This window comes from Hemibagrus wyckioides, linkage group LG11 (assembly GCF_019097595.1).
Source record: "Hemibagrus wyckioides isolate EC202008001 linkage group LG11, SWU_Hwy_1.0, whole genome shotgun sequence".
NCBI lineage: Eukaryota > Metazoa > Chordata > Actinopteri > Siluriformes > Bagridae > Hemibagrus > Hemibagrus wyckioides.
Window position 1 is genome coordinate 22,675,201 of NC_080720.1, and position 144,179 is coordinate 22,819,379.

At 36.8% G+C, this 144,179-nt stretch overlaps 1 protein-coding gene across 9 annotated transcripts; it reads left to right on the forward strand.

Annotated features, from left to right (window-relative positions):
- Positions 1-21,279: 21,279 nt before the first annotated feature.
- chl1b (cell adhesion molecule L1-like b) lies at positions 21,280-99,218 on the forward strand. Of its 9 annotated transcripts, XM_058402661.1 has the most exons (30): positions 49,638-49,885; positions 54,963-55,050; positions 60,883-61,078; positions 63,386-63,494; positions 65,427-65,617; positions 66,157-66,279; positions 66,665-66,835; positions 69,775-69,813; positions 70,125-70,236; positions 70,541-70,722; positions 71,155-71,286; positions 72,098-72,238; positions 75,973-76,084; positions 77,058-77,224; positions 78,401-78,560; positions 78,659-78,783; positions 79,060-79,161; positions 79,602-79,799; positions 80,117-80,187; positions 82,018-82,240; positions 83,174-83,289; positions 84,455-84,659; positions 84,881-85,003; positions 88,535-88,714; positions 90,149-90,223; positions 91,827-91,940; positions 93,264-93,425; positions 93,742-93,873; positions 94,547-94,619; positions 97,771-99,218. In XM_058402661.1, exons 3-30 carry the CDS (start codon positions 60,985-60,987, stop codon positions 97,970-97,972), a joined length of 3,834 nt encoding a protein of 1,277 aa, XP_058258644.1. In that variant the 5' UTR covers positions 49,638-49,885; positions 54,963-55,050; positions 60,883-60,984; the 3' UTR covers positions 97,973-99,218. The 9 variants fall into 9 exon arrangements, with proteins under 9 accessions (XP_058258643.1, XP_058258644.1, XP_058258642.1 ...); XM_058402660.1 differs by lacking the exons at positions 49,638-49,885; positions 54,963-55,050 and adding an exon at positions 21,280-21,488; XM_058402659.1 differs by lacking the exon at positions 54,963-55,050.
- The last annotated feature ends 44,961 nt before the right edge of the window (positions 99,219-144,179 follow it).

Sequence of the window (144,179 nt, forward strand, 5' to 3'; positions counted from 1 at the left end):
CTGCCACCACTGTCAAGCATGTGAAACACTTTTCTAACCAGAAGCCATGGATGAGCTCTGAGGTCCGCCTCTTGCTGAAAGCAAGAGATGCTGCTTTTAAATCCGGCAATGCAGGACTACAACAGAGCCAGGGCCAACCTGAAAAGGGGCATTAGGAAAGCCAGACATGCACATAAACTGCGTATCGAGGAGCACTTCCACTGCAACGCCAACCCCAGACGCATGTGGAAAGGCATCCAGACCATTACTGACAACAAACCAACAATACAGTCTCTACCTACCAGCAATGCCTTCCTCCCAGACGAGCTCAACCACTTCCTTGCTCGCTTTGACCAGGATGTCACACAAACCAGGAATGATGATTCCTCTACGGCTGATCCTCCAATATCACGCTCCACAACAGAGGTACACTCAGCACTAAGCAGAGTAGATCCACGTAAGTCAGCTGGCCCTGATGGCATACCTGGACGTATGCACAGGAGTTGTGCTGACCAACTGGCGCAAGTCTTCATTGACATTTTCAACCTGTCACCGGCCCAGGCCACTGTTCAAACATGTCTGAAGACTACAACCATCATGCCAGTGCCCAAGCATTCTTCTGCGAAGTGTCTGAACGATTTCTGCCCTGTTGCACTCACTCCCATTGTTATGAAGTGCTTTGAGAAGCTGGTTCACCTCATAGCATGTCTCCCACCTACACTGGACCCACACCAGTTTGCCTATTGCCGAAATAGATCAACAGAGGATGCTATTTCCACTGCTCTTCATCTTGCTCTCTCCCACTTGGACAATAACAATACATACATTCAGATGTTGTTCATTGACTTCAGCTCTGCTTTTAATACAGTTGTCCCTAGTAAACTGATCACTAAGCTCAGTGACCTGGCTATCGGCACATCCATATGCAGCTGGATTATAGACTTCTTAACAAATAGACCTCAGTCTGTAAGGTTGGGTAATCACCTATCCTCAACCCTCATCCTGAACACTGGTGTCCCACAAGGCTGTGTGCTGAGCCCACTGCTCTACTCCCTGTTCACCCATGACTGTGTTCCGCAACATAACTCCAATTGGCCGAATCAGCAACAACGATGAATCGGCCTACAGGGAGGAGATCCACAGACTGTCAGCATGGTGTTCTATGAACAACCTCACCCTCAACACCATATAAGACCACAGAGCTTATTGTGGACTTCCGGAAATCTAACAGCAGCAGACACTCCCCTATTTACACCAATGGGTCTGAAGTAGATCGTGTCTCCAGCTTTAAGTTCCTGGGTGTCCACATCTCTGAGGATCTGTCCTGGCATCTGAACACCTCAACTCTGGTTCGGAAGGTGCAACAGCGTCTTTACTTCCTAAGGAGACTGAAGAAAGTTCACCTATCCCCCAAGATCCTGAACAACTTTTACCGCTGCATCATTGAGAGCATCTTGATGAGCTCCTTCACGGTGTGGTATAGCAGCTCCAAGGTGTGTGAAAAGAAATCACTGCAAAGGGTTGTTAAAACTGCCCAACGCATCATCGGCACCCAACTACCTGCCATTGAGTCTCTTCACCACAGTAGATGTCTGTGCAGAGCACACAAAATAGTCAAGGACTCCTCCCACCCAAGTCATAAACTGTTCAACCTCGTTCCATCCAGGAGGAGATACAGGTCCATCCTCACCAGAACCAGCAGGTTTAGGGCCAGTTTTTTTCCTTCAACCACAAATCTACTGAACTCTACACTACACCGCTAGGACACTCATGTGTTACTACACTTATCACTTTCCAGTTCTGCTCCACCCTGTACATTCTGTTAATATAATATTTTTCACTGTCATGCATTCTGTTGTACATTCTGTTATAATATAATATTTTTCTCACTGTGTAATGTAATTAATGTAAATATTGTCCATTTCATAGATTACACCTAGCTTTTTTATCTATCTGTCTGTCTATTTATATACATTTATATATACTATATTTATACATACTATATACTATCTGTATATTCACTGTATATTATTTGTTACTGTTGTACATACATTGTACATAATCCACACATTTTTTAGCAGAATTATACACCTGTCACTTTATCTGCTGTAAATACTACTTGCACATACTTTTCTATGCACACTCTTACATAGCCTTATTTATCGATGTACATATTTAGATATTTATCTGCACTTGTTCATTTGCACAATTTCTACTATTTGCACTTCTGGTAGATGCTAAACAGCATTTTGTTGCTATGTACCTGTACTTTGCAATGACAGTAAAGTTGTATCTACCTATTGTTCTGCCTTCCCACCTTGTCACCTGTTTCCCATTTACCTTGATGTTTTGCCCTATATATGTAGCCCTTGTGTGACTGTCCTTTGCCAGTCATTGTATGTTGGTTGTTCGTTTTGTCCACATTCCAGATGTCTAGTAATTTCGGTCTGTATGACGGACTGCTCTTGTTTTGTTATGTTTAGTTTTGTTTTACGTTTCGTTTTAGACCTGTGTTGCCCCTGTAAATAAAGCAGTGCTTCTTTTAATCCTGCGCATGGGTCTGACTTTCCTTGGCGTGTGGGTGCATGTGGTTACCATGGAGCTCTGGGTTTGAGCCCTGTGAGGTGCGGGGGACCTGGATGTTACAGGTGCAGTGTAAGGAGTGAGTGCAAAGAGCTTTGAGACAAGATGGTGTTGGTCCATTTTTGGCTTTGTAGGCAAGAATCAGTGTTTTAAATCTGATGCATGCAGCTACCAGAAGCCAGTGGAGGGAGTGCAGTAGTGGGGTTGTGTGTGAAAACTTGAAAACAATTCAGACTGCTGCATTTTGGATCATTTGCAGAGGATGAATTACATTCCTGTGATGCATTACATTTCTGTGCAAAAAATGTAGAATACTTCTCATTTTGTTCAGAAAGAAAATGACGTGAGGGTGTCAAATTAGCAATATGCAAGGAAATAGACATTTAATTGTCCATGGTTACCCCAAGATGTGCTAAAGTGGCCAAATGGGAGATCTGAGAATTGTCCAGGGATATCACAAGATCCTGACCTGGGGATGAATCACTTGGAATAATCAGCAATTTAGTTTTGGGATTGAGTTTCAGCTGATGAGCTGTCTTCCATGATATGTCTGTAAGACATTCTGAGATCATGTACACGTGATAAGTCCCAGATAGGACCAAGCCAAAAGAATACATGTTGTAAAACAAGATTCAAGTTCTTCAGTAAAGTATTCATTTTCACATGATGTCTCATGTGATTGTATAGTAGTGAGTCCCTAATGCCCCAGCATGCCCTCATGACTGTGTTACCTTCTGCCTCTCACTTGTATTTATGCTGTCATAGCTAGATGTCCCTACAGCCAGAGGTGGCATTGATTACAATATACAGTGGACAAATAAACTCTACACACTCCTGTTAATATTGTTTTTGTGATGTAAAAAATGAAACCAATATATGGAATTACTTGAAGAGTGCTGTGCACAGAAGTTCCTCTAACAATTTGATATATCTGGAGCACTTCTACAAGGAGTGGGTAAGCTTGCCAAATCAAGATGTGCTAAATTGGCTTTTCCCTAAAAAGAGTAAGTGCTTTGTTAAAAGCAAATGGTACATCAACAAAGTTAAGGGGTGTGCAAACTTTTCCATAAAAATGTTTTTTTGTTTGTTTTTTACTATATCATAATAAAGGTGGAAAATTATCTGACATGATTAATATTGGTTTCAGTTTTTTAAATCATCACAATGGTATGTGTAGGCATTTTATGTCTTAGCTTACAAAAAGATTTTCAGACTTTTGGTTTGCACATTCGCCTCACATCTCCAGCGTCTTCGGTTCCAGTCTCGCTCCCACTCACTGTGTGTGTGTGCAGTTTGCATGGTCTCCCTGTGCTTGGTGGGTTTCTTCCGGGGGCTCCGGTTTTCTCCCACAGTCCAAAGACATGCTTTTAGGCTGACTGGAGTCTCTAAATTTCGCGTAGTGTGTGATTGCGTGAATGAGTGTGTGTGTGTGTGTGCCCTGTGATGGGTTGGCACTCCGTCTAGGGTGTATCCTGCCTTGATGCCCGATGATGCCTGAGATAGGCACAGGCTCCCTGTGACCCGAGAATAGACAATGAAATGAAAGCATTTTACTGTGTGGTGAATTGACTATGTTTCTTAATATTTGCAAGTCAGCACCTTATATTTAACTATACTTATACTTATGCTATATACTTATACTTATTTTCCAAGCTCAACTTTAAACCAGACAGGGTTAGGGTTAACAGCTGACCTTTCCCCAATAACAAAGGCATGCTATGGTAGCACCCAATGATAGCAGCTTTTGCCTACAAAGATTGTTGTTTACAATGAAAGGGTTGCAACATGTACAACATGTGGTTCAAGAATAGAACATGCAAAGCAACGTTATTTGTCAATGCTGTTAGGTATGACATTTGAAGTTGCACAAAGCAAACTCCACTGCAAAGCCAAATTAGACAGAGAACAGATAAGTTTCTTTAGTGACTACAGTCTTAACCTCGTCCCATAGAAAATCTGCATGATATGAGTACATTAACTATATTAATGATTAAGATGATGATGATGATGATATTATTATTATTATTATTATTATTATTATTATTATTATTATTATTATTATTATTACAACTACTACTACTATTAAATAAAGTAGTAAAGTATATTAAATAACTTTTAACTGGGACTTTTTTGGACTTAATTTTTGACCTCTGGTATCAATACATGCACTATTGCTATTTTTCTGGTTTGTTTCTCCTTTTTCTCAGACTCTTACTCTATTTCGCAGATCTTCCAAATCCTTCTTTTTCTGCACCAACTGCAGCAATAAATGTGTATTAGGATGAGGGAAATGCAGGCTATGAATCAAGCCGCATTGAAGAATCTTCTAACCTCTTCCTCCTTCAGCCCACTCACCCAAGCCAAGAAGGCATCCTAAGATGACTCCTATGCATACCTAGACCTGATTGAAGGCATGTTGCTGGCCCATGGTTGAGTAGGGCTTCTGCATTCAAGTGATGTTGATTGAGGAAGCCCAGCTGGTGGCCCATAGTCTGCCACCGAAGAGCCAGCTGGACTACCCAGCAATGAAGAGAGCAGTTCTGGACTGGCACACCTGCAGCTGGCATTAGGGATTGCCAAGCAGGCACCAATAGACAGGCCAGCTGAGGGAATGGTGATAAGATGTGGGTACAGCAGACATGCACTTTCATGTCCTTGTCTTTCCATCTACCATTTTAAACTGTCTCTCTTCTGATTGACATGTTCTGTAAATGATAATGGCCAAATAGGAAGAATATAGGTGTTATATATTTCCCTTATTTTAAATCCACTTATCTTGGGAACAGCTTGGGGCTTGTTAAACTACCTGTGGACTAATTTGGTCCTGCAAACTACTGCTTTGCTGTGTGTTTTGTGTGGCTTGGGCAGTACACATACCTTCCAGTTACATCATGTGAATGGGCAGTGGGCTCTCCATTTTAAGTAGACATATTCACCGTAGTCTACTTAAACCCATCAGTTTTATTTTACCACATATTTCCATGTTATGGAACTGATGGACAAAAAACAAAAGGATGTATTCTCAATTACTGGGTCATTAAAATACTTTAAAGTACTATTTGCTTGTATCTACAGCACAGCACAGTAGACCTATTTCTTATGGAATCACCATTTAGTGGCTTATATCACTAAATATAAGTGATAGGCACTTAGTGATAAGTTCCTTGCTAAATTTTTTAAAGTATGTTGCTCTTTTTATAGAAGTTTTCCAGATTTGTCTAGTGTTGCCCATCTATTGATTGCCTAACTTTTTTTGTTTGATTTTAATTCATGGATTGCTTATCTGATCTTTAATAATATATCATCCTGCACTTGCATCTGCCTCTGCAACCTACTGAGCAGAAGACTTCATCACCCTTGGATGCAGTATGCCTGCTGTCACCCATCACTCAGAAACACTGAGTCCCATACTGCTCTGATTCTTCCAGAGTGGTGATTGAACATTCAGATGTGTCCTCTATTGTTTTAAGCATTGTTGGACAGTGGAGCCTCACGGAACAGTGAGGCAACAGTGTTTAGCAACAGTGAGCTTGTCGAACAACTCCACGTCAAAATTCAGACACTTCTCAGGCTACTACTAGTACAAACACTTGAGGGGCCCCATAAGTGAATCAGTTATTACTTACTGCACTTCACAAATTATACCGAATGTCAGGGCCTTGCATTAAGAGAAAATCTCATTCTGGTCACAGCCAAGATTTCTGTTGTTAGATCTCATAACTATGTTAGATAATTAGAAGAACAGGAGTAATGATGGACCAAGTCAAGGTGAACAAAAGAAATAGAATGTCTATCCCTAACAAATAAAAAAAACAAATAAAAAACTACAGTGACTACTTGTATTTGCAAAATTGTACTAGATGTTCATTCATGATATTAGCTTGATAGGCACTCCCCTTAAATAAGGCTTATAAGAACTCACATGGAACATGACAGTTCATTCTTATCTAAAAGAATCATTCAAAACAGCCCCTATTCTGGAACATCCAGCGCCACTCTGACCATCCATTGTGGGCTTGAATGGCTGGAGTAGGTGTTGTCTTGTCTCAAAGAGTGGATGATATAAGCAATAATCCTGTGGCATTCTTCTCCAGGACATTCAGCTAAATGAAGCAATGACATTGGGAATACAAAGCCGTTAGCAGTGAAACTGGTGCTACAAGAGTGGCTTCACAGGAGCTGTTCACCTCTTTATTATCTAAATTGCACACAAGTCTTGACTACTTAAACACTGTTAAGTGACTGAACCACTGCTCTTGCCACAAATGTGTCCATCAGGTGAGAGATAATGGTATGGCACTTATTCTGCCCGAGTCATGTTTTGTCAGGGCCATTTCTAGGGAAACTGGTCAGAAAAATCCTTGGCAACTGGACATCTCAGGGTTCACAGGACCTAACAGCTGATGCAAACTAAATATTGGTGGAATAATATGCTTATATCCATAAGATAATTTCCTTCATTTCCCCAAAGTTAATGTCCAGAAAGGTCATAGTCAGCACTGGATTTTATCACAGACATCGCAAAATACCATCCTGGTCATCATAGACGGGACATCATAAACAGGTCATCAGAGACAGATTTTTAAAGTCAATTTCCATATCTGCACATCCATCAGCTTTCAAAACATACCTCCTATTTACACATTTATATTTTTTTACATAGTTTGGAATCCCTGAGGCCATTTATCAGATAAAGCAGCTTGGTTCAGGTCCAATGTGTACAAACAATTCATAGAGAAAGTACAAGTCAAAATAAGATCTTGGAATCACCCACAGATGGATAAGTCGTGAGTGTTATTCAGGAAATAGATTGCTGAGAACCCAGAGGATTGGTCGTGGTTCTTACCCTGGGAAATATATGCTCAGAATTCCAGGGCACCTTAGATAATCAGCCTTCACTGTTCTCTGTAATACAGACATACTACAAACCACAACTTAGAAATGATTATACGTAACATATTGTTGCACTAACATGTCTGTTAACATACTGTGATGGCACATTCATCAGTATTTTTTTTAGTACTTACTTGCTGGTACTGGACAATTATCAGTTCTATTTGCACCTACTTGCATACTAGCTTTTAAAATACTAGGATTGCACAACTGATACTCTTATTTGCACCATACTGTACACGCACACTGTATATTTTGAACAACGTCCATTAACTACCTCAGTATTCTAATATGTAAATAGATACGCACATATTCATATACAGTATATACTATTACTATTCTGTATTCTTTTTTGTTATTGTTGCTTAAATTATATTGTTGTAGTTTGCCTGAGCCTCACCTAAGCATTTCATTGTACAAACTGTCAGTGACATCTGTACATATGACAAATAAACTTGAAACTTGGAATGCTAACCCCACTGACTCCCCCACAATTTATAAGTGGTTTCAAATGCTGTTCCACATAAAAGCATCCAAAATAAAACATAAAAGCACACAAAAGCACACTGCATCCAGAATATCCCCATTATGTTGGTTGGTTGATGACATAATAGGCTCAAACTTGGGCAGGAAATAGACACAGGGTAGGGCAATATGGCATGGTATTTTCTGCATGGTATATATTATTTACCAAAACTTTTTTTTTACAAAAAAAAGTTTTTTGCAATTAAATGTACGATTCATAAGATATAATGTTTTGACATGATTCCCAAGGCTGGCCCTGGAGTACTGTCTATTCTGCACATTTAATTGTTTTGCCCTCTCTAACACTCTCACTTCAATTTATTAAGAGAGGTTAAGAGCAGAAAAACATTTAAATGTGCAGCACTGGTGGTGAGCCTGACCAAAAGGAATATGCATACCGCGGTAATTAGAACCAGCCAGCAGAGGGCAGCCAAACCCCACTTACATCTTTTCACTTTTAAGAAAGACTACCAATCTCAGTCTTTTCCATGTGTTCTATTAACAGAACAATGTAAAGCCTTAGCTGTTTGTATATTTAGCATTGGTTTATTTCTAGTTTGTTTGGTTTTAAAATCATCATTTCATCCTTTTTTATATTACAATTTCATTTTCTAGGCTTGGGCTATTTAATTAAATTATTTTGTTAAAAATGCCATCATTCTCATTTTAATACAACATAGAGAGCCAACAATTTAATAAGACAATCATGCCATAGAATATATGATCCAGCAAAGGCATCAAGTTATTCTTTATACAATCTAGAGCATCATCACCAAGCAGACAGGTGCCTGGCATGCTGAAAATGTGCTGAAAATGGCTTTGTCTCATAATTGACAGTATCAGGACGATTATAATCTTCATGATCACTGGAGGGCTGATTTATTTGTTTTAAGAGGGAGAAAACCTGCATGTTTGAAAACAAACCCTATCTTCTATACAGTGCATTATTTGGTGATGCAACATGAACATTATACAGAGCCCTCATTACAATGCATTTCAATAGGCAGTTTACACTGATAAAAAAACACAATATAGTGCAGGTGAATACAGCACAGTTCCATCATAGGTGACAGCTGACCTATATAGTGATTATAGTATGTATGTAAGAATGTTGGATGTATAAACCCATTTAATAGATTCTGATACTGATTCTCCATTTTATTGAGTTACTGACTAAAAAAAGGTCACATGCAAACTTCAAGAACCCCGATAATATCTCTTCTCACTCAGTTTCCTCATCTCGCTTTTTAAACCCATCATTTCTGGTCCACTGCACCAACATCTCCACTAAAACACCACTAATATAACTTCACATTAAATGTATTCCTGCATACTCAGTGAATACCACAACCATCCCATGAATCTCCATGACATATGACTCACACTTACAAGAATTGTACTAGTGCACTTGTGTCACTGTGTGTTTTTATGAAGCACACAAAAAAAAAATCTTCTTTAGATTTTAGAAACTGATTTTGTTTCATTACATCACATGTGCTGTCACATTAACAGAGACAGCAGTATCAGAATGTTGGACAGTATGAAAGCTACTGAGCAAATCCCATCATCAGTAGCTTAAATATCAAAATTTTTATCATTCTTATCCTCAACATTTTAGTACAATATTAGCACTCTGAGTGGTTCTTATACTCAATGGTGACTGATATCCACATTTGATTCTCATAGTACAGAACAGAACATCAGGAGAGGAGGGAGTTTCATCAAAAATAGGAAGTAGTTGGTATAGACCATTTCAACAGCTATTTATATGTTTACAGAAGTGACATCTTGGTCTTTGAATGTTTACGGTAAATTTTTGTGCACTTTCAAAACATCGATGGGAGGCCGTTTATATATACTGATATTACGATCGTTCATTTAATCATGCAATTTAATGTCAACATTTACATTAGGACCATGTCGTTCAGTGATTGATGCTCTGTAAGACCTAGAACTACCGCACAAGTGTTAATTTTGATCCCTGAATATAGGTGTGTGACTACCCATGAAAAGCACAAAAGAACATATTTAATGTGTTTTGCATTGTCATTCCTAGACAAGTATTTTCCTTATCTTCAAGGACCTAAAAAGCTTAATTGGTGAGTCTTAGAGGTGATGGGCTCCCTACTCTCAGCTGCTCTTTGTCTGACTGGGTTGGAAAAGTCAGTGTCTGCCACTGGTTTGACTTGCTTCACCATAGGCAAGACAAATGTCGTCCACAATGTATGAACAGATATTCCCAACTTTTCTACTTAAAAATAGTTATAAGCATCCAGAATGTGATAAGCTTTTATCTCTCATATAGACACACTCAGCTTCAACCAGATAAAGACAGGCATCTGGATACATTACTAGGTAAACAGTTTAGTTTTTGACTTAAAAGTTCTTGCCTTAAAGTCTTATTTGGAGGGACCAGTGATTCTAAGCTGTTTATTTAGAGTTTTTGCAAATACCAAATGCAAAAAACTTTTCAGTTCGAGTCACACTTAAAAAGTATGCACTTGTCAGATCTGAGATTTAAAAATGACACCACCAGAAATGATGCAGGACCAGACATGCACAGTCACATTGCAACGCATTTGTTATTGTTTACATTCTTAAAACAGTCTGTTGGCAGTATTTATGTGCGCTGTTCCTGTTCCTGTCTGGTAAGGTCACATCAGCATGTGTTACAACCCCTTGTGATGACTTTTTGATTTATGATTTCCACAGATCTACTGGAAACTCTGGTGGGGTCACAGTCCCAACTTGGCAACTTTGCTATTGCTACTAAACAACGGAACAAGCAAATGGAAATATGCCACTAATTCTGAATCAAACAGCCCTGGCAGTCATAGAACCATGGTTACATACCTAACCTTCTGTTGTCATTAGCCTGGCAGATGTAAAATAATTGCACTGTTTAAATCTCTTTCTCTGTGTGTGTGTGTGTTTGTGTGTGTGTGCATGTGCATGTAGCCATATGTCAGTAAAGCCAAAAATTATGGAATCATATCAACCAAGCTATCAATATTTGTCTATTAATTGTTGGCCAGCAATTTTACAATACTGGAACATCACCAGCTGACAGCAGTCTGATGACAAAACTGCCTAGAAGCAATTTCACCGACATTAACTATATGAAACCCTATGCCGGACTGTTCTGTATGTCTGTAAAGTTTCTAGATACAGGCCATGTTGAGGCACAGACAGTCCAAAAGTCATGCTTGCAATGGCAGTATTGAGACAGGGCGCAATGCAGATTTTACGCAACACTGAGCGCCTTTGTGCTCACAACAGACGCTTTCACGCATCAGAAGCAGAGCCACTTTGTTGGCCATGACAGATTTATCAGTCCCTCTTTTGTGAAGCTATTTCCGACCCTGCTTTGCCTCCTAGGTCCAGCCTGGTAACAAATAGATGTGGCCCACCAAGTTTACCCAGTTAAGTTGAACAATAGCTTTATTGTATTGCTTAAAAGCAGGTCTGCATCTTACTAACAGCTTTGTTCCATCAGGCTACATAATTAGAGCACTGGTGTATGATTATTTATCAGGCCAATAAGAAAGATCCAAATAAATCGATGATTTAATTATGGCAGAAGTCTGCTCCAAAACAAAAATGAACAAACGCTGTCATTCATTCTTTTGGGTCTGCAGTATCTAATGATATGCCATTTGATAGTTAATGAACTTCCTGTATGCCCCATAGCTTGTATCTCCATAGCAACCACTGGGCGCTGCAAAGCAGTTGCAGTAGAAGGTGGGGGTGGAAAACAAAATGAACATTAAGAAAACCTTTGCATTCGAGTTCCTTCTTACATATATCTACTAGATGATCATTTTATCATTTGTATTGCCTATGATCTATGATAAACCACTAAGCCTTCATGAAGCCTTTGGTGTGGTTTGATATTTTTTAGCACATTATTAATATGTGTTGCTGATCTAAATGGCATGGCTCATTGTTTTTTTTTTTTGTCATTTTTAAATATATTGCGTGTAAATATAGACACACTGAGTGCTGTTGTGTAGAAAAAACACAAGAAGACAGATAGGGACAGTAATTTAGGGTGGGCAATCTAGCAGAAATGTTTAAATGAGACATCAGTGATTGTCAATCTTTAGTCCAGCCTGATGAGTGTCATTATGAGATCATCGGTATGATTCACATAATTGCTCATGAGCACAAGCTGCTTGCTGAGTCATGTAGTGACCTATAAGCACAGTGATCGTAAAAATAAAAAAAATACTGTAGACAGACTCTTGATCCAGACAAGCCATTAAGGTCTGAGATCATTATATTCTCCGTTAAGATATAAATGCAATTATATCCAAACCAGCACTTAATGTCATTGTCACTTTCCTATTTTCATACACCAGATGCAAGGTCTCAGTGAAAATCTCTGACATTATCTAAAAAGACGTAAAATGATTTTAGTTTGACTTGTCACTTTATAAATATCATAGCGATGGGAGCCAGAGGCCATGTCTGATGGCTGTCACCCACAGCAGTACAGGAATTGAGAAGTCTGATGACTACAATGTCTGATGACATCGGGGTGGTGTGAGAGTCTAGTCAAATGATGGCTTGTCACTCTGCTCAGAACTGTAATGTGCAAGGAGTCATGTTTGAGCCTAAGACACAGAGCAAATATTCTCAACATCATTCTTATTGATTTTCAGCTGTTTTTCGTTTAATTAGCATGCGGCTTAAATTGTACCCAAGGCCCCTAGATAGCCTGTATTGATCATCTCTACAAGTCTATCCCATGTATGCATAGCACCTGCTTTCCCCTGAGGCCACCAGCTTGCTAATAATTACTCAGAAATTGTCTGACATGTCAAGCAAGTTGTTGACTGAAATGTGAACACATCCAAAAATCACTGTCATTGTTTTCTTAAGAGAGAGTGATTTTTGTTACAATGTGACAACAGTGACAATGTTTTAGGAAAATATCATCTTTTGATGTAATAAGCTTCTTTTTTTAAATTTATCAACAGTAAAGGCCATAAATAGGAGACATTTAGTGGCAAAGATGAAGTTGCCCTGATGGTGGCACTATAGTGTATCATTTTAGAATTATCTCTCAAAAATTAATGAGTTTAATTTATTTCATGTACTATATCTCATGTTATACAAAATACTGACATTAAACTTTTCATTGACACTTTTACCCATATCAATCATTGCAATATAGATAATAACAGTTAACAGTCAAGTTAGTACAATTACATTTTCCATAGCTTTTTAGTGAACAATTGTTTATAATAACAAACAAGGATTGAAGAACAGGTCTGAGTTCAGAATAGAGTACACTCACCTACAACTTTGTTTTGATCCATTATATCCAATATGATAAGCAAGTCAATACTGTTGTACAGAGAACCTTTTTTCCAGCTTAGATCTATTGCAGAATTAAAACACTTCCTTTCCTTTAAGGGCCAAGATATTGTGATCCATGCTCTCATTTCATCTTGGTTGGGTTAGTATAATTCCCTGTATGTCAGCCTGCTTCAGTCCACCATGTCTCGGTTGCAGATGGTGGAAAATGTGGTAGCCAGACTGTTAATGGGAACAAAGAAAAGGGATCATATTTCTCCTATTCCTGCCAAATTGTATTGGCTCCCGATAAATTTTATGATTTTAAGATTCTGCACAAATAGCTCCTGACTATATCTGGGATCTCCTTCAGCTTAGTTCACTAAGAAGTAGCTAACTTTTTTATTTATTCCTCATTCATCCTTTTTTTCTGTAGCTGGAATGTGATCCTGTCACATTTACTGGTGCCAAACAGGCTGGTTTGAGTACTTCAGAAACTGCTGATCTCATGTCTCTAGTGTTTACACATGATGGTAAACAACAACAACAACAACAAAAACATTCAATGAGTGGCAAAAAATGTCTTGTTGATGAGAGGTCAAAAACTTGACAACTGTAGATGGGGGAAAAAAACAGGCATCATTTGTCCAATTTCCAACTATCCAGTTTTCTGTATACATTTTAGAAATATTAAGTAACAGTACATGTGTATGTTCCAGGATATGTAAGAAAAATCTAGACAGTTTATCCTTTTAAAAATCAATTTTGGCTTTACTTTGTTTTTTCACTGAAATTCACTGAGAAGGTTCTAGGGCATCAGATCACCATTGCATGTATTGAACAATATAATTACATTAGGATAATTAATCAGTGAATCCACAATTAATCCCTTCAAGACCAGAACATCTCTGTTGTATTCTCCAGAGACATTTAAGCATTTTAGTACATTTTAAATATATTTTCTTTCCTTATTCCTTATTTTCTTTCTGCCTTGTTATTTTAACTTAGACCTTCACAGTCAATAACTATGTGGAACAATACACCTTTTCATATTTACATGCAGTGGAAAAAGTATCTACTGATATTAATTGTAGTCCAGTTACACTACTGCTTGCACTGCTGCCATCTCAAACCCTGAAACCCTTCAGTGGGATTCGGCTGTCATATCCATCTTATGTGATATTTGGTTGTTTTGGTGGGAGGGGGGTTTGGAATACACTTTATAAAACCATGATATTTGAATTACTGGAGTATCAAGGGGAGTTGCCCAGGCAACAGGCTGTCACACCAGGGTCACAATATTGAGAATGAATGGCACAGCCAAAGATAAGGCAATATGATGTTCCTTTTGAGATGATGTGTGATGCATGTATTGTAAAGATAACGATATTCCATTTGATTCAATTGTAAAACCAAAACAAATGTCCCCAAAAAGGGCAAATGCAAATGCAAAAAAAAAACACTCAGTTTAATATCTTATATATGAATTAAAATTCACTTTCTTATTTACAAAATAAGTAAGAGAATGAAAAAATATTTAAATTGTCATGCTTTTCTGAAGTAATATATACAAAAATATGTCCTTCTTTTGTAACTGTGATCAATCAGGCCTATTCCACATGTCAGTGTATCCCCTAGGCCCCACACCCACAGATTCCACATCCAGCACAACATCCCTTGTGATGCTAGGGTTTATCTTAACCATCATGCCCATATGTTCTGTGTAATGAGAATGGATGTTTGGGATATCGCTTCCCTTTAAATATAACATTCTTTGTAATACCACTGGTTTCAACAGGTTGAAATGGACAAGGTTTATAATGAATTTTAATTAACACTCATACTGCATTACTAAATTTTAGGTAAAAAATAAACCTCACAGAAACCCTACAGTATATAAATACAACAGGCTCAAATATACTATATATACAATATACTATATAATATTCGTGTAGTAAATGTTTTTTTTATTGTTGATGATAATTCACAATCATTTGTTTGATAATACATCTGGCTGCATCCTACACAAACTGGGAAGAGAACTGACAAAAATTCCAAATAGTGTGTAGCCAGAAATATTGGGATAAGTGCAAAAAAATATTACTTGACAATAACCAATATTTCAGTAAATTAAGGTTCCGTGATGATAAACACAACGTCAACATAGGTAAATCCTACTGAATACATAAGAAATTGGACATACTGTTTACATTTTCTTTTTGTTCTTGGTTGTGGTGTTTTTACATGCTTTGAAAACTCTGCTCTGTGGCCTAACTGTTGAATATTTTTTAAACCTGACAGTGCTCTATGTTTCTTGTTTGTATGTTTGTTTGTTTTTACTGTACTATTTTGGTAATTCCTGAATAAGTTATTCAGGTTTTGATTGATTGATTGATTGATTGATTCATTGATTTGTTTGTTTGTTTGTTTAGATTTTAATCCAGGCCGAAATTTAGTTGAATTGTTGATTTGTGAGTCAAAGTACATGCAACTCAAATCATATATATATAAAATAATGATAATAATAATGATGTCTATTTCAGAGAACGATGTTAGGAACACCTGTGGGAGATTGAACACCAAGGAGGCAATAGGACTGCATCTTAAATCAGGTCCTTAGAGCCTGCGCTGACAAGGTAGCACTGGTGTTCGCAGAGATATTCAAACTCTCCCTGAAACAGTCAGTTATTCCCATGTGCTTCCACTGTAGTCCTTTGTCTTTTGTGTCACAAGGCAACCCTAGACTGCCTGTCTCAATGTTTTTCGTCTAATAGCCCTGATCTCAGTTGTGATGAAGTGCTTTAGAACACTGGTTCATCATCTATTCATTACCTGACACCCTTTTGTTCCCAATTGCTCCACCAAGGACACAGCCTGGTTTTGGAACAGCACCAAGCAGGATAGGTGGGCTCTCTAGAAGGTGTTGCTAACAGCTGGGCTTTGAGCTCACTGACCTGTAGTCTACAGCAAGTGGTGCTGGACCAAGGCCAGAAGGAAAGTGAAGGACCTTAGCCATCCAAACGACTCTTTTGAACAGGACATGCTGACATGTCAGAGTTAGAAATAATGATTTTGATGGACATGATTAATGTTTTCTTCAAACTTTGCCTTTATAAAAAATAAAAAAATAATAAAAAACTTTTACAGCAATTACAGCCTGGGCATTCTAGCTGTCAATTTTTCAAGATAATCTGATGAGTTTTCACCCCATGCTTCCTGGAGCATCTCCCACAAGATGGATTGGCTGATGGAGTCTTCCTCCATAGCTGAAATCAAGCTGAAATATGCAAGTGATCCCAAACTTTTAAGCATAGTATATATAGCACATATTGCATATGGTGCATGAATTGCACACATCTGATTTTTACCCACAGTAGTCATATTGCCCTGTCACTCATAACACAAACTAGGGACATGTGTCCTTTACCTTCAGAAGAGATGGCACCAGGATGCATGATGAGAAGAATGCAACCATTGCAAAGCAATGGCATTTATGTCAGTGTTACTTTGTTATGTATACCACCTCACAATTTACAGGACTTTAAGGATCTGCTGCTAACACCCTGAAGTCAGATACCACAACACACCTTCGGAGGTATTGAGGAGTCTAGCCCTCTGGCGCAAGGGGAACCTACTCAAAGTTAGGCAGGGGAATTGATTGTTTTGGCTGATCAATGTATATTCAAATGAAAGTCAGCCTAATGATGGTCTGCTTTACTAACATCTGTACCAGCATATTGATACAACAACATAATTCAGAAGCAAATGCCAGATTTAAGATCAACTCAAGATCATTTTATTAACCTTTATATTTTGATTTACTAAAATAACTTGAATGCATTTTAAAAGTGCTGCACTGCAAATTTGCTACAGAGTATACCCAATGCAAGCCAACAAAAGACCAAATTAGGTCAAGATGTGTAAAAATCCATTGTAGTTATAGTTAAGTTACAGTGATATATATCAAATATGTGTTTAAATATTTCTCATTGTAGCTATCCCACTTTCTTAAAGCTTAAAACAACCTGTATCAGGTATCTATGTGGCTTAACCCTTAAAGCCTTTTATCTTCATTCACCCAGCTGTGACACATCATTCAAAGCTGGACATCCCCCCTCAGTTTTGTGTTATCACTTGTGCTATCTGATTGCAAGTTTCTCAGTGGGCTTGGGGTTAAAAATAATTCCTTCTGCTTTTGGAGTAGATCAGAGTGTGTGACAGGTGTCCTCTGAGTGACAATAAATCAATTTGGGGCTGAAAGCTTGCCCTGAGGACCGGGTAGCTTTATAAAAAGATCCAATTACGCTCTGTGGCTAGCAAATGTCATCGTGTAATCCTCTCTCAATGAGATGAAATTGGTCCAAATTAGATTAGAGTTGATTAGCTTGTTTGCTGTCTTAGACATATGAGATGGTGCTAAGCAAAGGGTTTGGCTACAGGATGACTCCTTTGACCTTGTGCTTAGATGATGCAATCCTGTTAGATTTCTCAGTTGACTAAAACAGTATTTTTAAAACAGTGTGTATGCAATAGAATTGAAAACTGCTACCCAAGCCCTGAAAAAGAATGAATATTCCTCTTCCTTCAATCATGTCTATTTAAGTATACTCTATGCATGTACTTTCAGCTTGGCATGTTTATTTAAATGAAATAAAGCTGTGGCATTGTGTTATTAGTTGACTACATCCAACTACAAATTAACATGCATTATTTTCATATAACTTGTGTACAGATGTTTTTCAGACATCATAGAATGCCTTGTTATTCTCTTTTTGTAGATAAATGGTAAAATTGAGATACATTTTACTTTTTTCATCCCTCAAGCACTTTGTAATCATCATTTTCCACCACAATAACACTAAAAGAACATCAGTATATCAACTGGTCCTTAACAGTAAAGAATCTCTGAAGAATATGTTGTCTAACACTTCCATTTGGAACGCCACCAACGGCAATGCAAGTCAAGTCCACTCTGCAGGTTTCATTTACATTGTATAGATCATGCCGAGACAATTCACAGTGAACACAGGAACATATGGAGTGAGGTTCAATGCTGAGGACCTCTTCCCAACATGATTCTAATTTGCAGTTTCATAATAATGAAGGAAGCAGGGAATGCTTGAAGCTGTACAGGACATCAGACTGTCCTTATGGAGTGGAGATGACAAACAAGGTTTTCTATAGAAAATACACTGACCATCTTCATTATTAGAAACACTTGTACTCAGCTGTTGGTAATAACGAAGTAAATGTAATTCGTTACTGTACTTAAGTATCTTTTTCTAGTATCTGTACGTTACCAAAGTATAACATTTTTTTTAGGCTTTTTCTTTTACTCCACTACATTTTGAAGTAACATTTTGAGCAGCAGTCTATATTAATGGTGCTGATGTAACACAGCAACACAGTAACCCAATAGCTCAACTTTTATTGTTGATATTTGACCAATCACCAAGTAAAATTTCTTTTTCATAGTTTTTTTAATGTAAAACAGAATAAGATTACTGCACAAATACTGTAATTGCCCATCACACACCAAAGCATTAGTTACTAAATATTGAAATATTGACTGTGCTGAGTTTGAACTTTTTTCCTCTGAATCTGAAGAGCAGAAAGTTTCTGTTAAAGTGAATCTGCTTAGATCCTTGCTTGCCATTTGTTTAAAACTGATTCCCAGGACACAGGAGTGTCCAGCACACATTAATTATTCTGTATGAGTTACCAAGTCAGACTGTCCTGCAGTAGTACAGACCCTGTGCTTGTGTTAGGGTCCTTTTTCTTGTGTAGTGTCCATGCACAAATGCATGGACGCTACACACACATGCCTGTAAACACACACACACACACACACACACAAACAAATGTGTCATTTCAACTGCTATATGGTAAAGTGGTCAGGTTTTAATTTGTTACTATCTTAAGTATAACATAAATCTTAGCAGGAAAACCTAACTGTTTTCCTGCTAAGGAAATTTTACAGACCACATGTTCCCCTTGTGCTCCTTGATTTGAAATGATGTTAACTGACATCTGTATCATGTAGGAGAGGGACAGATTCTTCTAACAAAAAATGAAAAGTTATTTACAAAAAATGACAACATTAGAATTAGGATGAATGTAGTATTTTTATTTAAGCACATTTGTAAAGTACCTTTGTACTTTAACTCAAGTAGAAATTCAAACTGAGGACTTCTACTTTTACCAGAGTAACAATTAAATTAAAGTATCTCTACTTTCACTTAAGTACAGGAGATATGTACTTTGCCCACCCCTGCTTGTACTGCACATTCATGCAGTAATCTAAACAGCCAATCAAGTGGCAACAACACAATGCATAAAATCATGCAAATACAGACCAAGAGTTTTAGTTAAAATTCACATCAATCATTGTAATGGGGCAAATGTGATCTCTGTGACTTTAACTGTGGCATGGTTGTTAGAACCAGGTGGTTTGAGTATTTTGGAAACTGCTGATCTCCTGCAATTTTCACACACAACAGTCTCTAGAGTTTACACAGAAATGTGTAAAAACAAAAAGCATCCTATGAGCAGAGGGTCCACATGCTGAAAGACCATGCTGATGAAAGAGACCAAAGGAGAATGGCCAGACTATATTAGCTGAGGCCAAGTAAAAAGACCAGGTAATTTTTTCTAATCTTCAACTGTCCAACTGATTCCTGTTCTTGAGTGACAGGACTGAAACCCAATGAGGTCTTCTGCTGTTGTAGCCCATCCAGCTTAAGGTTTGATGTGTTGTACATGCTGAGATTCTTCCCTGATCACCATGGTTGTAAAGTGTGATTATGTGAGCTAATATGTCTGTCCTGTCCGCTCAAACAAATCTGGCCATTTTCCTCTGATCTCTTTTAACAAGGTGATCACTATTTTTTTTTTTTTGCTTTCGCACAATTCTGTATAAACTCTAGAGACTGTTCAGTGTGAAAATCAGCAGTTTCTGAAAACAGGAGATCAGCAGTTTCTGAAATACTCAAACCAACCCATCTAGTACCAACAACCGAGCCTCACTTAAAGTCATAGAGATTTCCCCCATTTAATATTTTATGTGAAAATTAACAGCAGCTCTTGAACTGCATCCTATGATTTTATGCATTGAGCTGCTGCCACATTATTGGATGAATAGGTAACAGCATAAGGGTACTGGTTTTTCTAATAAAGTGGACAGTGGGTGTCAAATGTCATGAGACTTGTGTCTTGGGGTTTGTGTTTTTGTCTGTTGTATTGATAGATTACCAAGGTTTTTGTTGGTTAAGTTTCTATTGAATAAATGAAAAAGCCCAGCAGGGGAATTTCACATGTTCATAGTGTGTCTGTTTGGGTTTCCTCCCTCTGTCTAAAGCATACTGTAGGTGGATTGGCTAAACTTAATTGTTCCTAGGTGTGAATGAATGTGTGTGTGTGTGTGTGCGCATCTGGGGTGAATTCCCCCGCCTAGTGCCCAGTGTTCACCAGATAGCCCAGTCTGACCGTGAACAAATGAAACAGTCCATCCTAACTGTCCACTTCCTCAGCTTGATTCCTTGACCATCTGGACCAAACGGGAAAGCAGACAGACTGAGTGGAGTAGAGAGTTCTGAGTGCTGTCTAAGGTGCTGAAAAAACAGACTGGCACTTTTTTTCTGTAAAGTGTCTAGTAACCGAATTTAGAATTTCCAAAATGGACTTGCTGTGACAAGTCTACTCAACAATTCATTTAAAACATCAGTCTACGACGTGTCTTTTTCAGAATCATGGGAAATGCCATGAGTTGCACTGGATATTAAAACACGAGTAGTAAATGGTTTAGGAAACATTCCCAGTAGACCCCTTCCCCCCAATCTACGCGTCAATACCTATCGCCTGGTTATTCTGTTCGCGGGAATAATGTCGCTGTCATTGGGAGTGGGGGGTGTAAGGAGGATGCGTGTGTGTGTGTGCGTGCGCGCGTGCGTGCATGCGTGTGTGTGTTAACCCGGTCACAGCGTGCTGAAGTTGCGGAGGTTTTTTTCTCGGTTGCCATGGATTTCTGAAAAAAAGCTATTGACCGCAACTGATCTCATTCAGAGCAGAGCAAAAAGCAGTGCAAAGCTGTTGCGTTACTTTATTTTCGTTTAATTAATTTAGAATAATAAATAAATATAGAATCTCGCGCGAGGCATTATTTTCACGTTTTCAGATTTCTTCGCTTGCAACACACAGTTCACCGAAAGGTAGGCTAACTATGTATATTTTCCCATATATGTGATTTTTGTCGCAAACCGTATTTCAGCTTTCTGGCTTATCGTGCTTTCCACCACGTTAAATCCATCCCACTTTGTTTCGCTGTATGTACTGGTGACAGTGGGGCATGATGATGGGAAAGTCAGTGAACACCAAATGCTTAAGATGATTTACTTTGGGTTTAAAAAAGTTCCAAATTAGGCTAAATTTATAACATCCCATTCTTGTCGTGTTATTTCACTGCATCCTGCAGAGCAATTGGCTTAAAAATCACTTTCACTTCAGCTTTAATACTGTAAAGTCTAGACGGAATTTTGAACCGGATTTCACATTTCGATCACAGCGACCACGATACTTCCTCTTAAAATAAGTCAAAATATGACTACAGTGTAAGAGCTTTTGAATGATCCCATTTTTTCATTCAGCCATTTCCCTCATTCAGTCAATATGATCAGATCTTGAAAAGCATGCTTTATCACATTGCTTAATTTCATAGCTTGAACTGCATATTGGGATCAACCTTAGTACACAGTTCATTTTGTATAGTATTTTCATTTTGTTGTTGCAGTGTATAAAAAGGGGACATTATTTTGCTCCTGATTTGATTGTCTAACGTGGATGTTGGTAAAATAAATTAAAATAAGGGCATGAAGATGAGGATTGCTTCTCTCCTACTTTTGTGCTATATCAAGAAAAAAAACATTTATAACTGTCTAAACACACCTAGATGATGCTACTTATTACAGTAACAAGTATCTTTTTCTTTCTTTTTTTAATCTTTTTTTGTATTTGTAATATTGGTATTTTGTTGTCCGATTGTGTGAATTGTGAGCTTTATTTTGGTAAAAAAAAAAAAAATTCTATGTGAATGCTAGTAAAATGAAAATAATAAACACAATGAAGAACAGAGAGCTAAAGATGGGTGTGAAGGAGGTGAATGCATCTCTCTGGCACGCCTGTTGCTATTTCATTATTCTCACCCATTTACAAGCATCTGAATCCTGAGTGCATTATTTATTACAGGGTTTTTGTAAATCATTGAAATCACATCTTATAAAAACAGTAAAAAAAAATTCACACCATTTTCACCAACACTTCATGAGGTGTGCCAATTTCCGATTTGTAGAGAAACCTGATCACTGTGGCTTTGCTGTAATGATGCAAAATTAAATTATATCTGAGTGAGAAAGCGCCATTACAGTCAGATGAGCTACACTGATTTAATGACAACAATTAAATTCGCATTAGAGACAGACAGCGTGCTGCTGTCAGAAGACTCCAGTGGGCTGAGACTTTGTAATTGAATTGGAGAGTGGATGATGGGTTACTGGTTGAGGAACTAGAGAGTTACAAAACAGACTGCTCTGACACAGTACACTGTAGGGCTAAAAGATTACTGTTACATATTTACTACCTGAACTACTGAAAAAAAAGAACAAATGATTTGATTCACACTAAATTTGCACTAATTTAATATGCAATGATTTCAGAACTGTGAAGCCCTAATGATATGACCTTATTTCACATGCAGATTTCCAGGCATGTTTGTCAGATGATATTATAGTGTTTAATATAATGAATTCTCAAATACTAGCCTTACAACCATACATTATAATTACAAAAACTCATCAAAGTTGTTTTCTTCAGCCTATGTTTTCCAGCTCAATAAGATTCTCTCATCATCCTAATGAACATTTATGTGCCAAGCCATGCCTATTGAGGCCACTAGCTCCCCACCAAGAAAATTAGGGCAAATTCTTCTCTGCCTCTCCAAGCTAATGAAAGGAATTAACTGATTGGATGAGCTATAGCTCCACAAATGCATAGCAAATGCCAGGCAGTGGATTCAGCACATGACACAGTAGGGAATGTTGCATTTGTTTTTGATATTTATAACCCTAACTGGTACATGATTATTTGGTTATATTAGTATGAAAACCTTTCTGGCCATTCTAATGATTTGATTAAGGAAAAAAGACCTAACATGTTCACCCTTACATGAGTCACCCTTAAGGATTTATAAAGTAGTTTACTAGTTAATGTTTAATGTATTTATCTTACTATCACCTGTGTTTAAGAGCTCACAGTTTGCGTGTACCTCTACAGTGGAAAACAATTTCATTTTATTCTTTGATTTGAGAGTGAAAATCCATGTGGAACCTTATGATATTCATTGAGCCCCTCACTATTTTTATCAAACTATCACAGCCTGAGATCAAATCCACAGTGATGCTTCCATCTCCATATGAGACTTGTGATTCAGTTAGTCATATGAACTCACTACAGAAACACCTGTGTCCTTGCCAAAATATGTTGTATGCCTTTTTTGTCCTCTTTTTTCATGCCAAGTGGCAAGTCTTCTGAGGCAATATGACATTTTGCCTAGAGAAGATGGAGGGTTTGGATCAGGGGAACAACCAAGATAGGATGGGAGAATATTTGAAAGAAAGAGTTAAGCAAATGTCAGAAAAATCAGAATATTATTACAGAGTTTACCATGTAATTCACTAAAGACTTGATGGACAATAAATGGTGTTTCCAATCAGCCTGTTTGTATGAATTCTTAATTTTTTTAAATAGAGACCTAAATAGAAATGGCAGAAATTCAGAACAAAACCTAAATAGCACAAAATAGTTTTTATGCATGATTGACCTGAATTTGGCTCAGAGTCTCTGTGTAGAGCGGATGTGATAAAGGGTCATGAAAACAAAAGATAATGTAGCGATGATGTAGTTTTACACTTGGAGTTTCTTTATTTATCATTGTCATTTTTGACATATCTCATGTCTGGTGAGAGTGCATTTAAATTTGAAGACACTATTATAGCAGCAATAAAAATGCTTTATCTGTTGTAAAAATCAAAAGCACTATCATCAACAATTACAGCAAGTAAAGTGACATAGTATACTTTCCTTAGAATACTAAGGAGTACTATGTGTGAATAAATGACCATGAGTCATGGTCAGAGTGAGTCAGAGCACTGGTTATTCACTCATAAATCTTTCAAATTAGGACATTTCAACATGGCGCATCTGTGTACAAGAGCACCAATTGGGTTGAGAATAAAATGTGCAATCAACACCTGTGTACATTTCATGTAAATTTGATATATGTATATGCATATGCATACAAGTTGGGACAGGTAATGGTAATGGTAATAATCTGTGACATTCCTTATCACTGGGGTACTATTCTCAAATGTACATGTGTTATACCTACAATATGTACCTTTTACCTAAAAAAGTGCATGGAGTGTACTATTACTTTAAATGGTTGGGAGAAATTGGGATTTCTATGACTTAAATGATGGAATGTCCTTTGATGCTGCTGATTTTTTCACATCAGCAGAGAGATTTGTCACTTTCAAATATGTGCAATGATTTCAGAACTGTGAAGCCTTAATCATATGACCTAATTTTACATGCAGATTTCCAATTTGGAAAAAAGCCAAATTGGTACGAGCTACCAGGAAGGATAAAGTAAATAATCAAATAATCACCACACATAACTGTGGTGAGCGGAAATGCATCTCAGCATGCACAAAACTTCAAAACTCGAGGTGGATGAGCTACAACAGCTGAAGACCACATTGGGTTATACTTCTGTCAGCCAAGAACAGGAATCATAGGCTATCAGGATCAGAGACTCACCCAAACTGAAATGGTGAATTTAAAAAAAAAAAAAAATTATTTGTTCAGTTTGGGTGCATCTTTTCACAGGCTCAAAGGTAACTGGACTTGGGACTGAAAAGCAGATTCATGGGCAATTGTGGCCTGTTTCCTTGTTATTTCATAACAGACTAAGGGGATAAAAGGTCCAAAGTTGATTCAAACTGTTGAATTTGTATTTAATAGCTGTTCATGGGAATTCTCAATGTGTGTTCCAAAGAGGTGATGATGCAAGTGAAGGAGGCCATCATCAGACTGAGTTTAAAAATAAAAAGTATATACCTATCAGAACGTTAGCAGAAACTATAGGAGTGGCCAAATCAACAATTAGGTATCTTCTTAAAAAGAAAGAATGTACTGGTGAGCTCAACAACACAAAAGCCTGGAGGACCACTAAAAACAACTGAAGTGGATGATCTTCACCATTCTTTCCTTGGTTAAGAAATACCTCTTCAGAACATCTAACAAAATTCTTTGGACAGATGAAACTCAGATTAACTTGTACCAGAATGATGGGAGGATGAAAGGACGGGCTCATGATCCAAAGCAAACCACATCATCTGTTAAACATAGTGGAGGCAGGGTTATGGCATGGGCGTGTATGGCTGCCAAATGGAACTGGGTCACTGGTGTTTATTGATGATGTGTCTGCTGATAGAAGAAGCAAGATGAATTTAGAAGTGTATAGAGCTTACTGTCTGCTCAGATTCTCATACTGCAAAACTGATAGGATGGCACTTTACAGTCCAGATGGATTATGACCCAAAATATACAAAGAAAGCAATATAAGGCAAAGACACTGAATATTCTTAGGTGTTTGAGTCAGTCAAGATAAAACTGAAGGTGGAATGACCCACTTGTAAACTTGTAAAAGTGGCTACAGTAAAAAAAAAAAAAAAAAAAAGGCAACGAATCACAAGGAAGGAAACTGGCAAAATATTTGCATCCTAGTAGTAAAAATAATCCTTATGTTAGTTCAGTTACATTTGTCAGTTACATTTATGTATGGTCAATGTACATTTTAACCTGTGAAAATGGAGGAAATATGGAAAAAATTGATGTAATTCAAGTCAGAGCTAAGATTAAAGCTAAAATTTCTACAATTTAATCACATTTTGATTGCTTCACTTCAGATACACTGTGGTGGTGTACAGAAGCAAAATTGTACAGAGTCGTAGTCCGGATACATATGCACCTGACTTTATCAACCGAATAAGATTGCAGGTTTGCACAATGGACTGACCAGGGTGTATTCCTTTTTCATCCTCACTGTATCCTGGATAGGCTCTGGATTGTGGCCCTGACCAGAATAATGAAATTAATAAATAAGCAAGCCACTACAATATACAATCAAATAGATAGTTCAAAGATGAATGGGATGTTTCTAATTTTATACATCAAAACTGCATTGAAAGAGATTTCAGAGCACTTTTGCATGTCACCCTGGATAAGGGTGTATGCCAAATGCCATAAATGTAAATTTAAATGCTGTCTAATATTAAATATCTAAAAGTAGGTGATTTCACCAATTACAAATTGATTTATTAAATTTATACATTAAACCAGAAATCACAGCCATAGTTTGAACCCTATGTTGTCACTCATTAATTTAAAAAAAAAAAAAAAAACTGACTTTGGGTTGAGGTTGACTTACATGGATGAGTGCACATGAATGACACTCTTTGCTGTCCATTGAGCACTGGGGGAGGGCAGAAGCAGTGGGGGCAAGTACAGAACAGAACATATCTTATTAAACAGGACCCTTGAGCCAGTGGTTGGCCACAGCCAATTAATCTGCTTGGTCCATTGAAGGACAAACCTGAGTGTGAGGTCAATGTTATCACACATGCTCAGGGCTGCTTTGGTAGGAAGGATGAATGGAAGAAAGGTAAGCTGTGCACTCTGGTTGCAAGATGATTTCCGCCTGTGACAAAAAAGGAATGGCAATTTCCATACCTTTCTGTCAGGTTAAAATAACGTCATATTAGCAAGTGGTCTGGAGTGTTGGATGTGTGAGAAATATGTTAGCGTGTCTGTTTTTTTTTTTTTTTCAGAAAGACATGGGACATAACTATTGGTCTTCTATTACATCTATTATAGATTATTAACAATCGGGTGTTGCAGAGACCCTTTGGCATATTTAGCTGTTTTTAGCAGGAGGGCTGGAACTAGTTCCAGAATGATCTCGTGGTCACAATGTATGTATTTAAGATATCCTTATGATGCATTATTACTTTAATAATATATTATCACACTCATATAAGATTATACTGTATGAGTGGTTTGGAGTGGTGGACACTTGAGTTTGTTAAATTCCTGTTTAAAAAAAAACACCCACTGGCTATTGCTAGGGTATTTCAGAGAAACGGGAGATATGGCCATTACTGTTCTGTTGCAGCTAAGCACATCATTACTGAAACCCTTATATGGTGCTGATCTACCTTTCCTTTTATTCTGTGTCAGTAGTAACTAACAATGCAAAAAAATCTTAGTACTGAAGAAAGCAAGCAAAGGAACACTTATAGTAACTGTGGTATATATATATATATATAGCTCATATACCACATATATATATATATATATATATATATATATATGTGTGTGTGTGTGTGTGTGTCTGTGTGTGTGTGTGTCTGTGTATAATAATAATAATAATAATAATAATAATAATTGCCTTAAGGATTCTTTTAAGGATGCTATAAAAATGTTATAATTTTTTTCCCTTAAATTGCTATTCTACCCATATGTAGATTCAATGTATCGCAACCATTATATCCAAATTTGTTGTGCTTCTTCTATGACCTTGACTATGTTATCTGAGTCATATTATGTTTAAGTTTCTGGAAATGATCACATTTAGAAATCTGTCTTGGTGAGTATCTCAAACCTGTTTGGAGGATATACCACAAAAAGGAGCTTAGCCTGTAGGACGCTGAATATATGCGCAAAGGCAAGAACCATTAAAATGACGAATGTTCTTTACTAGCAGTGGTATAGCAACCTTTGTCCCCTGTACTCCTCATAGAAGACAGTTAGGGGGTATGCACAAAGTTGTGGGGACTCCACAACTGAGCAAAAGATGGATGGGGGATGAAGCAGGATAGTTGTGACAGCAATGGGGACCTTAGCAGTGAAAAGGCTCATTGTGTTTATGGGACGTGATATGAAACATGCAGAGGTTTCCCATTTATTTAAGTCTTCTGTCTTTCTCTGTAACAGGAACACACCATTTAGAAACTTCTAGAAACATAGAATGGAGTAGCGATTGAGCGTCACTCTTTAATCAACATATCCTTATTCATGAAGCAATTGCTCTACATGAGAGCAATTCTAAGCCTTATTATTAGCAACACATCTATTTTAATCATGTACAGTTACTATTTGTCTGCTTTGACAATATCAGAATGCTACACATGCTCTAATTTTCCACTACATATTGCCAGCAGACACCAAATGACTTGGTTTAAAACGGCATATCTCTGTTTAACGAGCCTACAAAAAATATGGATGCCAGATGCTTGCTTACAACTGCATGTGTGGGTAAACTGTTTGGTTTCATGCGCTGTCTAATGGGTTTCTCTCTTTTTGTTTACCGTGAGCTATGTTCTTAATAAATACTCCAATTTGGCTCAGACCACAAAGCCTATCTGTCACACAGAGCAGCAGACCCACACAAACTCTACCTCAATGGCCTTCATTCCATTTGTTGGGACTGTAATGGACACTATAAGGTAATATATTACTTTTCAGGTCATGTTGCTTCAGTAACATTTATGGTGGAGACCAAAATGTATGCAACATAGACTCATGTGCTCTGAATTGCAAAATCTTGTTTACAGCCTTGAGCCCGACACCATTATCCTTTAATTGAGCATCAGTGTGCTCATCATGAGCTTTCACTACAACAAAATGAACGCAGAGAGCATGCTAAGCAGTTGTGCTACAGAAATGGTTTATGCAATATCAAGCACTCAGAGATTGCATTTTACAGTGCTATATTTGGCAGGAAGAATGGAAAAAGGAAAGGATCAATTTCTCTAATTTACATTTAAAGTGCATTTTGTTAGTTACAAAATACATATTTGTATTAACCCTTAACTAATTTATCTTATCTATAAATATTGTACCTTTCCTGTACATTTTGTAATTACTCAAACTTTTGTCTTACTGTGAAAGAAAGACACTGTCTTTGTGTCTGTCCTTGGCATGCTGTGGAAAAAACAAACCTGCAATGAGGCCAAAAGCACAGTTATAGTCCAGATCTTAATGTTCTTATCCTGCAGAAAGAGCAACTGTTATAGGAAACAATGCCAAACCAGTCAGGATATAGAACCAATTAATCAGTGTTGTGCTTGGGGACCAGAAACCCTAAAAAATAATTACAAATTTGACCCAGGAAGCACCTGCAGAGAACCAGTAACCTTTATTATTTTTCTCCCTGTGCCTTTTTGTGTTGGACAAATCCTGACCCCTATTTGTTTGACATATATTTATTTGAAGTGAGATTGCTTGTTTTTTTTTTTTCAACTGAATTATTCTCTCTCTCTCTGCCTTCATATATTTCAAAATTCACAAGACTTAATTTATTCTGATATTTTCCTTTTCTTTTTGGGAATGTAATCTTTCTCTCAAACTAGCAGTGAATGTGTGGACTCTGCATTTTTAGTTCACAAAGCAAATAATATATGCTTGATTCATCTTTTTCTTATATTTATTTGGATTAAATGCAGCAAAAATGTTAAAGAGTGGTACTTTGGAAAGTAATTGTAGGTTCATTGTTAAATATGGCTGGTACCTTGAGAGGTTTGATTACTGCCTCCGATCTTTGTATGCAGAGTTTGCATGTTTCCTCCTCAAGTCCAAAGACAAGCATTATAGGCTGATTGACATCTATTAATTGTCCATAGTGTGGCAATGGCTGTAGGAGTGTGTGTATCATTGTGCCCTGTGATGGCTTGGCACCCTGTCTTGCCTTGTGCCCCAAGTACTCTGGTATAGACTCCAGGTTTCCTATGACCCTGTGTACAATAAGCAGTTCAGAAACTGGATAGATGCATAAACAAATAAATAAACAAATAAATAAACAATTATCTTGACTATTGCTTACCAATAAATTAATAAATAAACTTGTCTATCTAGACTTATACCTAAGACAAAGAAATGGACAACTTCTCATCGTCCCATTTCTTACAACCTTTTCTTGTGAATTATGTATGTAACCTAATGTACACACACAACTGTGTTCTCAACAGAGAAACTGTGCTGGACACAGACACACACACACAACACACACACAACTGAGAATTGCTCTCAACAGAGAACTGTACTGTGCTGGACACACACACACAAAATTGTCCTGTTTGCATGCATGTGTCACTTTACATTACACTTTACACTTTATATTGATCTTGTTAACATGTAACTTTAATATTTGCACTCACTGTCAACACTATTCTTTTGCACAGAGTCGGCGTTATATGTCCTGTTTGTCTGCACTGTCTTGTCTTGTCATCCTTGCACTTCTGTTGTATGTCTAGTTTCTAAAGATTGTACCTTAAGTATAGTTTAGCTTTATCTCTATGTTTAGCTCTATGTTTGTCTGCGTCACCTCTGCTTTGTCTTTGTTGTGTGTAGCATCTTTGGTCTAGGAGGAACGTTGTTTCATTTCACCGTGTACTGCATCAGCTATATATGGTTAAAGTGACAATAAAGCTTCTTTGATTTTGAGTTTGATGTAGGCTACTTAATAGAGCAGGCTAAAAAACACATCATTTGTCACTAATAATTGGGAACCAAGCAACAATCCAGAAAATAGATTTGTTTCAAAGTCAGTAAGCCAGTTACTATAATCTATATAAAATCTACATTTGGAGAAAATAAGTTCACTTGGAGGATATTGTATATTGAATGGGCTCTACACGGAACCCCTTCTGCTAGAGAAACACATTCCTCTATTCTAAGGTTTCCCCAGATGGACAACCGAATTACCACAGTGTCCTACATTGTAGTGTATAAGAATGTGTAAGTGATATCTAACCATTTAACATTAAATATGAGTCCATATTTTAAATTTTTAATATTCAAATGATCAATATCCAAGTACAAGTACAATGAGCCCTATTTTTGCTTGGAATTTTCTATTTTTTATTAGGAGTCCATGAACAAAATTCAGCATGTGAAACATGAAAGCCATGTTCAGGACAAGGTTCTTAGGAATTGGTTAAACTTGGTGCCTGGTTATTTTTAGTGGCTGGGTTTAAAAGTAAAGGACTGTTTCTCAATATAATATGTTTTGTGCTAATCAGTTTAAACTGCTTGCCTTCTGGACCATTTAGCTCCACCCTAAATTGAAGTTAATTTGCATTTAAGTTGACTTCGATTTTCAGACTTAAGTTGTAATTTTATATATACAAAATGCATAAATCTTAATAAATGTATATGAATTATGCTTTATTTATAAAAAGAATAGATGCATTATTGTTGGGACATTCCTTGATAAGTTTTGCTTGTCTTGTAGTGGGTGTGTTGTTACTATTTCAGTCGAGCTCAGAATATTGAAGTCTTTCATTGTGAATTTTGTAAGCTTATCGGAGCATCACTCCAGCTGTTAAATTGGTTTCAGTTGAGTGTCAGTTATTGTACACATTGACATGCAGAGGAGTGGTGTGAACAAAACAGTTTCTCTCAGCTTTTATTCGTTAATGTCATTTTGGCATAAATGTGCCAGATCTGGAGCACACAGAATATTTTTGAGCACAAATATGTGAATGTTCTTTGTCTTATACTAAACATTCAGGACTACCTAACAGTCCAGTGAGTTAGTCATCTTCCATTATAATTTTGTCATTTTTGATTAAGGTAATAAAATGCATTGCTTGTTTTTTGATGGGTGACTGACTTCATGACAGCTTTTCTTTACATGCTTTTTGCACACATACAGTAGATGGTAAGCTGTATATTGCATATCTGGATCCTCCTTCGGTCTGGAAAATATCACAGATCTTGAATCTGTCAGCTTAAATGGCACATTGCATGTGTTTCTGCTCTGTTAAATGTGACCCTCACAGAGAGGAGCACCACATGCTGGTAATTGGACCACGGGACTGTCAGTCATACCAGCAGAGTGGACAAATAAGGTCTGCCCACATTTCAAAAATCACCAGCTGTGAATGACAGGCAGCTTACATTTGATTCATCACAGACAGTAAGTGTCTTTTTTTTCTACATCTGGTGTGTTTGCAGTGGTTGTAGCTGTTCTTTGTATTAGGGTTTACTAGCTAACATACAGTACTTACCATAAGGTAACTGGTAACACATGAGGCCCTTGGTGACACCTGGTTTTCTGACATATCAGCCCTGACTTGTGCTGCAGACTGTCTAGCACTACACAATGTCTAACACTATTCTCATGGTAAAGATGTCCTTGTTTTCTGTTTGTTTTGGTTATCTACTATGCAGAAATGGAGACCAGAACAAAGAGAGAGAGAGAGAGAGAGAGAGAGAGAGAGAAAGAGTTTGTGTTTGTGTTTGTGTGTGTTGTACTGAAAAATAGGGTTCATGGCGAACACTTGTGCTCCTCTCCTTCTGGTCTGTATCTAATATCATTACAGATGCTCAGTGACTCCCTAAAGAATCTGTAGTTAATAAAAATAAAACATTTAAATAAATAAATAAATAAATAAATAACGCAACCCACTCATCCTTTCCAGAGTGTTTTACTACCTGGCTCCCACAGCGTGCCAACTCATCCATAAACCTCCGCATTCCTGTGGTTATTTTTATGCCAGGGGACCACGAGTACTCACGCAAACTATTCTGCATTTATGCCCAAACAGGCAATCCCATGCCAAAAAAGCCATATTTAGATTAATATAGTCCTGATATAAATCATCATGGCTGTGCATATAACAAATTACAGTGAGAAGAGGCAACCTGGGATTTCCTAACTTTTGGCAGTTAGATTTCTGTAGCTAGAACCACATGCCAATAAAAAGACAACTATCACAAAAATTACCCTCAGTGTAGAAGTGTTACAGAAAGTACACAAATGTACAGAGGACAAAGGCCCTCAATGAATAGCGCATCGTAATCTGGTGCTTCAAACATAACCCCGCCACCGAAACTTAACTTACTACCACATAGAAGCCTTTTGTTGCCATAATGACTTCTTTCATCCTTACTGCTGTGTAAATAATAGAAAATGGATCGCTAGCAGTCCTACTACCAGATGCTGCTGGGAGCGTTAGCATTAGCAGTGGAGTCACGGCAGCCTGCTTTCATGCTCTGAAGTGCGGATGGCAAAAACGCAAAAAAAAAAAAAACGCAAGCATTCCATCACTCATGGTAAGACTGACAAAATGACTAGTGCTTAAATGTAGCAAAAAAGAAAGAGAATTTGCCTACCTCTGTATAAGCAGTAAGTGATTGTTTTTGAATTTGTTTTGTCTCCGTCTTGAATAAACAAAGCAAGCCTTCAACTTCTCATTGTACAGAGAGAAGGATGAGGAGCCCCTGCCTGCCATTTTCAATGATGGACAGGTGGAGTGAGGAGATATGCTGGGAATTCATAAAGCGCTGTGGCTAGGGAATGGATGATTGCACTTCACACTGTCAGTAATGAACAATATGTCTGTTCCTCCTTCATATTGGCAGGCATTAAAAGACAAGCTTGAGCCAGAAATGGAAGTTAAAGGGTGCTTTTTGGCAACTGATAAGGGAGACTGTCTGTATGAGAGGTATGAATGGTAAAAATGTGTGTGTGTGTGTGTGTGTGTGTGTGTGAGTGAGTGAGTGAGTGAGTGAGTGAGTGAGTGAGTGAGTGAGTGGGTGAGTGATATATAACAAATTTTGCTTTTGGAATAACAGCTGTAGTATCATCATTCACAATGAGCCAAATTTGCAGCGGGCTTTACCAAATACCTGCCTTTAATTAGTTCTTCCAAAATTCATCACATTTAGAAAACACTGTACATGGGCCAAGCAGGTAATGTAGAAATTCTCTAACTGACAAGCTAAATAAATGTGTGATATGTATGAAGACAATTTACTGTACACCACTCACTAAAGCACAGAGTTCAGTGCCAATTCATTTGGCACAGTCAGCGTGGCACAAAACACAAAACCAGATCCTTAGAGACAACATAGAGATGTGTTATATATATAGGCTATGTTACACATGTGCTGCTGGGATATTTTCCGATTTATCCTTTTCCTGCACGCTTGGGGTACGAATGAAGACAGACAGCACAATCAGCAACATTGTAAGCCCGTGAGTGGGGGATGTTACTTCATTAACTGCAGAGAGTAACAACATCACCCCGACCAGCATTTCACCACCATTATGGTGCAGAGGCCCACAGACCACAATAACTGCCTCTTTCTGCTGTATCTGCACTTTCTACCAGATCATTTGAGACCAGTGAAATATGGGCTGAGGGACATTTACATGAACCTTGGAAAGCCTTGAAGCATTGTGCTTTTTTCTTCTGCATCTAAGGCAACCAGCTGTCTTGATATCAGGACATCATTTCTGGAATCTAATGCAGGCTTTGGTTAACAATTGCCATATTAGGTATAAAATAGAGAGGAGCAATAATTACTAAAGGATTATTGGGGGATGGGGGATAGGACATTGCTCAAGGTACTTTGTACTGCAGTGTTCTCTCAGATCCTTAATTATAGCAAAGCATTTTCACAGTCTGCCTGTGAAGACAGTCCAGAATCAAAGATGCCACCAGCGGCATTAACTCAAGGATTCAGCATGTTGTATTCTGCATACATCAAGCTGTCACAGGTGGTGCGGAAAATGGCACGAGTCAATACAATAAGAAAACAATGGTCATTAATCAACTGTCTACCAAAATGTTTCTGTGAGTCTCATGAACAGTGTTCACAATTGCACTTTGCTGAGCACAGTCTCTGGTGTCTTGCTGGGGATATAGATTTTTCCGCACCAAACTGAGCAGTCCCCAAGCTCAACAGCTTTGTTCTGCCTGTTTCGAATGGATCCAGTTTAATCAATAACTATTTGATTTAACTCTTTTGGTTCCAGATATTGTGAAGAGAGAACCTTGCTGTACCTCCTAGTTAAATGTGTAATCAATCTGGGTCAGAGAGACAATGGTTTTGAGCAGCCTTAACCTTGCATGGACGAATATTAAAACACCAACAGGAGTTTTTAATTCATTGAAATGCTATCTTTAAACAGAAAATCATATTTGGGTTAGTTATGCTATAAGAACAAGAGCTAAGATTTTTAAATGGATCAAACAGGAACACATTGGCTACAGTTGTGATTTGAATAGTTCTGATAACATTATACATTCCCTTCCAAAACTTGTGTAATATGAATTATGCGAAATAAGAACCATGTGTCCCTATACTGATAAGGATTTGAGATTATTTCTGTAGTATTTCCTTTTGATATAAAAATGAAGGAACAATCATTTTCTTGTTTTAAAATTAAATAATTGGATCCCTTTTTGTTCTAGTGGGACCAGGTTTTTGCAGTCTCTGTCTCTGACTATACATAGTAAAAGAAACTGCATGAGGTTACCTTTTAAGGAACACAAAGCAAGTACAGAGAGGAAGATCAGTTCATTAAACAAAGTAAAATTCCAGAGAAGATTCATGCCACTGTGACACTGTTTTAATAGAGATCATACCCTTTGATTCCACGCCACTGGATAGATTTAATCTCATTAGTGCTTGACTCTGTTTATGAAGTTCCTGTCTGTCAGGACCTCTAGTCTTTACTAGCAGAAGAGAAATGACTCATTTGACTCAATGAATCATTTCTCAGTGCTTACTTTCATTTCTCATTTCATTCTCTATCAGCACAGTATTTGTTCTCACCAGCCTTATCCGGAGCACAAGGGAACAGGATGCCAGTCTATCTCAGGGCACAATCACACACCCACTCTACAGACAATTTAGAGATGTAAATCAGTCTACAATGCATGTGTCTGTATTATGGAGGAAACCATAGTATCCAGAGGAAACCCCTGAGGCATGGGGAATTCATGCAAATGCCATACACTCCAGGCAGAGGCAGGAATTGAACCCCCAACCCAGGATGTGCAAGGCAAACCACTAAGCTACTATGCCCCCCACCCAAATATGTCATATATTTACTGTATGTCTGTATATGATCAAATTTGCTTAAATGAACTGTACCCAGTTTGACAAAAATATACAGCTAAATTAATTAAATCTGACCTAATATCCTAAAATATCTCATCTCTACTAACTGGTTTAGCTCTACTTAATTTGCTACACCACTTTAGAACTCCTTAATCTGCTTAATATACAACAAAAGACCCACCATGCAACATATTCAAAACTAAATGGCTGTTAAATAAGCACATAACAAGCCCATTCTTACTCAGATCAATGTCCCCTCCCCCAGCAACCTTATATTGAATGCTGTGTTCTCAGCAGAGGAAAACATCCCTTAGCACCCTGTATCACTTCTGTAGAGAGAAAATGGTTATGACCCTTTTCTACAGAAATTTATACTCTAAATATATAATCAGTGAACTGAGTAAATTGCATTGTGTTCAAAACATGTATGTGTTTCATGTAAAAAAAGAAAGAAAGAGTAAAGCAGATTTGCTGACATGAACATTTGAGAAAGATGAATGCTAGTTTGGTGTGAGAGTAGGGGGTAGGGCTCTGGGAGCACATAACTGAACAAAATGTCTTGGTGAATCAGTAGTAGAGGAAGATTTCTATCCTGCTTATAACAAAGCTTTTGAAAAGGAATTTGATTAATATCCATTAAACTCCTATAAACTGACTTATTTTGGTAAAACTGACAGCTATCGGGGAGCAACACGGCCGTTTATACAGTTCACGATAGAGTGACTCTAAGTTTGTATGTTATCTCACTTAATAACATGCACATTAGATGGAAATAAATAAATAACTAATTTAAAATGGCTAGGATTGCTGTTTATGTAGCTAAGATTTTACTAATGTATGATACATTTTTAACTATTACATGATGATATAGGGCCTTGTCAGCATGTTTCGAGTATTGGTGTCACTTCCAAACAATTCAATTCATTTCAGTTTAGTTAAATTTTATATGTATAGAGCTTTCAATAATGGACATTGTTTCAAAGCAGTTTTACAGAAATCTAAACATTTAGAATAAAAATTTTAAAGGTTTAATATTAAATTTCTTTTTATCTATAATAAGAAAGCCTGAGGCAATGGTGGCAAGAAAAAATCCCCTGAGATGATATGAGGAAAAAAGCTTGAGAGGAACCAGACTCAAAAAGAAGGCAATCATGATAAATGATAAATAAATGTATAATTTATATACAAACAGAATTCCTAACACCACCGTATCTTTTGTTCTTGTCCTTCTGGTTTCTGTAACTTTTATTTCTACATTTATATAGTATGGCTTATGTGTTAAATAGGTACCTTTGTAATTGTGCATATATGATGAAGCAAACCGTTTGAAGTCTTTATTCTGCTTGCAGAAGTAGTTTTGTAAATAAGTATTCTTAATATACAGTATGTTATAAATGATCTATATGGGTGTGATGGGGGGGGTCGTAATCTTTTCGTCTCTTTCTACTGAACAGATTATTTAATAAAACTGTTGCAATTTCGAAAGCAACAATCCAAATCTCTAATCTATTTGGTCTTGTCCCATGTATATAAGCATTTGATGGAGAAGAAATTATGTCTAGTAGGGATAAACCCCATGCACATCCGTGCATTATATTTGGAGCTGTGAAATTAGCATTTAAAAGTAAATTTCTTTTCTGTAAAGAAGGTGCTTTATAAAGTTATTTTGAAAGAAAAGCTGTGAGTCAGATGAATATAAAAACCATGACAAATGCACATAAAACTGTTTTCTTGCAGGTTTTCTTATATATCCGGCAAGTGTCATCATCTTGAGGAGCTCTTGCAGACTCAAACCAGTTGTAAAATAGAGCCATTGCAAGCACAGTGAAAGGCCCTGAAACAAAACAGCAGTTTAGTAAAGTGGTAATGTTTGCATAATGGGCCCTAGCCAAGATACATTCTCTTTCTATTTCTACAGTGCTCCAGTTGTGCAGGAAATCACTTGGTTATGTGTCCGTCGCCATATACCACACCTGGCTCTGACTGTCTTCAATTTGCTCTTCACTGGCTTGATTTTAGCAGTAGCAAGCGGAGGTGATGTTTTGCTAAAGCACTAGCTCTTGAGGTAACACTTTCGTAACTGACTTTGGTCTCCTGTTTTTAGTAAATCAACCAGTACTAAAAAAAGTGATTTGTGGCACTTACTTATTATTTTTTATTATTATTATTATTTTTTTAAATCTAAATCCTACAACACACTAGCTGCAATTATTAACACCAGAACTTCAGTTACATTTTAAATCATCCAACAACTGCTGACAGATCTGTCTTACTTTAAATACAAACAGCAATGCTTGTTCTTTGTTCAAGCAAGATAAATAAATAAATAAATAAAATAAAATAAAGGTTTGACTAACAGGGTAGGATGGTAAAGTTATTGCAGCATTCCACTGTATTGCATAGATGTGTATAACATACTGAACAAGCCAAATACAAGTCTTCCTGATGACACACACACACACAGACACACACACACACACACACACACACTTGTCCTCTGATCCTCGCTCTGCAACGCCGCGGTCTGCGGATTCAAGAACACGCTGAAAGACGGGGAGGAGCCGAAGTCTTAAATTTCACATGAAATTTAAAGGGGACTGAGGAGATCACGAATTTGTGTACAATTTATGGAGAAAATTCGAAAATGGCCTAGCCATGCCCATGGTGGCATCATAATGATGGTATAGAGGTGGATTAATTCAGGAAGGACACCAGTGAAGGCCTATGTGTGAAATGCACAGCCCGCCACTGATATCTTCCATAAACATATTAAAGAGTAGAAATATAGCTATTAACACAAAGAAAGAAGTCAGTTTCTTTATCATTCCCAACATCCCCCCAGACCCCCAAATCTTTAGCAGGTTTAGTGGGATTAGTGGAAATCAGTAAACCTCAGAGCTCTTCCACCAATAAGAAAGTCTTCATTAGCCAAAAGCCTGACCTGACATTTGCAATGTGATAAACTTCCAGGCACTGTGTTTGTATATGAGTCTTGTGATTTTTTTTCCCTCATAATTTTAAGATAAAGCCCTGGTTTCCTAGACACCTCCAGAATGCTGCCAAGCAATGCAGCTGACCAATAAACTGAAAGCACAAAAGTGAAACTCCTGAAATGCATAGTTTTCTCACTTCCAGGAAAACAGCCACCAAAGAAAACTTGCATAAACTGTCAGACTTCCCATTTTCTGTTCCAAAGTTTAATATGAGCAAAATGGGGGATTTGAAATCCCCTCTGTTAATAGAGCCTTTCACAGAGGCACAGGACAAGAAACAAGCACTTTCATTCAGCGCCTTCCAAAATGCAAATGCCCCTGGCCCTTAACACTTTTTTATTGAGGTTCCCATGTCACAATATGGCATAGAGTGCATCAGTGCCTGCTTTTGCATGTGCTGCATCAGATCAGTGGAACACATTAAAGTTTTCCCGACATAAAACCTGATGGTGGCGTTTCTCCTCAGGTACTGTGTATTTAGGGATGTTTTGAGATAGAGCTTTCATTGTTATATTCTTTTTATTGTAAATATTGTGAACTTATGCTGATATTTATAAATACATCTCCTATCCATGTGATATTTTAATAATGATTATCCTCATTGATGATCATCCTCAGTAATTTATGTGATAATTGTGTGATAATTGTGATAATTGTTTGTTCTATGTAGATAGCTTACTATAAAGATGGTTAAGAGGGTTAAGAGCTAACACACTTATTCAGCAAATAGTACTAATTATAAGAATTGTTTTGTTTTGTAAAGACGCTGTTTTTAAAAAGAATGAAAAGAAGAAGCTATAAACAGTACAGGATGCAACTTAAATGCCATAAATAACAGAGTACTTTTCCTCTCAACTCATTTTCTTTGAACCAGTTGAAGCTAAGCATGTCAACAGTTTTTTAAGGTCACCAAGTTTCCGTCAAAGTCCAAACAGAGGTACTTAAACGGAGGCTTTTGTTTTGACTCAAGTCGATTCCTGAAGACGGAACTGAAACACAGGTAGTCAAAGAGTCTCTTGCTCTTTGCAGTCAGCAGATGCACTGCCTTGCACACTAATGAGAGCGAGGCTGTCACAATGTGCAAAGCAAAAGCAATTATGTCCTTATCTGGGCTTTGCAAAGCCACTCTGCTCTTCCAAGTTTAGGATAAAATGCATACTTTGATCACTTCAACTTTCACTCTTGCCCTTCGAGCTCTTCATGCCAGTAAGCTCAGCAAAATTTTCATTACCTTCAAAGAGAGTGACTTCCTAAATTGGATTTAGCACACTTATTGATAGATCAAAGTTCCTGCATGATTGCATTAGTACGTGATAGCCACTCATATGGCAAGTCCTGTCTATAGAAGAGTGCATGTGTACGATCATCATGTTTCTTAAAAACAGTTATAATGTCATTTTATGATTCTTAAAAACTTAAAGGCAAGTTATTCAATATCCAAGATGTTAAGGTAACTTTTTAAATAAGTATATTCTTTTTGTCTAGCTACTTTACTGTCATACAGTTGGCATAAATTAAATGAATTGTTTATTCCTGAAATAGCAAAAAAAAAAATCAGTCAGATATGGATGGGTGGATTATTTCTGGAGCTTGCTACATATTAATATCTAAATATTAATATGTGAAAATCTTGTATGGTATTCTGAAAAAAAATCCTCAACAGTCATTTAAGTAGAAACCTCTTTAGTTCTATGAAGAATAGTTAAAATTCTTACATTTATGAATTTTCATGAGTACTTTCTAGGGACATGACCTATTTTCATTCAAATTCTCTTCCTGTTTTCCCCACAGTGCCACACTACACATGAGAGAAAGCATTTTGACGTATTTTCATTTGATGTTGTATTTACAAAGCTCAACATAAAGTGTAAGGTGTGGCTTCCAGAACAATCTGTGCAAAAGCTGCATGCTTCAAATTTCTGTGATCTCTGAGATAGACATTGATTCAGGAAACTATTTCACCATCTTGCAGTCAAGCTCTCTTGACATACACATACACACACTGCCTCTTCATTATGCCTGGATGACACACTTCCTTTTCCTTTACTTCCTTTGTATGAACATGGATTTCTATAGAGTGGAATATTACTCATGTATTGACATATGACTTATTAGAGATTGTCTGCTACACTCCTTGGCTTGTCTATTTCTACGCATCTTTGAAGGTTTTGTCAGGAGTACACAATACATGCTTGTTGTTTAAACCAGCCTGATTGCTCAGCTGTACATAGTCAATAGATAAGAGCAGAGTCAAACAAAAGGACTGTCAAAATAAGATTCATCTGTTTCTTTGGCATTCCCATCAAAAAATGTTGAATCACTGTTGATGTATCATGTAATGTAAAAGCTTAACCATAATGAATAATCACATAATAATAATAATAATAATTTGTATCATAATGCATGTTTTCATTTAAAATGCTATATTCATTTTTGATTTGATGTATTTCAGATGAAGACACTGCAGAAAAATTTATTTAACACATCAGTCTTCATCCTAATTCTTCCAATGTGAAGCCATGATTAGTATTATAAGTCATATTTAAGAAATACAACAATGTTGTATGAGCAAAATTCATTACTGTGTACAACAGCCAAGCTCAACTCACAGAGCAAAGGATGAATAACTAATGTACAATAAATAGGAAAGGTCATTGATCTCTTTCATCTGAGTCACCACAAGTCTTCTGAGAGTGTCGCAAACATCTGTTAAGTATGAACGCTAACAGTAGCCCCACTAGACTCTTTGTTAATTCAATTCACAATCAGTTTGGCTGACATAATAGTTCAAAAGGGTAGCAGCAAATTATGTGGTTGCCCTGAGTTATAATCAACATGTTAGCCTATTCTGATGTCTATATTCAGAATTCTAGTTTGATGTGAATATTAAGCAGAGTGGCTGTTGTTAGATGAGAAGTGTTCAAATAATTTTCAATAAGGATATATAATAGAAATTAAACAGTTGAGGGGCTTTTTGTGAATGCAAACATGTAGAAGGCAGAGTGGACTATGATAAGGTTTTATTTTTTTATGTAATTTACCATAAACCAAATTGGAAAGCCAAGACTCTATGAATCCAGAAAGTGTTTGAATTTGTGGAAAAAAGGATCTACACTTTCCAATCTCAGACAGGCAAAACATTCACTGATGAACTGACAACAGTATTCACTGAAAAAATACAGAAAAAAAAAAAAACAATTGTAGTGATTCAGAAATGAAAGAGCTGTCAGTCATTCATAGCGAGCATAAAATCCCTTGTCAGATGGATGGTACAGTATGGGATGTATCTTTCATTGGCCAATCTGTACAGCTGATAGACAAATAAAAAGTGTTCAAAGAGTAAATTTCAACCAGTTTAAATGAATGATTTAATAAATGTACATTTTGTATAAGAGAAAGGGTGAATGATGCAGATATTCTTATTGTTCAGTGTGAGACAAGCTTTAGACAAGGCAGCACTTAAGAAACTTTTTTTTCCTAGGATCTTTAATCCCCTTTCTCGCTTTTTATTTTTCATTATGTGTAATTAAGATATACATTGATCAGTTATAACATTAAAAACACTGACAGGTGACATCAATAACACTGATTATCGTGTTACAATGATACCTGCCAAGGGGTGGGATATTAGGCAGGAAGTGGATTCAGTTTTTGAAGTTGATGTGTTTCAGAACAAGGGCCAAATTGTGATGGCTAGACGAGCATCTCCAGAATGGTAGATCTTATGGGGTGTTCCTGGTATGCAGTGGTTGCTACCTACCAAAATTGGTCCAAGGAAGGACAACCAGTGAACCAGAAGCAGGTGGTTAATGTTATGGCTGATCAGTGTACAGTGGTGTCCAAAAGTCAGGGATTGTATTTCATTTAAAATTGGAATTAAACAGAAGGTTTTAGGATTTTAAAATATTTCAAACAAAGAAGTGAATGTTTAATATCTTGATTATATGTTACATTCTGCAGTATTTCTAGGTCTATTTAAATGTAACCAAATGTGTGAAATTGATTATGTTAAGTGCTTTGTAAAGAAGATCAGATTTTTACCATGCCTAATCTCTTCTGTTGATACATGTGTTTAGATAACACACTGATAGATTTGCAGTGATACATGTAGTATGACCCAGGTTTGTATCCTCCATGAGCCCTTTCACAACATGAACAGACTTCTATAGTCAGTACAATAAAACACCTCTTAAGTCAAGCACTGACTGTGTGTGCCTCTTATCCAGGCTTTCCACATGTTAAGAGTTATGAATTATTCAGTACCACATTGCTAGACAAAAGTAAACGTGAATTTTCACATAAGTGTGAGGGGCAAAGCAGCATGTGGATTATAAAACTGTAAGACTGCTCAGCATAAGCCATAAATGAATATCCACATGGTTAGATGATCAGCTTGCATTGTGTCTATAAGGCAGTAGCTACGCCGAAATATCCCTACTGCCCTACTATACAGTAAACGGATTGCAGTAGGCCAAAGGAGTAGTATTTTATTGTATGTATTTTCAGTATTCATAAAACAGAATGGGAGATATATACCCAGATGACCTACTGCTTTTGCAGAGATTCTGCAGTATGGATACAATACACACTGCACTATTCCATTAAACAAAGGGACTGGTGATTGATAGCTTGTTGAAGCTTTAAACAAGAAAAAACAACAAAAAAAAGTTTCAGCGGTTATAAAAACAATGGAGGCAACATGACAAAGCCAAAATGGCAGCTGTAGTATGCCCGGATGGTATTCATACTACACACATATACTAATCAGTACATACTGTTTTAACAGCTGAGCAGTCGGTACTAAATTAAATGAATAGTTGCTGTCACAGTTTGTGATTTTGGACGGACAGTCCTGATCTTGAAATACTACAGCCCAGCTCATGTTGTTTTCCCTGTTTCTGACTCACCTAATTCAACACATAAGCTAAAGAACAGCCCTGAAAAAGATTGAACAGGGTACGTTAGAGGAGGCGAAACACGATAATTTGCAGGGCGGTGGCTCTCAAAAGACTGAGAAACATGGCTGTAAGGAAATAGCTCACATTATTGGTCTAGTGGGTTCAAAGCCACCAGATGTGCACTACAGGTGCTGCTATACAATAGATCACAATGTCGTAGGAGTCAGTGCAATGTAAAATGAGAGCACTTACAGTTCTAAACAGTATGTAAGAATGAATAGGGTTTCCTGGAACTGACTAAAATACAGATAGCTATAAATGTTGTCAAGTTGATTTGCACCAGAAGGAAGGTCCCTAAGAACACAGCAAACTATACCACACATCAGAACTTGCTTCAAAACATGTATCCTACAGCTTATGGGTGCCTAATAATATTACCTTTGCAGACTTTTCAAACTAAAAAAGTTCCAGCAGCAATTAGCTATGATTGGAAGTAATTAACCAATGCAATCAATCGTGCAAAGCAAGCAGAGACATTAACATAATAATAGAATTTTCCAGCATACCTTATACAGTTTTGCCTGCAGGACCAAGGACCTGGTATCTCCTAATTTTTATTAAATCTCTGTACACAAGTATGTGTCCAGCCTATTTAACTATCTTGTTGCTTTTCTTTTTATTTGTATATCAAGTTTTACCATCACCTGTTTTTTGTGTGATGACTTTTACAATGCTATTAAAATCCTATTCATTTAATTTAACTCAATTCAATTTGACACAGTGGAGTTTTATAGAAATATATAAAACTGGGACATAAATGTTAAATTTTAATTTTATCCCTAATGAGCAAGCCAGAGGTGATGGTCACAAAGAAAATCTCAATGAGACGATATTAGGAAGAAACCTTCAGAGGAACTAGACTCAAAAGTGAGCCCATCCTTATCTGGGTGACCAGAATAATTTACCTTCTATAAGTGTGTGCAATATGCTTAAAAAGTACAATTTCAGAACCAGGAATTTCATTCTAGTTTTAAAATTAAGTCTATTTTGTTGACGTTATCAACTGTTCACTGATAGAGACTTGAGTGCAAAACTGTTCATTGCAATTGCAGTCCAAAGCCATCTTCAGAGTTTTTAAGTGGTACCATCCACAGTAATCTCATGCATCTCCAGGCTTAACTTCAGGACAACTGAGATAAAAGCTGGGGCTGCTGTCATTGACTTGGTTCTTCCGATTCAAGCAATGAGTCATCATTCATGTAATATTCCTGCTTTTTCCAAATCATTCAAACTTTGTTGGTTTATTTATGAGCAATCACTCTCCTCCAGGGATAAACACACACACACACACACACACACACACACACACTGCTTCCTCAGTTCAGTAAAAAATATCTCACAGTATTCTGTAGCCTTATGTTATCGTGACTTGCATTCCAATTTAAACACACCTGATTTTTTCCCCTCAAGTCCATAGGATTTTACTTTTATTAAAAGGAACTCACAAGCAAAGATAATCCTTGGTGCAATTTTCCGCCATTGGATTAGTTGTGTATTGTAACATAACATTCCGTCTCCCAACCCTGACCCCCAGTCCTCAGGCTCATGTCTCCTTAAAAGGCATCAGCTTGATGCTGAGGCCTTATCTTGGCTGGCTAACCAGAATTAGCTCGGGCTTATCTCATTAAAGCGGCAGGAGGAGAAGAGCCTCGGATATGGATGCTTCCAAGAAACATTAATCTCACTTGTTGGAAATCTGATTTTGCAGCACAGGAGGCGTTTGTTTGGCGGCACACTTTCCGCCTGCAGCCCTCTGCAATGGACTTCCTCTGCTGGCAGGTGGGAAGATGATGGTTATGATCCACACAGAGCTTGAAGCCTGCAGCATTGCTGCATTAAATTACTATCGAACCAGTGAACTACTTTCATTTTAAGCTAGGACACATCCTTTTTTTTCATTCCTGCTCTCCATAATGTAAGCTCTAAAACCACTCAGAGCACATTTGTACAAAGGGTCTACGTTGCTATGCATGTTAATGACTGAATAGATGTTTTAAAGAATTTGTCTCCCTGACTTCATGTTTGTCCACCGTACTCATTTGGCTTATGTAAACACTCAAAATATCCCTGGGCTCCGGACCATTGACTTTTGTTAAGGGATTGAGGGGAAATAGTTCATCGATTTTTGGGGTTAACATAATTAAAATTGGCTCAACAGGACTGTTCGTTTAAAACCTGTCCACAACAAGGAAGCCATATCCACAACAAGGAAGCTATAAGTGTGGTGAAGGAAGCTCAACCGCAAGTTTGTGTGGCTCCTACTGTTTATTGTTTTCGTATGTTCCTTGACAGCATGTTTATCCTGACAGTTATACTGCAGTCAGGTTGATTGAACCTAACATTTGGTGCTAGCAGTGTTATCGTGACAAATGATGTGTGTTTGCCCGAGACCTTTGGTAAGGATGCCAATCAGAAAAGCTGATCACATAATGGTTGTTGCCATAATCACAGGGAGTGCCATCTGTGATCATGTCTGCCAATGGAAAGTCTGGAAAAAAGCACAGAAGACAAGAGAAATCACTCAGTCTTGCAAAACATTTCACACACACACACTGTGCTATTTTACATGCTGAATATTTCACTAACCTGCATACACAGTAGACCTTTTGCAATGAAAAAGTGAAGCTCCATGCATGCAACAGCTATTTCTTTATATGACTGATTACACTGTAAAATGAATACCTGATGCAAATTTTGGTGTATGTTGCACTCACATATAAGCCAAAGTCTGGAGTCAATTTAGAGGTTGTTAATGTGTCAAGGTTAATGGGGAACTGCATATAAACACTCATGGGTACTTCGTCTGAAGAGGCATATGGCAGTAGAGTTCATAAAGAGCACCCATCAGATATCCGGCCATTATTTTAAGCATGTGTGGGTTCAAAGGAGCTGCTGGAAAATAAACACATTAATGCTTTGAATAAAAACACCTGATAAATTAGTCTTGTCCTAAACAAGTGGGAATCAACCGTAAAAAGAAATACCTGTGTTAAATCTGTTTGTTATCATTTATGGTAAGTACATGCAGGTAATTTTTAGATACAGCTTAGCATACAGCTTTTAAGCAATTCTCTCTATGATAAAAAGCTCATTGAATTAAAAAAAGACACTGTAGAATATATTTAAAAACCTGAGCCCTAGATCCAATACTAAAGTAGTGTGGATCCAACAGAGTGCAGTCTCTGTTGGTTTGAAGATGCTGAGTTGTCAAGCCACTGACCCATCATGTTCTTTACCCTACTTTTTTATTCCTCAGCCTATATAGATATATGGATGCTCTTGGGAGTTCCTTTCTAATGACAAAACATAGATCACCAAAGGCAGGATGGTGGAGTTGATCAGGACCCAGGTGAGCACATGGTGTAGGTTGTCAGTGTTGTCTGAAGGTTACTCAGAGGTTATTTCCTGGAGCGGAGAACACCTGTGCTCTCCCTGCGCTGCATTTGGCTTGGCGAATGAGGTGATTTGTAGGATTTTGCAGGTTGTACAGGTTTTCCACAACTGGTCTGATTGTCTGTATCTGCAGTGCCTTGACTCTCAGTCAGATGCTTTATTGAGTGATCAGTAGATAATGTTTGTCAAGTATAAACTTGGAATTATAAATTGTAAATGTAGGCAATTACTTGATACAAGTAATTTTGTGTAGAAACAATATTAATTAATATTAATGAAGGATTAGAACTAAAGACAAATGAAGCACATAATATGTGTCAGAGTTGTTTTGGTTTGTGAATGCCAGATCAGATGGCCCAGGAAGAAGCCTGTAATGCATGGTGGCTTACTGTGAACCATGGAGAAGAGGGACACAAAGGCACAGAGATGGTGAGAGAAAAGCAGAGGGAGGGGAAGTTGTCCTCTAGGCAGTTCCAAGAACAATGTCAGGTTTGTTCGGCACGGCTGAACTCCGGAGAGCTGGCAGCTTTGTCCATCCTTTCCGCAGCTTTATTCTTTCCCTCTGTCCACTGTCCTCTACTGCTTACTTCCATAAGTGCTTCTGCAAAGTTCATAAGGCTTCCCTCTGTTTGTGCAGCCCATAATGGCAGCCCCATCCTGCTGGCACTTAAAGAGAGTGCCAAGAGACCTGGATTGACACAGCAATGAGTGTTCTCAGTGTCTAAATTTGGCAGTCTGCTCTCATGATTAAACACACCACAGTGTTTTTGCTAAATCCCATTTTATGTCATCTGAAGCACATTGACGTTTTAGATCGGTAGATGTTTCAAGACTAAACTTGTTTTGGTTATTTGTTAAATTAGAATGAATGATGACTAATCACGGCATTTCATCTATATAATAGATCAATCTATTGATCTATAACCAATTTCTAATCTAGTGTATTATTTATTTTCACTGACAATGGCACTTTTATTGCCAGAACATCTGTTGCTCAATTCACATAGGACATATCAGACTGGTTCATCAGAATTTGGCTTAAATGATTTATTGCTTTTGATTAAAAATCTGAGCTTGAGCTATTTATTGGAGTACAAAGTGAAAACACACATAAATCTATAAGACCGGTTTTATCTTTGGTTAGTTGGTTAAACTTATTACCTTCAGTCAGAGAGGATGAAGTTAATGTAATCAAATCAAGCTTGCAAATAGGTTTATTGTAATTAATTTAGAATAAAAACAAAAGTTTTTCTGGTGCCTGTAAATGTAATGGAAATGTAACGGTATTTCAACTAACTGCACCACCTGTTTGGATAATATTTCCTACAGCATATGTGATTGAATAAAAGCAAGGGAAATGCTATGCATAGTTGATGCATCAAATTGATTTAATCTCATGTTGATTTTTTTTTTCATGGACTGTTTTTTCCGGTGCTTTGAAGCTTTTTCTGTCCTTTAACAACCTATATCAATATAATTCAAGCATGACCCCCTACCCTCCCCCATTTCCAATTTTCCTCTTCCTTCTTCCCTGTTAAACTGTAAGTCGTTCACCCCATTCCACATCATATATCATCTTGAATCTCCCCCTCACCCTTACTGCTCCCCAACGTAATGGGAGACGAACGGGGCTTTTTCCCCAGTTTGCTGGTAAGGGATTTTTAAGGGATTTTTTTTTTATTAGCCCACCTATATTCTGTGAGTCAAATAAAAGTCACATGTTCTTTGGGTTTCTGGTCATGTTCTTGATTATGTTCCCATTGAATTGGTGCCAATTAGTCGAACATAAGCAGCCGTTTGCAGCTGTTTTGGAGCACCAGAGCAGAGTGTTATATTGTGCTCACGTCATGCTCATTTCTGTGTGTGTGTGTGTGTGTGTTTGCATAAGCTTGTTGATGGTATTATTGCAAAATTCAACATTCCTTCACTGTTGCCTCCCTCTCTCACTCTCTCTCTCTCCCCCCTCTTACCCTCCCAGTGCAGTGAATAGCTCTCAGATCAGGCTTTGTGCAGCATGATTGTCACTCACTTAATGAGCTCCTTTGCCAAGGGAGAGGCTCTGGCAGCATACGCTTTCCCTGTGCCTCCTATCTCGTGGCCGCCTACAGAGCACTTTGTCAGTTTCTCGTATCACGCATTCTTGCTGCATTCTGTTTCCAGTCTGTTGTAATGTGTATCCGTCAAAGGGGTTAGCCAGAGGCAGAAGGAAAGAAGAGAATGGAGCAAGGACTCGTGAGTAGTGAGAGTTTTCTATTTTGCATTCTTTGGCTGAGCTTGTTACAAGTGCGTCAGGTGGGGGATTACAGTACCAGAGCAAGTGTTTTGGGTTTCTGCACGTGTTATGGGTCATGGGTTAGGAAGAAAGGTGAGTCTTAAGAGCTAGTGAATGAAGTGATTTCAGGATTTTTTTTAACTTTACCTTTTTATTTAGGAATGAATAAGAAAAGTGTTTCGATTGGATTGTAACTAATTTCTTTTGTCATATCTCATACTGTGTACATCTGTTGCTCTGCAAAAATGCATGAAATTATCCCTTTTTGAAACGTGCCTCAGTTTGAATTGAGTGCTTTTGTGCAAAAATGAGTAAACATTTACATCCAGCTGGGTTTATGGTGACAGTTGTTAGAAAGCTTCCTGTGAAGCTGGACTTTCTCAGATAGTCAATCGTAAAAGAAGATATAAAAGAGATACAACAGGCTTATGTAAGTACTGGAACAATGTACAAGCACAGAACATCTCTACTATAACCGCCAAATCTTTAAACAGCCTGTCATGAAGATATTGTTCAGATCATAGCAGGAAGTTCATGGTTGTAGACTTTGGCATACCTTTTTATGAATCACACATCCAGAACCTGATTCTCAGTGGTCATGTGTTCAATTGTGGAAACAGAGCAATAGGTAAAAGTAAATAAGAGCTATTCTTTTCTTACTGCTTCACTTCAGCACAATTCGCCACAGCACTGGGAAATCAAAATTTCCCTCTTCTGCACAAAAAGCAAATTGGCTTGAGGTTCTAATGCAGGGAATCTGGGAAGTAATTTTCATCCATCTTTTCCAACTGTGGCCAGTTGCTTTCTGGGAGATTGCCAACATCCATCAGATGTTGTGAGTGAATGCAGTGAGGGCCTTGGTTGTTTCTGTTTCCATCAAATAATCCTGCAGTCTCTGCTGTGAAATTGCTCTCAGCCACACACCCACTTCATGCCACTCGGAGCAGATCACAGGCTAACATCATTATTGTCCCGAGAATGGATCCTCTGTGATTCACAGACTTCAAAGAGACAGAAATAGGAAGCAGGAATCAGAGAAAAAAATTCCCTTTGTGTTTGCAAACACAAGCCCTCATTTACCTGCAATTTAATTATACGATTTTCCCCTCACTTGTTCTGTCTACAAATCCCAACCCATCTTTCTCACCTCTTTTCTCCCTTTCTCTCTCACCTCCAACTTGACAGCACATCTGTGATCGCAGAGCCCCTGTAAAATGTTTTCTTTCATTCTTTACTGCCTTGCGTGTGACCTTAGCTATAGAGAAAATTTATTATTTTTCTCTGGAGTGGAACTGTTTTTCCTCATGTTGACTTCAAGAGCACATTCTTGTAATTTACACTACAGGTAGCACTCAAATAGGTTCTGTTTTCTGAGCTTTACAAAGGCAAAGTTCTGTAACAATGCTAAACTAAAAGAAAGTTTCAAGTTTTAATTGACCAGGTAAATCTAGTCTGCACAACAATTATTAATACCATTGGGAAAGATGGATAAAAGGGTTCTGTGGATAATTAGTTTAAGCTACCACTGATTGAGCTGAGCTAAAAGAAAGGAATCTGATGGGGCTTTCATGCTGTCAGTTTAATCCAAAACAGAATATGGTTTGCATGAATAATTGGTAATGTGAAAGTTGTCATTTTGACAGAGAAGGAGAAGGACCTGTAGGAGGTAGCCTGAGAATCTGTGATGATGTAAAATGAACACAAATGCACAATGGTCTGATAGAATCAAGAGAGTATGAAACCAAACCAACATTGTGGGAAACACTGGCAACAATCACACTCAGATTTGGACCGCAGCAAATTTGCCCAGTGTGAAAATTGGAGAATATCCATGAGGGCCCCATATCCTGTCTTGTGGATTTTATTCTCCAGCTCAGCCAACAGGTTTTTAATGGGGTTTAGGTCAGGCGGCTGAGATGGCCATGTCAAAATCGTGATTTTGTCTTCATTAAATCACTTTTTTATGGATTTGGATTGTCAAAACTGCTCAATGTTCCAAACACAACCGAGCTGTTGCATTTCTTTTCTATCTAAGTACTTCTGCAGGTCTCTGTGTTTCTAAGTGTTAATAATTACCACAGATATGAAAGAAAGTAAAGCAAGTACTGAGGAAAAAAAAGTCTTGAGGACACTATTTAATGGCCACTTATGATATATGATTTCCCACAATATTGTTTGTAATCAATGTATAATATCAAGTTTTGAACTTTGGTATAAATACAAAGATTCTAATTACAAGTTGTTTTTCAAAAGGGCATTATTTATTTATTTATTTATTTATTTATTTACTTATTATTATTATTATTATTATTATTCATTTTTTTAATTATGATATCATGGTAATACATTAAACACTATTTATTGACACTTTCTTGTTATTTCCTTACTATCAGTCTAGTTATAGACACTCCTTTGAATATGCCTCAATCCATCATTATATCAAATTCAATTTTATTCAAATTTTATTTGTCACATACATATACATACACAGTACGACATGCAGTGAAATGTTTCATTATTACAAAGTCTAAGAAAGGCAGACATGGGGTAAATCAGTGCTATATACTTTTACCCTGAGAGAAAACAACAATTTACTGCAAAACATGGCATAACACCTGTAAGCCTTCGTAATGCTATAAATCTTCTGTCAATCTTGTAACTGATTTTACAAGGTGGAAAAAATACACCAAGATTAAAGTCAGGTTTCAGTTTTGTTGTATTATTTGCCAGACATATTTTTCACATTTTATAAACTAGAAAGCTGTTTAGATCATTGGCCACCTTTACTTAACGAAGTGCAGCATGGACCAAAACAGTCAGATGAATGCCATCATCATCTGAGGGACTTCCCTGATTCACTCCATTGAGCTGAATGGTATTTATAGCAAAAGCTATAAAGAGTTTCCCCAGAAATGTCAGTGCCTTGTGCAACATTCGTTTGCATGAGTTGCAAACATCTCAAAAGCAGACAAGGAGAAATTACTTTTTACAGGTGAATGCCGGTACAGTGTGTTTTCCTTTTCCAACTTGATTATGCAGGGCATTATGTAGGAGGAATGGCAGCTTTGTAGTTTGTTATTGTTTACTACTGTTTCACGTCTCTGTAACTCAACTTGATTCTAATCTAATGTTCCTACTGCTTGGATGTACATTTAAAGTTGGATTAGATTAGCTTTGGAAATGTAATTGTAATTGTATTCGTGACTTGGTGTGCATTTGGTGAATTTATGACAGCGTTGAAGCCCTGCAAGAATTTGTGCTAATACTGTGAATACAAAATTTGGATAGACAGAACTTTACTGTCATTGCACAGTACAGGTAAGGCACACAGCAACAAAAGGCAGTTTAGCGTCTTATATCCATCCACACACTCACTAATTCCAGACAGTTTAGAGATGCAAATTAGCCTAAAACATATGTCTTTACAAGGATTGGAAACCAGAGTTCCCAGAGGAAACCCCCAAAGCATAGAGAGAACATGCAAACATGCTAAACACTAAGCCACTGTGTCCCCCTCCCCCAACTCCTACAGAGTAAATAGACTAAATTTCTAACAGGCTATGGGCAGTGAATATTACATTTGTAGGGAAATAATCCAGAGGCTATGCGTAGGGGCCTGGTTTATGCATGATACATGACATTGGCGTGTACATAGAAAAACAGCAGTAATGTGAGCTACAGTCATCTGTGTAACTCATGTAGATTTAATAGATGACACTTCAGAGATAAAATGCCCCCATCTTTCAGGTTCCCAAGTCAAACTGTAAAATACTTAGTGATTTTATGCAATGAGTTGTAAAACACACTGTAGAGATCTCTTTCCTTTAAAACTTACTTACTAGGTACCTTCTACAAAATTCAGAGAACTGGTATGCAAAACAGTTGAGAATGTAAGTATGTGATTTAAAATGCAATATTATTTTCTATACTATTAATAATTCTAAAATAAATGAATTAAACAAAAGCAGAGATTGTGAGTTCCTATCACAGACTTCTATAAATCAAGCAACTTCATTTTGGGGTAATGACAGGTGAAGCTGGTGGTTGAGTCAAGTTGACAAATGACAGTGAAGAAGAACTCCTGGCCTTTGCAGATCATCTTTACTATGCATTCATAATTAATGTATAAAATTCATAATCGTTAATCATATAATTTTACAAGCATTTATTATTTTCACTACTAACATTAGCCTGCTACGTACCTTGAGCTAATTAAAAGCATATTTATAAATGTTCACAATGTGTACTCAACTAACATATTTTGGTTTCAAAGCCAGCAGTTGACAAAGCATTTAGAATAAGTTTGACATGAGATCAATTGATATCAGATGTACATTTATTAATCTAATTCATGTTGACACAGCAGCACAAGTAAAAGGAGGCTGTCCAAGACTGCTCCCCCACCCGAAAGTGAGGCGTCCGTCAAAGGAGTCCCGCGACGATGACACGCCTCTAGAATGGGACCCAAGGTCAGAAACCAGGGTCTTCCACATAAGAAGGGTACGAAGCTCGCATCGCTTAACCCTTATGGCACCGAGGGGATGCCCGCGGAGATGAAAATCCGCACCTCAGAGCCAGAACCAGAACGGCCTCATGTGAATCAGACCCAAAAAGATAACGTTGGCTGCAGCCACCATGAGATACACATACAGCGGAGCGCTTCCTGAAGACAAAAAAAGCTGAAAGATGTGACTTAGATGCCACGTGTCCTATCCGAGCCAATGAATTGGCTCAGACAAACTTCCTTGACAAAGTGTTCCTATAGTGTCAATCATGACACAGTATCGAGTTCCCTCGAAAGGGAACTGTTACTTGCTACTAAACAAAAAAATGTGTTTTTTTAAGTTTGGCATCCATTTGGAACAGAACTACTATCCTTACAGTTTGCTGTTGCCTGGAGTACATCTTTCTATGGTGAAAGCTTGACCTAGACCCTAGGAAAGCCCAATCAATAAAACCAAGAATAGCATGTTGCAGTTTACTGATTTTGGGAAGGTGTTGGATTTGATGGGGGCTTTTAAATTGTGTTTTTGCTAGAGTCAGGGGACCTGTCCATCTCTGTCGCCTGCAGTGCATTTTACTGCGGTCATCAGGTTATTCATCATCCTGTCACAGAGGAGCTTAGGTAAGGAACTCCACTGTTCATTTATTGTGGCTCAGGCTGTATCCATCAACTTCATCATCCTCTTACTCTCTTGGAGGTATTTTAACACCCACTTCATTTTTCTGTGCATCTTCATGAAGCCTTCCCCAATCTATACTATTACTCTATATCTCCTTTACTGTTCTTCTTAATGTTTGTCTCCTGCTCCAGCTCATTGTTGGCCTTCCCCTAACAACACAACCTGTTCTAAAAGCAGTTGTAATTCTTCGGCACAAACTAGTTTAATAACCAATACATTTTTAATCTGATTTTTTGGTTAGTCATGTGAAATTAAAACTGTTGTTTGCAAAATGGTGTCTCTAAATAACAGCCAATACAGACAATGATTATTTCTTTGCTCTATCACCATTAGTCTGCCTATCTAAGCAGCTAATCCTTGCTTTTTCCACACTGGATTATCACTTGATAGATAATCTAACTAGTTTTGCTGCTAATTAAGCAATATCTGTTAATTTTATTGGCACTACTTTCTTCAATTGCTGCCATTTAGTGTTAGCGGAGTTAGCTCAAAATGCTATTTCAAATTAGATGAAATGAATGCCTTCTAATGAGGCATTTTAAATGAGTCTTTTTATCATACAGCATAATGAAACACTATAGTGATGCAGGGATGCACATTCTCATCGTTGACATTGCAGTCTTGTGACTTAGCTATTTTCACCTGCGTTTACCAGTCCTGCATTTCTAGATTTCCCTGTTTTTTTTTTGTGATTGTTGCAGCCTGACTGTTGCAGATTTTTCCAAATTTGTTGTTGGGGCTTTTTTATTGTTCAGAACTACTTAAGTTTGTACAATTTGTTACATTTTTAAAATTTTTAAAAATACCACACATTTAATCATTTTCTATGATAACTGTACATGTTCATAACTGTACTCATGTTCAGTACATCTGAATTGCTTTGGGGGCTTTGGCTGAATGTTGTGAACACATTTTATCCCAGATCTGTAGAAAATCTGTGTTTATTTTGAAAAATTGCAAATTGATTGTGCGACAATGACAACATTGCAAAATCTTAGAGGGTGTGGATATAGCGGTAATTAAATTGTGTAGCATGAAAAAGTTTATCACAGAAGATGATAAATTGGCACTAATTTTTTTTTTTCTATGTTGATTTTCTCTCATCCATTAGCTAGATATGGGGTCTTATCTTAAAAATGCAGTGAAGAAAAAGCTGTTTTCTTTAAAGTGTAAGTAAAATGACAACTATTCAATTTCTGTAATACTCAAGTAAAGCATAAATGCAATATAAATCTAATTATCTTAGTATACACTAGAAAAAAGTAATTTTTACCCTTGCCTTGGGGGAACAGTCCAACTCTTCTTAGTTTTTTTTTCTTTCTATAAGGTAATTCCGCATCTTGTTTTTTCCTTACTTCGGAAACTCCCTCTATAGGAACTTAGTTAATTTGAACATAATGGAATAAGTGATTAAATAAACCCCAAATTAAATGCTGTAATCAGAAAATAGAACTGCAGGGAAATAACTACTTAGTGATGTTAGTCACAGCCATAACAGAAGTATGTGGAAGAGATCCGAATCAGATTTTCCACAATTAGAGGTTTTCAAATGCACTTTTATTCAACTAACATGACCTAATCCCATTAGCGGCCAGCATGAAAAATTCCCACACAATAGGCAATTTAACAGTGAGCTAGCAGAGGGTAGGAGATGCATCTTCAGCAAGTAAAAAGATCCTGTGCTGTATGGCATCAAACTGTGGATTGTATCTGAGCAATAAATCTACTCTTGGAAAAATGGGGCAGTGTATTCGAACTAGAGGTATTAGAACAAATTAAACAACATTATAATTCTACAGGGAAAATGCCCCAAGTGCATAACTTTTGATGAAAGAAGACAGTTTTGTGTGTTGAAAGTGGGTGGCATGGCATACCTCTGAGTTCTGCCACTAAATGATCTTCACAAGGTGCCCCACTCTGTCACTTTAATTTCCCACCTTCCCAGTCTCTTGATTTATGCTTATCCATGGTGCTAAAGGAGTCCTTGCTGTGAGCAAGGAAAGTGTAGGAAAGGGAGAGAGATGCCATCCATCTGAAAAGCCTGCTCCAGATTTTCCTTGCCCCACTTTCTATCTTCCTCTCCTCCTTTTCTGGCACCTGTCATATACTGATGTGCTTAGGCAGTGCCAGGACTAGTGTGGGTCAGAGGTCACACTGGGCTTCCCACGCTGGCAGCTTTTAGCCTCCTGCCAACTTCAGCGGGCTCGGGTGTGAGCCTCCGGCACCGAACGAGGGGATTAGGAAACAGCCAGAGGTCCTTAAACAGGTCTTAGTTCTATCTACATGAGCAATTGCCTGGCAGGTTGACTGCTTCTGTTTCAGAATCATGCTCAGCATAAGTTAAACATTTAATTACCAAGAGGGTGCTAATCTCAAAAGATGGTCATAGTATTAAAGCTATTGATTTATGATGAACTATGTATGTCTACAGAGCTTTGTGACTCCTGCTATATACCATATGGATGAAGTAGTTCTAAATTGAACGTCTTTCATGTCCGGTCCCATGGTTTACAATCTGTCCCCAGCCAGATGGCCGTACTGCATCCTGCTAGACACTCAACAATAATGAAGAGCAGCCAAATTCAATTTGATGGAGAGGGCTCCAGTTCAATTAGAGTGGAGTTATAATAGGTCTATCTGAGAGGACTTTGTTTGATGAAGAACAGCATGTTAAAACTAGAACATTGTCTTAAGACAGTAAAAATATAAACTAAATGGGTCAGTGGGTCAAATGGTGCATAAACCAATTTTCTTAGTTTCTAATGACTTTTCTGGTGATATCACATAGTACATACTGGGGGTCAGAGCAACTGGCAGTGACTTGACAGAAGGAGCGAGACCGAGTTAATCCCATTATCACAATTCTCAGATTTGTAGAGCAGTGCTAATACCCATCTGGAAAACACAACCCTCCTACAGAGAATTAAAAGGAATCGACTCTTTCTTGCACATATGTCAATTGTTCAATAAAGTCTTCATGCACTGGTGTTTGATCTATGTTTTCCTGTTGGGATTTGTTAAATTGCACAGCAGATTAAGTAGCGGAGAGGAAATGGGTAGAGCAAGGAATGAGAGAGGCTGGGTCATGAATTCTTTCTGCTTAACTTTTTGCTCGTTCAAAGAAGCCATTTGAGTGTGTTGTGCATCATGTTGCTGAACATTATGAAATGCTGAAGTTTTGTGCGGTCACTTAGCTCAGTTGGCTGGGACTCTGAGACTTCTCTTTTCCACTTTCACAAATGATCATTATGTTATAATTAGTAGTTCTTTTTGCTTTTGGATATTTGACTAATTAGAGCCAAAAGGAAGGAATCTAATGAGCTGGGTCACTGCCTGAATGAGAAGGGCTCATCAGATACTCAAGTGAATCCACTGCAAAGTCAGAGCTAAAACCCAAGCATGAATGTGAGATAATTAGTGGCAGTGACTTTAGAATTAGCCAGGGCCTGTCATTACAAATATTTATCTGTTGTTAACTATGTAAATTAATATCACAAATGAATGTACTCCTGTGGTAACTGGCACATTAAGATCTCAGCAGATCTTGTTGATGTTGTAAAAGATTTATAGTAATGGCTCCATTCCAGTTTGTACAGTAAGGTTAAGGTTAGGTCTGTCATGCAATATTTTGTGTCTCTTTCATGTTCGTTGTGTGTATATATTGATGTCACACAAAAAAATTCTGCAAAGGTCAAATTACGTAGATCTGTGAGTTACATCCAAACAGAGCTGTAAAATGGTCAATCTGTCAGAAGATGCTTTAATTTCTAGCTTGCTATCTAAGTGTGCTCTTCTCATGCAGTGTGTCATGTTTTGAACAGGTTGTTGGTACATACCATATTGAAATGAACATAAGCCTAATAGATTAATTTGTAAACTGTCTAAACATGATTGCAATGCCCATAGATGATTTCAGCATAGATGTACACAGTAAGGATAGACATAGATCAGTTGTGTAACAAAGCTACTGTACTGTTTTTCATATTGTGTCTACCTCATAAAATGAAACAAAACGATTTAGATGATGTATATGGTTAAAGTTATTTGTCATTTCCATGGTTTTATTTATTTTCATACTTATGTATTATTTTTTTACAAATATATTACACATTTTTTACACATTTATTTACATTAAATGCTAATTAAATCAACATAATAATGAACATAATACCAACATAATGAACAAAAACTCGATTTATGCTAGTTTTGTCAGAAAAAATGTAAAATAATTCATGAGAATGAAAGAATCTGTTTTAAATTAAATGTAGTAATAAAATACAATGCAATCCTGTCTGCAAGTAGAGACTCAGTACTAAACCACACAACTTTGTTTAGTAGGTTGTGTACTGTGTACTATAAACATGCATATGTTCTGAACCTTTAAAGATCATGAAATGAAAGACAAAAAGAATAAACATTACTTTGTCTTTGTAATTTCAAGATACAGCCTAGCCTTTGCCAAAATAAATTATTATCTGTTACATAGCCTGTATTATCTCTACAATGGTTAGTATTGAATAATGTCTTTAAATAAGGTTGACATGCTTTAATGTAAACCCAGTGAAACAACTTGAAGCGTTTATTTGATTGATGGATTTGATGGACATTTTGAGTAAAGAGAAAATATTGTGCCAGGTGACATACCCATCTGGAATAACACAGTGTTGACAGTTTCCTGGTCTTAACTGAAAATAAGCCTGTTACACAAGTGTTTAATGTAATAAATACGCCATACATAATGGAATTGTGCTTTTGGTAGTTTTTTTCTGTCTGTATAAGAGACGCACTGCAATAAAGCAACATTCAGCAAAGCTGTATTTTGCCATGAGCAGTAAAATGTGTGGGGGCGGGGCTGTTCATGCTCATGTTTGAAGCACTGTCTCGTTTGCTGTAGTATGAGCCTCTTGTACCTGACCCCCCACTGAGTCTTCATTATATTATAGCCTCTGGTTTCTCGGTGCATGTGAAGTACACTATCCTTCTAACAGTTTGTGATACAAGACTAAAAAAACCCTACTGATGGTTATGCTATTACTACCAAATAACTAAAAATGGTGCTCTCACAGCATTTCAAGCACCATTGTACCCCTACCTCTGTGTTCCTACTTGAATATTAATGGCAGCTGCTCCCTGCTGTCTTACGGCAGCATTCTCGCTCTTAAAACCAGTTCATCAGAATCTGTCTCTGTTATTGTGCTATGAATTCATAATTCAGCCTAATTTCTACAACATCTGCTGTGCATTATCATAGCCAAAGGAGGCCATCCATTTATTTACATTCATGGCTTTTTGTATGTTGCATTATGAATCAGAGGATGGAGGGAAATGTGTCTGACACTCACTCTAACAAATAATAAACAAGGATACAATGTGTGTTTCCTGGGAGTGTGCAGCAGAAACCTTTAATATGGAGATTCTGCTCATTTTGTGTAAAGAGACGCGTGGGTAGGAAGCATCGATGCAGGTGTGCTCTTTCAGTGATTTGAGTGTGTGTGTGTGTGTGTGTGTGCATGAATGCACATGGGGCTGTTTAAGTGTGTGTTGATGAACATACAAGTTCCTGCGCAGTTTCTATGAGCATATGGCGTGTGCCAGTGGGTGTGAACCTTTCAGGGAGAACTGTCTAACAGTAAGATGCTGTGTGTGAGTGTGTGTGTGAATGTGTGCATGAGTGGGTGTGTGTTTGCATTCACACCTTGACATTTGGTAATGTCTAGCATTGGCTGATTCTGAGCAGTTCATGTGTGAGTGATAATTGTGTGTGTCTTGCACAGGTCATGACTCTCCAGTACTTATTGGAGTAAGATGTACTAAAATCTGGCCCACACACCAGTCTTTTCTTCTTCCACTGCTCAACTCTGAGGGTGTAACCAGTGATGCGATTACTGTGGAGACTGGGCGTTGCCCTGCTACTGGCGGCATTCCTCAATACCAGGCATCTCATAAACACTCTGGACATTCCATTAGAGAGTAAGTGATGATTAATGTCATATCATAATTTGCCAGCACTGATTATCAGAATTTATATTCATATTCTTTCCCCTTCATGGATGATAAATTATGGATATATTCCTTAATATGCTGCCAAATGTACAAGTGAACATTTTTTCCTAACTAAGGCAATCTAATGGGAGAAAATTATTCCAAATGCATTCTTATTGCTAGTCTGATTTAATAGACATATATATCATTGAATAAATGGAAAAATATGTCTGGTTTCCAAGGAAGAAACTGTATATATACTGTATATGGTCTTGGTAATAGATAGTTTATAGAGGACAAGCCTATTTAATGTGTTTTTCTTGTTAACAATCAGATAGGATCTCATTCTTTTCCACTTTCAGTTGGTGAAATATAGCAGCCATATAGCATTGTAAACATCACCTTGTAGCTTATTTCTGTAAATGGCAAATACTGAGATTAAATATTCTGTTGCTGGTGCACTCCTTGATGTAGAGAAGCAGTGTCCAAACTGTTTTAAAGATTTTCAAAAAAGTTTCAAATTAGACCTTATCAAAATACCTAAAGGCCAGTCATATACTGATATAAAAACACTTCTGTTAAAATGACAGGTTTCTGTGTTATAAAAAATATTAAACTAATACAATTTTTTTTTTTTAGAATTTTTCTACCATTATTGTGAAACCTATAAACTAAAGTGAAAATAATATGAATCATTTTATTAAAAAAAAAGAAAATTACTAATACACAATAACCTGGTTGCATAAGTGTACACACTTAGTTGAAGCACCTTTAGGTTTTATCACAACATTCAGTCTTGTTGACTTTTAGATTTTCATCATAGCCTAGTCATATGAAAAACCCTGGAAATTGTTGTCACATGTAGGGACATGTGTTTGTCAAAAATTGCTGCAATTCTTCTAATGTTTTAATTCTAACAATGTCATGACTGTGCCATATATTTTAAACTTGTTGAATGTTTTTAGTGTTCTGCGGTATATTTATTGAAAAGAAAGGCTAAGAGAAACTTTCAACAACAGTATACATTTTAGAAGAACTCTTGCTCCTTGAACTATTCTGTGTCTATTTTGGTATTTGGAGTCATTTATTAAACACACAAAAAGGCCAGCCACACTTGACATGTTTCTGAATCCTTTTGTAGAAATGAGTCAGACTTACCAAAATATTGTCTCAATATAATTTTAGCATGTTTTGGCTAAATTAAGACCACAGGCTGTGTTTGCACCATAGTTTGTCTCCTGTAATCTAGAGATTGATAGATCCCTAATGTGTTGTGTATTGTCTAGTTAATGCTGATTATTTGTTTGACAGTTTGTGTCTGCATTGTGCAAAATCAACCTTCATATACACTGTATGTTGATATGCCCAATATCTGATGCATGTAGTACCTTACAATGCCTGTAAGGGGCATTTCCTTAAAACATTCAGTGTGGCTCCTGAAATAAATATGAATTTTAATGAAAGATGAAATCTCTGTTCAAAACCATTACACAATAATTTAATTAATCATTTTTAAATGTTTGCATAAACAATTTTATGTGAACTTTCATATTACTGTATACCTTACTGGACAGACTGAGTTGCTGGTTTATTAGGTACACCTATCTAGTATTGTGCCTCTTTTGGCCTGTAGCAAGAGTAAGATTTCACTGTGACTCTACATGTTACATGATGTCTTCTGGAGGAATATTATTGCAGGGAATGTAATTGATCTAACACAGATGTTTTAAATTAAAGAGTGGAACAGTTTTGGTCTGAACCCAGTATGGCCTTTGGCTATTGTAAACAAGTCAAAACAAATGTGGTAAGTGAAGTGTTTGAAGATGACATTCTGCACATTCACTATGTTCCATGTAAAATGTGATTTGTCTGATAAAAAAAGATTATCTGTTTTATTTACACCACACATAACAGTCACGAGATATGGCTTGTTGGAAAGTACAATGTGTGTGAATGCAAAGTATGTACTTATAAACCAGCAATTCAGTGTACTTTACAGAAATCATCAGTTTCATATTTACTTGACCTCAAACCGTGATTCAGATTATGATTATACTTCAGCTGATTATTTTTTTCTACACTATATTATTATGCATAACTATTTTGTGTAGCTTGTATTAGACCCATCATTGTTAGTCAAGGCCTAAGGTCACACTGTCACAGCAGGTCCTTACAGGAACGCATGCATCATTGCTTACGCTTAATGTAAGCACACGAGTGAGTCGCCCCATATGCCTGAGCCTCTTGTGCAGTACTGTGTAGTGTAACTGCCACTCCTGTGCTCTCTTTACCCAGTTGAGCAGCCGCCAACGATAACAGAGCAGTCACCAGCCACTCTTATCGCTTTGTCCTTTGATGAGAGCTTTGCAGTGAAGTGTGAAGCCAAAGGCAATCCTGATCCAGAGTAAGCACACAAACAAGTACACACATGCACTCATGCTTACACTCACACACTAGGTCATTAGCAATGCCAAGAGGTGTATCCTAATACAAAAGTACAATTACTTTTACCTAATGTCATGTGCTTAATGATATTCTGCAATCCTGTGGTACGATTTAATACAAACCAAATACAGCTTGTAACATGGGGTACAATGATTCTATTGCCAAGAGTAGTCCATGTTGTGAATAATTTTCATATGTCCTATCTATATATTTATGCACAGTATTTTATATATTTTATAGTAAATGTGAACCCTAGTATTATGCATTTAGAAACACTGGAAATCACTAAAAATCCCAGAAACTACTAAAGCACAAATGTCAAAAAAAAAAAAATAGCCATTTTCAGAGCATAACTTATAAAATGTGTACTGAGGAAATTTTCATTCCAGTACTGTCTTTTCCAAATCATGGAATTGTTGTTTATAGTTGACAGTAATAGTCACCTAATTTGTATCTGTGGATTTGTCATTATATAAGCACATTATGTCTTATGTCTTCACTGGCCACTTTATTAGGAGCACATGTACACCTGCTCATTTAATTGTCCTGTCCTAAATAAAGTGAGTATTTGTATATCTATAAATAATGCATGTAATGTAACAATAAATAGGCACATAATAAAAGAATAAATGTAAAGCTAGAAAATTATAATATTGCTAAGAAATGGTTATTTGTTTGTTTGTTTGTTTGTTTATTTAAAGGAACTGTATGCAACATTAAATATATCTTTAAAAATTATTGATCAAACACAGGGTGGTTATTAGCTGGTTGAGTATTTATGACGTTCTTCCTTCTTGTGCAGTTTCCATGGCAACGCTTATAGCGTCCAGTCAGGCAGACATGCAGGCAGTTGTTCAGAGGACACGTAGGAAATGAGATGACCAGATCTTTAAGTTAGATATGTTTGTTGTAGAGGTTCTGGTCTGTATTACTCTCCCATCAGTAGTTCCGCTACCACCTAAAAAAGGCTGTTTTTGTAATTTCTTTATGAAATGACACAGAGTAGGTGAAGAACAGAAAATTATTTTTTGATATCTGCTCAACATCCAAGATAGATGGTATGCTAGTTACAGAAAATATAACATGCAGAAAATGTTGTCAAAAGATGTTGTCTAGGAATAACTCAACAGAAGATTTTAAGATTATAGAAAAGTTATTTTGTAATTTATTTTCATTAAATTATAGCTTATTGTGTATTATTTTAAAAAGCAAACTCTGGTGAACATCCAGCTAAACAATTTATTTAAGTAATAAAGTAAAATGGTGTAAGGGTGTCTTTATTCATCCAAAAGTCCATTTTGCACCATTCACTTTGGTCAGTGTGTGTTGTGACAAGTAGTATGAAACGATTACTAATGTAATTAGACGTGATGTTGTATTAGAATCTTAATCTCCTCAGTCTGGTTATAATATTTTGATTTTTTTTTTTATTCCAGTTGAAGTGTCATTCATATTATTAGGCCATATATTAATTCAGTTTCTAGTTTTAATACACATATGATGGATTGACAAAATGCAGGCCAGGTTTGGTCTCTATTTAAATTACAGAATTGAGTATATTATTCAGGGTGTATTTCTGCACCATGCCTAGTGTGCCTGGGATAGGCTCAAGATTCACATCAACCCTGTCCTGGGTAAAGCTTACTGAAGATGAATGAATAAATGATATTACATCTGCAATAGCTAAAATAAAAATGATATCGATATTGTGTGGGTATAACTTTGTAAGAAACTGAATTACTCTCAATCTGCAAGTCTTCTCTCTCTTTTTCTCTTGATGATGTGTGCTGTATTATTCCAACAAACATATTTATAGATAATTACATAATTATCAGAGTGCTGTAAATTGTTTTAGGATTTAGATTGTTTACCCAAGATTTTTTTCCTGTAGATTCAAATGGACAAAGAATGGGCAAGATTTTGATCCATATCAGGACCCCATGTTGATCACTAATGAAGACTCTGGAACATTCATCATCTCAAACAACGGGAACCTCACTGAATACCAAGGGACTTATCGCTGTTATGCCTATAACAAGCTTGGAACTGCCATGTCAGAGGAAATTGAATTCATCATTCCGAGTGAGTAAAATATGACTGTACTATTATGGTACTTTCAATTAGATTTAGAGTCCACTGAAATGGCCACTCTTGTTCTCGATGGAGGTGTCCACGGTATTTGCCTGTTACAAGCCCCCTGAACTTTGCCCCCTTTCTCTCTGCTATATAATTGTGTGTATGTGAACCTTGGGATGCAGTGGGTGAAAAATAGACTCACTGCTCTCTTTATCATTCTCCTAGATACATTGCTCACAGTGCTCTAAAATCCACTGTATAAATCTCTGGACCATGGAACCATGCCAAAGGGGGCAGCAATGACAAAGCATGAGCACTTCTTAGTCACTCATTGAAGTTTGACATGAGGCGATGATGTAGTAATCGTGTGTTATTGCTGTGCTTTGGGACCAAGGTTTTAGGGTGCTATAAATCTTCTCTGTTTTACGTTGGCACATTCTTAAGAAAACTATGGCGATCCAGGCCTCTTACTGCCCTCCTGCTGCCACGATATATTACTACATCTGCCCATTCAGCACTTGCCTTGTGTTTATTCTACTTTCCAGATGTTCCGAAGTTTCCAAAAGAGAAAATTGATCCGATTAAGGTAGAAGAGGGACAACCATTTATTTTGGAATGCAAACCGCCTAAAGGAATTCCTCCACTGGAAATCTACTGGATGACCATAAGTGAGTAACCAAGCATGACCAACCAGTACATATAAATATCCTGGATCACACATCATCTGTTTATTAAAAATGAGTTTTTTCCACTAATCTTTCATACAGAACTTTTTGGTTACCACACAGTTTGAGTTGTTATTCAAAAAATTACAAATAAAATATATTTGAGTGCCCTGTTTCTGCATCACAGCATCACTTTTTTGAGTGAGTAAAATTCACTTACAAAGAGGCATTCTTTAAATGATCATCCAATTACATTTGATGTTGCTCTCAACCAGTTAACATAAAAAAAATAATAAAAAGACTGAGCAAATATTATGTGTATATAGCTGTATTTGTTGTTTGCATTTTCAGGCACATAACAGTGCTGAAAGTTCCCTTTCTCTTATAGGTATGAAGCAGATAGAGCAAGACGATAGAGTGACTATGGGGCTGAATGGGAACCTCTATTTCTCCAACGCCATTCAGACAGACAGCCGGAGAGATTACTGCTGCTATGCATCCTTCCCAAGAATACGTACCATCGTCCAGAAAACTGCCATGTCTGTTATTGTCAGCAACTGTATGTATAACCCTCAAACAATCTGTTCACTGATGTATTCTCCATTGTCCCAGGTCATTACTTCTAATAACATAAACAGTAGAAATACTTGACATGCGTTAAGCTTATGATGATCTGGAGTGCATATCATGGAGGGAATGATACAGTTCAAAGTGGTTTTTACTGTGATATTTACAAATGGTAGCTATTTTTTTACACATTAATTTGACTTGACCTTAAAATCCTAAGATTTTTTTTTATCCAATAGCAGCATGGCAAAACAAAGCAAACTGATTAAGCTAATAATACTTTAGAGATGCAACACATCCAATAAATACCACTTACATTGCTTAAGTGCTGTTAGTGAAAATAAATCAAGAGTGTGCTTAACCTTTATCAAGAAAATGAATGCTTTCAGATAGAGGCTACATATTAGTAATGGTATTAAACATACAGTAGTTCCCAAAAGACATGAATTTTGGGTATTCAATATTCTTAAATCACAAGTGGAAATAAAATCTATAGGCTGTCCTGTATAAGAAAAAAAAATACATCAAAATGCATAACCTAGTCCATTAGGAAGCTAGTCAGGTCAGGGATAGCATGGCACCCCTGGAGCAGAGAGGGTAAAGGGCCTTGCTGAATTGTCCCAGTGTGGCAGTGGCGCTCGAACTTATAACCTTCTGCTCAGTATTGCAGATGCTTTAATTATTGAGCCACCACTGCCTTGTTATTAACATCTTTCTGGATCTGGTTACCGTATTAAGTTTCTATTTATAATCATAGTCTTCACTTTGTGTCTAAGGTGGCACATTAGTACACTAGGTAGCTTATTGCTCCAGGGCCCTTGGTTTGATCCTGAGCTTAGATTATTCACTGTGTGTAGTTTTATAGGTACACACTGTGTCCACTTTTGCCTTCAATGAATTCTGTGTTTTTTTTTTCTTACCTCCAAAATCACATCAGTATGTGGATTGGCTATGTTAAATAGGCCCTTAAGTATGAATGAGTGAATGCGTGTGTGCATGGTCCCCTGCGATGGACTGACATGCTACCATCCAGTGTATATTCCTGCCTTAGGCCCTGTATTCCCAGTATAGGCTCAGATCCAAATTAACCCTGACCAGAATAGTGGCTACACAAGATGAATGAATGATCCTGGAACTGGGAAGCTTTTTATGTTATCTTCATTGTGTCTACTGAATAATTCATAGGAATCGCTGAAAAAGCTTTAATATAAGAAAATGCTATATTCAGCTGAGACTGGAAAGGAGTTTTTCTTGTTCAACCTTTAAACATCAAATCTGTCATTTTGACCTGAACAGAGCTTTAGACTTCTTTGTCATCGAGAATATGGTGTTTGATCAATGACATAGCATCAAGTCAGCCACAGAAAGCACTAGCTTTCATCTGAGGTCTGGGGTGCAGTGATGGATCAAGCAGGATTGATTCATGGTCATTTGTTTTTCAGACATCTGGGACATGTCATCCATTCTATGAATGAGATCCTTTTATACATCAACAATGTTCATAAAGCTCATGTCTTTGCACCTACATTAAAGTCATGGTCGGGGATTTAAAAGCAGTATATTGTAATGGCAATCACAGCTGTTAAAGGAAGGCATTTGAAGCATGCACAACAAATATTGGACCAGCCTATTTAAAAGATAAATTGTGATTCGGTTATAATGTATTCATTTGGAAACCTTAGAACTGAAACTTCTGCTGGGTAGAAACAATTACAGCTTTTACATATAGCACCCCTAATGATTATTTCGCTTTTTGCTTTACTGCAACATCAAATTTATGCATGAGATTGGGATGTTTATTTCTTGCCCCCATTTGAAGTCAACAAAAATTGAAAAATGCTTAATTGATTAATATTCTTTAATTCAAAGCGAACTTAAAGTTTCTCAAACTCAGTCTTAGATGTGTCTTCAAGAGTTGTGGATATTTTGATTATGCCATTTTTTTTTTTACATTCTTCAGCAAATTTTGTCCAGCTCTTCCTAATTACATGATTTTTTTTTTTTTTTCTTTAATTTTTGCTCTGTGTTGTTTTGGCTAAAAGTATGTAGACATTTGTCAATTGTAAGGCATGTCTTTGTAGTTACAATTTCTCTTCACTGGAACTAAAGAGACACAAATCTTTTCCAGCATGATCCTGCCTCTCTGAACATACCAAAGTCAGTAAAACCAATAAAAATAAGGATGCTTTGCCAAGGGAAGAACTCTGAATTCATCCCCACTTGAACAGCTTTGGGATAAACTGGAACACTGGCCTCATCACCAAACATCACTGCCTGATCTGGCTAATGGTCTTGTGATAAAATGAACATAAATCCCCAAAGCCACCCTCCAAAGTCTAATAGAAAGCCTTCTCAGAAGAGTGGAGGTCATTATGAAAGCCAAGGGGAAACAAAATCTGGAATGGGCTTTTCAAAAAGCACATTCAAGTATAATGGTCATATAAAGTATATTTTACCCTGAATGCAGATGTCTCACTGACTAGACCAGGTTCTCCTCAACAGGTTGCCTTAATTTGACTCCATCCATGTTACTTTTGGTAGCAACAAGCTTCCCGCCTTCCTCTTGCTGAAAAGGAACCTAGAGCATAATGCTTCCATCAGTATTCTTGATCATAAGAATGGTGTTACCTAGGTGTTTGACCGTATTTGGTGTGTGCCAAACATTATGCTTTGGCTTTAGACCAAATGAACAAAAATCATCACATACTTTCTAGAGGCAGTGTAAAAAGCATTATTTAAAGCATACATTCTTAGAAATAATGTTTAAACAAATAATTTTTTTCAGAACAAAATGGCATTACAAATGTCCTGACCATCACTTTAATCACCATTGCCAGATGCCAATAGCTCATTTATGGTTTATTGCATTCATTTTTGATTTGATATGTGCTTCCATGTATTTTCCATCTGTTTTCCATTTCTCCATTTCAGCAAAGTCAATGAGTCAATCTGGTAGTGGAAGGGGAACAGGTGAGCATTGTTCACTACGTCTGCTTCTCTAGAACAGCAGATCTTTTTAGCAGCTGAAGCTCAGACAGCACACCTGTTTTAATGCTTACACTGAAACTAGATATAGTACTTCAGGATGTGTACCACTTGTGGTGTGTACATCTATTTTGTTGGAGATATGCATTTTTTTAAAGGCAGCTTCAGTGACATACATATGAAAATGTATTATTAGATTAATCAATCACACCATCATGCACATGTTGAAACAGCTTTTTATGTAATCATATGTATCATATGGCCTCACATATGGATCGTATGGTCTCTTATCTTAGCTAACGCCATTCTGGAAAGGAAGCCCAGTCTTCTGTCTCCCTCTGGTGGTCAAACATTCACTCATATTGTAAAAGGGGAGGAACTGATATTAGAATGCATTGCTGAAGGCTTGTAAGTAACATTCTCTCATTTATCCGAATTCAACTTATTTACTGATATGAGATTTCTTGTATTGTGTGCTATTTACAGACATTAGTGTAATGATAACCAAGAGCACTTTAACTATTAATAAATAGGTTAGAACATTAATATGACATTAAATACTATTCTCAGATAATGTGTTTACCTTCGAGTACCAGTCCAATCCATTTGCATAAAATTACTTTCCTATCTCTAAATGCCACTTAAAGAACAACACTATCTGTCATTTCATTTATTCATGAATATTTATTCTTGTGGCCTTTTCTTCCTCCAGCCCAACTCCAATGGTTGAGTGGATAAAGATAGGAGACCAACTTCCTGACCGAGCTGTGTTAAAGAATTTTGGGAAGCACCTGACCATAGAGGAAGTGATAGAAGATGATGAAGGGAAATACATGTGCAAGGCCTATAATGCCCATGGAACAGCTATACATTACTTTCATGTAGCTGTGGAGGGTGGGATATTGTTTTTTTTTTTCTTATTTGAGATTTTAAGGGTTAAGTGTTTGCTAATATAACCAATATATGTTTTCATTATAAGCTAAATGAGAATCAGGTGACATAATTTTCATGATATAACATGAACTCTGACATAAAGTACAAAATACAATATTACCATGTGTAAGGTGGGGCAGATCTTGGTATTTTTGTATTCATTGGTGGTGGTAACGTGATAAAAAATTAGTCTACAGATTTACTTAACAGTTTTAGATCACCCCCTTTGCTTCACTCCATGTACATCAGTGCACACTGTTTTATGTCTGACCACAAAAAAGCAAAACATTTAAAAAATGAATAATGTAGCTTTGACTTACCAAATTATTAATTTGGAGCTGCCAGGCTTGTCATTAAATTGTGTGTATCTTTATGGTTGTTCTTTTGTAACAGAGCCTCCTAAGTGGAATATTGAACCCAAGGGTCAGTTGAATGTCATTGGAGCTGATGTTGTCATCAGATGTGCTGCATATGGCAACCCAGTTCCCACTGTGTCATGGATGGTGAATGGGCGCCCTCTTAGTGGTATGATTCTCTGATTCAAGCCATGTAGGCAGGATGTGTTTTTTATGAATTCAATACTTAGTATGCAGTTGTGTGGCCAGTATGACTCAGGTTTAGGTTAAAAGCAGATTTCTAGTGTATACCTGAACATTAAACAACAGTGCTGCTGAATTTCTCAATATGATTTTTCAAGAAAGAGTAGTTCCCACAATACTACCAACTTCAAATCACAGGTATTAACCAATGCTCATTTTCTAAAACATTGTGGTTTTAACTCCAGAAAAACAATGAAAATTGTCTAATTTAACACTTTTTGAAAGAGTGTTGAATATGTTTTTTACCATGAGACTTTAGGAGTGAGCATTTAAGATTTCTCATTAACAAGCTACATTGTTTCTGTCTCATTAATTTCAGGAGAATGTGAGGGATCACCTATTTATATTTGTTATAATGTACATAATAACAGGATTGTTTTTAATTGTTTTAAATGAATGTAACTATAAACAGATGTTGATGCAATCTGTCATTGTTTAATTAATATGAACCAAGTTGTGGCATTAGCAAATTGTTATAGTATAAGAGGAATGAAGCAATGCAGTAAGCCTTTTTATTGGAAAATAATACATTTTTGGGTGGTGTGAAGTGTTGTACTGTTACTAACTTGATGTGAATTAATTACATAAAGCACAGTTTATTCTTTACATACATAAGATGGTTTATTTAGGTCTCAAAAAATCGTTGTATAAAAGAACAGTTCCCATAAATATCTGTAAACAAATAAATAAACAAATAAGATTGCTGTAAGCCACTGCTGATTTTGCATCTGTTTCAGAGGTTCCAGCAACCAACAGAAAAGTGTATGATGACACCATCATGATCCACAACGCCAGCCCCAGTGACAGCGCAGTTTATCAGTGTGAAGCTTCCAACAGACACGGAACGCTACTGGCCAATGCTAACATCATGATCATGAGTGAGTAAAGCCTCCATCTGAAAATCTGCTGAAGAAAACCCTTTTCATTGGTTTATTTATATTGAAAATGAATGTGGATTTTAAAATTCAGTGCATACCACACTAGATATATGAGGATATGATGCTAACCTGACATACGTTAAATAAAAAGACCTTGCAGTATACTGAATGAATGCAATGATCCGTAAGATTTCTCCCTTTGAGAGAGTAAAAAAAGATTGTGTTTCTATGGCAACCTTTTGTTTTCATGATTATGATCAGACCACATGGTAGATTTAATATATATTATACAGGTTTATAAAAATTATAAAAATCTATTGTTCTATTTATTACCAAAAATTGGTAATAAATACATATATTCATTATTACCAGCAAATATGGGACTAAATCAAGATGATCCTACTTAAATTATTTAATTTACCCTAGAGTGGGCACTTCATGAATCCATAATCCAACATGTTAGCGCGCATGACAGATTAATGAGACAAAATCAGCTTTAGCCCCCCTAACATTTCTACTCAGCCCCCCTAAAAATTCTGGGATTCTCCATAAACTGTACACAAATTCGAGATCGCCTCAGTCCCCTTTAAATTTCATATGGAAACGGCGGCAGACTTCAGCTCCTCCACAGCTTTCAGCGCGTTCTTCAATCCGCAGACCGTGGTGTCGCAGAGCGAGGATCAGAGGACAAGTGTGTGTGTGAGATCAGGAAGACTCAAATGTTATACACATCTATGCAATACAGTGGAATGCTGCAATAAGTTTACCATCCTACCCTGTTAGTTAAACGTTTATTTTATTTATTTATTTTTATTTTTTACTATTATACCCTCATTGGGGGCTGAGCCCCCCTTAAATGAAAATCCTAGAATCGTCCCTGCATACAGTAATACAATTGGAGTGCAGCGAAATTACTCAATAAGAACATTACAGAGGCCTTATTAATTAAAATATTTTTAAAGGATTATTTTCACTACATATGAATAGAAACACATAAAATGGTCACAATGATTCTGGACCAAATAATAAACATCTGCTTCTTTGTGGTGTAGATCTATGCATAAATAGATCTCTGAGGCCAGCAATGTTGTATTGTGTGCGAGGAGTGTGTAACACACACACACACACACACACACACACACAGCTTGTATCCTTAAGGGTGGGCCACATAGAGACTCATTTCCCTTTGCTTCCTCCTGTGGAAATGAGCTTCTTTTATATGCTAACATGCCCCCCTTCCCACTCCCATTCAGACGTGATAAGCAGAGCATCTTTCATCTGATGAAATAAAAAAATATATATCATTTTTTTAAAAGGCAAGAAAGAAGGAGATAGGAAATGGCCAGAACATCTATTGTATGTGAGAGATACAACAGATCACTCCTTTGACAGAGACACATGGTAGGATTTCAGGGTCGAGGGGTCAGATACTGGTGTCTTGACTGAGCAACAGAAAGTCAATTTTAGTGCAAGACAACAGAGTCCTAGTGGTTTTCCTTTGTGTAAAACCATGTCACATTACCAGCAGATAAATATTAATTGCTTACCTTTTTTCACCAATTTCAAATGACTGTTAAAGAAAACACCTTTTCCTTGTGGGCATCCTAGTGGAATATACTAAATATTACTATATTATTTCTTCTATAGATATAGTTGAAGTCAGAAGTTTACATGCACTCATGTCATTAAAACTCCATAGATTTCATATTAGCATACTAGGACATCTGCTTTGTGCATAACAAAAGTCATTATGCTCACAATACAGACAGATTATTTCACTTTCAATTGACTATTCCAGGGGGTCAGAAGTTTACATACACAGGTTTACTGTGCTTTTAATCCACTTGGAAAATTCCAGAAAATAAAGCCTTTATACAATTAGTTAATTAGCTTCTCATACCTGTAGATTTATTTTAAGGCCTAACTTTAAACTTAGTGCCTCTTTGCCTGACATCATGGGAATATCAAAAGAAAGCATCCAAGAGCTCAGGAAAGGATTTTCAGAGGACTGGTTTATCCATGAGAGCAATTTCCAAGTGCCTGAGGGTACCACATTCAATAGTACACAAGTATAAATACCATGGGAGCATGTAAACATTATGCCACTCAGGAAGCAGATTTATTTTTTTCTCCTTTAGAGGAATGCAGTTAGTTATATTAAGCAGTTCGTCCATATTCACCATTGTTATTTTGAGGAAAAAGGGTGAGGCTTGCAAACCAAAGAACATCATCCCATCTGAACCAGAGGGGACAGTGTGTCTACTCCTCAAGGCGAATAAGTACATTTCCACTCAGAAGACATTGTCTTTTTCCTTTATCCAAGTATGGGTGAGCCAGAGTTGCCTCTCCATGACAAACATAGAAGCCATGGAACAGCCAATAGCACAGGCCATTTGCTTAGTGGCATGGAGGACTAAATCTGTGGACTGCCAGAGTTCTTTAACTTGGGTCTGATTAGGGTCCGTGAGCAAGTCAGCCTAGTAAACCTGCAGAACCGCAATGGTGTGCAGGGATACATCAGTCTGACCTGCTGCCGCATAATAGTTACTGAGAATTGAGAAAGATGCTCTGCTGATGCATCCACATGCATGCCCACATCTAACTCTTCAGAGCCTAATACAGACAGCAATGGGCCCCTGTTTAGATCAAAAGAGATCACAGAGGAAGGTTCTGAATCTAGAAAAGAGTCCTCCTTGTTGGTGGAGATTGCAAATATATGGGAAATACCCATATTAAGCTCAGTTTCCACCTGTCAACCTGCAAACCCCATGACTGGAGCAAACATGCCACCTTAGCACATGCAAGGCCCGAGCCTCAGGGCACAGATGCCTGACTCCCATCACCTTGAAAAAAAAAAACAGGCATTAGCTATGTGGGGACATGGTAGCACACATATTTTGTACTGTTTGCTAGCTATGCTCCTATATAGAGTGATTAAACAAGTAATAAAGACAAACAATCCATGATGAACAGAAGAATGGCATTTTGTGGACAAAGAAGCTGGTAATTTCATGATATAGATGTCATTTTATGGTACTTTTATAGAATTGATGTATTTACATACGTTTCAGACTCTGGTAGAGATGTAGATGTAGTTTAAAGACAGCCAGTGACTCAGCTTGTCAGACATCAGGGAAAGTTCATTCTACCACCTAGATGGCAGAACTGAAATGAGTCTTGATACGTGCCTTTCTGGTACCCTAAAAGATTGTGGAACCTGATCTAGACATTTACATCTAGTCTATATCTTTGTGATATGGGGTGCAATGCACTATTTTGGCATGGTATTCTTCTCTGAAGTACTGTAAGTGTTGCGCACATGCATTCACTTTCCTTAGTCAACAAGTTGCAGTTCCTTTGTTGCATGTGAAAGCTGTGCAAGGCTGTCATCCATCTGGGTATTCAAAGGTATATAAGATATGAAGGTCATAGGACAGGGACAAAGATCATTTTTGTTTTGGATCTTGTTTTGGATCTGTCATTTTACATTGTTTGTCAGCTTGTAGCAGAAGAAGAATGGTAAGAAGAAACATAATCAGAAAGATAATCAGTATGATTCTTTTAATGTTATGTTATTTGAGAAATTGAGAAAACACTAGTTAATAGTGCATAATTAATTGTGAATAATTAGTATTCATATTTTTCTACTTTTACAACAATTTGTAAATGGGATATTTTGGTCTAAATGAAAATTAATAATTAAACACAAAATGTGTTTTTTTTTCTTTTTACAGACCTGAGACCACTGATCTTGACAGAAGATAATCTTCAGTATTCAGCTGTGGTGGGAAAGCGAGTGATCATGCACTGCAGGGTGTTCAGCTCACCACCCTCAGCTATTATCTGGTGAGCAAAGTTCATGATCAGAAAACTCAACACAGTCAAGAAGTCAAAAAGAGAGACTGCGTTAGGTATTACGAGTCACTTTATTTGGTGCCTCAAGATGGGGTAGAGCAGTGGTCACATTCATCTTTGTACAATGCATGTATTTTATCAGTGGGGAATGCAGCCATGTTTTTCAAGATGGGAATGTATCAACCAAGACAGCACACTTTCTGGTTCATAGATGCGGCAGGGGAAATTTTTGAGGTAATCAGTCTTAGGCAGTAGTTATGACGATTGTGATGACAATCTGTCAAAAATTGTAGTTGTGAGGTTGTGTGTCTATGTGTGTGTGTGTAGTACGTTATTAAACACATGCAGACTTAGGCTCTAGGGAATTCAGCTGTTTTGTGTAAATGTGAGTACATGTTATTATCCACTTTAAAGAAACAGGATCCAAATAGCACTCTAATTTTTAACAAAACTGACAGCAAATGTACTTTCTCCTATGAGAGAATACTTAACATTAGCAAAAATTGCAGTTTGCAGGATTTAGTTACTAGTTTAGGTACTCTAGTTTCCTCCCTCAGTCCAATGACTGTGTGTGCTAGAAGCTGATCTCTTAATGTGTGAACGGGTTGGCACTGGGATATGCTTCCTGTGATCCAGTGTAGAATACATCAGTATGGTAAATGGATGGATAGATGGATGAATGGATGGCTGGATAACTACTATTTACCATAAGGCTATGGTAAGTTTCTAATTAGAAATGTACATAGAAATTAATAAAAAGGGCAATGAGGTTAGTAATAATTGGCCATAGGTAATAAGCAATCAAATACAACAAATGCAAATTTTCCTAATTAATAAACAAATTAGCATTAGGAAGAAATAAATATATATATACTAATTTGGAACACAAATCACAAATGTTCAAAAACTGAATGAGCCTAAAAGTATGTGCATAGAGTTTATTTATTTGTTTGTTTGTTTTCAGGAGCAAGGATGACAGTGCTAATGCCCTTGAGGGAACAAGGTTCTCCATACATGCAAATGGGTCACTGGAGATCCACAGCGTGAATGAGGAGGATGATGGCGAGTACACATGTGTCACTGAAAACTCTGAAGGCAAATTGGCCATCACTGCCATGCTGGAAGTTAAAGGTGAGATCTGGTGTCTTTTCACAAGTCCCCTCCTATTCTAATTTTGAACCTAATAATTTTGAAACAAATAATTAATGAATAACATTGAATGAAAGCTATCAGTAACAAGTTGGAGACTGACTTGTGTAAGGATAATTAAATGCAGTTTCTTTCATTATGTAAGGGGTTAGGGGACGTATTATCTAGCACAGGAAATTAAACTCAGATTAGTAATCATGACAGGAGAAGTAGTTCATTTTACCCCTGACACTGAACTGCAGAGTAAATTTGGAAAGAAATGTATAGTCTTCAAGGCTGCCTGATGCACTGCTTGCACTGATGTTTGGTAGGCAAATTAATTGTGAACCAAGTTGTATAGATTTACAATATAGATATGTTTCTGAGCCTTTTGGTTTTGGTAGGTTGCACTAAGCATGTCAATAAAGTCCAGAGTGATTTTCTTCATTCTGGTAGGGAAAATTGTAAGTTGATGTGCAGGAGAAGCTTTGGTTTGTTGTTTGATAACATAACATACTAAATAATATAATACAATTTGGCTATGGTCAGTGTCAATACTGGTAGCATGAGGCGATACCTGGACCCTACAGAGGTTGCACAGGCAGTCCAACTCCTCCAGGATGGCACATCAATACGTGTCATTGCTAGAAGGTTTGCTGTTTTTCCTGGTGCAGTAGGTCCTGGGTTCCTCCTGTTGCACGAAAATGCCCGGCCTCATTTGGCGAGAGTATGCAGGCAGTTCCTGGAGGATGAAGGAATTGATAATATTGAATGGCCCCCACACTTGCCTGACCTAAATCCAATAGAACACCTCTGGGACATTATGTTTCAATCCATCCAATACCATCAGGTTGCACTTCATACTGTCCAGGAGCTCAGTGATGCCCTGGTAATACCCTGATAATTTTCATTTCAAATTGAAAATTGTAGCATCCTTTCATTCCTAACACATTAACCAGTCTAGATATCCAGCATGATATTTTTCCACATTGAGATCTGATGTGTTTTCAAAGTGTTCAGTGTTTTCAATTTTTTTTGAGCAGTATATATATATATATATATATATATATATATATATATATATATATATATATATATATATATATATATATATATATATATATATTTATTTATTTTTTTAATGACCCAAAACTTGCTAAAATAGCAATTCTTTTTCAGCTCCCACTAAGATTGTGAATTCTCCTCGGGACCAGCGTGTTTTGGTAGGAACCACAGTTCAGTTCTCATGTCAGGCTGAAGTTGATCCATCCTTCAGTGAGGATTATGAGATGATCTGGAAGAAAGACGGCATCACTCTCAATGACAGTGAAAGCACTGGGTAAAAGGCTCGAGAGCTGCACTTTTTGATCATTGTGGTGATTGAATGACCTGGAAGTCTCCCTATTCAATGCATTGCTCTTGTCTGGTTTTTGACAGCTATTTTATTGATGGAGAGATGCTGCAGATTGTCAATGTGAGCTTCAGTGACCAGGGTATATATATGTGTGTGGCCAAAAGTCCAGTAGATCAGGACAGAGCCATGGCCCTGCTTGCAGTACTGGGTGAGTGACAAGAGTCAAAGGAGAGCAGCATTGCATGTGGATGCACCATCAGTAGGCTTCTAAAATATGTAATGGGTGTGTGTGTGTGTATATGTGCAAGTGTGTATTTGCATGTGTGTAAATATAGTTTATATGACTAATAAATTAAGTGAATAAGTGATACATTTGTACAATCAAATTAAAAAGTAAATTAAAAGGACATCCATTGTTATCAAGCAAACAGGGAGATCTCAGCCATCAATCATAACTATGTTTTTGTGCCGTTGTTTGTGTCAGATGTACCGGACGCCCCACAAGGTCTGGTTCTCGCTGAACGCAAAAACAGGACAGTGAAACTTAAATGGATCCCTGGAGATGATCATAACAGCACTACCACAGGTAATAAGGTCCCCCTTGACCTGCAATGGTTTGTGTATCAGTATACACACGGAACACATGACATGAATCTATACTTGGTGCAAAACAAAAAATTGATTTTACTGCATGTTCATGTTGTACATATTTTAAAACAAAGCTCTGGATTCACCACATCCCTTTCAAGGAAGAAATTTTGGTAAAACATCAAAAAGTCTGTGCAATGAAAATTCTCTAGCATTGGAAAATCTATGTACTTTATTAAATAGGTAACGTGAGACATATTTGGAAATGTATGCTTTATCGAAAACAAATTACTTGTAGCCTATATTTAATTCTAACAATAAAACAAGTGTCAACATATTACATTTTCTGTTATGATCTGCAATATTCCATTATTTCTGTAGCTGTATCATCATTTTCTGAACTACTGTTAGATCATCCATTTTTACTTTCAAATCCAGAGTTCATCATTGAATATGAGGAGAACCAGTGGGAGCCTGGCAGGTGGAAGGAGCTGGTGCGAGTGCCTGGAAATCACCACTCAGCTCTGCTGAAGCTCCACGGGCATGCAGACTACAGCTTCCGTGTCTCAGCAGTGAATGAGGTGGGAAGAGGACAACCTAGTAGAGCCAGCGACAGATATAAAACCCCAGCCTCAGGTCTGTATTATCTCCTTCGTTTCTCTCTCTCTTTATCAAAAATTAATTTTTCTACAGCCACAAGACCCAATGCATTGCTTTCACACATTCAAACACATTGCTTTAAAATGCATGAAACTTTCAAATATTCAGAACAGTGAGTTAATTGATTTCCTCTATTTGTTAAACCTATGCTCCCTTCTACATGAATTTCACAGGCCATTGTTCTCTTTTTGTTCCTTCTCTCCCTGTTTTTTTCCCTTTCTCTCCCTCTCTGGCTCTCTTCTGCACTACAAATTTCACTGCTGACAAAATCCATATTTCTGCTCCCTCAAAAGCACCTGACAAGAACCCTGAAAACATCAAAATAGAAGCTCATTTGCCACACGAAATGGATATCAACTGGAAGGTAGGAGGCCATGTGTTCTATTATGAAATTCTTTCAAGAGCAGCTAAATTTCAAAGTGCTGAACTGCAGTTCTATTCCCTCAGAGTAGAAGATGAGAACAAACAAATGTTATCAGTTTTTTGGCTCCTATTAGTTTTATTCCAAGAAAAATGGTTTGCATAGAAAAATGTCATCGCCATCATTTTACAGTAGCGAACAAAGGCCTTTGTGAAACAGATCCAAATATATAGGGTTCTCATTGTAAGCAGCCTGAGTCTTTCATTAAAAAGTGAAAGGAGTTGGCAGGATTGAGTAGTATTTTCGACTTTTTTTTATTTGGAAAGGTTATTACTTGACATCCTGGCTATGCAATAGAACTGTGCCTTGGAATTATGTGCTTCCCTTATTATTAATAGCATGCTTCTGTAGATCATTCTGTCTTATTCAGTCTTCTGCTGCCACACAATTGTTAGGGGTGTCAGACGCCCTTCCCATTTTAACAAAAAGCTAACAGTTAAGTTATTTTATGTGTAGAATACATTGAAAAGCTAGACTATGGGACTAGGTACAGCAGTGAAATTGCTACAGCATGTAAACATCTTCTTGCTATTATAGCCCAAGGTTTTTTTTTAGGAGATATCAATGCTATCACTGCTTTAATGTGCCCTTGTGCCTTTATAGAGAATTGAATGAACTTTATGACCTTCATGACAATTATTTGTGCTTGTTCTATGTTTTTTTCTTTCATAAACATGCAGTGAGATTCCTCTAGATGCTCTATTATACAAACATGTCTTCAAAGGTTTCTAACCTATTGATTGTTGCTTGTGTACCTTTTTCTGGTGTTGCTTACACAAAGGCAAGCAGACAAATGGTTAGCCTGAACTAACAACATTTCTTAATGTAATGCCTAGACAGTTTCTTTACAGCTTACCTTTCCTGACACTAACTACTACTAATACAGATGTTATGATCATCAAAACATATGCTTACATTTATTTGCTTTGAATTTACTACATCCTCAATTTTCTACAATTTTCTTCCTCAGTGCATGTAAAATTGCTAAACTGAATCAAAAACTTTATAAATAAAACAATTTTTAAAAGTGTCTTATTGAGAGGTAAATATATTATTATCACATAATGTTGCTAAATATATGTTAAATATTGTTAAATATTATGTTGAAATGTCAAAATAACAAATTGAAATATTGACAACCTTTAAATCTTTGAATAAATTAATTATAATTATAAATAAATACGTTTAAATAAATATTAAATAATATTAAATAATATATATATTGTTATGTTATGTATATATGCAATTATGACAGCCAAAAAATAAATAAAATCCACAACTTACAGTTAGAATTCCAATTAATAAAAATATTCATTGAGACTGGATAAAAAAAATAAAATCTTTAAGCACTTTTTATACAATTTTCCAAGTTTTATTTAAATTTTAGTCACATCTCACATATTTTAATTGTTTTGTATTATTGAGCATTAGATTACAATGACCAATCAATTTAGCTTATAATTATAGTAGCCAAATAAATAATAATAACAACTGTACCCTAGCAGTTGTACTTGATAGCAGATATTTCCCCACTGTAATGTAATTAAAAACAAAAAATAATTTGTTTATGGTCCCCGTATGTGTAACAGGCCCTGATTTGAGAATCAGGAACTTAAAAAATATAGTTTTACTTGCCAGGTTTAGCACTTCCATGGAATCTGATTTGTCATCTGCTTACACTGACAAATGTAGCGAGATTGATTGGAATTTAATTAAACCTTGTTTGCATAATGGAAACAATAATAACCCACAGCCATCTCTATCATTTTCTAGCCCTTGTCCCCTATGGAACACAATGGGCCCGGTTTGGAGTACAAAGTGAGCTACCGGCGACAGGATGTGGAAGAGGAGTGGCAGGAGCAAATCGTAAAGAGGCACTCGTTCGTGGTGAAAAACACGCCAACATTTGTCCCTTACGAAATTAAGATCCAAGCCAAGAACCATGCTGGCTGGGCTCCTGAACCTGAAACCATAGTCGCCTCTTCAGGGGAAGACTGTAAGTACATGGCACTCTTTTTTTTCCTTTTTATACACATGGGTACAAACAAGCTTTATATATTTTGTCTGTATTTTTTTTTTTACAAAAAAGGGAAGGTTTATAAAAGAGTGTCGAACTCTGTGTTTTTTTTCTAATAGAAAATAATTTGTTAACAGTATTTGTCAACACCCCTTCTAAAGTATGTGTCAGAGGAATGTCAACATACCTAGAGAAGAGTAACCCACTGATTAAATACAGTCTCCACTTTACATAATTATTCGCCTGCTTTGCCTTATTGTGGATTTTAAATAGTGCACATGGGGATGTTTTCCCACAATGAGGCTTTGTAGTCTTCAGCAGACTGACAAAATAAAATGCAGTGGCTGTAAACCACTGTAAGCCGACTCAAATTATTCATCTTGCTTTCAGCTTTCTTCTGGTGTTTGTAATAGTATCTCCTAATAGTATCTCGGCTCACGTATTGTTTAAGCTTGTGTTGTCTCTCTGTTCCTCTCACTTGTCTCTTGTATCTGCCTTACTATCACTCTCTCTCTCTCTCTCTCTGTGTTTGCTAAATCTGTTTTGTTGTTACAGTGAAACTCCTCTTATTAGCTGCAATAGGCTGTGTTAAAGTAGTGGAATGGATTCCTTAGGCTTTAAATAGTAAATAGCATTTTACCATACAAACCCATTTTCAGTGCTTAGAAAATGGAGTGTGTTTATGCCTGGTGGAAAAAAATGATTCATGACTCCATACAAATATCTATTAATGGCACTGCCACCTATCCCATTTCAGAAATTACACCACACTTTTATGACCGTCTGTATAGTATAGCTGCAGCTAGAGCTTTTTCAGTCATTATCCTGACACTGAAGGAGCTAATGTAGCTCTGGTATACTTATATAGGGCTTTCATTGTTATTTGGTGTGTGTGCGTGTGCATGTCTGCAGTCCCATCAGCAGCACCAGAGGACGTAGCGGTGGAGACGATGAACAACACAGTAGTGAAGGTCAGCTGGAAGCGCGTTCACAAGGACAAATTGCATGGACATCTGGGAGGCTACAAGGTAATCCCTCACCCATGCCCTTTCTGATTACTAGTCCTCACTTAAAGGCCCACTATCCCTCGTGTGACCCTGGGTTGCATCTTCTATCATGACAACTGAATCTTCCAAAACCTTCTCTAGTGGTACAGTCACAGCTACAAGCTCACTCCATAAACTCAAATAAATAAATAAAAAAAATGTCGTTATTTCTCTTGGGTTTAGCCTCCATGCTCTGCTGAGGGGCTGGTTTACAACAGTATTAGGGTACATTTTCAGAGATACTTATGAAAGACCACATCTGCTTCCACTCCTGTTAAAAATAAACTAGAATCTGAAACTACAGTGGAAACTGATTCCCCAAAACCAGACAGCTGATGATTGGAAAAATGTCCTAAAAAAATGTTTTTTTGTCCTGCGATGTGTAATCCAGGGTGTCCCCTGCCTTGGGTACTGAGTCCCCTTGGATAAGCTCCAGGTTTCCTGTGACCCGGTGTAGGATAATCAGTATAAAATATTGAATGATTAATGCATGTATTGCAATGTTTAAACACTGATGTAGTGAAGTGATTTTTAATAATTACCATCTCAAATTGAAAACTCTAATCTTGAAGAGGTTTCTAAAATTTGAAAATTGAATTTGAAAAGGCGAAATGAGAAATGTTTAAAATTCAAACAGTAAATGTAATAGGAAAATTGGTTAGTGTAAGTACTCAGTCTAGAGTAGTACATAAGTGTGCAATAATGAGATGCAGTGCTTTGTTTAGTGGAGGTGAATGCCCAAGGAAATTCATCTACTTTTATTAGATAACTGCTGCCTCACCATATTGGGTTACTAAAAAAAAGTTTAAAAAATTTACCCAAATAATTTAAAAATGGCTGGCCTGCATGGGATGTCCAATAACATTTCAATATATTAGCTCACAGAATCTATCTTTGATATTTGTAACATTAATTTGTAAAATAAATGAATGAAGCAGAAGAGGTATTTCTCTCATTAACTCATTTGTAAATCAAGCAATTTGAGAACCTTTGGTCTAAACCTTAAAAAATAGTTGTCACATTGTCTAATTAACATAGTGGTATTCAGGAGCAGAATCCTCAAAGCATGTTGGCAGTGGAGTTATTAGTAGCACAGTGTAGTGAGAGAGAACAGAAATGTGTTGTAACATCACAGTTTGTGTTTCAGGTTCAGTGGTGGCGTCTACGCAGTCTCTTGAGCTTGAGGAAAATACATGGTGATAAACATACACTCATGTTTCCCGGGGACAGAAATCATGCCCTAATCCCTGCACTCCGACCATACTCTGAATACAGTCTCATTGTCATGGTCTACAATGGAAGAGGCAGTGGACCAGGAAGCCACCCAGTCACTTTTAAAACTCCAGAGGGAGGTAGGAATATCTATCTATCTATCTATCTATCTATCTATCTATCTATCTATCTATCTATCTATCTATCTATCTATCTATCTATCTATCTATCTATCTATCTATACACCGACTAGACATAACATTATGACCACCTGCAAGTAATCTTTATTAATCACATACTTTCTTATAACCCAGGCTGCATTTATTTATTTTTTTTGACTAATCTATTCTCTCTCCAATAGTTCCAGATCAGCCTGCGCTTTTCAGGGCTACAGATGTTCAGAAGCATGCTCTCACACTTAGCTGGTCTCCTCCAGTGGAGGCTAATGGAGTTCTTACCAGCTGTGTCCTGCAGTACCAGCTAAGTATGTCAATATTAATGCAGCCTGTCTGAATATCCGGTAATTCTAGGCCTTGCCTTCACCACTAGGAGGTACTGTTGTGTCACCGACATTGGACCCAAACTCAGACCTGGTTATGGTTATTATGGGAGCTTGCTACTCATATTTGTTATTTACGTAATGTTAATGCCTATATGGTAGTGCTTATACACTAGTGGGTAAACAATGTTGACTGACCGCTTAGGTAGAGGACATGTTAATCTGAAGAAAAACATACAGCTGAAAAGACAAATGGCATCTAAAATGGATTCTCATGCTTATTTCCCTGCATAGCTTTCATCCACTGTTAATCTGTTTGTTTGTTTTTTTTTGGGTGGGGATCAAGCTAGCATTTTTTCATCTCATGACCTTTTCTCACTACAGATCATCAAGTAGGACACTTAGTACTCGATAGCAGGCAATAAAACACACACAGCCTGGACGGGTTTGTTAGTTTATGTATTTGATGGTGCAGCTGATCACTGTGGCTAAGTGCCATGCTCCATATTAAAAGGAGGAACATTTTAATCAGAAGTGTGTGCAAGAGCCTCAGTGTGCCCTTTGAAGTCACTGCACAGGAAGCGGTGTGTGAAATGTTTGGGATAATGCATCCAGCTGTCCATGTGGCACACACAACCAGCCTGGAATTTAAAATGCTAGTGCGCACACATCCCATGGCTAAGCCTAGCTGCACTGAGCTTTTACACAGTCAATATTTCACGCTTGTTGCGTGTTTCATGAAAATATTTAGAGATAGTGCTTTATACGCTCAGAGAATAGATGTGGGATGTCTCATTGTGAGACAAATTAACCAGTCTTGCTGAAAGAACTTGTCTGATGCTTTCAAGGCGTGCTTTGACAGGCTGATGATGCATTTAATGAGTAAATGCTGCACAAGTCTACTCTGGTGTAGCTGTCATGATAGCGGGACACATCCAAGGATACTGGCTTTTATTAAAGCTTGTGTAAATCTTAGCGTAAGCAAAACTATACTTAATATTTGTGCTGGTTTTACAAATTGTTTGGAAGTGCGCAATTTTCCAAAATAAAAATAATTGCTCCTTAAAATTTCGGCCGTGTTCACGACACAGCTGACTTGCATTTGGTGATGCCTGCAAAGCTCCAAGAAATAAATGGGCAAAGCTCCATGAGATGATGAGCCAAAGGCAAAAACAGACTTTCTCAGAGATATAAGGTAAAATTATTTTGACTCCATGCCAGTAAGAAAATATATTATTTAATGTCTTAAAAATCTAAAGCCGAGGAGCCAGAAAGGTAAATTAGATGTGCAGAAATTGAGGTGAAAAGACAACAGAGAAAAGAATATATATCGACTGGACTCCAATCACATCACACAGGGAAAATTCTATTTTAATTGTAATTTTATATTCAAAGCAAAATGTCTCAGGCCAGTCTTGGCCAGAAATCCCTCACATCCTCTTCAATGGCATGTTTAAAAAAAATGTGTCTGCAGGGAGCAAATGGTCCACAGCACACTGTGAACTATACAACATATTACAGCTTGAGATATACTAGACTAGTCACTTATCAGTTGCTTAGTGCTGGCTTTAAGAAAGGGCTGAACAGCATTAACAATATATGCTGTGGCAATTTATACACCACTTGAGCCTGTTCTCCTAGTATACAGTGGCATTCTTAATTTAATGTCTACTATTTGTCTTAAATTATGGAATTATGTTGGTGTAGTACTGAGTAAGTGAGGCTGAGGAGGAAGAACTCAGGAGGTAGGCAGAATTCTAGCAGAGCTCTGGGTTTGTGTGTATTCACTCTGTGCTTTTCAACGCCTTGTCAAAAAGTCAATCAACAAAACCAAACCAAGTGAAATGGGTCCATCATGAACTCACAGCTTTCACTCCATTTAAGTACACGCTCCTAGGGTGTGTGTGTTGCACACTCTGCCAGTTCACGTATTCACTTTCTCTCTGGTTACTGCTGTCACTGAAAGCACAAAGAGACAGATACATAGACTGGCAGTAATAAGACATAGGATCATCATGTGTTATCTGCATCATGTGTTACCTGCTTTAATATGAATCCCTGTGTTTCACAAAATATCCATTACATGTGTATGTAAGTGAAATAATCTATTTCAGCATGAAATTCTTTTCTTAGTGACCTTTCCATTCCTTTATCTTTATTATCCACTTTATTTTGGTCAGGATAGTGGTGGATCACTGATAGAAATCAATACAGTCCATCACAAAGCAAATAGAAAATTGCAAAAAATCTTGTTCTTATTTAACAATTTTGATTAGTAGAACTGCATTCATGTTCGTGAGTTCTGTGTACAACTTGGGTCCTAACTGATGGCAGATATGTATTTGTATAGGTTTAGGACTGTACTAAACTGCTCAAAACTTACAACTAAAAAATAGGTTTGGTTGTTAAAACATGCTTTCTTCAAAAGTCTCAACTCTTAACATCCTCCAAAGAGGTAAGAACGGTTGTATTCTTTAATATGCTAATTCTGTTAAATTTTTATGAGATCTGAGCCTAACCATAAATGTGGATGCATTTTATAGTAACTACATTTAATCAAAAAGCAGTAATGGATTTCAGAGTTAATTTGTTTTATTAGTGGTACAGACTCACAATTAATAAAATCCTTATACAATGCACTTCGTAGCCAGTGTATTCCACTTGCGGCTTTTGCACACACACACACACACACACACACATACATATTTGTCTTTGTCAAGGAAGACCAAGTGCTTATTGATTTGAGGAAGGGTGAAAGCTTTAGAAAGGAAAAAGAAATAATGTGTCACCTTCAGGATTGGAAATAGTATGTTATCATTTCATACGTTATAATGAGGTAGTGATTTAACTGATTGCATGGTGTAATTATTACCATATCACATGTTATTTTAATTAATTTAATGAATTAAGTTTTTATCATTCTGGAATATTCCATACAATTCACATTATTGGAAGATCAGAGCTCTGCACAGCTCAGCGGCTTCTTCCAGAGCATACTGTATTCCTCTCAAGTAATCATCAAACCCTTTAAGAGCTTCATCAATCAGCCTAGTATGCGAGAGGTCACTACATGGTTCTACAGGGTCTAGTACGGAATGGGAATGCGACATATTATTAAAGCCCATCTAGAGGTCAAAGGTCCTTGTCTTGTGACATGGAAGGTTGAGTCATTTGTTGTTTGTGGTAATCAATCCCAGTGAGTGCAATGAGATCATTTTTCAACCAACTATCCCATAGAGGTTTTACATCTGGTCATCTTAGTATGAGATGGAAGAATCCAGTAGATTGTGGGTCAGTGGTTAAGGCCTGGAGCTACAGATCAGAAGATATTATAGCATCACCAAGCTACCACAGCTTGGTCATTAAAGGCCATTAACTCTCAGTTACTCCATTTTATACAGTCTTAATTTAGATTTAAAAATATCCAAAAATAGCTGGTAGCTAAACAGAACAGTCAACTATGTCCACTACTCCTGTATCTTGCATATCTGAGTTGCGTTCCTTCTTTCTCTTTAGTTAACAACACAGAGGAAGTGGGACCCCTCCTAACTGTGAACATCACCAACCCAGATACAAATAAATGGCACCTCAGGGACCTGGAGCCAGTTAGCCGCTATCGGTTCTACCTGTATTACTGCACACAAATGGGCTGTGGCCCTCCAGCTAGTGAGGAGTACACAACCATCCCAGAAGCACGTGAGTACTAGAGCATAGCCATATGAGAATGAGCCTCCTGCATGAATCCTGGCTTACACAGCAGAATCGTCGTCCACTGATATGGATGGTCGAGGTACTTGTTTCTGGTCATCCATCCATGTCAGAGGATGTTCATTTTACCCTCTCATTCAACTATGCTTTTCATATGCCCATCTATGCGCTTCTTTATTACTAAACAATATCACAGCAGTGTGGGAGCAAGACCATTCATCACTGTCAAGGAAGACCAAGCGCTTATTGATTTGGGGGAAGGGTGAAAGCTTTCGAAAGGAAAGAGAAAGAATTTGTCACCTCCAGGAAGGGAAATAATATGTAGTTATCATTTCATATTTGGTAATGATGTAGTGATCAACTAAATCTGCCAGAATGTTTGCTGTGTGGATTACAGTGTTTTTACATACGTAACAAAGAATAGTGTTAGATAAAAAGCTATTTATTATTGTTACTTGTCTGGGGATTCACATAGTCTCAGGAAAGATATCATGAACACCATAAGCTTGTAGCTTTGCATTAATATATGGCACAGTAAACAGACAGGAAATTGAATCGCCTATTTCATATGCAGTTTGATATCTTATTTCCTTTATCAACAACAGACCATTAGATGAACTGTGGGACTCAATATTGTCAGGAGGAGAGGAAAGCAGGAATATAAGTCTTGCATGCTGTAATGTAAACTCGGTGTTCAGCAGTATTACAGGGAACAATTCGAACATCCCAATTTGTAAGAGCTCAGCATTTCTCCATGCCTGCTGCTAGTGTGCATTTCCTTACAAGGCCCTGGCAATTTGCATTGCTTTCAAAAGAAAGTAGATGCTATTTACTTTCAGCTTATGCTGTCTTTAACAAGCTGTCTCCTCCATGCTTTTTTGTTGTTTTTATGATTTTTTCTATGATTTGCCAGCTTCAACAGATGTGCCCCCTTTCACCATCAGTATGAAGCTGTATTTATTCCATAGACATAGATTTAGTGATAATAGTGGTAATATTAGTGGTACTTTAGATTACTAAATTAGAAATGCTAAATAAGTTGGAAGTATTGCCATGTAAAAGCAATTTAAATAAAGCATTTTTTTCAGTTGGTTTGCTTTTCATACTTGTATTAAAAAAGAAACTTTTCCAATTAATCTTAGAGATCACAATTGTGTTTCATAAAAGCACAATAAACCTACTTATCAGATACAAGTTTTCTTTCATAGATGATAAATTTAAAATCATAAAATCATAAAATGTTTATCACCTAACACTGTAGTAAATCTTGTTTCCATCAAATAACCCTCCTGTCATAAATATATATTTTTAAGTTTACTAGAGTCCATTAGGGTAGCATGCATGGATTAATCAATTAAAAGTCTAATAGAAACTTTAATAAAACTGTAGTGGACAAACTCAAGACCCTATTTTTCTTTTCAGGACAGTCCAGAACTCATTCAACTCCAAGAAAACCTACTGTCTCCCCTGTGGCTAAAGCCACACTTTCTTCTATAGGTATTAAACATAAGTACATATTTAAAATTAGTCACCCATTGTCTAAGATAGATGGAAAATACAAGTTTTATGTGGTTGTTAAAAAAGGGGAGATAATTATTATATCAGTGTGATGTATGCATTTAAAAAATGCTAATGTATGTGTAGAGTAGACAGAAGTAGAGTATGAAATAGACACAGTATTTTTCTCCTTGTCTACTGTTAAAAGTTGAACCCTCAGAGGCAAGAGATTGTTATGTTTCCGCTGTCCGTAACTGATCAAATGTGAAGCACAGATAGCTTATGCTTTGTTAAGCTGGTGGAAAAGCTTTAGTGGTACAATCCCAAGCAAACAGCCAGCATCTGAACAAGCAGGAGCTTCTCATGTGTGACAGTTGGGGATAGCAGCTAGAGAGGTGAAAGACAGAGCTACATAGAGAGTCAGCTGCCACTACTTAAGTGGATAAATGGAAGCAGTTGAAAGCTGTGGATCAGAACGTTTTCTTTGCTCCCATGGCTTTTGGTGTTTTTTGGCCCGGCGTGAGGGCTTCTCCTATACTGCTGTGCTGGCAGATGCTTCCTGTCTCATTTAATCCCACTCTCCTGCAGCAAATGACAAAGACCCAGCTAGCAGCACTCGATATTTATAGCCCCCCACTCCATTTTTTTAAAAACTTGTGACATGAAAGCATCAGAGTGAACTGCGATTTACGCAAATTGCTGCTGTGACAGGGAAAAAAGAAACACGTCTGAAATTAGCGGGTGACATTTTCGAATAGTGCGATGAGAGAGAATGTGTGCCAGAAGCTATGTAACGCAGAAAAACTTGGCCTGAGGGAAGAGTGTGATGGATGTGATTATCACGTCTGGTCATGAGGGAAGACATTTCCATGAGTGAGATGTAGATTAAACAAAGCTGACAGCTCACGACACTTTGCCTAATTGGGACACCCAAAAATGGTGAAAATAATTAAACAGCAAGCTGAAGTTAGACCTAGTAGTGTGTCATAGTGCCTTTCACAAAATAAAAATAAAAACACCTGTAAGTGCTTACCTATTAGATTCAGATATTTTTTTCTATTTTGTGTAATATGAGTAGGTAGAGATTCCTGGAATGTAGCTAGTTATTAATTAAAATAATTGATTACATGGATCAGAGATGTAGCTTACTGATTAGGCAGTCAGTAAGCTATACCTCTGATCCAAGTAATAAATTATTTATTTACTATGAGGAGGCTAAAACTTTCAGAATGTTCTTGGCACAACATAAACTAAAAGATGCCTTGGCAACAAGGTTTGCAATTTTGCTTCAATGTTATAAAGCCATTTTTGGGATGCTACTTTTTAAAAGTCCATCCTGTCTGTTCTCCTTACTTTGCTGCCTTAATGCACTCAGCCATATTCCCTAGCATGAATAGCACAGATGCCTCTTTTATGCTAATAAGCAACATTTTATTCATATCATTTCTTTAAGAGGGCCACATACAGAAGACAATCCTGCTCCACTCCTGAAATAAGCCAAAACTTTTTTTTTTCTTGAACACAGATCTCTCTTGACATACACTAACCACTTTTTGTTCTTTGTCTTGCCATGTTATTTTTCTTTCCCTCTTTTTTCTGTCAGCATCCACTGTGTTGAACATTAGCACTTCAGTTAGCGACAACTTTGCAAATATCAGCTGGATTCTGGGGAAGGAACAAATGGATTCAGAATTATATGTTGCATATATGAAAAACCGTAAGCCCATCTTACCATTCTTAATAGCTAACAAGGCTGATACTCTACCTTAATTTGTATGTTTATACAAATCACAAAGTCAAAACACTGTCTGGACAAAAAAAGGTCACCACCTGGATTTAAATAAGCAAACAGGCAAGAGCCTCTGGCAACAAGTTATTTAACCCTAACAGATGCAATAAGTAGCTTTTCATTTCTTAAACAACCATGTCGGTAGACATATCCTGTGGTCATAGAAAATATGTTGTGCTAATCAATCAAATGTCAAATTATTGGCCTGCATCAAGCAAAGAAAACAACTAAGGAGATTAAGGAGAAATTTGGTTAAGAACTGTCCAACACATTATTAAAACCTGGAAGGATAGCAGCGTACCATCAATGTCCGCATGAACAGGGACTTAAGAGAAGGGACTTAACTAGGACTAAACAACTGTGTAGCCTTAAGAAAACCACTTATCAGTGCAGCAAATCTGAAAAAAAGGCTTCATTTTGCAATGGAGAGTAATGATTGGACTCTAGAGCAGTAAAAAAAGGTCATGTAGTCTGATGAGTCTAGATTTACTAAGCATTCCAGAGTGATGGGCGCATCAGAGTAAGAAGAGAGGTGTATGAAATGATGCACCCATCATGCAAAGTGTCTGCTGTACAAGCTTCAGAGGGCAGTGGTATGATCTGGAGAGGCTTCAGTTGATCAGGTTCAGCAACATTATGTGCCCAAAAAATGAGGTCAACTGACTACCTGAATATACTGAATGACCAGGTTTTTCTATCGATGGATTTTCTCTGCCCTGGTGGCACGGGCATATTTCAAGATGACAATGGCAGAATTCATTGAGCTCAAATTGTGAAAAAGTGGTTCATGGAGCATGTGATATCATTTTCACACATATACTGGCCACCACAAAGTCCAATGAGAATCTTTAGGATTTGCTGAAGACTTTACACAACGGTCTGACTTTCTCATCATCAGTCCATGATCTTGAAGAGAAATGTATGCAACTGTGGATGGAAATAGGTGTTGTGACATTGCAGAAGCTTATTTAAACAATGCCACAGCAAATGTGAGCCGTAATCAAAGCAAAATACGGTCCAACAAAATATTAATGTGTGACTTTTTTTTGTCAGGCAGTGTGATTTTAAACGACTATCATAAAATTATTTATTTAGATATTACTTTGCCTTTGACTTCACTTTTTGTAATCCTAAATTATTGTTTCTGGTTTAGTAACACCTTACTAACTCCTCTATTAAATTAACACTAACTTCATGTTTCTGGCTTACTAACCCCTTCCTAACCCTTCCCTGGTTATGCACCTTCTGTAGGTGAAGGTAACTGGAAGATATCTGAGGCCGTTAACTCCTCTAAGACTTTCCTGGTCATTAAGGAGCTGGAGCCTGGGACAGAATATACAGTACGCATTATGGCTAAAAGCTGGCATGATAGTTCTAGCATTTTTGAAGATGTTATCAGGACCAGGGCCAAAGGTGAGGGGAGGGGTTCTCTGCCAACAAGCATCCCATCACCATGTCATTGTCCTTGAACAGACTTCTAATCTGTGACTTATTACATGTAAATCTCTAAATGTAAAAGCTGCGTGAAAAGGAATTAGGTGTTTTTTCCAGCATCTTAAATTGATAAATTGTACATGCAGGTTGGCTGTTAATCATTAATGAACTGTTACATTTTTATTCTGCTGGTCTGAACATTGATAAGTTGGCATAAAACTGATTTGTCAATATAAACAGTCAATAGCACAAGAAGGTCTAGCAAAGTTTTGTGAACAATTGTTGTGTTCCTCAGATTTGGCCAGCATTCACAGTGGAATTTCAAATCAGGGCTGGTTTATTGGTCTGATGTGTGCTGTGGCTTTACTCACACTCATCGTGCTCATCGCCTGCTTTGTAAATAGGAACAAAGGAGGGAAGTACTCGGGTAAGGACCTGCATCAAATGTACCTCCATCAACCTCTTTGTGTTCATTTACCACCAGGAGCCAATTACCCAGGGGCATAGCAGGGTGGGAGAGAGACAGATAGATGGACAGATAATAGATAGCAAAGAAAGAACCTCTATACAGGGCTACTACAGGAAAAAAAAGATTACTGATGTTTGAAAGAGAGAAACAGAGAAAGAGAGAAAGTAGCTAGAGGAGAGACAAAATTTAAGAAATTGAACAACATAAAATATGTAGAAAGACCAAAATGCAAATACTTGTTTAAATGATGAAAGAAAAGCATATATATAATTCAGATTAGGCAAACATTTATTTTAATTTAAATTAACCATAAACAAAGAGTAAAAGGCTGAAAAAGGCAAATTACTGCATGTGTAAATCATAATGTTCAAAATATTTCCTGTATAAGGGGGCCAGGCTCAGGCTTGTCAGCCATTGCTATTAGTTATAATATTACAAATTGGGCAATTGTACGCGGTATTAGCCAGGCCTTATTGTTACCAGTATAGCTTTTACATCACAGCGACAGTAATTGACTACACTGGATGGATCTAGCCACATAAAAGCATTTCCGTTTTAATTTATTGCTTCATTTACCTTAATAGTTGTGTTAATGAAATTAAAAGAACTAAATTTATCCCTCTTTCTTTAGTGAAAGAAAAGGAAGACCTCCATCCAGACTTGGAGTCTCAAGGCATTAATGACGACACTTTCTGTGAATACAGGTGAGCCAACAATCACCCATATAGGAATACTATAAACTTTATATATATATATACATATATATATATATATATATATATATATATATATATATATATATATATATATATATATATATATACAGTGTTGGGTAGGTTACTTTGGAAATGTAATAGGTTACAGATTACAAGTTACCCTGTTTAAAATGTAATAAGAAGTGTAACTTTTCAATTACTTTATAAAAGTAAAGTAACTGATTACATTTGATTACTTTTTGATTACTTTTAAGTTTCTAATGGATATTTTCAACGAAATCATTTCCAAACCTTTATACCAGGCAGGGTTAACCTTACAGTAATACTCAACTCTGTTTACTGTTAGAATTTTAAATCTTTTCATCACTTGAATTAATATTATATTGATTTAATTTTAAGCACAGCCACCACAAAACCAGACTTCATAACAAAAATTGTTTAATACTGTTTTAGGAATCAAATCTTTGCATAGCTATGACAGGACACACTGGCAAGTAACAATGCCTTGGAAAAAAAAAACATAATCTGAAAAGAGTTATCATAATGTATGCTACAGTGCTAAAATAACTAAACTATATTAGATCTGACATTACCAACACATTTTCAAGGAGGAAAAGTGTGAGCTATATATTTTCTGTCAAAGGGTTCATAAATAGAAGTGTGCCTGGTAAAAACAGTATTAAGCAATTTTTGTTATGAAGTCTGGTTTTGTGGTGGCTGTGCTTAAAATTAAATTAATATAATCTTACAGTAGCTCTTTTTTCTTGGATCGGACCACACGGGCCAGTCTTCTTTCCCCACATGTATCAATGAGCCTTGGCCACCCAATGACCCTGTCACTGGTTCACCACTCTTCCTTACTTGGACCACTTTTGATACATACTGACCACTGCATACTAGGAACACCCCACAAGAGCTGCAGTTTTGGAGATGCTCTGATCCAGTCGTCTAGCCATCACAATTTGTCAAACTCGCTCAAATCCGTATGCTTTCCCATTTTACTTGCTTTTAATAGGACAAAATGTTCACTTGCTGCCTAATATATCCCACCCACTAACCATGCCATGATGAAGAGATAATCAGTGCTATTCACTTCACCTGTCAGTGCTCATGATGTTATGGCTGATCGGTGTATATATATGTCTGTGTGTCTGTGTCTGTATGCTGTGCATATGTGAACAGCCCTGTCTGGTTCAGGTAGCCCATGTGTGCTAAACAAATCTCAGGATAAAAAAAAGAAAACTAAACTAAACTAAACAAACAAAAGACCAACTACAAAACCCATCAACTACACATACTCATGTTAACTCAATGGTTTAATTCCAGAGTGCTTGGTATGTAGCTCAAGTGATGTGATAAAAATTAGGCATAATTGCATCACTGTTAAATTGAAACGTGTTTGTTTTTTTTGGAACAAAACGAAATGGAGTATGCCCAGTCCTCAGCAGGAGATAATGTGGGGGACAATCTAGTATAATTGAAAGGCACTTATCTCCGGGCCAGTGATATCTGTGTTCATTTCATTAATCTTTCAGTGATCCATTTCATAACAGTCTCTCTGAGAGCTCAGTATGTGTGTAGTTCCACCATTCCAAACCTAGATTATCCAATACCAAGGACATAAGTGTAGATGTTTTCCCATTTATTTATTTATTTATTTATTTATTTATTTAACATTAGTGGCATGAACAATAGTAGGGCTAGGGGTATGAGTCAGAGTAATAGTAGCAGTAATAGGAGTAATAGTGGAATAGTAACAGTTCACTTAATAGTAGAAGTACTAGTTGGAGTAGTGTTAGTTAGCATGAGGAGGAGGAATAGCTGTAGTAGTATCTATAAATAAATACTACTGTGAGTGTCCAATGCAAAATACTACAACAAATTCAAACACTTAAAATACAATTCTCCTCCACAAGTGAAATGAATTGAAGCTACCAACAATCTTAAGCAGGTGTTGCTGTAACCTATCTCACAGCTGCAGATCATAAGAAATAAATAGCTCTTTTAAAATGTGTTGTACATCAAACATGCACATCCTTTATTTTCCTTCCCAGCTTTTCCGTGCTTCACAGTCAAAAAGAATACATTTCTTTTTACTCACACCTTTTTTCCACCAAAAGATGGATGAGTAAGATATAAAACAAGCTGATACTCAGCTATGAATCATGATTCTAGTTGGCCCAGATTACAAATTGCAAGACTACCCTATTTAAAGTTATTCTTTATGCAGAAATCAAACTGTGAAGAAATTTGAGCCAAAGATGATACTGTGTTCAACATCTATTGGTTGTAGGCATCACACTATGCAATGTTGTACCTAGCTGTTTTCATTCATTCATGTTAATCTTGTTGGCCATATAATTCCTTTAACCACTTAAACTCTCATGATCCATCAGTGGATCTGGACTTCAGTCCTCACTCAAATAACTACATAATAGGGATTTAACCAAACACAGAACTGGATACAATATGATACTGTTCTGATACAGCAAAAATAAGCATTGACTGATTGATTCTGTGTCTTAGCTTTCTCTTTGCAACTAATCAAAACATTCAACATTCACAATAATTACAACTCAATAATAATAGTGTTTATGCTATCCAGACTATTAGCAGCATATAATTCAATAAAAGCTGTGCATTTGAATGAAACAAAATTAAACATGGCTAATTAAACATAGGCTCTCTGGCCAGGCTTTCACTGATGTACAGCCAAACTATCTGTATTTGGTGAAAAAAAAAAAAAAAAAAAAAAAAACAACACCCCTGGCAGCCCTGCTGGTCTGCCTCATAAGGGGGTGTATCTGAAGCCACGCAGCTTTTTAAATTCTGTGTTCTCCACTACAGCAAGTGTTCTTACAATTCATCTGGATCAATGAGTGGTATTAGTGCCTGTTAGAATGCTAGTATTTGATCATGAAAAACATTGTGCTTAGGAGATGTTTGTTATACAATATACACTGTGTTATGGCTGATTAATAGACTACAGAAAGTCTTTTATCAAATGATAGCATATAATGCACCATATTATCATACCCTACTACATACTTACTGAACAAATATGCTTTAATTTGAATACATGAGAATTAAACTGCCATTTTATTCAGTCATTTCTGTCTTTTTTTCTTCATAAATCCAGTGATAATGATGAGAAGCCTCTGAAAGGCAGCCAACACTCACTGTCTGGAGACCTGAAGCGAGGGGACAGTGGGGACAGCATAGTGGACTATGGTGATGAGGATGCTCAGTTTAACGAGGATGGATCCTTTATTGGAGAATATGCTGGACAGAAGGAAAAGGCATCCATGGAAATCAAAGGAACCTCTCAAAGCAAAGCATGAAAGGACAAATCCTGTTTGCTGTTGCTTACAGATATTTGGCACAGGGACAAAAAGGGAAAAAAATGACATAATCCCCTCAAATATGTCCTTTGTTAAAAAAACAAAAAAAAAACAAAACAGTAATTCATGTGTTTATTGTCAATCATGTTCTCATGCTTATGTTATTTTCTAAGGCTTAGTTTCAAACAAATTGTAACAGATCTTTCAGTCATTTTCAGCTGTATATAGATGTCTGATGGCATTCTTTTTATATTTTTTGAAATGATGTCAAAACTGCCAGGAACTTTTCTTTCTTTCTGTCATTCTTTTTTTGTCTTGTCAATCCTAATGTAAAATATGAGGGGGGATGTCTTAATTTGTTATGCACTGTGAGGTCTCTGTGGTCTCTCCCATTGTCTTCATGTAGTCCAGCATATTTTCTCTTAGAATATGATTTTTTCATTTTATTTACTTCTAGGCAAATATTATTGACATTTTATATTCAGATCTGCATTCATTAAATGTAATTAAATATGTGTACAAAAAGCTGTTAAATTAAATTATTTCCCATTTTAAAAGTATACAGGCTACAAGATGAATACATGAGGATTATATAAGCAACTTCTCATTACTAGTCATTGAGTCTGTAAAAATATCCAGTATTCAAGCTACACTAACCATTAGCCATATACAGTGCAATCATTGTTATGTTGTGTTTGCTTCTATTAACTCATTGTAGTTTAAGCAATATACAGTACCATCATGATATGTGAAATATATATAGTAAAAAAAAAAGACTTGTGTTATCACCTTTAAAATGTTTTCAGCCTTGCATTTAGTACTGTTATATCTCAAGGGCTATACACAAAGGCAAAAAATTCACACATATGCACTCTCTTAGTAAAAGATGTGGCTCCCTTTCACCAGGTCTTAATCTAAGGTGTAATCTCAGCTGAAATTTTTGACCCAAAAGACATTCAGCTTGTTTTGATGGTTGAGGTTCTATGACCATAACACAATGATCAATACCATCATGGTGAGTCTTTAGTACTGGTAAACATTCCAATTGTAAACATGATGTTTAACTAGGCCACATGCATAACTGTTTAAACCTAGCATAATAGAGTGTAGAATGGTATTTGAAATGTTAAGTTAAATTTGAATGGCATCAGGCAGCTTCTCTGTACAAACATGGTTGTGTTTGCATGTTTATGGATGGTCAATGATGTTTTGCACAGATTTGACATTAAATTTTATTACTTGTCTTCTTTGGATTTGGTGACTTATAGCCATGACCGCTGTTTTTCTTTCTAAAATGTTTTGGCTTGAAAGTAGTAAAGATAGATCACTGTGGCCTCTTGATTTAAATAAATTGGCTAATTGTGCTTTAATATAATTCACCTGGTACAAACTCCTATAGCTTCATTTACTAAGCTCATGCAAAATTATTACAAATTCCCACACAAACAACTAAAGTACAACCTTTTCTCAAAACAAAAACAAGAAAGATTTTTTACTATGATAATATCAGCTGTACCCTTTATTTAAATGTATTTAAATTAAAATGTATTTATTTATTTAATATTTAAAATTCATGCAGTCATTTTTGGAAAAAGGTCTGCACATTTTCAGTTGTCCAATGTCTCTAGCAACTCTGATGTTGCATGCATTCACTTTCCCTGTTAGAAATATGAGATCACACATTTAAAAAAAACTCTGTAATCACTATGATAAAAAACAAAGAGTTTTTGAAACAAAAGGGACAGATCATTACAGAGTTGCGCAAGTTATGTAACAGAGTTTGTCATTAAAAGAGACTTTTATTCTAGACAGGGCAGCCATACATCAATCAGCCATAACATCAAAACCTCTGACAGGTAACGTGAATAACACTGATTATATCAATTCAATGGCACATGTCAAAGGTTGGGACATATATGGCAGCAAGTGAACAGTCAGTCCCTTGATGTGTTGGAAGCAGGAAAAATGGGCAACCACAAGGATTTGAGTTATTTGACATGTGCCAAATTGTGATAGCTAGACAACTTGATCAGTGCATCTCCAAAACAGCAGGTCTTTAAGGCTTTCCCTGATATGTAGTGGTTAGTAACTACCGAAAATCCAAGGAAGGACAACTGGTGACCCAATTAAAGGGTCATGGGTGTCCAAGGCTCCGTTATGTATGTTGGAAGCAAAGATTAGCCTATCTGGTCTGATCACACAGATTTGCTAAAAAGGATAATGCTGGCTATGACAGAAAGGTGTCAGAACACACATTGCAGCTTGCTACGTATGGAGATGTATAGCCACACATCAGCTCAGAGTGCCCATTCTGACCCATGTCCATCAGCGAAAACACCTATAGTGAGCATGTAAGTATCAGAATGGGACCATAAAACAATGGAAGAAGGTGACCTGGTCTTATGAAACATTTTACTTATGTGGATGGCCAAGTGTGTGTTTACCCCTTACCTGGGAAGAGATTGCACCTGGGAGCACTATAGGAACAAGGCAAACTGGTGAAGGTAGTATGATTCTTTGGGCAGTGTTCTGGGGAGAAACACTGGGTCCTGGCCAATGTGAGAATGTCACTTTCACACGTGCCCCTACATAAACATTGATGTAGACCAAGCTTACCCCTTCATAGCAATTAAATTCCCCAGATTTTAATCTGATTGAGAATCTGTGGGCTGTGCTGGACAGACAAGTCCATTACATGGAGGTCCCACCTCACAATTTACAGGATGTCTTGGTTCTATATACCATAGCACACCTTCAGAGGTGGGCATTCAGTCTTTAAAGTGAGCTGCCTATGTTTTGTAACAACTTATAATTATTTGCATCTCAGAAAATTGTCAGTCCAAGTGTGATTATTCAGTGGAATGTGATGACATTAAAATACCACTGTGCTCGTGACTGAAGTAAACAACACTTGCTCATTTACTACAGAGACTCAACATTTCATGTGTGCCTGACATTCAGGAGCAGAAGGATACATGTTGCTGAAAATAACTGGTATATTGCCTTGTTTTTTTTTCTGTGGATGTGCATTACTATTATAACTCACCTTAGGTTGCCTCTACAATAAAGCCATTGGGTCTAACCTGGTCAAACCCACTGCAAAAGCTACATCCCTGACAACATTAAAAAACTATTACATAGGAATTACTGCACAAAAGTAACATTATCTGTACCACCCACCCCCCACACACCTATTTTTATACTGGTGTGTATTGTACAGGCTGCAATATCTTATTGAATGTGTGAGGAATATTAAGCACTAAACCCACTTAACTGAGGTTAAATGACATGCACAATTTTTAGTTTGAAACCCACCCTAACCTCTGAAATATTATAAATAGATTCAAATCTATAACATTTCCTTCAGGATTGTTTTATTGCACCAGGAGACATAGTGACTCATAGAAACATTCAAAAGATGCACATACTGATACTCTAATAGCAAAAGTTATAAGACACAAGGATTCATGTTTATCAAATTATTTAAAGGATTACCCATTTTGTTCGATTGGATAGAATGTTCCTTCGTGTTGGCCTTACTCAGTTAAGTCTGTTCTGATTGAAGTGTATACATAATCTTTAAACATAAATTCATCAAGTGGGACATGCTTTGCAAATACTTGGCACATAGCAATAGTTTGAGAGATATTATGAAATACTGCCTATTTATAATCCAAATATTCATAGGCTTACAGAGTAAGTCAGGAATCTTAAACAGTCATTAAACAGTGGAGTTAATTCTACTGTAAATTGTAATAAAGAGAACATGTGGAAGCCCTTGCAGCTGGCTTAACCACAGTACTTAAGAATTGTAGTGAACATAGCATTTTTCTTCACAAAACAAACATTTCTCTCTCCATGTACCAAGACTGCAAAGATAAACAAGCTGTGTGACGTTAGTGTTGTAAATAGCATAAAATACATAAGCTACAAGAGAACATGTACAGATCTAACAGATTTGAAACATCATGGATGACCTCATGACCTCACATTATCCAATGCAACCTATAACAACCAATGAATTTGTGGCAATTAACCTATTTATCGTAAAATTATAAATAAACTGTGTGTGTACTGAAATGTGTTAAAATATTATATAACTATGAATTTTAATTTATTAACATTTTTTAATGTAAAATTTGTGTATATAAATTACTGTGAACTTCCTTTCAATGAATGGTGTAAACAGAATGAAACTATGCTGTTTTGTGTGGTCATCAAAAAAAAAAAAAAAAAAAAAAAATGCTTTTATGGAATCCATTGAAGGTGAGTGCATATAGAACAGATTACTAATCTTAACTCATTTATTAATCTTCAGTAACCACATTCTCCTGGTCAGGCTCCCAGTGGATCCAGAGCTTATCCTTGGAATACTAGTCGCAAGGTTGGAATACACACTGAACCATTGCAGGGTGTATCTTACACACACACACACACACACACAAACACACACACACATTTTTGCCTATGGGGCTGACATGACACAACTAAGAGAGTGATGCTACGAGATGGCAACAGTACCACTAAACTACTTTGCTACCTACACTATATTGCCAAAAGTATTCGCTCACCCATCCAAATAATCAGAATCAGGTGTTCCAATCACTTCCATGGCCACAGGTGTATAAAATCAAGCACCTAGGCATGCAGACTGTTTTTACAAACATTTGTGAAAGAATGGGTTGCTCTCAGGAGCTCAGTGAATTCCAGCGTGGAACTGTGATAGGATGCCACCTGTGCAACAAATCCAGTCGTGAAATTTTCTTGCTCCTAAATATTCCACAGTCAACTGTCAGCTGTATTATAAGAACGTGGAAGTGTTTGGGAACGACAGCAACTCAGCCACGAAGTGGTAGGCCACGTAAACTGACGGAGCGGGGTCAGCGGATGCTGAGGCACATAGTGCGAAGAGGTCGCCAACTTTCTGCAGAGTCAATCGCTACAGACCTCCAAACTTCATGTGGCCTTCAGATTAGCTCAAGAACAGTGTGCAGAGAGCTTCATGGAATGGGTTTCCATGGCCGAGCAGCTGCATCCAAGCCATACATCACCAAGTGCAATGCAAAGCGTCGGATGCAGTGGTGTAAAGCATGCCGCCACTGGACTCTAGAGTGGAGACGCGTTCTCTGGAGTGACGAATCGCGCTTCTCCATCTGGCAATCTGATGGACGAGTCTGGGTTTGGCGGTTGCCAGGAGAACAGTACTTGTCTGACTGCATTGTGCCAAGTGTAAAGTTTGGTGGAGGGGGGTTTGGTGTGGGGTTGTTTTTCAGGAGCTGGGCTTGGCCCCTTAGTTCCAGTGAAAGGAACTCTGAATGCTTCAGCATACCAAGACATTTTGGACAATTCCATGCTCCCAACTTTGTGGGAACAGTTTGGAGCTGGCCCCTTCCTCTTCCAACATGACTGTGCACCAGTGCACAAAGCAAGGTCCATAAAGACATGGATGACAGAGTCTGGTGTGGATGAACTTGACTGGCCTGCACAGAGTCCTGACCTCAACCCGATAGAACACCTTTGGGATGAATTAGAGCGGAGACTGAGAGCCAGGCCTTCTCGTCCAACATCAGTGTGTGACCTCACAAATGCGCTTCTGGAAGAATGGTCAAATATTCCCATAAACACACTCCTAAACCTTGTGGACAGCCTTCCCAGAAGAGTTGAAGCTGTTATAGCTGCAAAGGGTGGACCGACGTCATATTGAACCCTATGGATTAGGAATGGGATGTCACTTAAGTTCATATGCAAGTCAAGGCAGGTGAGCGTATACTTTTGGCAATATAGTGTATCTTCAACTATAAATTTCACCTTAATTAACACTGAACTTTGAGTTATTGGAAGAGGTTATAAGGAAGAATTGGTGATTCTAATTTTAAACAAAGCTGCTAACTGCCTTACCATATGCATTTATTTATGCTCAGTCAATCAACAGATAGCAACCCACAAACATTAAAGCACAGTATTGTTTTTCAGTCATCAGTGCAGTGGGAAAATTCTTTGTTTAGTGAAAGATGTAGTTCAGAGCAATGACAAGATGTTCAGGAACAGAAGTTCTGACAAGAAGTTATCCTTGACCATATTAAAACAGATGCTAATTATTGTAAGAAAAATGACAGTTCTTTAAATAAAGATCATTAATGGCTGTAAATTAGTTACTAACTTCCAGTATTTCCAGGTTGTTTTAAAATTTAAATGATTTTTGTGTGTTTGTGTGGATGGAGAGCACTTATGATATGCAAAGATAGCTCAACCACTGCAAGCTGAAAGAGCATGGGGACATGCCATCCAAACTCAAACTACAGTTCATATGTGTATCGTCCAGAACATGATTAATGATGCAAAGCTTTTCTTTTTCTCTTGGCCAGGAATGAGCATAAACATATGGTTTCAAATCAACAGAGCAGAGAGGCTTTTATATATGAGAGAAATACTAAAGCTCTAAATCTTTAGATCACAAGATTTTCTTTGCATAGCATGCATATACCTCCAAATTATAGCAGTTAATTATAACAGACATTAGTTTTGTATTATAACAGACATTTTTCAAGAGAGAGAGAGAGAGAGAGAGAGAGAGAGAAAGAGAGAGATGGGGAAGAGATGCTTGTTAGGCATGTGGGCAAAATATCTGCCTCCTCCACAGTACTTTGGGTATATCTGAGGGAATGATCTCAGCATATCGCAGCTCTGCAGCAAATGAATTGGTCCCCAAGTCTCAGGAGCTGTCAGCTATTCACTTTGTATGAAGGCTTCATTCATCACTGCATTTTTCCTCTCGCTGTTCTATGTGAACAGGAGACCAAGAGTGAAAGAGTAACTTTTCTGTTGACGGTTAAGAATTTGGGTGAACATTATGTGAGTTAGGCAATATTCTACATAAGCAGTAACACTGCAAATACTTAGTAAGGTATATGTCATATTAGAGAAGATCAGCTTAAGTTTAAAAATGAACACCTGTGCATTATTAACATTTATGAACATTAATAAAAGATTCTACACTTGTATCTATCTTTAAGCCACCCTTGATGAATATAATAAATATAATTACATTACACAAGTTCAAAAACTAAATCCTATTCATAAATTTTCAGGATTTAAACATATTGTCCCATTTTTAACCAAAAGTAATGCTTTTCACCAAAAACAATATTTTTTATTTAAAAAATATATTTTTATTTAACCACCCAACAAAAGTTGTCTGAAAAATTTTATAAACATTTCTATAGAGAAAGAAGTGACCAAAGTGCCAAAAAAGTTCTAAAGCAATTTGTTAAAAACAGTTGTTTTGTTTTTTTTTGTTTTTTTTTTTTTTACTTTTTTAAGTTTACAATCTTTCATAAATATGGATGAAAAAATAACACATTTTGTAAAATACCCCCAGCACAATTACACAGCTAAAGACAAATGTGGAATGTGTTGTACATGAAGAACAAAAAATGGAAGATAGAAATAAAATGCAAAATATCAGATTTAAGACTACAAGTCTAATTTGTTGACTTGCTACTTAAATTGTGTTTTATAAATCAATATGAAATCAATATGAATAAACATAATTTTTTATAACATTTTTTGCAAGAGTTTAGTTAGTGATTATGAGGGAACAAGCTGTTCCCTCCAAAAGCATGACTTAAAAACACACTGAAAAAATACTACATGGGCTAGAATGTCTAAAATCAAAATGAGAACTTTCTGAATTGACTTTAGATCACAGATAGAGACTCAAAATATGAATAGAGGTTCATTTAACAGGCATCAACTTAACAAAAAAGGTTCTAAATTAAAACCTCTAATCCTAATTTTAAAACTTATCAGTTATTTAAATTATTTGGTGGGTTACCTCAAGTATGCTGACATGTTATTCTTTACTCTATAGCACTTCTGATATTTATCTCTGCTATATTACATTACCCAGATATACTACTTAAATGTGTTAAACTTTAAATTTAATATGTTAATGGGGTATAAATAGATAAGTTATTAATTAATAGTTAAATTATGCTAAGTGCTAAATAGTTAATAGTTAAATTAAATTATTACATAAACTTTGTTACAGTTGTATACTGCATTTCATAAAGGTAGCCAGAAGTGCTCACTCTTCCCTGGCACCAAATTCAGAGCTTGACCTTGACTTGACCTGAGTATCATCCTAGAGACTCAGTGATGTCTGCGAGACTACTCAGACACGGCAGAGACATTTAATAATCTAGGTTTGGTTTAACCTATTTTGCTAAAACTGAGCATGTGTAATTTAAAGAAAAAAATTGACAATTAAATCTTCTGTCAGCTGAGTCATTTGTTTATAGATTACATCTGTGCATAGACAGACACACCAATTATATAGAGGCATTCCTTTTCCTTTTCCTTTTCATAATATTCAGTTATGAAAGAAATGCATTATTACTTATATTACTTCATTTATGGTTTTGTGCTGGCTTGATGTCAATATTTCTAATAATCTATAATTAATATTCATAATATGAAACAACAAAAAATCTTCTCAATAGTACCCTTAGAGAAGAATAGTACCCTAATCTTCTCAGTAGACCCTTATGTAGTGAACTAGCTAGACGAGGTGTTTTTGATAGACACTCCAAAGCACTTCTCTAAGTTGCTCTGAATAAAAATACTGAATGCTTTAAACTTAAATGAAATGAAAATGAAATGAAATGAAACTTAAATAAATAATAAACTTAAATTTTACAGCATGTTCCATATATGAAAGTGCAGTAAGCTATGCAAATTATATGATGTCAATTCAAATAATTGAGGTTTGGTACATTTGGAACTTTGCATACACTCAGGAGCCCAAATAGCATATGAACATTTTTTAGGATTTTAATGTTTTCATGAATAGCAATAGCATTTCATGTGTAAATGCTCTTTGGAACCAGTCATTCATAGATCTATTTTTATCGAGATTGATAAATGAGGCCAATTGTCATTTCTTGCAAGGTAAACTGTGTGTACTATTATTTACAATACGACATTGAACCATGACTATTCATCTCACTAATGGTTACTAAGTGCTGTTATGTTTAATCCTTCACATTGTCAGCAATCTGGAATCCGAGTTCTGAATCATTAGCTTGGATCTGTTATTTACAAAAAGATCAGTCAGTGCCTCAAGTGTCACAACAACCCAGCACACGCATTTCAGGAGGGATCACAGAAGTCATTCTTTATCTAATGCATATATAATGCCTTTAAGGAGGTGAATGGCATTGCAAATTATCCTTGTGTCTTGTATGTGGACGCAGGTTGTTGTTCATCAGACGTAACTATAGATCTGACAGAGAGATTCCACTCCTAAAGGTCAGGTGAATCTGCAAAGTGGGTCACAGATTGGAACATGTGGGCAGGCAGAGGTAGCACAAGTCTCCAGAGATGAAAGGCAGATGGAGAGTGTGTGCACTGGTGTGAGTGGTTCATTTTAGATTAACATCCAAGATGCCGAAAAGCACACTAAGAGGGCCAGAGTGAATAGAGTAATGCTCACAGGGCAGTGGTACATTCATTGATCTGGCCAAAAATTAATCTATAAAATCCAGTTCAGACAACCTTTGTGATGATGCAAAACCCCTTAATATGGTATTTTTTTATTTTATTTTATTTTTTTACATTTTCTATTAGGATCACATTAGTGAGATAGGCACTAATATCAGGTTAAAAGGTCTGACATGCAGTTTGCATTCCAATTAATCTCAAACATGTTCAGTGTGGTTGAAGTCAGGGCTTTTAGCAGGCTACTCAAATTCTTCCACACCAACCGTGAAAAACCATATCTTTATGGACCACCCTTTGTGCACAGTTTGGATCCTTTAGTTCCAGTAAAGGGAAATCATACAACAGCATACAAAGGTATTCTAGACAATTTTGTTCCTGCATTATTTTGCCAACAGTGAAGGGAAGGCCCTCACATAGGTCAGGTGTTGTCTTGGTCATTGAACACAAGGTAGGAACCTGTTCAGCACTTGTTTGGCTCTCTCAACCTGGTTAATGGGCTACAGATGATATAAAGATGTGAGACTGACTGTGAACTCTGAAGCTGGCCCACACCAAGGATGTGAACTGATGGCCAATTACGATGTCCTCTGGTATTCTGAAATAATGGAAAACTGTTGAAAATTAGCTCATCAATTGCAAAGGCCATCAGTAACTAATAGGACTGTGGTGTTTCCACTCATCCCCCTGATGTGTAGATTTAATTTCCTGATATTTACATTTGGATGTGTTAAACAACATACAATATGGCACATTTATTTAAGCCCACACATTTTTTAAGTGACCAAAAATATTGTGATAGCTTTGAGTGTCTGCTCTTGTTTTAGGAGAAACACACATGGTTTAAGACAAGACATTTGTCTGTGGGAGAAACTGAAGGGGGACAAACAAAAAAACAATTGAAATAAGCTATGGTACAAGCCTGGAAGAGCATCACACTAGAAGAATGCAATGATGATGAAATATCAGGTGGTCTGCCACAAATGTCAAGATATGAAAGATTCTGATCCATTGTGTTACATTCAACATTTGATCTCAAACCTAAATGTCTTAAGTGTATAGCAAAACATTTTAAATATTTTCGAAGATCAGACCACATACCTAGAGGGGCTAAGGAGGAAAATTATTTAAGGCTAATGTATTATTGATTACATTTATTAATAGAATACTTATTACCAAGATCATTTGTGCAATCTCTAGTAGCAGAACAAAGATATTCATTTGAATTGCTGTATTAAGAAGGGAATAAGAATACGTTAATATGTAATAATAAGTCTCCCAAGAGCACATGTCCCTCTGGAACATATAAAGAATTTCTGCCCTAACCCATGTTGCAGTTGCCACAAATAACATTGTCAACATCCACCCATATGAAGCTTTGACAAATATCTTGGCAACAAAGCTATCAGCTTATTTCATTACTTCCCTATCACAAATAATACTGATAATATATGATCTTATATTTCAGCTTATCTTGCTTTCCTCGTTGGCTCTTGATTCACAAAAAAGTGTATGAAATTGAATCAACTGAGAAGTCAAGCTTCAGCACAAAATACATACATCATTGACTCTAGAGAGGAAAGGCAAAGCCAAATGAAATACTATTACTTAGATAAATAGATCTAATTGAGCAAAACAGGTCTGGGCTTTATTGAACAATAAATCAAAAGACTCACCCATCATGGCTGCAGTAGGGAGTTTTAGACATTACTAATATGTTCTGTCTCAGATGTACTGGTGTGTGTCCAACACAGGCACTAAGGATTTACTGACTTATTCCTATCCTCAAATTAATTTTTCACTACTTATTCATAGATAGATAGATAGATAGATAGATAGATAGATAGATAGATAGATAGATAGATAGATAGATAGATAGATAGATAGATAGATAGATAGATAGATAGACAGACGTGTGTTTGTGTGTGCCAAGTTTCACAAATTAAATACCATTGGTTGTTCCAACTGATCCACTTCCATGAGATGTGCTCATTCTATGTTGCAATACAGTATGCTGCCAGATTTTTGTACTGATTACTTTTTACCGAAATGTTAGAGTGGTCTTCTGTATCAAAATTATGAATAATTTAAATAAAGCCAAAGGACCACAACATTATTACACACATCTGCATTCTCACATTTAAACTGAGAATGTCAAAATGCAATATATTCTGACAACCAAACTATCTATCTCTTTAAAAATGCAACAAATAAGTTATTGCCATGGACAACACTTGCTTTTCATGAATCCTGTTTTAATGAAGTTTTATGACTACTTATTTAATTTTTATTATTTATTTTTAAAATGAGGAGTGGCTTTTTACAGCATTTTCATAGTTTTCAAGTAAAAACTGATTACAACACTATTGCATGTAGACAAAAATTATGTAACCGATACATAATACATTTGTGTGAAATGTACATGTCATCTGATAAGAAAAAGTTAATGTATGTTAACAGCTAGGAGATTACATTTATATTTACATTTATGGCATTTGGCAGATGACCTTATTCAGAGTGACATACGTAAGTGCTTTAAAGTCTCTATCAATGAATACATCAATACTGGTTTACTAAGTCAGAAACTAAGGATATTCACATTAGTGGATGCAAATTCATCTTTATAGTGGAATTCCTGGAGCTCCTATCACTGCTACACAAGCGAAATGTCATACTAAGGTGGGCCAACAGAATAACAGCTCATTTAAGCTTTCAGTGTTCAATGTAAAATGCTAGAATTGCTATCCTTATTGTAAGGATAACATTTAGCATCACTGCATTTGGTAAATGCTAATCTGCCTTTTTTAAGTAACCATTAACTATTAGCAACATTAAGAGCTGCTATCAAAAGCCTACACAAAAGAGGTACATTGTTGACCCATTCATTCTTTTGTATCAGTCCTCTTTGAGCAAGAATTCTTTTAACCGGATTCCCTGTATGGTTTGTTAAGTATTTCTTTTGATCTTTTATTTTAGTGGGAGCTGTGACTCTTCTGGTAACTGGATTCAAAGGCAGGGGTCAAAAGTTAAGTGCTACTGATTTTTCCCAGGGACTGGGCACATTACTACTATGTTAAAAGTGACATTTCTCATTTTTCCTAGACAGAGCTTTTGAAGACAAGCAGCCCTCTTCTTGTTTTAGAGCCAAAATCTGAAGTGGCACCCTAAAATAATCTTGCCTTCATTGTTACTGGGAAATTCACCTTGACATTGACTTTCTCTCTTAAACAAGTGTATTTAATGCAATATTAACAGGGTAGGAAACTGCTTCAAAGTGCCCAGAATTTGGGCATGAATTTATCATTCTGCATGCCAATTTCTCATTTTCTTTTAATTGACAGGTTAAAGTGTTATGCTATGGGGTAATTTTGCTGGTATGGTTTGCCAACATGGTTCAGCTGATTCCTTAGAGTAAAGGCTCAATCCAAATTGATACAAAGATTTAACTACTATTCACATTTATCCTATAATCAAACATTTCTATCATGATGGGAGTGGTTTTGGATAGAATGTGCTCTTGGCAGTCACCTGTTCTCAACTCAACCCTTGAGCACCCATGGGAGATCCTGGACCAACAAATTAGACAGTGTTCTTCACCCACAACCATTTTTTTAAAAGAATGTTCCATACTTCCAGGACAGTTCCAGAGAGTTGTCCTCACCAGGATCAGGAGGCAGTCTGGACAGAATGGGAGAGGCCTCCATCTTGGGCTTGACACAGGAGAGGCCACCTCATCAACCTCTCATTTGGGCTTGGCTGGAGAGGCTGTAGAAAATCTGAGTTGGAACACTTTTTACAGGAAGCTAGAGAACTCCAATATGGTTTCCAGGCCAGGGTGTTCACAAGTGACCAACTTAACAACTGATAACACAACCCTCACTTGCTATCTCTCATTAGACTGACGATCATCCATATACTGGCAGTACAGCTAGCACTGATGTAGGATTTCATTCAGTGGGATCTATATGCCACTGGAACATTGAGTGGGCACAGGAACCTAATGGAGTCATTCAGTGGCATAGACAAAGGGGCCACTCTCAACTTACCAGACACATATTTTGTACACTTCCCAGCTGCATCCTTAGGTGGTTAAGTCTTCTTTAATGTGTGGTGTGGGGGTGAAGAGGCAGAATGCAATTGTGTGAGAGGAGCGTGTTTATTTCGGTACATCAAAAAAATCATAGTCACCGTTCAAAGCATAGGTCAAATCACTGGTAGGCAGGGTGACCACGGGAAAATTCATATTCATAAATCATGTAAACAGTCAAAGATCATAAAATCAGCAAAACAAATGAAGAGCAAGGCAAACATGGAACTAGGAAAATACAAGGAAATACAGAAATAAGGAATACTTCCTTAAAAGACTTAACAGATGTGAAAACACAATAAGACTTCATCATGAGACAATGTAACTGAAATGGTAATCAAAACAATAAAAAATCAGGAAGTGCTCAGTTGCTTTGGAAGCCATTCATAAAACTCATAAAAATGAACACTGAAGGGAGACTTACATGACTTAATCAATATATTTAAGTGTACTACTACATGCTTTGTCTTCATTGTTAACTTTAATGTTGTATCAGTTTAGTTTATCAGTTTATTAGTTTGCAAATTAGTGGCTTCAGGAGTATAGACAAAAATGGTTTAAAGTTCCTCTAAGATCTGAATTTTGGGCTGGTCTTATGCTGATATACTAAAAGTGTGTCCACGGTAGTTCCATGCAACACTGTGTAATTCAAGATACCTTTTCTATCCTAACCCTATTCAGTCTATCATTTCTTCAGTTGAGAGTAGATATCTATTCTGCTTACATACTGAATCAAGCTATTAATTAAAAATCTTAAATTAGATTTTTTTATTCTTATACTTAAATAATAAAAAGTATTCTTCATACACATTGTGCCCATGGCCACAGGAAAGAATAGAAAAGGAAAAAGAGAGAACAGTCAGCTCCCTGCTATAATAAAGTGAGATATGACTGGCAGTGGATTGTCTGATCATAGTAGAGGGAAAGTGATTGTTGCAAAGTTCCCTTCGCACAAAAGGTGAGGTCATTAGCTGAAACAAAGACCTAAAAAGTTTAGATCAAAACATTTGGTGCCATGTGCTTCCAAATTATCCAAGGTTTCATGAATCATAAAACTTTAACTATACCTGGCTACAAAACTGATAAGAAAATAGTACTAATATTAAGGCATACTGAAATTTGAGCAGTTCATTTTTGTGAGATTTTCACATTACATACCTAGAAAAAAATCCCATTGCACATACTCTTTCAAATACTTTCAAGAATAATCTTGAGTTGACTATGTAATACCTTTACTCATTTACCTACCACACTGAACTGGCATCCGATATGGGGTGAATTCTTCAACATTATGGCCAGCTCCACCACAAACTTCAAAAGCATATACTGTTATAGACTGAAGATGAAAGAACAAGTGAATTTACCTTCAGTTACTGTTATCTTTCTGCTAATTTGTGCCTCACTCCAGTCTCTGTTTTACATATCCCAGGCCTCAAAGGTATTCTCCGCAATGCTGAGGCCGGACTACCAGCAACCTCAATTATCCTCCATTCTTGCCCTAGTCCCAATCAGTGGTGGTAGGTGGACTCTGAATCAGCCAGTCTGCTGTCCAAAAAGCTGACTTGATCTGGGCTTTGACTTCCCTTCACACTCTGCACTTTCCTTCACTTACTAAGACTTGGATCATGTCAGAGAATTCTGCTACACAGACTGCTCTGTCCTCTGTCTGTGCCTTCTCTCTCTCTCCAGACAAAACTGGCAGGGACAGTTGTACAAACTTGTTTTGTCCTAGAAATGGTTCTTGACACCTCTTGCATCATCAGCTTAACATATCAGTTCCTTTGAATTTCACACTGTTACCTCTGCCATTAATTTTCAGTGTTGTTATGGATCACTCACCTAATATGGACTTTCGAAGCTTTTGAACATGCTATGGGTAAGATTTTTTTAATCACCAATTCCCAAAATTAATATACCCTATGGAATAGTAGATGCTTTGAATGGTCAAAATCAGCATTTTAATTTTTTAGGCATACCTATCTGTAAAGGAAATACAGAAATGGGTTACCATAAAGCTGTAGACTTTGGTAAAAACTTTGTGTTGCATCAAGGCTCTCCACATTTTTCCATTTCTCTTTTTATTGTTACACGCTAGCAATCATTGTTGGACATTTAGCATAAAATGAGCTTTAACTTAATATGTAGGACTGGTCTGTTACACTGTGTGGAGTTAAATGGCTTAGAGACCAGTGCTGTGATAATAATTTATTGGAATGCTTGTAAAAATGAAGTGAAACCACAACAGGTAATCTTGGTAGTATATTTGAATACATTTGCATGGATTATTAACTTTGCAAACAGCCCTTTATTAACTTGAAAGGAGACCTTTAGTCTGGGTTCCTAGGAGAAACTATAAAAATAATGAGGACACCAATTTTATTTTTGTATTCAAATTCCAATGTCTTTAAAGAAGGGAAGCTTTAAAGTAGTTTCTCTATGCTTGTCAAATGTATACACTTCTGTTGAGTAGGTAATGCAGGCACATTTCTGTAGGTAGGTAGAGAGTTGACAAGCAAGGTTGAAATGATTAAGCAATCTAGAATAAGAGGTGCTGTTAGTATCTTGGACAACAGTAGCATTTTTTGTTGCAATGAGGATCACAACCATTGAAGATTAACTGTGTAATGATCATTATTCAGGGGCTGTAAGTATTTTGGGGTGTCATCAGCAATACAACCAATTTATGCAGGTACACTTTAAAACCAAATATAAATTGTGTATACAGTTTCTGTTCAGTTTATTATTGTTTATTTTTTTCTTTCATCCAAGGTAATGAAGCATTAATTTCCATCATTCTTGGAAATAAAATATGATTGGTGTACAAAATATAATATGATATGTGTTTACCTTGTTGCTTAGGGCCCCAAAATGTTCGGAAATGGCCCTGAGCAGAAAAATGGTTGTTTGCACAGCACATTAGGGTTCATCGGCTTCCCACCAACATTGAGAGCAAACAGTTAATGCAGGGTCACAAAAATGAGATCTGTCTAACCAAATTAATAAGATGGCTTTTGTGGAAATCAAACGGGGAAAAAAAAATTCTTCGAAGGGAGTCTGAGTTACATCTCATTGGTAAGGTAATGATGTATGCCTTGGGTCAAGTGGATATGGACTGCAATGTTGACAGTCATTTACTGCCACTGCTGAAGTAGACTGGGCCACCATCTGCAATTTTACGCTTGATTTAGAATCCTTTTATCCCCTCTTTATTGCTGTGCACATCACTATCAAATGCGCATCAAACTCGGCTTGATCACAGCTTCTGCAGCAGTGGCAAGACTGATTTAATTGCCAAGGTGCTCAGTATTCAGAAGCAAGGGCAGCCAAACCAGACTGTATAGAAATTTAGTAATAGGTTTACTGTTCACGGGCAGAGTAGAAATATTAATAAGATAACTATATAACCCATTACAACTTTTTTGTGCCTTGGCAGGTCATTGGATCTTTTAAGGATGAGAGTACAAATAAAATAGCAGCAGCATTGTACATATAATATTATCTTGTTATAGAAGCATATAAGCATAATATGTTCACTTTAAAATTTCAGTAGTTTAACAAAAGACAGGGAGAAAATGTTTTTTCACCTTTATTTAATATTAAGACACATTTTATAAAACAGATTTCTGATCTATAAGTTCTAGGAAGTGGCACAATATCCAGGAAGGGTGGGGAAATGTTTAAGATTCATGGGAAACTATGATGTAAATATATCGATATTGATCTAGTTATATTAGTGGTATGAGAGACAAAATGACAACTAGATCAAGGGGTACGCTTGTGCGCTCTTTATTGTTAATTTAAAATCAGTTGCTTTCCCACATGACTCACTCTAGTCTGCAAACTGTCCTGAATGCTTATTTCTTTTTTTCTTTTTCTTTTTTTTACATAAGAAGCAAAAATCAAGTCACACTGTATTTGCTTTTTTTGCCTGAACTCACAGTCTCTCAAAGGATTGGTTCAAATACTTATTTGGGCAGCAATTTAATGGCTATCCCATGCAATTGTATTAGAACTGAGGCAACAATGCACGAGACCAATTTTCCCTTAAAATGTGCTTGATCTGACTCTATGCTCATGTGTACTTTTATATTATTTAATGTGCTATAGAAAGTTCAAATCACACTCTGCAAGTCTCAAGCACAGTTTAAATTAAAGTTAAAGTTTGAGTGAAAAATGCATATTAAACGGAAAGAGGGAAAAAGCAATGCCTAGGAGAGAGAGAGAGTGGGAGAGAGATAGACATGGTGTAAAAGGTGTGTTTAAATGTGTATGTATTCAGTAGCCTGACAATACAATATGTTAACTGTAAGCATAGAGGAGCACACACACACACACACACACACACACACAAATCAGCAAATCCATGCACAGATACTGACAAGTATATTTCTTCCCTGATTTGCAGTATGACAACTTTTTGATGCAACTAGAGTGATAATTTTTTGTATCAAGTCAGTAAAGTAACAGATCATGTAAAAGAAATTTGAACCGAGGGAAAGTCAATTTCATGACTAAATTGAGGCAGATGAATGTGACATGGCTGCTCTCTATCTAAAGACACTAATTATTTTCCTCAACAGCTGAGTGAATAGGCCACATTTCATACCATTTCTACATTTGAAATTTAAAAAGAAGAGATGGCCTTGACCGGAAATGTTCTAATTGGTACAGACTGTGGCAATCTTCTTGTGTAGAGCTTGAGAAAGAAAGGAAAGAGACACACCAATATGGCATGTTCAGTTGCCCTGGCAATAAAATATGACATTTGGAGAAAATTGGATCCTGCAGTTGCCTGTAAAGATGCAAGGCGTAGGAAGAGATCAAGGTGAAGTCTCCCAATAAAGTCAATCTTCTGACAATAGTCCTGTGATCTTTTGTACATCAGAGACACAATGCACTATAGTTCTGCTAAAACTGAGCCGCCATTAATGGATTATAAAATACATTATCAAGGCAGTTGTATCACAGATTGAAAATACATAAAATGTGCAATCTACAGGAGTGTAGCATTGCAGCAAGATCAAATAAGACAGTGTGTCAGGTCAAGTGCATCTTTCTACAATGTACACATGTTTCTATAGCAGTGTTCTCTATTTCAAGGCTGGCCAGGGTACAGGTGTCACCTAAGCCAGAACAATTCTGCTATTAATGACAGTAGTCCTGTAGGAATGTCATTTTTAAAGTCCTATCTTCAGCAACTGTTTCTTGCCAGTTGAATGGTTTGAATGGCATTGATCTAATATTCAATTCCTTCTTTTTCCCATTTTTGGACATTCTTTTATTGTAGTTACTCTACAAGACAGCGACGGTTTTGAAAGATATGGAAGACTGATTGAGCAGACCACTGTTTGTGTGCTTTCTCCTGCAGCCATCGGTTTGACAGATATCTCAAGAACAGTGAGCAATTCTTTACAGATAGTGTGAACTTGATCTGGTATATTGTTAAAATGTTTTTTTTGTTTGCTTTTTTTTTCTTTAGTGAAATGTTTTATGTGCAGAGCTTTTTATATATGTTTGTCTCTGGTGAATGTTACTATGTTAAGACAACTAAATAAATTATTCCTTACAGTGCATATATAACACAGGTTGGTAACACTCTGTGACCTAATTCCCCACCTCTAGCACATCCATTCTTTCACCATTAGGTATCCCACATCTAATCTGTCTTTAACTAGAAGTTAAATATATTTAAGGCTAATTCTCACTGAGAGTTCCAAAATGAAAAATAAAATAAAAATAAATAAATTAAATAAATAAATAAATAAATAAATAAACAACACCCTTATTCAAAACAAGAACATCCATATATACTTTAAACAAAAAAAAAACAGTACAGAGGTGTTTCAGAGATGTTTGTACCTTAGACTCTGACTCCATGCATTCATCTGTATTTAAATAGGTTGGATGCTTGCTATCAGGTAGTGGCAATTCCAGCTGCCTTGACATCCAAGGACAGCTGGCTAGTCTATGATTTAAGAGTGCAATTGTATTTGAAGCATACCTAGCCCATTGCCTAAAATGGGATGGGTGATTGCAGTTCACTGGTTTAAATGGCTACTATTATGCAGGCTAGGAAACCTGGAGCAATAACTGTTATAAAATGGTCAGGGTTTGTTGCTATATTACATGACAAAGGAAAAACACCATTTTCAGAATATGGTCATCTAGAAGTGTTCAACTGGAGCAAGTTCATGTTATGTAGTTTTTATATTATCTGTCTATTATCTGTCATTTAAAAAAATGAAACATTTAAACTTTTTTATTCAAGGAATAAAATACATTAGATAAAATTTAGTACTTGAACATTTAGCAAACTCACATGCTGTTTTTCATTCCTGTTCTAACTACAAATTAGTGCCTTTAGTTTTAATCATTTATTACTACAGCCTGCAGCCTATTTCCGATGCCTACTGTATCTTTAAAGATACCTACACATATGGGAGTATGTATATAAAATACATTAGTGACATTCTCTATATACACAGATCAGGCATAACATAATGAAGGTGAATTGAATAACACTGATTATCTCCTCATCATGGCCCCTGTTAGTGGGTGGGATATATTAGTGAACATTTTGTCCTCAAAGTTTATGTGTTAGAAACAGGGTCATGGGCAGCCAAGGCTCAATGATGCACATGGGGAGCAAAGGCTGGCCTGTGTGGTCTGATCCAACAGATGAGCTACTGTTGCTTAAATTGCTGAAGAAGTTAATGCTGGTTCTGATGGAAAGGTGTCAGAATAGACAGTGCATGACACAGCACATCGATCACATTGAAATCTGGTGAATTTGGAGACACCCTGAACACTGTGTCATGTTCCTCAAACCATTCCTGAACCATTTTTGCCATGCTGCAGTACCCAAAGTGAATGACAGTACCCAAAGACCCACCATCTTGCCTTCCACGGTGCACCCTGGTGCCATCTTTTTCAGGATCAATACACTGTATGAAATCCTTCAGAAGCAATCACTTACAGTAATGTCCCCACAAAGATGCAAAACTGAGCTGAACATTAAAACTAAGTGTCAGTGAATAGAATGTATGAACTGAACCTTTACCACTTCGTAAAGCATTCTAAGCATCTAAGGCCTGTGAGCCTCTTTTTTAGAAAAGATTTGTTTTGTGTTGTGACAAATATGTACTGCAATTAAATTCATTGCTACCCAAACAACAGTGTTTATGTATGCACATTAAGCACTGTTATTTAAAGGTAGGTTTAACCAATGTGTGTTCAAAGTGCTTTCAGCTCGAGGCTAAATGTATTTAAAACAATGTCTTCACTATATGGTGAAATAAAAAGCACTTTTGAGGCTAATCCTTATGTTTTGCATATTAGGGTTTTATTTTCTAGTACCATTTCTCAATGGCACTAGAAATGTTGCCCAAGATGTACAAGAGTTTGTATGACACTTTTGTGGTCAGTGCATGTGGCAGGTTTTTGTGATTTGGCAGCATTGTTGGTTTCAACAACAGCAACTTATCTCAAATCAAATTCAGTTTTGTATAGTATTTAGTATTTTCTACAAGAGGTCATACATGCATACATGTGGATGCATATACAGAAAACGAACAATTCTGTGTATATGAAAAGCCCAATCTTTTTATTTTCATTTTTTGATTTAGGTATGCATTTGAAAGACACTCAGTCTCAAACTGTTTTCAAGATTTTTTGGGAATTCAAAGTAAAAAGGGCAATTTAGCTGAAGTAAAAAAAAAAGCTACAGCTGTTAACACTGTTCTCAATAACTATAAAGTGATTTGTGCAAATGGCTGAGAATGTACATTGTGAGGAGTGTTGTATATTCAGAAGATAAGGGTTTACTTTGTCATTAATTGCCAATGTTGCTTCAAACAGTTCCTTCAGATGTTTATGGTACACTGATACAAAATGGTATGCTATATTAAACGTGCATGTGACATCTTTATTCAGCCCATAAAAAAGTCTGCCTTCAGCTAAGCCTATGTATTTTAGCCTTATAATATAAATCTATCTATATACCACCAGATGAAATTGTTTTTGAAAAACGTTTTCACATGCACACACACACACACACACACACACAATAATGCTAATGTTTTCCCTTTTTTGTGGCTGACCAAGAATACCATTAAAGTTTTTTGCACCTGGCACAAATTACGAGACACATTAATAAAAGCATTAATTAAATAGGTTTTTTTCCTAGTGCCTATGCATGCTAATGTACGATAAAGCACTCACATTAATGTCCATAGAACAAATAACAAAAGCTTATTCTTTTGCTTCCTCTCTGTTATCATCCGTATCACAAACATTTCTGTTAGAATTATGTGTACTCTTTTCCACTCTCTGTGTGAGGGGAAATTGGTTTTATTCAGAACACAGCTTTTATTTGGGGAAACATTTGTTTAATGAGCATCCATTTCATTTGGTTAATGAGGTTAACGATAAGGTTAGGTTTAGTTCATTTTGTGTGTGTGTGTGTGTTTGGTGTTAAAATCAATGCCAAGTTCAACATTATGTTTTCTTCTGTGGTCAAATGCAGATTAATTTCATCCAGGTCATTGTTGATCAGAATGTAATGAACAATAATAGTTTTAGCTTCGGCTTTCACACTGTAGACTATTAGTTTAACTATAGTTTCCTGTAGTATGGTAAAGTTATATACACTTAAGGTTATTCAATATTGAGGGCACATTTGCACCTATTAAACTGATTGCTGGGTCTGAATCAGCATAAAATGAATACTTTTTGTCCATTTTCTATATGATCCAATTCGGTTTTAAATAGCACAAGCCATGCACTCCTAGAAACATCATTACAAAAATCTTTCCTTTATATATAAGAAAAGAAAAGAAAGAAAGAAACAAACAAACCTTTTCCAAGAGTAAAAATAAGGATATCATATGGAGTAGAGAGGAAATCAGGATTTCATATGAAGCTATCTGCATAATCCTTCATAAAACTCCATAGTTGGTAATAGACTCTCTCTAATGCTCTCTTAGGCTGCAGTTATTGCATTTTTTTACATTATTGTGCCCTTTTTGGGAAATACAATTTTAGCTGCTCCATCATAAAGTATGAGTAATTTATAGCCAAAACATTGCTCATTGGCTAGCAACTACATCATAATACTGGGTCCTGATGATAATGTTGCAGGGATACAAAGTCTAGTTTCTCTTTCAGCACACACAATTTTCAGGATGTTGGGGGTGTCATCAGTATGAGATTAATGAAATTGCCTCTCTGAAATTCATTCAGCCTTAAACAGGGATGCAATGGAAAGGCTAGACCCCAAGTTAAGAAAAATTGTATATATATATGTTACATATATACACTATATTGCCAAAAGTATTCGCTCACCTGCCTTGACTCGCATATGAACTTAAGTGACATCCCATTCCTAATCCATAGGGTTCAATATGACGTCGGTCCACCCTTTGCAGCTATAACAGCTTCAACTCTTCTGGGAAGGCTGTCCACAAGGTTTAGGAGTGTGTTTATGGGAATTTTTGACCATTCTTCCAGAAGCGCATTTGTGAGGTCACACACTGATGTTGGACGAGAAGGCCTGGCTCTCAGTCTCCGCTCTAATTCATCCCAAAGGTGTTCTATCGGGTTGAGGTCAGGACTCTGTGCAGGCCAGTCAAGTTCATCCACACCAGACTCTGTCATCCATGTCTTTATGGACCTTGCTTTGTGCACTGGTGCACAGTCATGTTGGAAGAGGAAGGGGCCAGCTCCAAACTGTTCCCACAAAGTTGGGAGCATGGAATTGTCCAAAATGTCTTGGTATGCTGAAGCATTCAGAGTTCCTTTCACTGGAACTAAGGGGCCAAGCCCAGCTCCTGAAAAACAACCCCACACCATAATCCCCCCTCCACCAAACTTTACACTTGGCACAATGCAGTCAGACAAGTACCATTCTCCTGGCAACCGCCAAACCCAGACTCGTCCATCAGATTACCAGATGGAGAAGCACGATTCGTCACTCCAGAGAACGCGTCTCCACTGCTCTAGAGTCCAGTGGCGGCGTGCTTTACACCACTGCATCCGACGCTTTGCATTGCACTTGGTGATGTATGGCTTGGATGCATCTACTCGGCCATGGAAACCCATTCCATGAAGCTCTCTGCGCACTGTTCTTGAGCTAATCTGAAGGCCACATGAAGTTTGGAGGTCTGTAGCGATTGACTCTGCAGAAAGTTGGCGACCTCTTCGCACTATGCGCCTCAGCATCCGCTGACCCCGCTCCGTCAGTTTACGTGGCCTACCACTTTGTGGCTGAGTTGCTGTCGTTCCCAAACACTTCCACGTTCTTATAATACAGCTGACAGTTGACTGTGGAATATTTAGGAGCGAGGAAATTTCACGACTGGATTTGTTGCACAGGTGGCATCCTATCACAGTTCCACGCTGGAATTCACTGAGCTCCTGAGAGCGACCCATTCTTTCACAAATGTTTGTAAAAACAGTCTGCATGCCTAGGTGCTTGATTTTATACACCTGTGGCCATGGAAGTGATTGGAACACCTGATTCTGATTATTTGGATGGGTGAGCGAATACTTTTGGCAATATAGTGTATATGTTTAACTCTTGTATTGTGTTCCGGTTTGTGATGTTCAGTAAAAGAAAATCAAATATTACGTTCACCTGACACTCATTGGCCTTGGCTCATTTGCTCTGAAAAACATGCTGAAAAATTTTTATTGATCACCCCTTTGTGCACCTCTCTACACATTTATATTACATCCAGTATGTGAACATATGTATATTACATACTGTTTGTGGCCTGTTAGCCTTCATTTTTCATTTTAGAGCAGACTTGTTTAGTAAATACTCTATGTGTTACCATTAAATTCAGAGTTTATGTAAGCACTGTTATTTAAAGGTAGCTTTAAGCCATGTAGGTTTAAAAGTGTATTCAGCCTCAGGCTTTAATTTATTTATTTTGTATCTTCATGTTATGCAGTTCATGGCTTTGTTTGTGGAGGATTTTTTGTGATTTGGCAACATAGTGGCTAGTCTATACTGGATCTGTAAGTGCAAAAATTGTGGGGAAAGACAGGTAACCATGATGTAAATGAAAAAGAAATGTTGAGTCCTGACCTTTATGATGTATTGAACCACCTTACACTTTCTTCATGTGTTTGTTATTGGGTTTTTTTTTTTCAACCTCTCTTTGCTTTCTTTCTTTTTTGTAAAATGACACTCATTTTGATATTAAAGAAGCTTCTTAATTACTGCATTCTCATTAGCAATCCACTCACACACACACACACACACACACTTGCAACATGTTTATGCACATGCAACTCTCCCTGCTTAAGAAAGCCATCAAGAATGAAGAATGGTGCAGATTTGATAAGATTGAAAGTGGAACAATTACACTATGTAACACGATTTTTGTTCCTGGATAGTGAATGACATATTCCAATTACTCTTGATGGAAAATGATAAAAAAGTAGCCATTAAGCCCCTTGAAGTTTGGGTTTGGGCTTCTAAGAGAACGAAAACCTCAAAATTAGCCCATTTTACTAAAAACAACTACCGAAAACTAACCCAAACTTTCATGGCTAAGATGGTATTTTTCTCTTTATTTTGGTTACAAAGAATGGGGAAATAACACTTATTTCACAGGAACAAGAAAAAAGTAAACATTTGTTACATAGTGTTATTAATGGCTATTACATAAATGCAGGACTTACACTCTTCTTCTGCGAGGATACAATACATATGAACCAAGGTTCACATTTGTAACACACACAGTGAAAGTCTGTCCCCCATGTGATGTGACTAACACATGAGCATATATTCAATAGGCCCCTTTATCTTTCACATCAAATGTTTTCTATGTCTAAACCTTAAGGTTTACAAGTAACTAAATTTCAGTACAGATTAAAAACCTTGCTGAAGAATATCTGAATTTGTTTAGGGTAATTATAAAGTAATACCACCTCTATCTTCACTTAAATGGTTTACAAGAAATTAATTAACAAATATTTATAATCCAAAAAAGGGGAAATGGGCAAATATTTATCACACATTGTGTTTGTGCTGCTTGTAAATGACAAATATAAAAATGTAGTTCCATACCCATGAACACTAGGTATGCCACAAAAGATATATAATATATATATAGCCTTCCAAAGACAAGCATTTTAATTAACAGTTCTACTCTTCAGCCTACCTAAAGCATCATAGGGTTTCCACAATTTATTTTTTTGACACTTTCTCCTCTGGCAGCAAGAGACATCAGGATACTCACATATTTGGACATCTGACCTCCAACAAAGAGCATATCGGGACAAAGTTGCTGCCTTTCTCAAATTATGCTTCTTACTATAGTTAGTCTCACAACTAACTCACAAAAAAGCTTCCTAACACTGGAATTTGGGATGTAAGATCAAAAACCCATTTATCAGTTAGCATTGAGGTTGTTTCATTTGGTACAATATTAGTTAGACAAGGTGGTCTCACACACCTTCTAGGGGAACTGTAGCATTAACCATGGAATTGAACAAAACATAAAAGATATTTTGTGAATTTTTTTTGTTGTTCATGCAAGCTATTTAACTGTCCCATGTGGTGCAAACTGAACCTTTATAGAGTGGCGGGGGGAGTAATCAGACACTTCCAATCTTTGTTTTTATGTAACATATTTCAAGTGTATTTTCCATTTCAAATGTATATGCATAATTATAATGCAATTAAATTGTATTCACACACACACACACACACATTAGTAGAAGGTGAAGGTGCTTGCAGGATTTTGAAACTGCAAATCCATCAGTGAAACCCTCATAACCTTGGGCAATGGAAGATGATTTGATGAAAGGATTAATACCTTCTTTTCAGTCTTGGTTCAACATGGGAAAACATATAGCAATACGTTTAATAGAAGCAAAGCATAACATTACTAAAAAAAGATTTTAAAAAAATTAAGTAAAATAATAATTTTATTCAGCCCACTAGAAATGCATTGTATTCACAAATGCTTATTGTATTTTAACCACAGTTTTTTAATGTGATGATAATATTTCTTTAATCTGGGTATTTTTTTTTTAATTTGTACATGGTCCTGCATATGCATCTGAGAACAGTTTCTGCTGATTTCCTCACAGGTTTTGGCTCATTACTTTCACCTTGGCAGCTCTCTTCTGTGGATCTGCTGGCATGCTTCAAAAACTGTTTACTAATTGACTGCCTCCCATTCTGAAAAACCATCTATCCATCCTGCTGCCACATAATTACCCACTCTAGAGCTGCCAGATTGTGCAGGAGATTGTATAATGACAGAGGTAGAGGTACAGATAATAGGCCAAAGTGCTTCTGAAGCAATGTTTGCTTCCGATGATCATTTCTACGCTTGGATATCCTTCAGAAACGCTCCCATTGATGCTTTTTGTTTCTAGCCTGCCATTGAGTGATAATTGTTACATCTGTGCATTGAAATCAAGGCAATGCTTGCCTGTAGTGTATACTGATTTCTATCATTAAAAATCAGTTCATAAAAAAATTACTTAAATATTTTAAAAATAATAATAATTGTATAAACAGTTGCATTTCCAGTAGTGCATGAATATAGGCAGTGCTTGCCTTATTTAGCAAAGAAAGACTGTGACAGAAAGAATTTATCAGCATTTCTTTCTGCTTTGCTTTTTCTTAGCTTTTGTTTTACAAGAGAGTGTCATGACCTAGCGTTATGCATCTGTTGCTGCTTCATAGAACTCTGAAGAATGAGTTTCAATGTGATGATTACAAAGCTGTGTCAATGCAATAAAAATATACCCTATGCAGGGCCAGAATATTTCTGCAAATAAATAACTTAAACCAATGGGGAAAATGCAATCATTTTCTCACTGACCTAAAACAATCAACAATCAAGATGAATGAAAATCCACCTTGCCTTTATTGAGCTGAGTGTGAACAAGACATGCTAAAGGCTCATTGGCTTTAATAGAGAAGCCCATTTCTTGGAGCTGCAAGGGCAATAAACCTTGCATAAATGACAAATCAATGAAAATTGAAATAATGTCCTTTGGGTCATTTTAATCCTATTAGATGGATCAAAAATCACATTAGCGAGTGAAAGGTTTGTAAATAAATCAAGAATTTAAGGTATATGGCAATTCTATACTAGACATGCATGGTAGATTAGAGCTAGATGATGATTTATGAGTCTGTCTTTTTTTTTTATCAAGGATGCATAGTTGTTCAAGTGTAAATATTGTTTGGGCTACTATTACAATAAATCCCATTCATTCAACAAACAAGGTCTTATTAATGGAAAGAGGTCACCACACCCACAAAGGCAGTTTTATTTTTTTCACTGCAACATCCATGGACTTTCTGTCCTACTTGGCACAGCTGTGTGCTTGCTGGTTAAAATAGACCAGTGCTCTTTGGCAATGATAAAGCATCCAGACTTGTTGGAAAAATACAATGTTTGAAAATATAATTCCATCATTGCCTAGGGCAAAACTAATAATGCCTGTTTAGCTACTGTTCTCATGAAGAGTATGCTTATAGAATTATCACTGCCTCCAGGTTTTTGAACACTGAGGCTAATTAATATCATCAGAATAAATTGTAGTTTACAAAGTAACCCCTATGTTAAGGACAATGAGACAATGAAAGTTCAACAGCAACCCAAGAGTGAGAAAAGGAGAAAAGCTTTTTAATCATGTCATGTAAGTATATTCACTCTTTACATGTTACCAGATTCTTGAAGAATTTTATGTATCAATGTACAACCTCAATTTATACTTCCATCTTTTCAGCAATGGATTTAAATATCATATTTTGCATGACTGAAATTAGGTCAAAAAACAGGTTATTCACTGTCAAGAAAGGGTCTTGCACTTGAAAGCGAGTTTGCAGTTGCCAGAAACACGACCTAAAAGAAGCATTTGGCTATGGGCTCTGTGTGAAGGTAGGAAGCCATCTTGGATACAGCAGCAGCTTATCACCCTCCTGCTGTGAGTAGCTGATTTGCCTCTTGCCATTTATCAAGGCCACTGCAATCATATTCAGAATATGCATAGTATGTCTAGGGTCTGGAAGAGTACCATAGCTTAATACAGAAGCCTTGTCTACCCCTTTAAAATGTAATTTTAGGCCACAGAGTGTTGTATTCATTAAAATAAAATAAAATCAAGTCATTTCATTTCAAATTTCTGAGAAGTGAACATCCCTGGCACTTCCAAGTATTTCACAGGCAACGTGAAATGGAATACTCAGAAGTTTGAAGACTTCTTCGTGCATTCAGTAGTCCATCAATTGCCCTAAGGGTCATTTATATATTATCACAAAACCCGACGTTCTGTGGGATGAACAGTGTCCACTTGATGGAAGACCCATAAATCATGTGACATGTTACACATTCACTGCAAATCCATCACTCTACTGTGAGTGTGACATAAATCATCCACTGTTATGGTTGCAGCTTTGATGATAGCTGTAGAAGCATATAGATTCCCAGTGGACAGTCTATCCATTGGGCTGGCAAACTTCTTGAATGAGTGGAAACTATAACAAGATGAAACTTTAAATGCTTTACTTTCATTATAGAAGATAACAGAAGCATCCACAAAATATTCTCAATTAGCCTAATCATCTCTTAACTATAATTGCTTTGCTGAAGACTCACAATCAACCCTGTCTATTTTCTAGAGGTGAGTAGTTTTCAGGTTTCTTTGTTGCAAAGTGTGAACTTTTTGTCTCCATGAAAAAGACAATGGGCAGGTGAAACTGCAAACAGTGAAAACTCAAACATAGCCTTTTGTTCATTTTAGATTTAGCCATTAACTCTGTATTATGAAGTTTTAATTATGGATCTGTCTCAATACTGTTTGGCAGAGAGAAAAAAGAAGTGGTTCAGAATAAAGTGCAAAGTTACACTTGGCAGTCTGTTGGCAGTTTTTATTGAATGCTTCCATAAAAGCTCTGTTGCCAGGCAAGTGGAGCAAACACTGGTTTTAAAAAACAAAGCTGCTTTTCAGAACAATATTGTTTGCATTCCCAGAGGTAGCTTTTCTCAGTTTTCCTTTATTTGTGATCTTTAACTGACTTAGAGGAAGCAGACCACTTTCCATTCTTCTATATGGATTCAGGAGTCTCTAGAGGAAAAGTCAGCTACTTAGTATTGAACAATTCAATAACCTGGACTACAATAACCAGGGTTTACACATATGGCTGGCTTCTTTTCTGAAAACATAGATAAACACAGGTTTTGGAAGAGAGAAACTGCTAAATCTCAAATGGCTAGTGATGCAATGGTGCACATTAAGTTTTCAAAATTGCAGCACTTTGGGTCACTTTGACATGTTTCCACATGGTTTAAAAGCAGGGCTGAAAGATTCCATTTTATTCAGGTTCGTTTACTCAACCTGACAGAGTAGAGAGCAAAGATGATGATGTTATCAACACAAACAAATGTGTTGAGGGCTTCTTGGTGCTATGCAATCTCAGAAAAGCAGGGTAGGGTGAAAGAGTTATGTCTCTCACTGCCTCAAGTAGATGATTAATCCTGAGCTTGCAGCTTAACTGTCACCTCTGAGGGAGAGTAAAAATTCACAAAAAGGTCCTTTTTTCCACCTCACTGCTCAACTGTGCTTCATATTATAATTAACAACACTGAGACAAAAATATATACTTCATACCCTTGAATGAGTCTTGAATGAGCTTTTTATGAGGAACATGAGACCTGTAAAATTTAACATGCAAACTTAGCCATTCAAATAAGGTGTGAACAATGCTAACACCAAATAGCACCTAATACAGGCCCATTAGCAAAATGCAATATCTAGCTTATTCCCATGTAGCTTCCCAGTACTGATTTTTGAGTGATGTCTTCCTAATGATCTAACCCTAATTTGTTTCCCCATCCTTTCTCTTAGAGCAACTGACTTCAAACATAAAAACTAACTAATGAGTTTTGCATCACAATTTTAAACCTCAGGCCCATACCCACACTTTATATTCTAGCTATATAATTTAGAGCTATTCTAGGATTAGACTCAGTAAACTTGCATGTATAAACAGAGACACACATACGCACCATATACAGTAAATCATCTTGAAAAATGTAGTGACTGTCGAGCATTAGGAAGGTTTAAGTCAGGGTCATACTGCATATGAGAAACTGAAATCCTAAAAGAAAAGGGAATAATTATTATATGGAAAAATTGAAATTGACAAGGAAATTAAGGAATAATATTTTGGTGTCTAGCATATAGAAGACTATTTTTTAATGAGACCAACACAAATCAAAATGATAGTGCATAGAATACATTATTAAGTCAAATTTCCTTCCATACTACAGTGAAAGCATATTTTTAAAAAGGCAGTTAGTTTAGATAATACTTTGAATATAACCACCAATCATTAGCATACTGTGCAACTCTTCATATTCTATATAGTGCAAAAATATTTTTCCTCACAAAGAGCCAGTAGCGGTTCAACGTACAGGCAACATACCAATTTGCCTAGGTTAACAACATAACAACATATAAATATTATGCCCAGACCTGCATGTTATTGTATAGTAACATGATAGTTGCACCCATACAGGGGCTTAGTTTACAGGGAAAATATGTGGGAGGCAACCCTTCAATAATCAGAAATAACAGTTTCAACCCCCATTATTTATATATTTATAAGTCCATCCATTCATTCTCTACATAGCTTATCCTACTGGGTCACAGGGAACCTAAGAGACTTGGGGCACAAGGCAGGGTACACCCCTAGACAGTATGCCAGTCTGTCACAGGGCACAATCACACACTACAGACCATTTTTGGACATGTCCACCAACCTATAATGCATATATTTGGACTGGGGAGAAAACCAGAGTAACTGGAAGACTTATAAGGCACAGGGAGAACATACTACTGAAGACTGTGCAATGAAGAGGTACAAACCCTCTGGAGCACAGTGCAAAAAAAAGTGCAAGAGGAGAAGCACTCTATACACAAAGATACTGTATGTTATCAGCATTTCTAAATATTTTGTGTGATTTTTGAATTTTGAAGTGTACATTATGCTAGCATGTTTGGTAGTGCAGCTAAATTAGATATATTCAATGACTGCCTAACTAGACAAGCTTTTCATTTTTGCAATATGTTGTTTGAACTAGGCTGAGTTCAGGATCTAGCTGAATTACAGCTAGCTAGCTAACTATGCGTTATTAATCTGTGTATACACATATCATCTGAAGTTGTCTACTGACTGTTTTGAATAGTATTGTCTCATATTGTTCTGATGTACAGTACTGTACAAAATGTTTTACGAATGTGTGAAAAAATGCTGTAATGTAAAAATGCTCTCAAAAATAGAAGTGTTTTTTATCTATGAACAAAATGGATAGTAAATTAACAGAAGAGAAATACAAATCAAATCAATATTTGGGGTGATGACCCTTTGCTGGCAAAGCAGCATAAATTATTCAACTGCAGACAGTATTTTGAAGGAATTCAGGAGGTAGGTTGTTCCAAACATCTTGGAGAACTAACCACAGATCTTCTTTGGATGTAGGTTGCCTGAAATCGTTCTGTCTCTTCATTTAATTCCAGACAGATTCAGTGATGTTGAGATCCGAGCTCTGTGAGGGCTGAACCACTTCAAGGACTCCTTGTTCTTCTCTATGCTGAAGATAGTTCTTAATGACATTGGCTGTATATTTGGTTTTGTTGTTGTGCGGCAGAATAAATTTTAGGCCTATCAGACACCTCCCTGATGGTATTGCATGATGGATAAGTATCTGCCTGTATTTCTCAGTGTTGAGGACACTATTAATCCTGACCAAATCACCAACTGCATTTGTAGAAATGCAGGAACCTTTACCATGCTTCACTGTTGCCTGAAGACAAACATTATTGTACTGCTCTCCAGTCCTTCAGTAAGCAAACTGCCTCCTGCTATAGCCAAATATTTCAAATTTTGACTTATCAGTCCAGAGCACCTGCTGCCATTTTTCTGCACCCTAGTTCTTATGTTTTCATGCATAGTTGAGTCACTTAGCCCTGTTTCCACCTCAGAGGTATAGCTTAATAACCAATATATTGGCTTAGTAAGGTCATGTGACGAAGCAATGCACTCCAGCAACACCATAAAAGGGCATCTGTGTCACATACCCCCAGCTTGTCTAAAGGAAGCATGAGGGGATGTCCAGGGTGTGTCCAGCAACACAGTGTCTTGTTCCTTTCTCAGGGAACTGGGTTACATACCTAACCGGGTTTTGTTCCCTTTTGAGGGAACTCAAAGCTGCATTATGGCTTGATACTATGGGAACATCAATACCATTGCTGCCACACACTGGGAGATGTCTGTTCCAGAGGATCTGAAACAGCATTAGCAAAGTGGAAACATAGCATATGCAGCCTCTCCTGCTCCTCCAACTCATTGGGTGGAGGACAGAAGGCTTGCAGAATGACTGGACGGCCGGATGTCATCGGTACACACCATGGGATGCAAATTAGCCTTGCCCATTCCAGGGTAAACTCCAGGCAGGAGGAGGCAACTGACAGGGCCTGCAGATCTCATTCCCTTTTTAAGGACGCCAAGGCTAAGAAGAGAGCCATCTTTAGGGTCAGAAACTTTGACTCTATCAACTCAAAGGGGACTTCAAACAGCCCGTCAAAGATCACTGAGAGGTTACAGGTGAGGAGACACAGTCTGAAGGAAGGCCACAACCTTCGGGCACTGTGCAGAAAGTGAGAAAAGGGGGTGCCCCCCAACAAGGCCCTGAGAACATCAACATAGCCCATTTCTTTGTGCTATTTTCTTCCTCTGAAAGACAGAATATAATATGGAGATGAACCAAAGCAGGTACATTTTTAATGACTGCTGAAGCATATCCCTTGATTGCTTAAATTGTTTTAAAGTCTCCATATGAGGGCGCAAATAAAGTCAGTGTGCAACGAAAATGTTTTCAACAGAAGATGCTATATCTGCTTGTAAAACCATACGTGTATTTGGGTGAGAATAAAATGATTAAAATGGCCTTGCTTTCAAAGAAAACAGTAGGCTTGCTATTTTGGGCTGGGAAAGAGAAAGAGGTTGTTGTGTTATTGTGATATGGTTATATTAGTTTGTATTTGGAAAGTGTACATTATCCTGTTATAGTTATAAATATTTTATAAGTATTTGTATATGTATGTTATGTGGAGGGTTTTATGTTTGGTGCTACTGCTGATCACAGAGATAAAAATGGGATGAACAGTGGCTTATTACACATGACAGTGTAATTAAGCCAGAGTATAACAAACTGTAGTTGGCTATATAGCACGCACACACACACACACACACACATCACACATCACACACACACGCACACATACACACATAGATGAATGCACATATGAAATATATCATTTCTAGCACCTTATGTGGCCAGGACCACACACTGTTTATATGGGGGGATCTGGAATAATATGCAGCATATCTGATGTGTACCATTATTTATTATTATTATTGTTATTATTTTAGCAGTTGAACTTGAAAGAATCCTGGAAGTCTGTAGCACCCTCCAGAACTGCAGCATGCATAAATGTAGTTTGCCCACAGGAAATAAGTTAGTAATTATCACAGATCTTATCCATTCATATCACCCATCACTGCTAAGAATCTGACAATATAATATTTATAGTATTTAATTGAAATCTATGAAAATATATTTTTAGTAGGGCTGTCAGTTTAACCCGTTAACTTAATTAATTAGTAATCAAAAAATAACGTGATTAAAATACTTTAACGCAGTTAACGCACCCTGTCCCGCCCCGCCCTACGCCAGACCTGTACATCATCTTAGCACTGTAAGCTGTAGTGATGATGCAAAACCACAACAAAGATCTACCCTCTGAAGGGACAATGTAAATTTAAAACTCATCCAGATGGAGCCACTGATCAAACCAAAGTCATCTGCATTGTCTGCAGTAAGGAATTTGCATACCATGGAAGCAGTTCTAGAATGAAATACCACATGAACTCAAAGCATGTTTTAGCGAGCTCTACAGTTAGCACAACCCCGGCTGCTACAATCAACACGCTCTGCCAAACCACACTGCCTGAGGCTAGTCGCGACAACATTAGTAAGTCTACATCAGAAAAACTTGCAAATACGATAGCTAAATGGATTTCTGTGGACTGTAGGCCTGTTAATATAGTGGAAGACAAGGTTAATGGATGCATTTCGAATAGTCAAGAACTACAGTACTTTCGAAAATAAATCAGCTGTTTGACACCGAAAAAAAAAACAAAAGAGGAAAGATTAGCTCAAGCTAAATATGTTGTAGTCTAAGTGATAGGCTGTTGTTCATTAATAAATAATATAAAAAAGTATTTGTGTAATGTCTTTTTAATGCTCGTCTAACACAGTAATGACTTTAAATGATCATTTTGGGAGTAATTTCTCAGCCAATGTTCATGTTTGATTAAATGCGATTAATTAGATTAATTAATCGTCACATCATGTAATTAATTAGATTAAAGATTTTGATTGACTGACAGCCATAATTTTTAGCTATAAGGTAACACTTTTGGTAGTGGACTTAGGAGTCTGTATGTTCTCTCTGTGATCTTCGTCTGGGCTTACTGGTTTCCTCACACCTCCCAAAGGCATGCTGTTAGGTGGATTGCCAATTGCCCATAGATGTGAGAGCCTGTTTTTATATAGCCATGCTTTGTAAAAAAAAAACAAAAAAACAAAAAACTACTAGTCTAACAATTTCTACAACTAATTTGTATGATTCAAATACCCTGTATTGTTCAAGTACCCTATGTTTGCATCAGTGGCAAAATGTAATCAGTTCATATGGTGCAAGCAAAGATAAGTCCATACAAGTTCTACATTTATTCACCTTTTTTCGTGACATAGCACTAACAAGAATTTCCTATCTACAGGATGAATCATTGACAAAAATCTTAAATAATCAGAAAATGAGCCTGGAGTTTTTGAAAATAAATGTGCAATAACATCTCTGTATGACAGGCAGGAAGGAATCAAATAAACACAAACCAATTCAGACATTTGATTGTGTCAAGGTCACAACAAGATCACTTCCAACATATAATCACATCACCTGCTGGTTACAGTGACCATTCCATAGATATTCTATAAACATTCAACCTCTTATTCTTGACATATCAGGCCAAAGACAGTTTTGTACAGGCACATGGATAACTTGAAAACATAAAAAGAAAATTTAAAAATATGTGATTCCAGCAGCAATGCCAGCACAGTATTATAGCAGGCTGTAGATTGAGAGCAGGCAGAATAACATTCTGTATTCCAAATGGATTTATACTACACATGGTATCAAATAATGCCTTATTGCCTCAATGTAGTGCACTATATTTTCACTAGGGAACCATTTAAAACTCCAAAACACACGTGAGTGCAACATGAGTCACTGGTTAACATAATATTATAGCTAATGTTCTAAAAATAGCTTAAACATATCTATACACAATAATGTTAAAAATAAAAAAGGTAAATATTTAAAGTAATTACTTCCAAGAGCTTTTTTTTCAGCTTATAGTTCATGGAAATACACTTTTAATTAAAAGAACAGAGTGGGATCATTCCCATCAATGCCGGAACATAAGAAACGTACAATTAATATATGATATTTGAAGGTGATGAACTGAAGCAATTTCAGCAATTTGAAATTAGCAAACAAATACACCAGTAACAAAAAGTGTTTCATGTGGAAGAAAACTTTAAATTTTTTTTAATATATAATTGACAGGTGACTCCTACAATAAATGAATAAAGACCAAAAGCTCCTACCAAAAAGCTTCACCATATTAGCAATATAAGAATAAATAATTAGACATTGTGTAAACATCCACCCTGTAAAATATATTTTACTACAGAAATAGTAACATCATTAAATGGACAGGTTAACATAGAGTTGGAATTACTGCCAGGGGCATTCCTTTTCTGAAAATGAATCAATACTACTTTGAGAATAGAGAATTCAAAAATGTTGTGGAAACAGCAACTACAATAATGTAAATGGGGAATGACATTTTTTTATTTTTTGCAAGAGTAACAGGGCTTTGCTGGGCCAGCCTAAATTCACCAGTCTCTGTACATTGAATCCTAAACTGAACCAGTTATATTTCAAATGTGCACATATATATCAGTCAGATAGTGCGGTGTTGCAGTTTAATTTCACCTAGTGTAGTTGCGTCATAGTTATGTATTACCCTAAAGGACTGTATAGGCATTTCTTAGTTAACTTCGATTTAATCACTGACAATAGCTTTGTTTTAAAGCAAAAATTCATTGATATGGTTTGACCTTGACCACAGACACATAGACAAGCATACACACATGCACACATATTTGCAGAGGAATGGTAAAATCTGAAGACTGAGTAAGTGCATGTGATGACAGAAAATGTTACATTCTTGCAGACAGAGTTTCAGAATTAACCCATGAGAAGTGATGATCCAATAAACATTCTTTCTCTTAGGTTTTTGCCCACTTGTCCCTTAATTCTCACTGGCACTGATCTTCAAATGAAACTTATTTGCAAGAAGTACAGTAATGGCTCTCTGTCATGTCTCACTCATTTGATTTTGCTGAGAATGGAAGTCAGACACCAGTATGTATAGTTCCAGTTTTCCCACTGAGACATATTTGATCCACATTTGACAACTTCTGACTTGATTCCCTCGAACTTGATTCCCTCAAAAACAGAACTGACAAAGTAATACATCATCTCATTTACAGGATGAAGTGCCTCAACAAGCTTTATTCAACACATACCAACAATGTTATTTTCAGTTTGCTTTCCTTTCCCAATTCCCACTGGCTATTAAAAAAAAAATGGTGATGAATATGCTGTGATTTCTCTTGCCCACCAAGGTTAAAGCTACATTCCTGTGTGTTACTTCATTGCAGAATTAGATGTGGAATATGACAAAGTAATATCACAACCATGATAGTAACAAATAGGGATGGTGCTTAAGGGGAAATGCCTTTTATTCTAATTAAACAAACAGTGAAATCATTTTCTACGTAGAGAAAATAAAGAATGCAGAATTTATAAGACCCCAGGCAAGAACAATTTGAGTGGCTTACAGAGACCAATATATCAACATGCAGCTTATTGTATCTACACTTGAGAGGAGATGAAAAGTCTATAATAAATTATGCAATATAAATGAAGCCTCAGGTAGAACAATTGTGGCCCTCACTAGCTTGTCTCTAGAAGAACAAATTTTTGTGCCTGATGAATTTATTCTATGTAGTAGTTACATCTAGCACTAAAGGGTTTTGTCAAATTTGAGATGTTTGATTTATATTCACATTTTGCTATTTGGCAGATCCCCAGTGCATCTTACTTACTGCTTCATTAGTTTAGAGACTAAAAACCTTGTTTGGCAGGTTTGTAACCACACAGTGAAACTAAATAAATAATAACCTAAACTAAATAATAATAATAATAATAATAATAATAATAATAAACTTATCTAAGTACTAAGTGAAGAGAAAAATCTTTACTTGTCATTTGAAGACAGCTAGCCAAGTTCATTTTCACCACATATGCCAGGAAAGTGAAGTGCCTTGATGAATATCTTCCTTGTACCCTGAGCAATGATGGGTGAAATCAAGCAAAGCTAGAAGATCAGAGGAAGCCTGGTGCACAGCAGTGTGTGATAAGTGCTTTAAGGTTGGTAGATACATCAGGTAAATACATTGGTAAATACATCAGTATTTTAAATCTGATACAGGTAGCTGCAGGAAGGCAGTTTAGGGAACATAGCAATAGGGTAGTGTGGGAGAACTTGGGCTAAGTTGAAAACAAGCTGTGCAGCTGATTCTGAATCAGTTACAGAGGAGGGATGGCACACAGAAATAGTCTTGCCATGCAAGGACTTACAATAGTCTAGTCTTAAAATTACAAGGAATTGAACAGGCACGTGACAGTCTTCAGTGGATAGAAATAACTGGATACTTTTAATGTTGTAAGGGAGAAACTAGCATGAGCATGTCAATTTAGTGATATGTGGTAAGATACTTGGTTGTCCCTGATTACTCCAAGGTTGTGTACAATGAAAGATGTTAAGATTTAAGTGTTACATAGGGAAGAATCACTAGCTCAGTTTTGCTAGGATTAAGTCTCATATGATAAGCTTTTATCCATGTTAGACAGGCATGCTGAGATCTGTGTTGAGGAATGAGTGTCTGTGGAAGGAAAGGAGACAGTAAGTTGAGTGTCATCAGCATAGCAGTGTTAGAATGTTGCCTGACTATAGCTTCTGTTTTTATGCTGTTTACCAGTGGGTAACTTCCATATTATCTGCCATCTGTTCATGCAAATATCATACAGTATATATAGTATGGCTTATATTAGATTGTCAGAATTGTTACTGAATTTTGTTATTGGGACCCCTATAATTGCCATTAAATAGCCAGTATTCAGTGTCCTTAAGGCACATTTAATTGTTTAACCATAAAGAAAGATATCTAAATAATTAATAGCCATAGAAATATGAAAGCCCTGACCATTTTTCACATTTCATACTTTTTTTTACTGCATTTCCTCGTTTTATGTCAAATGTGGTATAAATAGTGTGTAAATAATTTGGAATATTAGGCCTCAATATCCCTCGGGACTTTGCAGCAAAAAAAGGCCATGCAGGAAATGACTGAAAGTGAAAATGGGGTAGCTCTGGATATTTTCCACTGCTCCATGACCTATAATACAACTTCACTCAGGACACCACAGAGATATTTTTAATGTAATGAGACATCATTTCCTCCTGTTCCTCTGGTCTCTGAAAGAGAGAGTGACTGAAATGAATGAGACATCCACAGGTAATATGATTACAAAAGCTGCATCTGGCCAGCCAGAAAGCGATCTTACTAGACACATATTATCGAACCTTATGACAACTGAGTACTGCAGAGTTGCACACACACACACACACACACACACACGCACACACACCACACATACAAACAAGCATATCAAGTTGGGACCTGGCACTGACAATTATTAATGAAACTTATTAATGCTGCTTTACCTAATTACATAACCTTTCAAAAATCTTGTAAAAACAAGAAAAGATATTAGATAAAATAATAAAATATTCATATAATTCTGGGATAAATATAAATATGAATTCCCTACACACAGACTATCAGGCATGATCATCACACACATGACTACACACATGATCATCAGGCACACAGAGAGACCCTACGTTATGGAACACTGGGCAATCAATGCATGTTTCAGGGCTTTCATGACAGCATGAATGTGATATGTTCAATTTTTCAAAGAATTTAAATTTTCTTCAACTTAAGTAGAGTAAGTGCAGTCAAATGGTACACACAAATAACTTTTACAGCTCCCTCTTAGGTGATGTACTAGCACACTTATTAGTTTCCTTAAACTCAAGAACACTAGCTCCCAACATCCCTCTCTCATTATTACTGTCAAGTGCAAAGGGTTTCCTAGAACTCTCCCTCTTCCACAGGGAGTGTCAGGCACAAAGGCCAGTAACACAGTGCACTGAACTGTGAATATTACATCATATACTTTCCTGCCCCCACCGAATCAATTATTCATCCCACTGCACTTTGCTGGGAGCCATTACAAGGTTTCATACTGGAGGAAAGAGGAAAAAGGGGGGAAAAGAGAAGCGGAGGGATGCTCTCAGCCCTTTGCTCATCAACCATGTCTGTCACCTGTACCTGTAGGGCATGGGCAAAAAACGAATGAACTCTGGCTGTGTGTGTGTGTACAGTGTAAACAATTGTCAGAAAGACACCCAGTGGTGTTTGAGATTCAGAAATCTGCTGCTGTTTTAATTTTAGTGCACAGCTGCTGCTTACTGCCCAAGATGCACAGCTCATGCTATATTAAAAATGCCTTGTGTGAATATTAGCATGTCAGTTTGGTTTACTAGGAAACATTTTTCATTTTTGCATTGAAATACGTGAATGATTGGAATACTGAGGATTTGATTTAGTGAAACAGATGCTGACAGCTAGAACCCCAGAGAAACTGGTGAGGGAAACAATTAAGTGATAACAATCACAATCTAAGCTTATGGTGTTTTCTACAGCAGTTGCAATAATCACATGCTGAGTGAAATATCTAAAATGATAATAATGACCATTCAGTTTTAAACGTTACTTTTCAAGTCTGATTCTGTGTCTTTGTAGCCTAAAAAAGAACAGGAAAGGCCCCCTGGTGACGCAGCAAAGAACTAAAGCGGCTAAAACAACGGTCCATCAATCACTATATCACTCATCTATAGTATTAATGAGGAACAAATCCTCAAATAAGCACGGCTTCCTGACTCCTTAATTGTGTGGCATGGTGCCATTAGCCTTCTATGGCCTCTCTGATGAAGTGCAATTGATTGGGTTAAATTAGGCCAGCATAAATTGTCCCCTCCTTCAGCTGCCTGTCTCTTTCCCTTCAGCCTGAGACCTTTTTTTTCTGTCAATCAATATTTTATGCTGTGCCATTTGTCGTTTGGAATGCTTGTCATCGAAGGGAAGGGTGCAATGCTTACACCAGAGTCTTTTTTGCCCACCTGACCCTATGCTTGGGATTTAGAAATGAAGAAGAGGATGATTCATTCAGTGCCTCGAGTCCTACTTGCATGTAACTTTGTAGTCATCTGACAAGTTGTGGACAAGCTTTAATCACGTTTCATTTGTTCAATACAGGTGGGAGCTTGTGTAATTTTAGGGTCTTGATCTGGTGCCTGGAACAATTTATTAATTCATTAAGGCAAATCAACAATAGCGACGTCCTAAGCTGAAGAGCTCATATGGTCATCAATCATCCTGGGAGAGAGGAGCATATGGAGGCTTCTACTTAGCATATGGAATGTTTATATACACGTCCTAGAGAGTGAATCAGTATTCAGACACCTACAGTTAAATAAACACACACACACATACACACACACACACGCACACACACACACACACACACTCAACAGCATTCAGATCTAAAGGAAATGCTAAATGCCCTGTTGAGCCCTCCTTATCATGTACGCAAGCTCGAGTAGGAGAGCTTGCTTCAGTGCACCTGAAGCTCACTAGTAGGCTCCTTCCAGGATGCTAATGAGCCAAGATGTCTGGCTGTGTGTGTGTGTGTGTGTGCATATACATGTGTGTGAGGCTTCCTTTTTCCTCCTACGTTTCATCACAGGATCAGACAGAGGTGGGAGTCCCCTGAAGCAAGCAGCCATGCTCTCTCTTGGATGTATGCCACCTCACTGTTGACATGCTAAGCCAGCCGTACCTACAGGATATGGAATCAAGCATTTCATTTCATGGGTATGTGAGAAAGCTGCTCCTTATAGTTAGAATAGAGGTAGCCTTAAGAGCAGTTTCTGTCTTCCTGGTGGGGCTTCAGGGGCTGAATTGCCATGATTTTGACTTTCCAGAAAATGTTAAAAATTATTGACTCAAAAAAATAAAAACAAACAAACAAACAAATGCAAAAGGGGAAAGGTTTCTGTCACAAATTGGGAGGCTAATACCTTGCCTCTTGCTTGGAAATGAAAAACATAGGAATCTTTTTATCTGAAAATTCCAGTAAAATACTTTTAAAAGCAAAAAGGCATTTTTGGCAACTCTGTCATTCATGTTCTTTCATGCTAACTTTATCACATTTAATTACTTTTGCCAGATACTCTTGTCAAGCCCCATTAGCAGTGTGTGAACACAAAGTGTAATGGGCCTTTAAATAGGAGTATGTCTGCCTTTTTGGCAGATGCAAATTTAGGAGACTTTAAAGGTAAATTGTGCCTCCGGAAATGAGATAACCGGAAAACATGGAAAATGGAAAAAGAGGAAACTTACATGAGGCATGCAAAAAAATGCACAGACTATAACCTGAGTTCAGGATCAAACCAGTACATTTACATAAATAGAGTTAATGGGAATATTGTTAGTTCATCTAGTTTCCTTATCTAATTCCATAATGGGATCAACATATTTTTTTACCTCATTAGCCAAAATATGCATTGGTTTGTAAAGATATGCAAAGACTGTAAAAACACAAATTCACAAGAAGCAATAGACAAGAACTGAAGAAAAAACCCCTCACCTGTTTAAATATAGTATGTTAGAAATAATACAATCATGGGTGTTTAACCAGCTTGAATAATGCAATGATCAAGGCAAAGACTATGAAAAAATAATAGCATAACAAAAAACATAGCATAACAAAAATAATAGCATTCCTTAAACATCATACCAATTCACCAGTTAATTACTGGTGAATTAGATGTGAAATTCAACATTAAGATCATTTGGTAGACAGCTTATGTCTAACCTAAAAGACCAAAGCAATGTCAATACATGTGCAGGTTTTTTACAACCTTGACATGATGCTTTGTTCCATTCAGTATCCCAGTAGAGTGACCTGCCCTTTCAAAAATGTATTGCAGCTGAACATTTATTACACAATTAATCCATATTCTGGAGGTCTATTGTTCCCCAGGTGATCTAGTTGAGTTTTTGTACTCATAACTGTACAATAAAATTCAAAGGAGAATGAAATAGTTTGTTCCCTTTTACCAATATTATACTGTAAATTAGGACACAGAACCAAAACATTGTTTTTCTTAGAATAACACTGTGTCTTCAAATGAGCTCATGACAGTGTTATGCACTTGGGGGAAAAACACTTTTTTTCAGGGGAAGGTTGACTCATCTGTATTCTCACCTCCAAATCCACAGGAGGTTATACACCTCTCAAATACTGATCATCCATTTAACAGCCTGAAGATAGAGAGGAACAGGTCTCCCTTAAAACCAGACATGGATTGGCACAATAATACTTTTTCACAGAAGTGACAAAGGTTGCTGGAACCTGCACTCAACACCAGAATTATTAGCACCTTGGGAATTGATATCCAAAATAATAATCAGAATAAACTCATATACTGTGGGTAAAGAAATTAGAAAGTATGTCTTACTTGTATTCAAAATAATGAAATGAGACGCTTCTATGTATAAACAGCACTACCAAGTCAATATTTGGTGTGAAAACCCTGTGGATTAAAAATTGTATCAATTCTCTTTGGTACACTGTCCTTCTGGGGACTTGCGCTTATAAACTTGTTTCTGCTAAAGGGGATACCAGCCTCCATTATGCTATTTTTTCCAGACAGCTGTACAGACAGCATAAGACAATAATAAACATCTAACACAAAAATGTAGAAAAATTTAGAATTAAGAGTCTATCAAGAAACTATAAAGAATGCTATAACTAATGCCATTGACTATGAAGTTGCTCAAAATATGTCAGTTTGTTTGTCAGTGCTTGTTGATCTGCACACATCAGATAACAGCAGAATTCAAAACTTTTAAAGATTAATATATAGTTATTAGATTATAAAAAGGTATCAAAATATTGGCTGTTATTAATACTGAAACACACACTGAACCAACCAAGCATCCCAGAACAACTGTGATATTTTACCAACGGAAGGATTGTTGTTACTTTGAGTTACACAAACCGGGAAAAGAAAGCTACTGTAAAATGCTGTAAAATCTGGCTATTCTGCTGTCTTTTTATGGAGACATACAGGTCAGAATAAGCTAGGTCAAAATGCAGCATAGCACTATGCTTAACAGGACTGGAATATTGGAGCACATTACCCTGATCTTTTTAATCTATCAAATAGTTTTAATTTTGGCATTTATATCTGTAAATGGTTTTGCCCTGGTATCTAGTGCCAATCTCTGTAAGCAATATACACAACATAACAAGTCAACTACTAATCAGAAAGATCACTCATAGCCTTCCCCTGTGTTTAAATAAATAGATTATTCAAAAACACAGAAACAAGCTGTCTGCTTCTTGGAGATGGATAGTTGCCCAGGAGACAGCCGGGTCAGGACACCTTAGGTCTTCAATTGGACAGGCCAAAAACTGTGTCAAGGACTACAGTTAACTCGAACACCAATCCCCCAGCCTCCCAAGAAATCTACTCCCTGAGGAGTCAATTAATAGTGAAGGTCAGTAAACAAGGTTGATCATTTCTATAAAAGTCACAGCCCCTTTACCTTGGCGGTAAAAAAAGAAATACAGGTTTTGCTAAATAAACAATAAAGAATACTTATTGTTTCTAAGCTAAAAAGCAGAGTTTTGATCCATGTGCTCCTAACCAATGAATCTCTGTTCCTTTATGTGATATTTGCAGAAGGGTGTAATGAGAATGAGTTAAAAAAAATAAAAAATAAAAAAATTCAGACAGACTGTTTCACTGTCTTCCAGTGTTGTGACCACTTACCTTACAGATAAGGAAAAAAACATACAATATATACCTCTGTCTTGACCTTTATACTTTATATCTATACTACTTTATACTTTATACTTTATACTAGCTAGACTGTTGATATTATCCCACATTTTTGTTCTTCAAAGCTGTTATTATCTAAACAAAAAGTAAATAAGTTTGAACCTGCTTGCATATAGAAGTATCATGTAACCCCTGAATCATACATTTTATTTCATGAATTAAATAATATCTGCTCTTTTCTAAGGAAAAATTGATTTGTACGAGCAACTTACAGCTTAGTTGATTATACAGTCAATGTATAGACATTTTTTTAGCTTAGGGATGTTAGATATTGCCTTGCTACTTTCCCTGAGAGTACAACAGTATCAGGATTTTTGCACATGTATTTTCAATGTTTTATGGAATTATTAAATCAGAATATCTTAAACTGTGTGAACAATTACTTTTTACAAGCAAAATAAATCAAAATGTGAAAAGAAACGTATTACAATTTGAACTTGAATGAATAAAGTTATAATAAAATCAGTAATTGTCCAAACATTATTTTCTGACACAACTGTAGTGTCATGTATCCACAGTAAACTAAACAGTTCATGTCTTACAACATTGTAGCCACAAATACTTTTCTATCCTGTCAGTTCCCACACACTGAGGCAGCTTTTCATTATAGCAGCTGGCATTGTTGCTGGAAATACTGCCAATCTGCAGCATTCTATTCTGCACCCATGCATTTATTTACATTTGAGGTATAATATAATGCATATTGTTTTTTATATATTGTTTGTTTGCTATTTTTTGTAAAATAATTAAATGTGCTGTTTCTTGTATATTCTTATCTAAATGTGTATAATAATAATAATAATAATAATAATGAAAGAAAGAAAGAAAGAAAGAAAGAATTCAAAAAATAACTATTTAAATTGGTTCTTTTTAATGTACCCTTCAAAATGGCTCTTTGAAGTGAAGCAAAATGTTACAATTATAACAATTAAGTATTTTTATGTAAACAAGTATCCCAGTGAACTTATATGAGCTTGCTAAGTTGCAGTGACATGGTCTTTTTGTAGCATTTTTTTTTTAATCATTAGATATAGGTTTGGCTTGATGTGTCAAAAGGTCCATCTTCACAAATGAATGCCTGCCTGCCTACTGAGAGGTTCTACTATTCCCTGCTGGAGCAATTTGCAGGGAGAGATCATGAGTTACTCAGCACAGTCTGGTCTGCCACTTATTAGAGATGGGTCAGCATTAGAATGAAGGGTCTAGCTATATAAAGTATACCTTACTGATCTGTACTTTTTTCGATGCCCTACAGAGATCTCTGGGAGGTGGTGAAAATTCCA

Excerpts from the sequence above, each read along its gene's own strand:
- chl1b (XM_058402660.1), top strand. The coding sequence starts at position 60,985 with ATGCGATTACTGTGGAGACTGGGCGTTGCCCTGCTACTGGCGGCATTC. Across the intron at positions 65,618-66,156 it reads AATTGAATTCATCATTCCGA|ATGTTCCGAAGTTTCCAAAA; the intron begins GTGAGTAAAATA and ends TCTACTTTCCAG. Across the intron at positions 66,280-66,664 it reads AATCTACTGGATGACCATAA|GTATGAAGCAGATAGAGCAA; the intron begins GTGAGTAACCAA and ends TTTCTCTTATAG.